The sequence below is a fragment of the Styela clava genome, chromosome 1 (genome assembly GCF_964204865.1).
Source record: "Styela clava chromosome 1, kaStyClav1.hap1.2, whole genome shotgun sequence".
Taxonomy (NCBI): Eukaryota; Metazoa; Chordata; class Ascidiacea; order Stolidobranchia; family Styelidae; genus Styela; species Styela clava.
The window spans coordinates 16,712,908-16,857,086 of record NC_135250.1 but is presented as its reverse complement, the minus strand read 5'-3'; the positions used below and the strand labels follow the sequence as shown (position 1 = coordinate 16,857,086).

At 36.3% G+C, this 144,179-nt stretch overlaps 4 protein-coding genes and 4 long non-coding RNA genes across 17 annotated transcripts; 5 read left to right on the top strand and 3 right to left on the bottom strand.

Annotated features, from left to right (window-relative positions):
• Positions 1-24,525: 24,525 nt before the first annotated feature.
• On the bottom strand, positions 24,526-25,417 carry LOC120348277 (uncharacterized). Its single transcript, XR_005570202.2, has 2 exons — positions 25,331-25,417; positions 24,526-24,692 (listed from the first exon to the last, which is right to left on the bottom strand). It is a non-coding gene; the product is annotated as an uncharacterized LOC120348277 (long non-coding RNA).
• A 4,494-nt stretch (positions 25,418-29,911) lies between these two features.
• LOC120340525 (tetratricopeptide repeat protein 5-like) lies at positions 29,912-32,839 on the bottom strand. The gene has a single exon (XM_039408803.2). The coding sequence runs from the start codon at positions 32,752-32,754 to the stop codon at positions 31,462-31,464; it is 1,293 nt and encodes a 430-aa protein (XP_039264737.1). The 5' UTR covers positions 32,755-32,839; the 3' UTR covers positions 29,912-31,461.
• An 11,052-nt stretch (positions 32,840-43,891) lies between these two features.
• LOC120345502 (coiled-coil domain-containing protein 57-like) lies at positions 43,892-100,367 on the top strand. Of its 9 annotated transcripts, none has more exons than XM_078110841.1 (23): positions 43,897-44,428; positions 54,737-54,833; positions 60,690-60,898; positions 62,049-62,108; positions 62,466-62,633; positions 67,937-68,140; positions 73,152-73,331; positions 75,885-76,039; positions 76,615-76,746; positions 78,487-78,612; positions 79,017-79,137; positions 80,223-80,345; positions 80,836-80,937; positions 81,355-81,475; positions 84,598-84,717; positions 87,475-87,664; positions 88,006-88,177; positions 90,646-90,754; positions 95,837-96,010; positions 96,842-96,905; positions 97,498-97,583; positions 98,783-98,866; positions 99,624-100,367. In XM_078110841.1, exons 3-23 carry the CDS (start codon positions 60,716-60,718, stop codon positions 99,794-99,796), a joined length of 2,847 nt encoding a protein of 948 aa, XP_077966967.1. In that variant the 5' UTR covers positions 43,897-44,428; positions 54,737-54,833; positions 60,690-60,715; the 3' UTR covers positions 99,797-100,367. The 9 variants fall into 9 exon arrangements, with proteins under 9 accessions (XP_077966993.1, XP_077966989.1, XP_077966967.1 ...); XM_078110839.1 differs by having other exon boundaries at positions 43,902-44,428; positions 98,687-98,866; XM_078110847.1 differs by lacking the exon at positions 73,152-73,331 and having other exon boundaries at positions 43,901-44,428; positions 98,687-98,866.
• LOC144420961 (uncharacterized) lies at positions 57,454-60,690 on the top strand. The gene has a single exon (XM_078110874.1). The coding sequence runs from the start codon at positions 57,500-57,502 to the stop codon at positions 58,112-58,114; it is 615 nt and encodes a 204-aa protein (XP_077967000.1). The 5' UTR covers positions 57,454-57,499; the 3' UTR covers positions 58,115-60,690.
• A 4,286-nt stretch (positions 100,368-104,653) lies between the features above and the next one.
• On the top strand, positions 104,654-108,906 carry LOC144420945 (uncharacterized). 2 transcript variants are annotated; one of them, XR_013474798.1, is made up of 5 exons: positions 104,654-105,109; positions 106,067-106,180; positions 106,331-106,523; positions 107,270-107,428; positions 108,434-108,906. It is a non-coding gene; the product is annotated as an uncharacterized LOC144420945 (long non-coding RNA). The 2 variants fall into 2 exon arrangements; XR_013474797.1 differs by having other exon boundaries at positions 104,654-106,180.
• Positions 108,900-114,085, top strand: LOC120348367 (uncharacterized). The gene is made up of 5 exons (XM_078110826.1): positions 108,900-110,705; positions 110,862-110,975; positions 111,669-111,871; positions 112,632-112,790; positions 113,788-114,085. The coding sequence occupies exons 1-3, from the start codon at positions 110,645-110,647 to the stop codon at positions 111,797-111,799; spliced, it is 306 nt and encodes a 101-aa protein (XP_077966952.1). The 5' UTR covers positions 108,900-110,644; the 3' UTR covers positions 111,800-111,871; positions 112,632-112,790; positions 113,788-114,085.
• Positions 114,086-129,342: 15,257 nt separating this feature from the next.
• Positions 129,343-131,413, top strand: LOC144425122 (uncharacterized). Its single transcript, XR_013477276.1, has 2 exons — positions 129,343-130,010; positions 130,247-131,413. It is a non-coding gene; the product is annotated as an uncharacterized LOC144425122 (long non-coding RNA).
• Positions 131,414-131,551: 138 nt separating this feature from the next.
• LOC144425123 (uncharacterized) lies at positions 131,552-132,536 on the bottom strand. Its single transcript, XR_013477277.1, has 2 exons — positions 132,237-132,536; positions 131,552-132,018 (listed from the first exon to the last, which is right to left on the bottom strand). It is a non-coding gene; the product is annotated as an uncharacterized LOC144425123 (long non-coding RNA).
• Positions 132,537-144,179: the final 11,643 nt, after the last annotated feature.

Below are 144,179 nucleotides of genomic sequence, written 5' to 3'. Positions count from 1 at the left end.
TTAAGCATTTTAGAAGGATTCTCGGTGTTTTTCGACGGTTTTTCACTGTTTTTAAGCGTTTTAGCAGGGTTCTTGGTGTTTTTTTACAGTTTTTCACTGTTTTTAGGCGTTTTAGCATGGTTTTGGGTGTTTTTTGACGGTTTTTCACGGTTTTTAAGAGTTTTAGAAGGATTCTTAGTGTTTTTTGACAGTTTTTCACTGTTTTCAAGCTTTTTAGCAGGGTTCTTGGTGTTTTTAACGGTTTTTCACTGTTTTCAAGCATTTTAGCAGAGTTTTTGGTGTTTTTTGACGGTTTTTCACTGTTTTTCAAGCGATTTAGCAGGGTTTTTGGTGTTTTTTGACAGTTTTCACTGTTTTCAAGCGTTTTAGCAGGGTTCTTGGTGTTTTTTGACGGGTTTTCAATGTTTTTAAGTGTTTTAGCACGATTCTTGGTGTTTTTTGACGGTTTTTCACAGTTTTTTAGCGTTTTAGCAGGGTTTTGGGTGTTTTTTGACGGTTTTTGTCTGTTTTTTAAGCGTTTTAGCAGGGTTCTTGGTGTTTTTTGACGGTTTTTCACTGTTGTTAAGCGTTTTTGTAGGGTTCTTAGTGTTTTTTGACGGTTTTTCACTGTTTTTAAGCGTTTTAGCAAAGTTCTAGGCGTTTTTTGACGGTTTTTCACTATTTTTAAGCGTTTTAGCAGGATTTTGAGTGTTTTTTGACAGTTTTTCACTGTTTTTAAGCGTTTTAGGAGGGTTTTGGTGTTTTGTGACGGTTTTTCACTGTTTTTAAGCGTTTGAGCAGGATTCTCGGTGTTTTTCGACGGTTTTTCATTGTTTTTAAGCGTTTTAGCAGGGTTCTTGGTGTTTTTTTTACAGTTTTTCACTGTTTTTAAGCTTTTTAGCAAGGTTTTGGTGTTTTTTGATGTTTTTTCACTGTTTTTAAGCGTTTTAGCCGGGTTCTTGGTGTTTTTTGACGGTTTTTCACTGTTTTTAAGCGTTTTAGCAGGGTTCTTGGTGTTTTTGACGGTTTTCTGTTTTTATGCGTTCCAGCACAATTCTTGGTGTTTTTTTACGGTTTTTCAGTGTTTTTATGCGTTTTAGCAGGGTTTGAGGTGTTTTTTGACGGTTTTCCACTGATTTTAAGCGTTTTAGCAAGGTTTTGGGTGTTTTTTTGAAGGTTTTTTACTGTTTTTAAGCTTTTTAGCAAGGTTTTGGTGTTTTTTTAAGGTTTTTCACTGTTTTTAAGCGTTTTAGCAGGGTTCTAGGTGTTTTTTGACGGTTTTTCACTGTTTTTGAGCGTTTTAGCAGGGTTCTTGGTGTTTTTTGACGGTTTTTCACTGTTTTTAAGCGTTTTAGCAGGGTTCTAGGTGTTTTTTGACGGTTTTTCACTGTTTTTGAGCGTTTTAGCAGGGTTCTTGGTGTTTTTTGACGGTTTTTCACTGTTTTTAAGCGATTTAGCAGGGTTCTTGGTGTTTTTTTGACGGTTTTTCAATGTTTTTAAGCGTTTTAGCATGGTTCTTGGTGTTTTTTGACGGTTTTTCACTGTTTTTAAGCGTTTTAGCAGGGTTCTTAGTGTTTTTTGACGGTTTTTCACTGTTTTTGAGCGTTTTAGCAGGGTTTTCACTGTTTTTAGGCGTTTTAGCAGGGTTCTCAGTGTTTTTTGACGGTTTTTCACTGTCTTTGAGCATTTTAGCAGGGTTCTTGGTGTTTTTTGACGGTTTTTCACTGTTTTTAAGCGTTTTAGAAGGATTCTTGGTGTTTTTTGACGGTTTTTCACTGTTTTTAAGCGTTTTAGCAAGGTTTTGGTGTTTTTTAATGGTTTTTCACTGTTTTTAAGCGTTTTAGCAGAGTTCTAGGTGTTTTTTGACGGTTTTTCACTGTTTTTAAGCGTTTTAGCAGGGTTCTCGGTGTTTTTTGACGGTTTTTCACTGTTTTTGAGCGTTTTAGCAGGGTTCTTGGTGTTTTTTTACAGTTTTTCACTGTTTTAAAGCGTTTTAGCAGGGTTTTTGGTGTTTTTTGACGGTTTTTCACTGTTTTTAAGCATTTTAGAAGGATTCTCGGTGTTTTTGGACGGTTTTTCACTGTTTTTAAGCGTTTTAGCAGGGTTCTTGGTGTTTTTTTACAGTTTTTCACTGTTTTTAGGCGTTTTAGCATGGTTTTGGGTGTTTTTTTACTGTTTTTCACGGTTTTTAAGAGTTTTAGAAGGATTCTTAGTGTTTTTTGACAGTTTTTCACTGTTTTTAAGCTTTTTAGCAGGGTTCTTGGTGTTTTTAACGGTTTTTCACTGTTTTCACGCATTTTAGCAGGGTTTTTGGTGTTTTTTGACGGTTTTTCACTGTTTTTTAAGCGATTTAGCAGGGTTTTTGGTGTTTTTTGACAGTTTTCACTGTTTTTAAGCGTTTTAGCAGGGTTCTTGGTGTTTTTTGACGGTTTTTCAATGTTTTTAAGTGTTTTAGCACGATTCTTGGTGTTTTTTAACGGTTTTTCACAGTTTTTGAGCGTTTTAGCAGGGTTTTGGGTGTTTTTTCACGGTTTTTGTCTGTTTTTAAGCGTTTTAGCAGGGTTCTTGGTGATTTTTGACGGTTTTTCCCTGTTGTTAAGCGTTTTTGTAGGGTTCTTGGTGTTTTTTGACGGTTTTTCACTGTTTTTAAGCGTTTTAGCAGGGTTCTAGGCGTTTTTTGACGGTTTTTCACTATTTTTAAGCGTGTTAGCAGGATTTTGGGTGTTTTTTGACAGTTTTTCACTGTTTTTAAGCGTTTTAGCAGGGTTCTTGATATTTTTTGACGGTTTTTCACTGTTTTTAAGCGTTTTAGCAAGGTTCTTGGTGTTTTTTGACGGTTTTTCACTGTTTTTAAGCGTTTCAGCCGGGTTCTTGGTATTTTTTGACGGTTTTTCACTGTTTTTAAGCGTTTTAGCAGGTTTCTTGGTGTTTTTTGACGGTTTTCACTGTTTTTTAGCGTTTTAGCAGGGTTTTGGGTGTTTTTTGATGGTTTTTCTTTGTTTTTAAGCGTTTTAGCAGGGTTCTTGGTTTTTTTGGCTGTTTTTCACTGTTTTTAAGCGTTTTAGCAGGGTTTTGGGTGTTTTTTGACGATTTTCAAGCGTATTAGAAGGATTCTTAGTGTTTTTTGACAGTTTTTCACTGTTTTCAAGCTTTTTAGCAGGGTTCATGGTGTTTTTTGACGGTTTTTCACTGTTAAGCGTTTTAGCAGGGTTCTTGGTGTTTTTTTACGGTTTTTCAGTGTTTTTGAGCGTTTTAGCAGGGTTCTTGGTGTTTTTTGACGGTTTTTCACTGTTTTTAAGCGTTTTAGCAGGGTTCTAGGTGTTTTTTGACGGTTTTTCACTGTTTTTGAGCGTTTTAGCAGGGTTCTTGGTGTTTTTTGACGGTTTTTCACTGTTTTTAAGCGATTTAGCAGGGTTCTTGGTGTTTTTTTGACGGTTTTTCAATGTTTTTAAGCGTTTTAGCATGGTTCTTGGTGTTTTTTGACGGTTTTTCACTGTTTTTAAGCGTTTTAGCAGGGTTCTTAGTGTTTTTTGACGGTTTTTCACTGTTTTTGAGCGTTTTAGCAGGGTTTTCACTGTTTTTAGGCGTTTTAGCAGGGTTCTAGGTGTTTTTTGACGGTTTTTCACTGTCTTTGAGCGTTTTAGCAGGGTTCTTGGTGTTTTTTGACGGTTTTTCACTGTTTTTAAGCGTTTTAGAAGGATTCTTGGTGTTTTTTGACGGTTTTTCACTGTTTTTAAGCGTTTTAGCAAGGTTTTGGTGTTTTTTAATGGTTTTTCACTGTTTTAAGCGTTTTAGCAGAGTTCTAGGTGTTTTTTGACGGTTTTTCACTGTTTTTAAGCGTTTTAGCAGGGTTCTCGGTGTTTTTTGACGGTTTTTCACTGTTTTTAAGCGTTTTAGCAGGGTTCTCGGTGTTTTTTGACGGTTTTTCACTGTTTTTGAGCGTTTTAGCAGGGTTCTTGGTGTTTTTTTACAGTTTTTCACTGTTTTAAAGCGTTTTAGCAGGGTTTTTGGTGTTTTTTGACGGTTTTTCACTGTTTTTAAACATTTTAGAAGGATTCTCGGTGTTTTTGGACGGTTTTTCACTGTTTTTAAGCGTTTTAGCAGGGTTCTTGGTGTTTTTTTACAGTTTTTTCACTGTTTTTAGGCGTTTTAGCATGGTTTTGGGTGTTTTTTGACGGTTTTTCACGGTTTTTAAGAGTTTTAGAAGGATTCTTAGTGTTTTTTGACAGTTTTTCACTGTTTTCAAGCTTTTTAGCAGGGTTCTTGGTGTTTTTAACGGTTTTTGACTGTTTTCAAGCATTTTAGCAGGGTTTTTGGTGTTTTTTGACGGTTTTTCACTGTTTTTTAAGCGATTTAGCAGGGTTTTTGGTGTTTTTTGACAGTTTTCACTGTTTTTAAGCGTTTTAGCAGGGTTCTTGGTGTTTTTTGACGGTTTTTCAATGTTTTTAAGTGTTTTAGCACGATTCTTGGTGTTTTTTGACGGTTTTTCACAGTTTTTGAGCGTTTTAGCAGGGTTTTGGGTGTTTTTTGACGGTTTTTGTCTGTTTTTAAGCGTTTTAGCAGGGTTCTTGGTGTTTTTTGACGGTTTTTCACTGTTGTTAAGCGTTTTTGTAGGGTTCTTGGTGTTTTTTGACGGTTTTTCACTGTTTTTAAGCGTTTTAGCAGGGTTCTAGGCGTTTTTTGACGGTTTTTCACTATTTTTAAGCGTTTTAGCAGGATTTTGGGTGTTTTTTGACAGTTTTTCACTGTTTTTATGCGTTTTAGGAGGGTTTTGGTGTTTTGTGACGGTTTTCACTGTTTTTAAGCGTTTTAGCAGGGTTCTTGATATTTTTTGACGGTTTTTCACTGTTTTTAAGCGTTTTAGCAAGGTTCTTGGTGTTTTTTGACGGTTTTTCACTGTTTTTAAGCTTTTCAGCCGGGTTCTTGGTATTTTTTGACGGTTTTTCACTGTTTTTAAGCGTTTTAGCAGGTTTCTTGGTGTTTTTTGACGGTTTTCACTGTTTTTTAGCGTTTTAGCAGGGTTTTGGGTGTTTTTTGATGGTTTTTCTTTGTTTTCAAGCGTTTTAGCAGGGTTCTTGGTTTTTTTGGCTGTTTTTCACTGTTTTTAAGCGTTTTAGCAGGGTTTTGGGTGTTTTTTGACGATTTTCAAGCGTATTAGAAGGATTCTTAGTGTTTTTTGACAGTTTTTCACTGTTTTCAAGCTTTTTAGCAGGGTTCATGGTGTTTTTTGACGGTTTTTCACTGTTAAGCGTTTTAGCAGGGTTCTTGGTGTTTTTTTACGGTTTTTCAGTGTTTTTATGCGTTTTAGCAGGGTTCGAGGTGTTTTTTGACGGTTTTCCACTGATTTTAAGCGTTTTAGCAGGGTTCTAGGTGTTTTTTGACGGTTTTTCACTGTTTTTGAGCGTTTTAGCAGGGCTCTTGGTGTTTTTTGACGGTTTTTCACTGTTTTTAAGCGTTTTAGCAGGGTTCTAGGTGTTTTTTGACGGTTTTTCACTGTTTTTGAGCGTTTTAGCAGGGTTCTTGGTGTTTTTTGACGGTTTTTCACTGTTTTTAAGCGATTTAGCAGGGTTCTTGGTGTTTTTTGACGGTTTTTCAATGTTTTTAAGTGTTTTAGCACGATTCTTGGTGTTTTTTGACGGTTTTTCACAGTTTTTGAGCGTTTTAGCAGGGTTTTGGGTGTTTTTTGACGGTTTTTCACTGTTTTTAAGCGTTTTAGCAGGGTTCTTGGTGTTTTTTGACGGTTTTTCAATGTTTTTAAGTGTTTTAGCACGATTCTTGGTGTTTTTTGACGGTTTTTCACAGTTTTTGAGCGTTTTAGCAGGGTTTTGGGTGTTTTTTGACGGTTTTTGTCTGTTTTTAAGCGTTTTAGCAGGGTTCTTGGTGTTTTTTGACGGTTTTTCACTGTTGTTAAGCGTTTTTGTAGGGTTCTTGGTGTTTTTTGACGGTTTTTCACTGTTTTTAAGCGTTTTAGCAGGGTTCTAGGCGTTTTTGACGGTTTTTCACTATTTTTAAGCGTTTTAGCAGGATTTTGGGTGTTTTTTGACAGTTTTTCACTGTTTTTAAGCGTTTTAGGAGGGTTTCGGTGTTTTGTGACGGTTTTTCACTGTTTTTAAGCGTTTTAGCAGGGTTCTTGATATTTTTTGACGGTTTTTCACTGTTTTTAGGCGTTTTAGCAAGGTTCTTGGTGTTTTTTGACGGTTTTTCACTGTTTTTAAGCGTTTCAGCCGGGTTCTTGGTATTTTTTGACGGTTTTTCACTGTTTTTAAGCGTTTTAGCAGGTTTCTTGGTGTTTTTTGACGGTTTTCACTGTTTTTTAGCGTTTTAGCAGGGTTTTGGGTGTTTTTTGATGGTTTTTCTTTGTTTTTAAGCGTTTTAGCAGGGTTCTTGGTTTTTTTGGCTGTTTTTCACTGTTTTTAAGCGTTTTAGCAGGGTTTTGGGTGTTTTTTGACGATTTTCAAGCGTATTAGAAGGATTCTTAGTGTTTTTTGACAGTTTTTCACTGTTTTCAAGCGTTTTAGCAGGGTTCTTGGTGTTTTTTGACGGTTTTTCAATGTTTTTAAGTGTTTTAGCACGATTCTTGGTGTTTTTTGACGGTTTTTCACAGTTTTTGAGCGTTTTAGCAGGGTTTTGGGTGTTTTTTGACGGTTTTTGTCTGTTTTTAAGCGTTTTAGCAGGGTTCTTGGTGTTTTTTGACGGTTTTTCACTGTTGTTAAGCGTTTTTGTAGGGTTCTTGGTGTTTTTTGACGGTTTTTCACTGTTTTTAAGCGTTTTAGCAGGGTTCTAGGCGTTTTTTGACGGTTTTTCACTATTTTTAAGCGTTTTAGCAGGATTTTGGGTGTTTTTTGACAGTTTTCCACTGTTTTTAAGCGTTTTAGGAGGGTTTCGGTGTTTTGTGACGGTTTTTCACTGTTTTTAAGCGTTTTAGCAGGGTTCTTGATATTTTTTGACGGTTTTTCACTGTTTTTAAGCGTTTTAGCAAGGTTCTTGGTGTTTTTTGACGGTTTTTCACTGTTTTTAAGCGTTTCAGCAGGTTTCTTGGTGTTTTTTGACGGTTTTCACTGTTTTTTAGCGTTTTAGCAGGGTTTTGGGTGTTTTTTGATGGTTTTTCTTTGTTTTTAAGCGTTTTAGCAGGGTTCTTGGTTTTTTTGGCTGTTTTTCACTGTTTTTAAGCGTTTTAGCAGGGTTTTGGGTGTTTTTTGACGATTTTCAAGCGTATTAGAAGGATTCTTAGTGTTTTTTGACAGTTTTTCACTGTTTTCAAGCTTTTTAGCAGGGTTCATGGTGTTTTTTGACGGTTTTTCACTGTTAAGCGTTTTAGCAGGGTTCTTGGTGTTTTTTTACGGTTTTTCACTGTTTTAAAGCGTTTTAGCAGGGTTCTAGGCGTTTTTTGACGGTTTTTCACTATTTTTCAGCGTTTTAGCAGAGTTTTGGGTGTTTTTTGACGGTTTTTCACTGTTTTTAAGCGTTTTAGCAGGGTTTTGGTGTTTTGTGACGGTTTTTCACTGTTTTTAGGCGTTTTAGCATGGTTTTGGGTGTTTTTTGACGGTTTTTCACGGTTTTTAAGCGTTTTAGAAGGATTCTTGGTGTTTTTTGACGGTTTTTCAATGTTTTTAAGTGTTTTAGCAGGATTCTTGGTGTTTTTTAACGGTTTTTCACAGTTTTTGATCGTTTTAGCAGGGTTTTGGGTGTTTTTTGACGGTTTTTCTCAGTTTTTAAGCGTTTTAGCAGGGTTCTTGGTGTTTTTTGACGGTTTTCAACTGTTTTTAAGCGTTTTAGCAAGGTTTTGGGTGTTTTTTGACGGTTTTTCACTGTTTTTCAGCGTTTCAGCAGGGTTCTTGGAGTTTTTTGACAGTTTTCCACTGTTTTTAAGCGTTTTAGCAGGGTTCTTGGTGTTTTTGGCGGTTTTGCTGTTTTAGGCGTTCCAGCACGATTTTTGGTGTTTTTTTACGGTTTTTCAGTGTTTTTAAGCGTTTTAGCAGGGTTCGAGGTGTTTTTTGACGGTTTTCCACTGCTTTTGAGCGTTTTAGCAAGGTTTTGGGTGTTTTTTTGACGGTTTTTTACTGTTTTTAAGCTTTTTAGCAAGGTCTTGGTGTTTTTTGATGGTTTTTCACTGTTTTTAAACGTTTTAGCAGAGTTCTAGGTGTTTTTTGACGGTTTTTCACTGTTTTTAAGCGTTTTAGCAGGGTTCTAGTTGTTTTTTGACGGTTTTTCACTGTTTTTGAGCGTTTTAGCAGGGTTCTTGGTGTTTTTTGACGGTTTTTCACTGTTTTGAAGCGATTTCGCAGGGTTCTTGGTGTTTTTTTGACGGGTTTTCAATGTTTTTAAGCGTTTTAGCATGGTTCTTGGTGTTTTTTGACGGTTTTTCACTGTTTTGAAGCGTTTTAGCAGGGTTCTTAGTGTTTTTTGACGGTTTTTCACTGTTTTTGAGCGTTTTAGCAGGGTTTTCACTGTTTTTAGGCGTTTTAGCAGGGTTCTCAGTGTTTTTTGACGGTTTTTCACTGTTTTTGAGCGTTTTAGCAGGGTTCTTGGTGTTTTTTTACGGTTTTTCACTGTTTTAAATCGTTTTAGCAGGGTTTTTGGTGTTTTTTGACGGTTTTTCACTGTTTTTAAGCATTTTAGAAGGATTCTCGGTGTTTTTTGACGGTTTTTCACTGTTTTTAAGCGTTTTAGCAGGGTTCTTGGTGTTTTTTTACAGTTTTTCACTGTTTTTTGGCGTTTTAGCATGGTTTTGGGTGTTTTTCGACGATTTTTAAGCGTATTAGAAGGATTCTTAGTGTTTTTTGACAGTTTTTCACTGTTTTCAAGCTTTTTAGCAGGGTTCATGGTGTTTTTTGACGGTTTTTCACTGTTAAGCGTTTTAGCAGGGTTCTTGGTGTTTTTTGACGGTTTTTCACTGTTTTTAAGCGTTTTAGCAGGGTTCTAGGCGTTTTTTGACGGTTTTTCACTATTTTTCAGCGTTTTAGCAGGGTTTTGGGTGTTTTTTGACAGTTTTTCACTGTTTTTAAGCGTTTTAGCAGGGTTTTGGTGTTTTGTGACGGTTTTTCACTGTTTTTAGGCGTTTTAGCATGGTTTTGAGTGTTTTTTGACGGTTTTTCACGGTTTTTAAGCGTTTTAGAAGGATTCTTGGTGTTTTTTGACGGTTTTTCAATGTTTTCAAGGGTTTTAGCAGGATTCTTGGTGTTTTTTGACGGTTTTTCACAGTTTTTGACCGTTTTAGCAGGGTTTTGAGTGTTTTTTGACGGTTTTTCTCAGTTTTTAAGCGTTTTAGCAGGGTTCATGGTGTTTTTTGACGGTTTTCAACTGTTTTTAAGCGTTTTAGCAAGGTTTTGGGTGTTTTTGACGGTTTTTCACTGTTTTTAAGCGTTTTAGCAGGGTTCTTGGTGTTTTTTGACAGTTTTCCACTGTTTTTAAGCGTTTCAGCAGGGTTCTTGGTGTTTTTGACGGTTTTGCTGTTTTTAGGCGTTCCAGCAGGATTCTTGGTGTTTTTTTACGGTTTTTCAGTGTTTTTAAGCGTTTTAGCAGGGTTCGAGGTGTTTTTTGACGGTTTTCCACTGCTTTTAAGCGTTTTAGCAAGATTTTGGGTGTTTTTTTGACGGTTTTTTACTGTTTTTAAGCTTTTTAGCAAGGTTTTGGTGTTTTTTGATGGTTTTTCACTGTTTTTAAGCGTTTTAGCAGGGTTCTAGGTGTTTTTTGACGGTTTTTCACTGTTTTTGAGCGTTTTAGCAGGGTTCTTGGTGTTTTTTGACGGTTTTTCACTGTTTTTAAGCGATTTAGCAGGGTTCTTGGTGTTTTTTTGACGGTTTTTCAATGTTTTTAAGCGTTTTAGCATGGTTCTTCGTGTTTTTTGACGGTTTTTCACTGTTTTGAAGCGTTTTAGCAGGGTTCTTAGTGTTTTTTGACGGTTTTTCACTGTTTTTGAGCGTTTTAGCAGGGTTTTCACTGTTTTTAGGCGTTTTAGCAGGGTTCTCAGTGTTTTTTGACGGTTTTTCACTGTTTTTGAGCGTTTTAGCAGGGTTCTTGGTGTTTTTTGACGGTTCTTGGTGTTTTTTTACGGTTTTTCACTGTTTTAAAGCGTTTTAGCAGGGTTTTTGGTGTTTTTTGACGGTTTTTCACTGTTTTTAAGCATTTTAGAAGGATTCTCGGTGTTTTTTGACGGTTTTTCACTGTTTTTAAGCGTTTTAGCAGGGTTCTTGGTGTTTTTTTACAGTTTTTCACTGTTTTTAGGCGTTTTAGCATGGTTTTGGGTGTTTTTTGACGGTTTTTCACGGTTTTTAAGAGTTTTAAAAGGATTCTTAGTGTTTTTTGACGGTTTTTCACGGTTTTTAAGAGTTTTAAAAGGATTCTTAGTGTTTTTTGACGGTTTTTCACTGTTTTTAAGCATTTTAGCAGGGTTTTTGGTGTTTTTTGACGGTTTTTCACTGTTTTTTAAGCGTTTTAGCAGGGTTTTGGGTGTTTTTTGACAGTTTTCACTGTTTTTAAGCGTTTTAGCAGGGTTCTTGGTGTTTTTTGACGGTTTTTCAATGTTTTTAAGTGTTTTAGCAGGATTCTTGGTGTTTTTTGACGGTTTTTCACAGTTTTTGAGCGTTTTAGCAGGGTTTTGGGTGTTTTTTGACGGTTTTTGTCTGTTTTTAAGCGTTTTAGCAGGGTTCTAGGCGTTTTTTGACGGTTTTTCACTATTTTTAAGCGTTTTAGCAGGATTTTGGGTGTTTTTTGACAGTTTTTCACTGTTTTTAAGCGTTTTAGGAGGGTTTTGGTGTTTTGTGACGGTTTTTCACTGTTTTTAAGCGTTTTAGCAGGGTTCTTGATGTTTTTTGACGGTTTTTGCACTGTTTTTAAGCGTTTTAGCAGGGTTCTTGGTGTTTTTTGACGGTTTTTCACTGTTTTTAAGCGTTTTAGCCGGGTTCTTGGTGTTTTTTTACGGTTTTTCACTGTTTTAAATCGTTTTAGCAGGGTTTTTGGTGTTTTTTGACGGTTTTTCACTGTTTTTAAGCATTTTAGAAGGATTCTCGGTGTTTTTTGACGGTTTTTCACTGTTTTTAAGCGTTTTAGCAGGGTTCTTGGTGTTTTTTTACAGTTTTTCACTGTTTTTTGGCGTTTTAGCATGGTTTTGGGTGTTTTTTGACGATTTTTAAGCGTATTAGAAGGATTCTTAGTGTTTTTTGACAGTTTTTCACTGTTTTCAAGCTTTTTAGCAGGGTTCATGGTGTTTTTTGACGGTTTTTCACTGTTAAGCGTTTTAGCAGGGTTCTAGGCGTTTTTTGACGGTTTTTCACTATTTTTCAGCGTTTTAGCAGGGTTTTGGGTGTTTTTTGACGGTTTTTCACTGTTTTTAAGCGTTTTAGCAGGGTTCTAGTTGTTTTTTGACGGTTTTTCACTGTTTTTGAGCGTTTTAGCAGGGTTCTTGGTGTTTTTTGACGGTTTTTCACTGTTTTTAAGCGATTTCGCAGGGTTCTTGGTGTTTTTTTGACGGGTTTTCAATGTTTTTAAGCGTTTTAGCATGGTTCTTGGTGTTTTTTGACGGTTTTTCACTGTTTTGAAGCGTTTTAGCAGGGTTCTTAGTGTTTTTTGACGGTTTTTCACTGTTTTTGAGCGTTTTAGCAGGGTTTTCACTGTTTTTAGGCGTTTTAGCAGGGTTCTCAGTGTTTTTTGACGGTTTTTCACTGTTTTTGAGCGTTTTAGCAGGGTTCTTGGTGTTTTTTGACGGTTTTTCACAGTTTTTGACCGTTTTAGCAGGGTTTTGGGTGTGTTTTGACGATTTTTAAGCGTATTAGAAGAATTCTTAGTGTTTTTTGACAGTTTTTCACTGTTTTCAAGCTTTTTAGCAGGGTTCATGGTGTTTTTTGACGGTTTTTCACTGTTTTTAAGCGTTTTAGCAGGGTTCTAGGCGTTTTTTGACGGTTTTTCACTATTTTTCAGCGTTAAACCCTCCCTAAAACGCTTAAAAACAGTGAAAAACTGTCAAAAAACACCCAAAATCCTGCTAAAACGCTTAAAAATAGTGAAAAACCGTCAAAAAACGCCTAGAACCCTGCTAAAACGCTTAAAAACAGACAAAAACCGTCAAAAAACACCCAAAACCCTGCTAAAACGCTCAAAAACTGTGAAAAACCGTCAAAAAACACCAAGAATCCTGCTAAAACACTTAAAAACATTGAAAAACCGTCAAAAAACACCAAGAACCCTGCTAAAACGCTTAAAAACAGTGAAAACTGTCAAAAAACACCCAAAACCCTGCTAAAACGCTTAAAAAACAGTGAAAAACCGTCAAAAAACACCAAAAACCCTGCTAAAATGCTTAAAAACAGTGAAAAACCGTCAAAAAACACTAAGAATCCTTTTAAAACTCTTAAAAACCGTGAAAAACCGTCAAAAAACACTAAGAATCCTTTTAAAACTCTTAAAAACCGTGAAAAACCGTCAAAAAACACCCAAAACCATGCTAAAACGCCTAAAAACAGTGAAAAACTGTAAAAAAACACCAAGAACCCTGCTAAAACGCTTAAAAACAGTGAAAAACCGTCAAAAAACACCGAGAATCCTTCTAAAATGCTTAAAAACAGTGAAAAACCGTCAAAAAACACCAAAAACCCTGCTAAAACGCTTTAAAACAGTGAAAAACCGTAAAAAAACACCAAGAACCGTCAAAAAACACCAAGAACCCTGCTAAAACGCTCAAAAACAGTGAAAAACCGTCAAAAAACACTGAGAACCCTGCTAAAACGCCTAAAAACAGTGAAAACCCTGCTAAAACGCTCAAAAACAGTGAAAAACCGTCAAAAAACACTAAGAACCCTGCTAAAACGCTTCAAAACAGTGAAAAACCGTCAAAGAAACACCAAGAACCATGCTAAAACGCTTAAAAACATTGAAAAACCGTCAAAAAAACACCAAGAACCCTGCTAAATCGCTTAAAAACAGTGAAAAACCGCCATCTTGGTTCGCATACTTCGGGAGCACCCAGTGAACTATTCGGTATTGGCCACTCGTAGGTATTTAATTGATGAGAAACCCGCTGCCGCAATTTTTCCGTGAGACTCATAATCTTTGAAGTTGAAGGACTAAGGTAATATCTTGTACTCGATTTTATGTAATTTGTGTAATACTAATTACCGAAATACGAGTATGTTTCAACGCTACGGTAAATATTCCCGTGGTTTTAAAAGAGCTTTGAAACGGGATTTCACTGTATGAGAATTGCATTTTTAGATTGGATTTCTGCCAGGTTGAAGTCACTACCACTCTAATCACAGCCCCCTAACGACTACGTGATTGAAGAGGCGTTAGAAACTCTTCATTTCATTTTATTCAGTTTTCCACACTAAAAACAGTGAATGAGGAGCCCTCTTTTATTTCATTTCATTCAGTTTTCCACGATAAAAACAGTGAATGAGGAGGCCTCTTTATTTCATTTTATTCAGTTTTCCACAATAAAAACAATCTCAAAACTTTCCAAGACTAGACTAACATTGAAAACATATTGAACGGTATATATGTAGGGATGAATTAAATGTCCCTGAAGTAATGACCAGAGAGTTTGACAAGCCCGTGAATCGATGCTCTAAGAACGACCAGGGATCGTAGGTTTCATGGTATTTTCAAATTTGAGGTAATGGCATTGGTTACTTAAGATATGTAAATGGTGAATGACTCAAAGTAAGGTATAAGGCATTAAAAAGTTATTACAATGGTCTAGTTGTTGTCACTAAGTAGGTTAAAAAATATCATTATCATCAATCATTTCAAAATTGAGCAATATTAAAGTTGGCTCATGTAATATGATATGATTTTAAGTTTTATATTATAGAAACGAAAGCGCACTGACATGAGAGTGAGAGTATATTCCTTCAAAGGCCAGAATGAATCATGTATACAGCACCTAATGAAAGTGATGAATTGAATATTCCCGTTTTTGAAGAAATACCGTTCACAAGCAACAATAAATATATGACATTGAAAGGCATAGAGTGTGAGGGACAGTGTTCACTATTAGCGCACTTTTTTGCGAAAATTGCGAAGCACTTTCGCAACTTTTTTTAGGGACTGCGAAATAGCACTTTTTTCCGATTTTGAATGGAATAAAAATTCAAAGTTAACAAATATTTTCGAGTATTAGGTTGACAAATAAGTAACATACCAGTACTTTTGTAACTCAATTCTGCATATCATAACGATATTTACCGGAATTCTAACCTATGAGATGCAGACATAGGAGATAAAGCTTTTGCATTAACGGCAAAATTCTTGTTTATAATATGATTATTATACAAGCACACCGATTCCGCTTCTCGCGTTTTGCTCCCGGGTGATTGAAACCAGATGTTGGAATAATACGCAGTGCGTTTCTTTGAAGAGAGTGGTCATGTGACTATCAATGATATCGATGAATTCAAAATGACTATAAAAGTGTTATGTGTTATAGTCACTTTGGATGAATTGTGACCAAACTGCACGATTTTCAAATCAGACGAAACTTTTAGCAGCATGTCACAGATTTGCAAATTCACAAAATACCATTAAGTGCCATTTTATTGTAATCACAATGTTGCAAGGAGTGGCATTTTCCGTAATTTTGCAATATTTACACAACTATTTCTCATTGATATGCAAGGACGGGTGGGCAAAATTCAATATTTTTTTGAATCGAATATTTCTAAGGAGTACCGAATAAACATGGTGGAAACATTAAAAAATCGGCAACAAAGCTTTTTTACTGGTTAATTCCGTTGTAATTGCTAATTGTTCTTGTCACCGATCGTTTTGGCGGCGATATCCAGGTTTTGGGTAATCTATATTCCTGCCCTCTCTTTTTTACAAATATGAATTCTTGTGGGTCAGCGGACATCGAAGTTTTATATTTCGGGTTTACCCGTTCGTTCACATCGGCAACAGCTGTTGAAGACATTGAGGACTCAAATTAACATTTGCGTTGGCTTTAATATTACCTATCAAGATTTGTAAATTTACCGTCCCAATTTTATGCGAATGGTAATATTATTGTCCATACCGTGATGCAGATATTTATTAAGACGATATTTAACTTTCTCATGTATTTCTATGGTGATAAACTTCGCAAATCTGAAATTGTTCCAATCCTGAATGTTGATTGAAAATAGTGATTGAATAATTCGGCAATAAAGGCATTTCTGCGTGGTCATAAGACGAGATGACGTTAATGAACAGCACTTCTTTTACAGGATATTTTACGTATGCGACTTAATGCTAAAAAGATTGTTCTCGAGTGCTTTTTTTTCGAGTGCTGGAGTGCCTAATAGAGGTCAGGCGCTAATTGTAACTAATTCCCTCACGTTTCAACGTGTTTTCAACAAAACAATACCCCGGCGATAATTATAGCTAAAATGTTACCGAGCAATTCACACTTTTATTTATGGAATTTTCAAATTCACCAGTTTCTTGACCATTTTGATATTGTCACGCCCCAATTATTAGTGCAAAAAATACTCCCCTCCTTCGGCGGCGGTTTGACGGGTTCTTTGTTCCATTCTTCAGAAAGTTTTGAAATGCGTGAAACATTCTCTATTTTAAATTAAATGACGTTTCGCGGGCTAGAGTTCTCCCCGAAAATGATGTGTTCCAGACGTTAGTTAGACGATAGATAAAACATTAGATTAATAATTTTCGTGACGCCCCGTTTTCGAAAATACAAAGTTATATCGCAAAAAATGCGTTATGATACATTTGGAATGAATCATTATTTACGGTTAATTCAGATCATATTTTACTCTTCATGACACCCGGTATCCGAAAATACAGTTGTATCTCGAAAAATGTGTTTTGTTACTTTTAAAATAAAACATTTTTGCGATTAATTTAGATCATATTTTACTTATCAGGGCACCCGTTTTCGAAAATACAAGGTTATATCGCAAAATGTGTTTTGTTACATTTAAAATAAAACATTTTTGCGATTAATTTAGATCAAATTTTACCTTTCACGGCAACCCGTTTCCGAAAATACAAAGTTATATCACAAAAAAAATGTGTTTTGTTACATTTATTTTGCATTCCCAATAAAATAAATATTTTCCCTAATTAAGGTCGTCGATGAATCTGTTCCTGTCGTTCAAGCTCGACACACGTTTGGACGAGTGTGGGGCGGTTTTTTGGCCGACGATAAATTAAAAAGTTGCCACACGTTATTTGTATAACGATAATAACTGAATATTAAGATTTTATAATAGAAGTGAATTTGTCTCAAGATGGTATTTTACGATTCCTTTCAACAGAAAATAAACACGCTGACAGGCTTGGTTATAATTGATATTCGTTTAATTTATTTTACACTATTAATAAACGCGCCAGACCAATTGCGACCATATAAATTGCAGTCGCATCGGTATGGACTGTATGTTTTTGGCGCTGTCACATTAATAATAATTTTCAACAAAACAATACCCCGACGGTCTTTAAAGCTGATTTCGTTACCGAATAATTCACAATTTTATTTACGGAATTTGCAATTTCAAGATCTCACTTGACGATTTTGATGATGTCATGCCCTAATTATTACTGCTTAAATGCCTCAAAATACAACAAATGTAATCATTTTCGACGATAACAGGCGCAACAATTCGTAAACAAGCCGTTATAACGAAATTCGCGATTGATTTTACCTCTCTCTTGTTTACAATTTTAATATCCCGCCGGCCACGTATGGTCGAATAAAATGTTCACATATTCGAAACATGACTTGGCCAAGGATGGAAGGGATCACTAAGAAGCTAATAGAAAGTACATACGCGAGGGTATGATATTAATATCGAGAATATTTGTGAGCATATCACAGGACGGAAATATTTTGCACCCGGCTGTTTGTTGGCAGAACAACGATACGCTAAAGTTAATTGATCGAATACAGGGAAGTATTTATTTATCATCTCACTTGCGAACATCGAGGTTTTGGCGGAATTGTACGATCATGTTGTCTTTCTTAAATAATAACTTTTTCAATAAATGTTCATTTTACTTTTGCGTCTTTATTATATGTCGGGTTTTCATTTATTTTAAATTCGAAATTGTCCGAAATACTCCAACAGGTGTATACAATAATAATAGTACTTACCAAAGTACTTACCAGGGAAGTTTAATACACACGATGTGTAAAGGGCGTCGTAACTCCCGTTTATTAATTATAAATTTTTTTACATTCTGCTTAAAAAACAACGGCAGTCATCTCACGTAACTCTCGCGACCAAATCTTTTTTGTTTTGTATGGCATCGTCTTGGCGACGAATTTATTGCCGACTGAATTTTAATTGTGTTTTAGGATAAGTTATTTTCTGTTTGTTGGTTTCCAAACTTTACAAACTTGGGTAGCAATTACTATTAATGTGAGATTTGTGCATATGAACGATTGAATATCGCGACTGGATGTCCGATATCTGAGAATGCGGAATTCTCTTTCAACATTAATTTTCAGGATATCAGCGTTCATGTGGTCGAATGAAAATTATTTATCAAATGGATTGGTATTTCGAGACACTCTCAAAATTATTTGGGATCCACTATCATATCATTCGTTTATTTTTTATATTCATGTTTTTCTCAAGAATCACCCTGGTTATATTTAGTGTACCTTCGCAAAAGAAAACTCTTTGGTGTCATCGTTCCTATTAGTATAATTGAAATATATGGGAACCTCGCAAGTGGCGTTGTGATGCGAATATTTGATACTAGTTCAGCAGCATTACAAAGAGTGCTATTTATGAATGCTGAAAGTACATGACATTACTAAACATTTTGCCAAAATATTAAGTTTTCTGCCCGATTTAAACTAACTCGCACACAAACCAAGGCATGTCGACATTTAAAAATTACTTGTCTTTGGGTAAGCTCTGAAATAGTATAATATAAATGTAAATGAGGAATTAGGTCACGCTAGCTCACGAAACGGGAGGATTTTCAAAGTGATCTTGTGTAATATTTCGGAGAAAAAGGTTTGAAAGGAAAGTAGGTCAACCTATCTCCTAAAACAGGGGAGTATCCTGCGTAATATTTCGGAGGGAAGGTAGGTTAACTTATCTTTTAAAACAGCGGGTGGCGACTTTCAAAGTGGTTCAAAATCACAAATTAATAATTATCAGATTAGGTTTAGGGATAAATCGAGGGATTATTTTGCACGGGATTTGTACAAACGATCCACCATGTAACTAATATGGTTTCCAGCCTGCCTCGTGTCTGTTAGATGGAAGGAGTAACAAATGTGAAAGTCTTTGCTGTTTACGCGAGTAAGCAACTGACACTGTGATACATTGCATGAAAGTTTTGTCGGGCAGGTGTTAGCAGATGTCATTTCGTTGCCGATGAATTCGCTTGTTTTTATTAAACAGGAATTCGCTTAGAGGGAACTCGGTTAACGAAAAGGCTTCTCTTTAATTAATAATATTAACCGGAGTAGCGCTTTTTTGAGTATCTATGCGGTTTTAAATGGGTTATATGAAAGGCTAGGGCACCTAGCTTTTTATAATCGGCAAAAGCACTTTCGCACTTTTTTTTCGACTGCGAAGCACTTTCGCACTCATAATTTGCTTAGAGTTAACACTGGTGAGGGATAAATGATAATTGGAGTGCTTAGTATCAGCAATAGTGTCAGCATCAGCATTTCCCTGATTACAGGGAATTAATAAAAATAGAACACCAATGTTAAATTATAAATTACAATAGTTTTTCATTCTTCCTATTATTTCAATTTGGTGGTGTCAAACAAAATTAAGTGCTTTTAAGAAAATTACACGCAGGACATTTATGAGAAAACACGCAAATGTTAGTGAACCATGCATGTTTATTCATAAATACGCGCAAGACAGAAGTTGTAAACGGAAATAAAGAGATGACATTTGAGATAACATGAAGCACATAATTTGAGATGACATGATGCTATAAAGATATCGGGTATAAATGCAAAATGGGAAGTCCTACATCATTTACAGTAAGGTTCAAAATGTGAACACAAAAATTGGGATATCCTACCAATAAAAAATTAATACATTATTGAGAAATTAATTTACAATATTTTATAATAATGAAAGCATATAACACCAGTATATCATATTGATTCGAAATGTTGTCACACAATTAATTACATGTGTTTCCATGCATATTTTTGCATATTAAAACATGAACTTAACCAAAGGACTTAGTAAATGCTAGGACATTATCTGGGGGAAGACATATTTTCACTGCAAGATTTCAAGATTAAACACTGAAAACTATTGCTACAGAAAGTAATAAGGAACTTCATTATAGAATATATATAACAGCATATGCACCCACCCACATAAATAACAAGTTTATCTTATAACAAGAACAAAATAACACAGTATGGAGCAGTAGCAGAGAAATTGTTATTTTAGGATTGCAGACAATGCATTAGTACAAAGTGGTTATGATTCATGAATGAAAATCAGATGTTATTGATTGACTTCACAACAAACACGGACTAGACCAGGGGTGGCCAACCTATGGCGCATGCGCCAAACGTGGCGCATTGCATGATTAGAGGTGGCGCATTGCATCTTTAACGGGAAAATAAATGAAGGTTAAATATTGATACTAAAGGCCTGTTGTCACAATATTACGCCTAACTTTACTTCCTAATCGTACCTTTTTCTCTTCGTTGTTAAAAACAGCTTTATTGCGTAATGCTCATAAGACAGAATGCGTTTTTCTCCTACTTTCAGGAAGGCTGTAGTTTTTACTTGAAGCATGGCGTCACAATGGTTCCCTGTTTCATAATCAATCGTAATCTGTTTATCGTAAATTGCTCGAATTATTGCGTGGATACGAGAATTTTCGTTGAGTTAACTATATATATGCGACTGTGATTGAAATTTATTCATTCAGTGTTTAATTCAGTGAGTACAAAGTGGTTATGATTCATGAATGAAAATCAGATGTTATTGATTGACTTCACAACAAACACGGACTAGACCAGGGGTGGCCAACCTATGGCGCATGCGCCAAACGTGGCGCATTGCATGATTAGAGGTGGCGCATTGCATCTTTAACAGGAAAATAAATGAAGGTTAAATATTGATACTAAAGGCCTGTTGTCACAATATTACGCCTAACTTTACTTCCTAATCGTACCTTTTTCTCTTCGTTGTTAAAAACAGCTTTATTGCGTAATGCTCATAAGACAGAATGCGTTTTTCTCCTACTTTCAGGAAGGCTGTAGTTTTTACTTGAAGCATGGCGTCACAATGGTTCCCTGTTTCATAATCAATCGTAATCTGTTTATCGTAAATTGCTCGAATTATTGCGTGGATACGAGAATTTTCGTTGAGTTAACTATATATATGCGGCTGTGATTGAAATTTATTCATTCAGTGTTTAATTCAGTGATTCGGTAATTCTCTAAATGAGTGGTTTTCTGTAAACTTAATTGGTAAAGTTTCTTCTTGTGTGTGTAAAGGCGTGTATTAAGGTTGATTTTTGTTTGTAAACATTTGCAGTTGTGTACTTTTCAGGATTTAAGCATTAAGCTTTGCTTTTATATATTTTGTTACCTAACACAGTGCGAAAGAAAATGAACAAAAGAAAGGCGGAAACTGATAGTAAGCTTGAATTTAATGAACAATGGGAAAATGAGTTGTTATTTATTGCAGGTCCGTCACGAAAACCGTTGTGCATTGTTTATGAAAAAACTCTTTCACAAAATAGAACTCCAAGAATAAAAAAACTGGCGAAAGTAAAACAGCAGCAAAAGTCTCATAAAGGTGGTACTCAAATAAAATTGATCAGTTTTATTTATTATACTTCCTTGCTTAATTTCTATTCCTGTGAAGTTGTAAATTGTAAAAACTACATATACGTGTGTATATATGTGTGTGTATTATAAATTTATATAATTTCAACAAGAAGCGGACATTAGGCGTGGGAATACAAGAGATTTACGGCGCATCTGAAACATGATGTTTAAAACGTGGCGCATGGTATGTGAAAGGTTGGCCACCCCTGGACTAGACAAAGTATATAATATCGTGTACACAAATGCTACAGTCCCCATAAATAGTGTTTAATAATTGGCAAAAAATACTGAAAGCAAATTAAAACATAATTCTGTATCTTGGAAAAATGTAATCTCAAACAAATAAATTTAGTATGTTGCACGTTATTAGAAGAAAAAAAATAAATATTTGGAATTTGTGTACACAAGTTGAAGTCAGTGACATTAATTTGAACAGTAGCACAAATAGAGCTATTAGGTTGTTAAACGACGCTTCCGTAGTATGTGCACCGAGATGGCGTACAACCTGATAACCCTAACCTGGTACATATACTATGTTCAGGCTGTGTGCCATCTTGGTGCACATGCTACGGGAGCACCTATTCAACATATAAAAGTATTCAATCTCAGCGATTGTGTGATCTCAGTGATTTTAGGTAGGGTTAGGAACTGAATTTTATGAGAATGTCTTCAAGACACGAAATTGGAGATCACAAAAGTAAGAGAGATTGCATACTAGTAGCAAGTCGAAATGATAAAATATTTGTGGAAGTAAAGGATCAAACCAGGAGATTGCACTCTTTCAAATGTTTGTGTAAATAAAATTATAACTATAGGGCTGACTATGTGCTATTAGGTGAAATCTATTAAAAAGTTGATCTGTCATAAAAATGTTCTGATTAGCTGGATGGATAACCTTGGATGCAACAATTGGAATACAGTTTGCATAAAGGAACAGTAGCAATAAATAAACTATAAAACAAGATTATCAATGAGAGTGATTATTATGATTGATCCAAGTTACATTAACAAAAATAGAAAAATTATTTTAATAGAAGCAATTATGGCAAATAAACAACTCTTACTAACATATGGATTAGCAAACATACACTAAGGTTTAATGTTTTATATGCCCTTTACAAACAACCAGTATCTAATTTCTCATTTAACATTTGCCTTATAAGCTAAAATGCTGAATAAATATTAATATTCCTAGATTAGAATGGTTCCTTTATGAAATTTGAACATAATCATATTCCAAGAACTTGTGAAATACTACACGAAGCTATTGTGTTAGAAAATATCTTCAATACATTTTTGTGCCAGGTTAAAGTTATCACTTTTTAATGAGTTGTCCGAAGCAATGATCAGCAATGATACCAAATCTGAACTGAAACGTAAGTTTCAGCACTTCAAATTCATAAACATTCTCAAGTTTTAGAAAATTTGCAGATTGAACCAATACACTGTAGAGCAGTGGTTCTTAAACTGGGGGGCGCGCCCCCCAAGGGGGGCGCGAGATGCTCTCAGGGGGGGCGCGAGAGATCACAAGATGGAATCGGAAATTTACATGTAACGGCTCCTGAAACGGTCTCCGCGTTCGTTAAAAATACCGGCTTTTTCGTGTTATAATAAATTTTTCTGTCTCGTAATAACTACAATAATTCAAGATGTCTCTCTATTTTAAGTCATTTGTGTTCAAGGTAACTCGCGGTTGCGGCGACTTACGACAAAATAAACTCATTACCTATCTAAAATACCACGCCAATCCGCGGACATAATAAAGTGTGATCAACTGCCCGATTATATTTAGTTTTTATATTTATTGCACTCGTTGTCGTCATTAGAAAGATCTGGTATAATATTCCAGAGAGTATATTTAATTTAGTACAATTAAAATACATGTAAAGTATATATATTAGTAGATGAAAAATACATATTCATCGAAACGAAACCCACGCTGTACGGCTTTTGAGTCAGTCCTCGAGATTACGCCAGTCGTTAAAAGAGCCGACTTTTTCAACGGATATGTAATGGTTTTTCTGTTGAATAAAATATTCAATCCATGATTGATATACTTATTTAAAATGGTTGCTTTATTTGTTTTGATTTTTATTCTTGCCAATTTCACCAATATGAGCTGTCCCTGCAACTCTTACTCCGCTCTATCGCAATGCCGACACTCGATTAATTCCAAGATATCACAGTTACAGATATTCCAGAGTCTGCGATCCCAAGGAGTAAAAATTTATATCAAGTCTGTGGTTTTAGAAAACTACTGGTGTGCCGCACGCACAAGGAATTTATGAGATTTTCAATGTCCAAGAAAGTGTTTTTAATCTGTCGCGGTCCACCCCAAAACAAAACTCATGGCGTTTTCCGTTTTATTTTTAGTAAATTTTAAGTTACGGGTTCACTTTTTTATTCTATCGTTAGCATCTCGTCGCTGATGATTATAATAAAAACTAACTCGTTTTCCTCAGAGGTGTTATGGTTCCATTCGAGAACAAAAAAAGTAATTATAATCGTCTTCGCGGCTCAAGAATATGTCGAGGGAAATTTCGGATTTAGGAAGAATAAACACCGAAATCAAGATTTTTAGGGCTTAAATAACACGCCACGCTGACGTAAACAATGGAGATTTGAACAAAATGCAATCGCAAACGCCTTAGCGACAACAATTGATTGAAATTTTACGTGCCCTATGTAAACGTTTAAGCAGAAAAAACATTAAAGCATAGGTTTATTGCTTGTTTAGTTTTACTTAATAATTAGATTGACTTTGCCAAGTATTGAAAACTGAGTGGAAAAACGAGAAAGTATGATGACCAACCACTATTTGGCTTTATACATACGACAGTGAATGGCGAAGATGTACTCCGAAGCGTTTTATGCCTAAACAATCTGAGCAATGACGCTATGAGACCAACACTCAGTTATAGCGCCATCCTAATATATAACAACTTGTCCATCACAAAAGCATTTTTTCAAAGCAAAAAGAGGGGGGGCGCGAAGTATGTAAAATTTTTCAAAGGGGGGCGCGGCTCAAAAAGTTTAAGAACCACTGCTGTAGAGTATGTGAGGTGGTCATCAACTTCAAAACACAGTTTTGAAGAACAGAGATAGTTTTGGAGATGAAACTATTTCAAGTCCAATGTCACAATTTATTTGTGGGCATGTAGTGGACCTATGGATCGTTTTATTATTATGTTGTTGTTGTTCTTTGACACATATTGAAAAACCGCTTTTCTTGTTGATTACTGGACGAATTGCTTTGGTTTCAGATTGATTTGCCTGAAGGCTATTACTTTCATATATTTCCAATATTTCTGAGAGCTGCATGGAATTCATTTCTTTTGTGCTGTTCATGTGGCGGTTCATCGTGCGCAGCGAGTCACGAGGTGAGCGAACATCGGTGCTTCTAGTGTTTAGCGGACCGTCAAAGGTAAGCTGGACTACTGCTTCGCTCAGGCTGTGTGTCCATATATTTGAACATCGCTCTCTTGTTGTAAGTGCAAACCATAAAGTTCTTGATCCCCCTTCTGGCACAAATAGACTCACTTCAGTCATTGCAGCAATATCCCTAAAGACTAGATAACCTTAATCTTCATATCTGAAATTATACCAAAATACTTGACAGAGTTTCAAGTAGTCATTAGGCATGATTACATGTCCATCAAAATCAGTCCAGTGAACCGGTTCGGTCAAAGTGGTCTCGGAGGCTACTTAGTGCCCTCGATTACATGTCCAAACCAACAAGCTGAGAACAGTTTTGGATTGGCCGGAATAAATCAAATAAGTCATGATTTGCAAACACTGCATATATTTTATTTCCAATAAATTCATAAATTGAATACAAATGTTAATTAAGGTATCAAAATTGAATGCACGTTCTTGATTTAAATTCTTTGAAGTTATTTGCAGAATATGATGAGGGGTTGCTTTCCCGTTGAAATTTGCCCACAATCTAGGAAACTAAACGACAAATTTATTGGGGGCATAAAAAGATAGACGATTTAGAATCTAGAAATTTTAGATCATTTTGGCCGACCATCCAGCGTTCAACGCTGCAGACTACTGGCACCTTACGCCACACGGTCCATTCAAAAATCACAGTAGGCCTACAGTTACCAGTAGTCTACTGGCAACTAAATTAAAACAATTACATTTTATAAACCAAACACTTGTGTGAAGTGGGCTCATCATATAATAACAGAAGCACTTTCATTATTTAATATCGCCCAGCTACTACTGCGACGTTACCGACACTGAAGCTTTGTATTTATGCTGGTATCGGTATGTACAGTAATGGTACCGGTACCAGCTAGGATGCGTTATGGCTGTATGGTGCAATTCCAAAAGAATTTTCAATGCAAACTGAAGTCGTACTGCGCTCAGTTTATACCAATAAATCTTTAGACATCAAGATTTAATTCTCTGTTTCAAAACAACAACCTATCATGCCAATATGCCGCACCGAGATCCCACCAGTACCGGTATTTTAAATTTGTGTTCAGCAGCGACACAATAGATGCGGAAGATGTTTAAATTAAACTTGCCCTATCTAGCTGAATTTTTATTAGTTTAAAAAAGCAACTCACTTACCAGAGATGAAAAAGAAAACAACTTCCGTACCTCCTTCAATCACGGTGATTCACGATTTCTCGAGTAGCACGGCGAAGCAACTGAGCAAAACCGGTTAGCTCACTCCCAGACCTCCTAAATAGGAGGTCTGATGTTCTGGACCGATAGCACGGATTTGAATCGCAGGCGAACCACTGAAGCGTGAATATGTGGTCTGCTAGACCGGTTCCAGCGGACATGTAATCAGGCCTATTATAGACTTAATGTCATTTTTGATAAAATTTTATAATGGAATTGGAAGTTCGGGGCTTTTACTGCAGTTAATTAACATGACATGTGTCTCGCTCGGATTAAGGATAGGATCTACATATCTATCCCAGGAGAGAGATAATGGACCAGATGGTGGAGGAAGCTGTAACCGACCAGCGGTTATGTGAACCACCCAACTGCGACGAGGAGTCCAGTAATCACCTTGCACATAACCATGGGGTGACCACGGGGTGCTGTAATGTTACCAGTCCCAATTTGACATACCGTGTTCGTGCCTACATTTGCCACACAATAATTCCACCGCGAAGGCATAGTCAGATGATATCAGTACGGTTCCATTACCATATTAAAAGTCCAAGTCTGGTACCGGTACGGTACTGTACCGTACTGTCCTTGTAATTACCACCAAAACAACTGCCAGAGTAGCCTAATTTGGACCAGAAGAATGTTAAATCTCTTATTTTCTGTCTACTGCCGTTCTCTACGCAGCCCATGCCGCCAGGGACTGGATTAGCATTGGCAGATTAATGCTGTAATGGGCCACATACCAGTACCTACTCACTACGGTACCGGTACCTATTATCCTGGCATATGCAGATACCTATCCTACATTCAGGCTGCATGCTAAACTTAAAAACCTTAAAATGTTCGTACGGTACCGATGTACGGTAACACTGACAACATGCCCTTCACTTTCTCAAACGTCGCCATTCCTAATCTGCCACTACAATTCGACCGCATTTTGCCATCCCTAATCTGCCACCACGCTTCGACCGCATTTTGCCATCCCTAATCTGCCACCACGCTTCGACCTCATTTCGCCATCCCCAATCTGCCACGCTTCGACCGCATTTCGCCATCCCCAATTTGACTTTTCGACCCTATTTTGCCATCACTAATCTGCCACCTTTCGACCGTATTTTGCCATCCCCAATATGACTTTTATGCTACCACCACTATAGAGGACTTGCACGGGTCACGTGACCTTGTTACTGGACGGCAATAAAACAAAAACGTCCATTTGGCTCCTGTCAGTTGCAAGTCGGATTATACGTTTCCGTTTTGTTTGGCTGTTGATAATGGTTATTTCGTATTGTTCCGCTGGCTGTACGTATAGTATAGTAGACAACGAAATGGATCATCAGCTATATTCCACTGTTTTCAAAAGATCCGGAACGTCGCGCAATGTGGATATCATCTATTGGCAGGACTGCTTGGTGTCAAGTCCAGAAGCCATCTTACTCGTGTTTCACTGTTTGCGGACAGCACTTCGTTGATGGTGAGTCATGATGTGCCGTTATCAATTTTTTTAAATATTCATAAGCTCCCTCATTTCAATGGAAAGCAGATGACAAACTACTGTTATTGGTAGGCTCAGGTGTAGGCCTACTTGCAGACTTGACTCGTGTAAGGTATTAATCAATAATTGCCATGAGGTATTGTTTCCCTAGTTAGCAGGTAATTAATCTATTAGTAAGTGTGAAAATTTGAATAGATAACTAAAGTTTAACGCCAGTGCTAATGCAAAAAATAACCAGAATTCAATTGAATTATCTATCTGAGAATACGCTAGCCACCGCATCTCTGATCCCCCTGGGAGTTTCACAGGTTCCAATCCCATGCGGGGATAGTTATGTGCGAGGGGATTGCAGCTCTCCTCCCACTAAGTGTGGTTCACACGACCGCTGGTCGATTACGACATCCCCCACCATCAAGTCCATGCTTCTAAAACAAATAACTGGCTAACTAATCCCGACATAGAATGGTAATCGTACGATGTTGCACCTTGCAATCTGTCCCCAACCACAGATAAATTCTATCCTAAAAACTACCCACATTGGTAGGCATAGTTGGGTTTTAAATTGAAAGAAGTCTTCATTAATGGTCAAAAGGTGTTGTCTGATTGTTTTGTTAGGTAGCAGGTAATTTATTACTGATCTGATACACAAACTTGGCACTGTCAAATGATGATTAGTGTTTAATTTATTTTCAGGAAAAAGGGAAGATACCCATTATCAGCTGCTTACATGTCCCATCGATATTTGAATTTTCGCCATCCCCAGAGAAGTAGAGAATAGTTAGAAAAAGGAGGATTTTTAAGAAAGGCAAAAGGCAGGACCATTTCAACAAATTCTGTTAACTTGTATGCGTTGCAATATTAATTCGCAGTTGTTAGCATAAACATTTAATGTGTCTTTCGACTAGACCTACCACACTTTAAAAAAAGCCGCCTACACCCCTTTTCACTAGAACCATAATACTGTAAAATATTTGATAGAAATTACCCCCGAGGCATCATATCTTCCATTTGAAAGGGCTGTGGAGATAGATACATTTTTTACTCTAAATTATGGAATGTTACTTCCAGGTTATCTTATCCTTGCTTATAGATATCTTGAGGTTAGTAACTCCAACTGACCCATGCATGCCACACTGAAAATTCTCTTGTGTACCCATAAAATAAGGCTGTTGGAGCCTTCAGACCTTGAAAACAGTCGAATCTGAGCACGATGGATTCATGTGAAACACGTAATATGCATTTAGAGGCAAAAATATCCCATCCCGAGCAGCACCGATCCACAACCTGCCTATGGAATCAAAACATTAGACAAATTGGTGTACTGTGCGCATTCACAAATTTTTGCGAATCAAGTGTGCCTTTTGACTAAAGAAAATTTAGCATTGAAATGGTCAATCTCAATATCAACCTAGTATCTGCAGATAAAACCAGTTTTTTAAAAATACATTTTTGATGTGCTTTATTTTTCAAATATAATTTATAATTACTGTAAAGTGTGTGATACATTTGGTACTATGAATACTATTTGCAAATTAGCTTGGGTTACACCCCTCTCAAATAAAAGTTTAAAAGTTTAGACTCTTAAGTTGTATCTCATAATATTCTTTAAACAAAAGGTTGCGGCTAGCAGGCTACCCATCAGAATTTCCTTTCAGATCACAAAGTCGCAATATTACGCCTCGCTTAAGTTTCATTGGCAACTGTATCTGGTTGTGGTATCGGTGTCCAACGTTAGACTGAAACCTTCACGACCAGACCCACCGAAACAATTTTTTTTCTTGATAGGGTCGTCTTGAAGTTGATTTCGTTACAGCACAATGGACACTTTGTCTCCACCAATCCACAGTAATGACAAGTTACTTTGTCATTACGATAAGCATCAATAAATGGATACTGAGGATGTATTATCAAGTCATGCAAGCTGAGGTCTTGTGCCACTGTGGTCTTGTTGCAACTTATACTTTGCCATCCATCTATTCCATGGTCGCACCCATATCTGTTAGATAATGGATACAGATAAGAGTTTTCATAAAATCTAACGATCAAGGAGTGTGAAATTTATGTCCATATCCCACCACAGCCACTAGTCGTAAATGAATTTGATTCCGGGTAGCATATATTTTTTACCAATGTCAATAAAAAGACATTTTGAATCAGTTGTACAAGCACCATTAGGATAGGATTTATCTGGGGGGAGCCAGTTATTTGTTTTCAGAAGCATGGACTTGGATGGTGGGGAATGGTCGTAACCGATCAGAGGTCATGTGAACCACCCTCGGTGGTAGTGGAGCTGCAATCCTCTAGCACATAACTATCCCCGCATGGGATTGAAACTACCAGGGTGATCAGAGATGCGGTGGCGAGCGTATTCCTAGATGGCGAATTCAATTGAATTCTGGTTATTTTTTGCATGACCACTGGTGTTAAACTTTAGTTATCTATTCAACCTTTCACACTTAGTAATAGATTACCTGCTAATCAGGGAAACAATACCTTACAGCAATTGATTATTAATTCCTTACTGTCTTACACAAGTCAAGTCTGCAACTAGGTCTACTGATAACCGCCTAGGCCTACTGATAACAGTAGTTTGTCATCTGCTTTCCATTGAAATGAGGAAGCTTGTGAATATTTAAAGAAATTGATAACGGCACACTATCACCACATTTCCACTCACCATCAACGAAGTGCTGTCCGCAAACAGTGAAACACAAGTAAGATGGCTTCTGGACTTGACACCAAGCAGTTCTGCCAATAGGCAATAGATGATATCCACATTGCGCGACGTTCAGGATCTTTTTAAATCAGTGGAATATTACTGAAGATCCATTTCGTTGTCTATACTATACGTACAGCCAACCGAACAACGAAATAACCATTTTCAACAGCCAAACAAAACGCAAACGTATAATCCGACTTGCAACTGACAGGAGCCAAATGGACGTTTTTGTTTTATTGCCGTCCAGTAACAATGTCACGTGACCCGTGCAAGTCCTCTATAGATCTAGACTGGCGGGCCATGTAAATGTGACCTAAAAAGTTACCATTTTATGCACAATATTATAAAAGCAAAAGTGGAAAACAATAAGCTTCGTGCCAAAACTATATATTTAGTCACGATCTCAACAAATTCCTTGGGCTATTTTTTTTAGCTAAGGCATCTAAATATACTTTTAGTTTGGTTGTGGCAGCACTAGGCGGGTCGGATTGAATTGAATGACCCAACGAGGCGGATTTGGCCCGCGGGCAGTAGTTTGCCCACCGCTGAGTTAGGGTATGTACTGAGATTTATAGAGGATAGGATAGGATTTACATATTTATCCCGGGGGAGAGGAAAGCCGATAAGACAGCTTATCCATATGACGAACCACGGCCTCTCGTCCGGTTACCATTCCAAGTCGGGTATGGGATTACTTTTACTGTATTGTTTGTTTTCGGAAGCATGAACTTGGCGGTGGAGGAAGCCGTAACAGACCAGCGGTTACGTGAACCACCCAACGACGGCGAGGAGTCCAGCAATCCTCTCGAACATAACCATCCCTGCATGGGATTCGAACCTGCGAACCCACGCAGAGTAGTTAGAGATGCGGTGGCGAGCGTATTCCTAACGCTTAGCCCGTTGAGCCACACCACCGCCGAGGAAAAAGCACAAACATAGGCGTAAATTAGTAAAAACAGAATTGATCATAGACTCGGTAAAAATGACGTGGACTCAAAATCGAATCAGAGTCCAAAAAATGCGTGGATTCTACTCGAATCCGAGTCCGGATCCGAATCTCGGCCCATCCCTAGTATGTATGCCATTGGCAGCTGCTTATTTTGCGTGAAAATTCGTAGTAGGATAAATTAATTATTATGAATAACGATTCATCAATGTTTGATCTTTAGAGACCACTTCACAGATTGGTCACATAATGTGATCAAACAAAAATTAATAGATTGCTCTTAAGCCCTTGAAAAATGAAAATTACAAATTTTCCATACTTAAATGTTTACGTTGAATCATATCACATAGACACAGACTGATGGGGTTGTTATCTCTGTAGGAGAAATAACAATATTAATTTGAATCTTTTTTATCTAACAACTTTACTGATATTTGTGACACCTATAAAAATTGGAAATAGGACAGGCTGTACAGAATGTATGAACATAAATCGAACACGAACTTTATTGAAAATATGGTCTGGAATACCAGAATCGAGGCCAAAATATATCTTGGAAAATAACACAGAAATCCATGATAGATTTAGCTCCGACACATTAGAAACATTTTTGTGAGAAGCTTTCAAAAATATTAAGTAAATTAAAACAAAAACAATTAATGTGAAGCCTTATTATTGTCAAATTCTACAGATGTAAGAAACTGGAAGAAAAAAAATCACATTATAATTCATATAAAGTCATTTGAAAACACTGCTTGGAGATTTTATATGCAAAAATTTTATCACAAGTGAAAACAATGCATGGAACATTGAAAAATTCAATAACTACCCAATACTACCCTTTATTATGAGTTCCGTCATGCCATCAAGAAATACTTGGTAACTAATTACTGAGCAAAAATTATAAGTGGATGAATTTACATCTCACGGCGATTCATTGATGCTTTCGCAAATGCACAGTGCTCAGATGACAATTTCTTCCCATTTACGATTAACGAGTCTGGTGTATTCACTCGAATACTAGAAAAAGCACACTGTGTAGAATCTTTGTCCAACAACGTCAAATCTACCTTACTGAAGAATGGTTCAGGAACAGCCACAGAATCCCCAATAATGACCCCTTTACCCTGTGCAAGATTATACACAGTGACAGCACAGCATTCTCCATTTGAATCTACCATTGCAAACGTAAAAGGTAGCTGTGCTACATCAGCAAAATTGCAAACCACTTTACCGACAACTAATTTGTCAGCATTTCGACCTTCTTGAAGTTCACTTAATTTGACATTATCAAGTTTTATATTTTTATCTGCAAGACTTTTAGGTGATAGAGGCCCAAGAGCTTTTTCATCAATTGATTTGATGAAACCATGTAAACGTTTGGCTTTTAGTTTTCCTCTTTGTTCGACGAGATTGTTGACTTTTATAAGATAACACATGAGCTCATTTGTCCGGATTTTAGGTTCATTCCATTCAGGGTCAAGTTTCAAAGCTTGTTGCCAGCCTTTAAAAGCTTTAGTATATGATTCCTCATAACGATAAGCTTGAGCCATGTTGAAATGTAAGTCAGGGTTATACGAAGATCTTGTATCTACTTTTTCAGCTTGAAAATATGATGTCATAGCCATTAATAGTGTTTGAGCACTTTGATCACTTGCAAAAAAGAGGGATAGGTATGCATTGCCAAGCACAAACCATGACATGCCATCATTTTTATCTATATCGACAGACATTTTAGCGAGATCAACACTTTTAATCACGTTCGATATAGCTTCTTCTGATTTTGTACATTTTACTTGCCGCAAAACCATAGATAAAGAACGAAGGGCAATTTTATTTTTTTCACGCTTTAGCGATCCTTCGAAGCAATCCTTCGCAGCAAGATTATCTGATTTTTTCCAGAAGGTTTCACCTAATAAATTCCATGCTTCTATCAAGGAAGGATCTCTTTTCACAACTTTCGATAAACAATCTTCACATTCTTTATTGTATTCTGGTAATATGTTTAACGCTCTTCCGTATTGTAACAAATACGTTGTTTTTTCGCATGTAGGTTCCAAGAGTTTAACTTCTTCAAGACTTTTCATGAGCTCAGCTTTGACGAGCTTTTTTTTCTCTCTTGCTTTTTCAATCCCATGGTCACTTATAAAACTATCACTGAATTTTTGCAGTTTGTTTACAATTTCAACCACCTGTTGTTCAGTAGTCATGACGAATATCCAACACGCAAACGTACATCCGTACAACGCAGTCGAAAACTACAATACTCACCAATGTGAATCCAGCAGAAAATTATTCGCAGTTTCAAACCGGTTACCACACGGAATATATTCTCCCCATTATTAAATTACCACGAAGAATGGATACTACGCGGAATTAAATTTCCTTTATGGTAAATGGTTGTCACAAAAGTTGTCGGCAACTTGAGTAACATATTCGACTTCGGCCTCGATTTATCGAGTTCGCATCAAGTTTTTTAAAAATCCTGTTTTTGGCCCATATTCGAAATCCCAAAATCCATAAAATCCTTTTCCCCAACACTATTATATTATATATAATACTTGTCACTACCCATACTATGCAGAATTAATGGTAAAAGTTTTCGGCACTTTGCGGATCATATTTGAAATCGGCATCGAATCACCGAGAAAAAATTTGATATTCCAGCGATTTTTGAAGATCCATATTTTGTTCTGTTGATAATCATACTTTGGTGTTAGACACTTGACCTAAATTTATAATCTAAATCAGGGGTGTGCAACCTTTCTTACAGGCGGGCCAAATAAATGTAAATGGGTGAAGCCACGGGCCGCAATTAGAAACTCTACCAACGATAGTCTTTGGATACAAAAAAAAATGTAGTTTTTATACGGTATTTCTCTGTTCTTTCTTCTTACCATGTGTACCTTAAAAGAATTTTCTACCTGCGAACGGGTTTCTGTTATTGAAACGAAATTAATATGTTCGTAAGTAGAAAATTTCGTAAGTACGGACGCTCTTTACCCGAAAATATATTAATCCGTTCTAAGCCCCCCACAAAAATCGGACATAATATTTCACTGGGCTAAGCGAAGGCCATGAGGAGCGGGAGATACGGTGGTCGGAGGAGGCGTTAAAGGTTGAATTCTTAGAGAGAACGTAATGTAAGAAAATGAGCACACGCACATGAAATTCAGAATTAGAATTAACTCTCTTTATTTTGCAGTTTAATTTTTTTTTTATTTCATTTTCTCTAGTTTTAACTGTTACGCGTATCATCACAATTTGCTTTTAGATTTATTGCCGAGGCCGCACAAACTATCTCCACAAAATTGAAATATACGATAATAATTGTAAAATAGTTTCAATTAAAAACATCCGTTACGTGTAATAAGCACTTCAAATCAGAGCTAATTCCTATCCTTTTATGTCAACTGTAATTTACTGCCGTGCCGCACACACGACCGCCTTCGATTACGATAAAAAATGAAATATATGTGTTTTAAATCTATGTTTTTAGATTTATTGCCGAGGCCGCACAAATTATCTCCACAAAATTGAAATATACGATAATAATTGTAAAATAGTTTCAAAAACCCTGTTATTTCTAGATGAGACTTATATTTAAAATGAATATGGCTCTAATATGATTGGTCAGTAAAAGTTAACATTCTTTACGTACACGTCTTATTATGGACTTAAAACAAAACCAATAAGACATTTTCGCGCCTTTTTCAAGCATGATATAGGCTTGTCCGAGTGTTTTTGCACCCGGGTTGTGCGTCACTCCTTTTTGGCATATTTCCAATTTTACGAGTTTTATATCTGTAAATATTTGAAAGCTAAGAAACATACAAAGGAATACGTTATTACTTGAAAGAAAGTAATTTGCGCGGCCGAGCGCTCATTTTCCTCGCGTAAACACGCACTAATAATTACCCGCACAATAATAAACAAACAAGAACTGCGTTGACTTCACAAATATACCGCTTCGTTACTCGGCAGTTGTTTGCGCTACACCATTGCCTGTGATATCATTTTGTTAGGAAAACAAACATCAAAACGGCTATAACGCTTGCGAGAGAGTGCCGTTATCATAAGTAAGGTTCAACGGCCATAAAGGAGAGAGGTTCGAATGTTTGTCTACTATCGTCGATGAATTTTAACGCAAAATTTCGTACATGGAGCGGTCCATTAGCGACCTATTGCGTATAGAAAACAATAATACGATTCAAACAAGCCTTCAATGGCCTTTTAAGCCATATTGGTTAGGTGACAAATGCTAATTAAAAATATTTTAAAAATTTGACTAGGGAGTGCGGGTTAGGAAGGTTAAAAACATCCGTTACGTGTAATAAGCACTTCAAATCAGAGCTAATTCCAATCCTTTTATGTCAACTGTAATTTAATGCCGTGCCGCACACACGATCGCCTTCGATTACGATAAAAAATGAAATAATTGTAAAATGTGTTAAATTGAAACGTTGACGGTGGCGCTGTGATATGTGCGCCATATTCGGTATTCTCACAAACACAAAAAACGATATTGGAAGTTCGCGATATTCGAATAATAAATTCGAACTGGACGTCCGTGCGTCAAGCACTGCATTAAATCAACCTAAAATTAAGAAATGTCACCACACGTGTTTTTTGTTTTCGGCCTTTCGCATGTTGAAAATCTTACGTTAGCTGAAGCAATATTTTACCGAGAAGAATTTTTGTAAGTTGGATATTTCGTATCCAGAGCCTTTCGTAGGTAGAGTTCCTAGTGTAGTTGCAAGCACAACTTTTTTTTTTATTAATTTTACGGCATTGTTCGGGGTCCTGACAGAAACATGATCTTGCTAACTAGTTTTACTGATATTATACTGAGGTACTGGCGTAGGCTTCCCGACGCAAGGAGATTGAAATTGAACGAAAAGCTCGTTTCGCGGGCACATCCTTCAAAATTGGCACTTCTCCGCGGGCCGCACAATTTTTCTTTGCGGCCGCATTTGGCCCGAGGGTCGCAGTTTGGACACCCCTGATCTAAATCGTTGTCAATAGCTGTCGACAATTAGAGTAACATATTCGAATTCGGCCTCGATTCATCGAGTTCGAATCAAATTTCAGAAAATCCTGTTTTTGACCGGTATTTGAAGTACCGTAAATCATAAAGTCCCGCTTCATTCCCATCCACTTTTATATATATTACTTGTCACTATTTAGAATTAGCCCACTGTTAAAGTTGTCGGTACTTTGCGAATCATATTCGAAGTTGGCACCGAATAATCGAATTCTCACCAAATATGGGAAAATCTGACTTTTCGTTGATTTTTAGTTTACTGAATTTTGTTCTGCTGGTGATCATACTTTGGTGTTAGACAATTGACTTATACTTGTAATCGAAATCGTCATCAAAAGTTGTCGGCAATTAGAGTAAGATATATTCGAATTCGGCCACGATTCATGGATTTTGCATCAAGTTTCAGGAAATCCCATTTTTGGCCCATATTTGAAGTCCCATAATTCATAAAATCTCGCTCTGTTCCCCACCAATATTTAATATATAACACTTATCACTACCTAGAGGCAGAATTAATGTTAGAAGTTGTCGGCACTTTGATCGAATTGGGCATCGAATCATCGAGTTCGCACCAGATATGGCAAAATCTGATTACTATGGTAGCATAGCCAAGGACATTGGTGTTTCATTATGATGTGGTATTTTTCATTCTGTTTTTTTTTCGTAGTAGGCCGAAACCCTGTTTTGGGATTTCTTTGTGTGTACATTTTGTTAGTTACGTGTATACTTTTTGCTATTTACCTGTGTCATCCTAATGCAAATAGATCTTTTTTGGCTCTCTGGTGATTTTACAATCCCTTTTCCTCTTCAAAACAGTGTTCGCGTATTTTCCAGATGAAATGAATATTAAAGCGATAATTTCTCATTACTGCTCAAACGAGATGCCCACATCACAGTGTTGAAAAGAAGTCATTGGCAAATTAATATTGGAACTGAAGGTAGGCCTATAATTTATTATATATATATAATTTCAAATTGGAGGTTAAATAATTTGATGCACTTTTTTCATATACTGCAAATTTATATGATGTATGCCATGGTTTCAGCTATTTCCTCTTTCTTGGAAAAGATCTATGCGAAGTCATTAACTTCGAACAACTTTTTTAGGCATGTTTATCTTAGGTATCGCACCAATTTTATGACGCAATTATGTGTTGAAATATTTACCCAGAAACAAATCTTTTGGAATGGTAGACTATCAAAAGCAGGGTGCACGATTCCATGACAGGCTGACGCTATCACATTCCGGAATACAACATCGATAAGTCATGCTGATGTGGAGAAATATAATACAAATGCAATTCTGAAGGAAAGTCAAACATAGGCACAATTGAGTTTATTGAAAAGCGATTTGTACCATTGTGTTTTGATGACTGCTATAGTCAGCGGGTAGCGCCGGATTAACCATTAAACAATATGAGCACGTGCTTAAGGCACCAGGCAAAGAGGGGCACCACAGAAATTTTAGAGCAGATTTTTATATAGTTTATCGGTTCTTATTAAAATATTACGAGTTCAACAGACGGCTCAAACTTCAAAATGTTCTCCTATTTTCGTCTCAAGTATCATATTAACCTTCTTTAAAATATACACAGAGGAGTTTTTTTGGACACGAAATGGGCCTATAGGTCGTTTTCTTAAATTTTTTTTTTTCTAGTATTCTCCTTGTTGCTGTATTTTTGTTTTAAAAAAATTTCTTTTCTCTTCAACAATTGGAACAATGAATTATTTACACTATGTGGCGGTTCAACGATCGCATTTCAACGATCTAGTGGTCAGCGAAATCGGGAGTTTTTTGATGAGTAACCAGGGTGGTCCAAACCCTGTAATGTTGATACATTCCGTGCGGCTCACAGACAATTTTAGCGTATATTTGTATCTGATGGAAAAACGTTTTCAAGTTTTTTCAGCTATTCCAACTGGAGTTGGGATCCCGAGATTCAAACCCTTTTTCTGACGCTTTGTGCCATTATTTTAGTAATAAGAGAGTAATGCTCAAATATATGGACACGCATAGCAATTCCCCCAAAATCATATGCGGTGACTCACCAGCAGTGTTCCCTCTAAGGTGTGCGCGTGTGCGCGCGCACACAGCTTTCAGAGGCTGCGCACACGCATAGATTTACTGCGCACAGACGTATTCCGATGTAATGTAACAATGTTCTCGGTTGGCAGGTTGAGAAAGTTTGTTGTTGGCCCACTTATTACCCGCTTAGAACGCCAAAATTTCTACATTGGTTTTTGCACAAATATTAGTCATTTCCAAAAAAGTATCTGGGTACCGTGATGGTACAGGGACTGTCATAGCTTTTTCCTGGGACAATGGTCCATTCTTCTTTATTATGTTTAAACATCAATTCAAATATCACGTGATCTGAGTCACTTCTGTATTACCGGATCAGGTCGAACATTTTTCATAAAATACGTCCCAAAATGATGTGTGTTAACTTACCAGCACCTGAATCGGAGTACAGATACCGGAACATAGACTGTCATAGCTTTTTCATGTCCTGTGGCAATGATCTATTCTTCTTCATTCAATTTCTTCATGAATTGAAATACCAAGTGATTCCAGTCACTTTTTCATTACCATGACGAAATGAAAGTACCTTCCAATAGTACCTGTACAGGTGAGGCCTGGTATTCGTTTGCGGAACGGTTCTTCTTTGGCGTATAAAAATTCAATTCATTTTCCTTTTATCAAAATAAACAAACAAAGTAGGCTACAAAATTAATGTTGTTTACAGCAGAACTGTAACAAAAAGATGAAAGCGTACCGTAATTCACTGCGGTACGGTAACTTACGGTATCAGTACCTGTTGCTGTTGGCCTGCTATTCGATCGTGGAACGGTTCTTTTTTGGCATATAAAAACTCAATTCATTTGCTCTTATCAAAATAAAATATATGGACACAGCACACGACCAAAACGAAGCAGTGGTCTACCTTACCTTTAACAGTGCCGGTACCTCACAAAAAAAATTCCAAATTTTGCCTAGCAAGAATTTGCAGAATCAAAACGGACAACCAGTCATCACACGGACTAGTATCCGTATTCCCATGGATAAAAATAATCTAGCAAAATTTTTTATGAAATACCAGATTTCATAAAATTCGTAAGATATTTAGGAATAAATAAAAGTAATAGAGTTCTGGAGAAAACTTTCATCTTTAACCACTAAAAATTTCAAAGCAATTGGTCCAGTAATCAAGGAGAAGAGCGATTTTTGCAAAACGATACAAAGAAGAAGAAGAACAACAAGAACAAGGGAGCTGTGCCCAAATATATAGACACGTCACAAGGTGTCGCTGTTTTTTATTATGACACATAAAAAACGAATCTCTTGAAGTCCACAGAATTTTTTGAAATAAGTAAAAGTAATAGCCTTCTGGCAAAAAAATCAATCTTTCACTACTGAAAATTTCAAAGCAATTGGTCCAGTATTCGAACAGAAAAGCGATTTCCTCATGACGGAAGAGAAGAATAATACTAACAAGAACAACATAATATTGAAACGCTCGTTATGTACACTGACGTGTCCAACAAGATTACCAAAAATATGAAAACGATCCAAAGGTCCACTCCGTGTCCAAAAACACTCCTCTGTTTTCAAGCGCCGGTCATGTGACAGTAGTGACGAAACGCAGAGCCGACTTAACGTCGCGCAATCCAGTTTTTTTTTTAGCTAGGTTCCGAAATATCAACTTAGACGGACTTGGTTGGTATTTGACGATGACACTAAGCTTGCTCACGCCTCAAGTTTTCAAATAACTCAATATAACAATTCGTAATAAAATGAGTGTCGCAAGAAAGGTCACTGACATAAGGAAATCACGGCGGAAACGTATTTCCTTGCCCATCACACAGTGTCTGGTCTGATTTCAAGTAATATCTGTCACGAAAGAATATAATTTGAAGCGAGATGCGGAAATACCACGATAATTCTCGGGAATTGACTTTAAAATAACTGAAGGCTTTATATATCTTTTTTAAAAGAACGCCACTCATGCAACATAATAATAGTCTGATTAGAACGGTAAACTCTCGTTGTTCAATAAATTTAAAGTAAGTAAACTCGCGATATTTCGATCACTTTTGGGTTATCTCTCTGAGGTAGACAACAAGTAGGGTTGCCAACCGTCCTTTATTTCAAAGGACAATCTATTATTTAGGCTTTTTGTCCTTGTCATTTTTAGCATTTTGAAAAGATGCTAATTGTCCTTTATTCTTTCCAACGTCGTTCTTACCGTTCTTAAATAATCGCTTCAGTTTATTTATTTGCAAGCTTTTAACTATTCTCTTTAATTTCGCTTTGGTCCGGCTCAAATATCCAAAGAAATAACAATTTTATTAACATTTCAAATATTTCACATCAATTTTCCAAAAATGGCAATACTCCAAGATTTGAGTAAATTCTAGTTAAATAACTGAAAATTCTACGTATAATTTATTGGTCTCTATGACGTCCACAATCCAACAATGCTGTTTTTGTAAATGCTTGTGTAATCATAGTATGTTATCGAATTATCTATAACTAAACCCGGCGAGATATAAATACGCTCGATAGGAAGCTGATATTTGCTGTAGAGCTGTGCGAAGTCTAAGTTATTTAAAGAATCGTTGCTCGAGCTAGTTCTTCTATCTGTGGACCCTAAACAGTTTGGGGCAGTGAGCTTTTAATATACTTTAACTCGGAAGACACGTGTCGCAAATTTTCGGGAAAAAATATAATTTTAAGAAGAATTATAAATTGTGCAACTGCAAAATCAGAGCTTGTTTGGGTCAATGTTAGATAAACCTTAAATGAAAAACACATTAAGATTTTTTTAATATATCTTTTTAACTTCTATACAATTTTTATTTTATTGTTTTATATTGTTCTATCATGCAAGTTAAAAAATAAATGATGGCGGTAATCTATGTCCTTCATTGAAACTTTCCATAGTTGGAAACCCTAACAACAAGGTACAGGTAAAATTTCAAACTACATTTGTGACTTGTATCCTTTGATATTTCGATTTACGTTGAGACTGGGGGCATGAATCTTCATTGTCACACTTCCTCGGGATTAGAGCTCAACCGATATATCGGCTCGATAGTGCGTGTTTGCCGATGTATGATATCGGCAATAAAAGGCCGATATATATATCGGCTATATAAAACAGTTAAAAAACCTAAAAAATGTTCGTAAAAGTTGTTTTTTTTACTGTTGGTTGGGATAATACACTTATGTGGTTTATTGTTTTTATAATTAAATTACACATGAGGGGGCATCAAATTCTTCAGTGCTTAGGGCACCAAAGGGCCTAATCCGCCCCTGGCTATAGTTCTAATGCCAACAGTATTAAATCTACTCTAGACTGGGACGGATTTAACTGGCAGGCTTGTAACGCGGTACCGGAATCATAGAACACAATAAATAAGGTACGATAGTCAGGTCAAATATTGAGTGGCAATCCTAAAGTGCGGAAACCGGAACCACGGGATAGGATAGGGTTCACATATTTATCCCGGGGAGAGGAAAGCCGATAAGACGACTTAATCATGTGGCAAACCACGGCCTCTCGTCCGGTCACCAGTACATATCTTGTATTGGATTAGTTAGCCAGTTATTTGCTTTCGGAAGCATGGACTTGAAATGCGCTAATATGCGAGAACGGCGGGAAAACGCCAATACTAAAATACGAGTATGACGGATACTACGGGAAATTTTCAAAGAGTGCGAAATTTCACAAAAAAAGCGGAAATGACGGTAAATCGCTCCAAGGAACGGGAAATTTACATTTTAGAATATGTGTAGTGAAAATTGCATCAGAAAGTGAGAGCAACGGAAATATTCACTTGGGTGAAATTTCACTAATGAGCGGGAACTACGGGAAAAGTGGGAACGACGGGAGTCGTGATACGGAACCGGGAATATACATTTTTAGACTATGTGTAGGGTAAATTGCACTAAAAACTGAGAGCAATGGTAAATATATACACTTGGGCGTGAAAGTACGGGAAATTGCACTAAAAAGCGGGAACGACGGGAATTTGCTCTCCGGAACGGGAAATATGCATTATAGAGTATTTATAGGAGAAATTGCACTAGAAAACGAGAGCAAAAAGAAATATGCACTTGGTGTGTATGTACGGAAAATTGTACTAAAACGCGGGAACTAGGGGAAATTTCATTAAAATGCGGGAAATTTCGCTCTATGGAACCGCAAATGTACATTTTAGAGCAGGGTTTCCCAAACTGGGGTTCGACTACATAGGGGTTCTGCAGCGATATCAAGAGTCTAAAATATATATATTTTAACGTAGCCTGTATCCTCTGTTACATAGAAATTCGTAATCGGGATAAAGACGGTCCATGCGTCTGTGAGGTACACCTCCGTCACAGAGCTATGGTCGGTAATAATCGACTGTATGCGTTATTGAGTTATTGATACTTCGCAAAGGTCTTTTAACCCCCATTGCTGCAATAAAGAGGCGTGAAACCCAGTTAATTGTGTGAGACTATCCACGTTTACACAATAAAATTAGTTCCACGTGTTCAACTCGTACCGACAGTCCGGATATTGAGGTGCAAATAAATCATAATTTTATCGCATTGCCGTTAGCTCACCAATATTTAACGTCAGTATGTATGGATTCAGACTTTCATGAGTTTTATTCCGTCGAAATATATGTAAACTTTATAGAATCGTTGCCGTCGGGCCTACGAGTTTTCTTGTCACAAATTAATCCGTCACATTAATGTCATTTGTATTGTTGTGTTCTAAATCCAGATGAAAACTTATCCTTCCTCGTTGGTTAGGCAGATAAATTGATATGCATTGGATGGGAGTTCTTAAAAAATATTATTCACAAACAGGGGTCCGTGGCCCAAAAAGTTTGGGAAACTCTGTTTTGGAGTATGGGACATTGCACTAAAAAGTGAGAGCAACGGGAAGTGAAACTACTAAAAAATTGCACTAAAAGCGGAATGACGGAAACCACGGGAAATTTCACTGAAAAGCGAGAACGAATGGAAATCGCTCTATGGAACGGCAAATATACATTTTAGAGTATGTGTAGAGAAAATTGCACCAAAACGTGACAGCAACGGGATATATACAAGTGGATATGAAAGTACGGAAAATTCACTAAGAAGCGGTAACGACGGGAAATCGCTCTACGGAACGAGAAATATATATATTTTAGACTACGTGTAGGGAAAATTGCACTAGCACTAAAAAGTGAGAACAACGGAAAATATAGCCTACATTTGGGTTTCGAAAAATCGCAGGTTGTCACCACAAGTTGTATGTCGCGATAATTTATTTTATTAGTTTTTTGCCATATTCATATTTTTGCCCCCGGGACCGGAAAAGCTCGACATAATTCGATTATCTTACTAAAATTTTCAATTGTCACAAAATTGCCAATATTCGAATCCAAAAAAATTCCGAAAAATCGCAAAATGAAACCACAATTTTTTCGTTGCGACAAGTTTCTATATTAGTTCTCTATTCATAGGTGAATACAAACTTATGCCCTCGAGACGGCAAATTACCGAACCGAAACCGAATTAATTAGATTATCGCGGCGGTGTGGCTCAACGGGCTAAGCGTTAGGAATACGCTCGCCACCGCACCTCTAATTACTCTGCGTGGGTTCGCAGGTTCGAATCCCATGCAAGCATGGTTATGTGCGAGAGGATTGCTGGACTCCTCGCCGTCGTTGGGTGGTTCACGTAACCGCTGGTCGGTTTCGGCTTCCTCCACCACCAAGTCCATGCTTCCGAAAACAAACAATATACCTAATCCCATACCCGACTTTGAATGGTAACCGGACGAGAGGCCGTGGTTCGCAATATGGATAAGCCGTCTTATCGGCTTTCCTCTCCCCCGGGATAAATATGTAAATCCCATCCTATCTAACCAAAAAATCCAATTTTCACAAAATTGCCAATATTCGAACCCAAAAAAGTTCCAAAAATCGCAAGATTTCACAACAATTTTTTCATTGCAATAAGTTTTTATATTTGTCCTCGATTCATAGGTGAATTTAGATTATTGACCCTGGGACCGGAAAAGCTGATTTGAAAACTGTACCAAAATTTTTCAATTATCACAAAACTGCCAATATTCGAACCAAAAAAAGTTTAAAAAATCGCAGGCTTCCACCAATTTTTTTTTATTGCTATAAGCTTACATTTCAGTTTTCTATTCAATGGTGAAATGAAATTTTTGTCTCCATGACTGAAAAATATCGAAATATCTCGTAAATAAATGCAATTTTGACAAAATTGTAAATATTCGAAATGCAAAAAATTCGATAATTCGCTGAATATTTCTACAATTTTTCACAGTAGTAAGATTGGTTGGTATCATATTTTATGTTAGCTGTGAATTCTACGATAAATATTGTAAAAATAAAAATTTAATAAGATTTTGAAATTCTAATCTTTATTGTACGATTCCAGACACACCCTGGTATGACATCCGGTACAATTCTTTGAACATTTGTCCGGAATTTTGCTAGCGATGGCCGCTACTGTTAATGAAAAATCTTAACAACCATGGAAAAAAAGTGTTCTTGTTGTTACCGACCGTTGCGCGCCCCTACCCGCGAATAAGCGCGATACCGCCAGTTGCACCAATAAATTAAAAATGTTGCTAGCTTCCAATAAGTATTTCAATGTTACATATTGTTATTTTTTTATTTACGAGATCAAAAATTGATGTGTTTGATCGTAGTAGTATATATTTACGGTTTGATTGAGTCTTTGACCCAAATTTTTCGACCGCTGCAAATAAAATACCGCAACATCAATATCAACACTAATCACCCAGGCGGAACGGTTTATTGTGTATTTTCTGACCACTGTGAAGCTAGTAGCAAACCTTCTTCTAATTTTGCGCAGCGGTGCGTTAAATCTCGTTTTTGTGCTCATTGAAGCGCGATATTGCAGTTTTGTGCTTATTGAAGGGCGTTGGTGTAAATCATGGGCGAGTCCTAAATTCCACACTGGGAATAACACTTAGTTTACAGATACAGAAGAAATACATTGCGATAAGCAGTAAATTCAAATATATTTACGGCAACTTGCGAATGAGTGGAGATCATCCCGGCGGTTCGATCGACTTTGGCGTTTCATTTGTTAAATTACATTGGCGAAAAGTTTATATACTCGCCTGATAAAATGGGAACAGGAAAGATCCGTTGACAAAATGTTGGATTACGTATTCATATGTGTTATAAAAAAAATAAAACAAAAATAATGAAACTAGTCTTCCATGTCATCTGTATATGTTTAAGTATTTACTACTAATTAAAAGTTATGATTCTTTTACATGACATTTTGGGGTAATAGTTCTCATGACCGCAAACCTTTATACGGGGGTGTTAGATGGCACTCCAAGGAGAGAAATTATTAATTTCAACCGATCCAATGTTGAGGTCTAAATCATATGACCATCTAGACCAGTGGTTCTTAACCTTTTTTGCATATTTTACCCCTTCATCAAACAGGATTACAAAATTTACCCCTAAAACATCATTAATTAAAAGTTATCAAGTAAAGTATAAAGGGCCCTAACTGTAGACGCGAAGCCTTTTTTTACTCTCTTTTTTAATCCATATTCGCTTCTGTATTGAAAAAAGGACCGGTTTTTACTTAATCATGCTAAGTGCTGTTTTAGTTGGACAGGTTTCATGATACTATTTGAAAAGATTTCCATGCACAGAAGATACGTATACGTAAACTCAAAATCTAAATATTCGTCCTGATCAGGGGCGCAGCCAAGATTTTAAAGAAAGGGGGGAGGGGATCGAAATCTAAAAATCTCATTCACTGTTGAAACAGTGGTCGCGATTACGCGCTCGTTAAAAGAACCGTCTTTCCTCCAATCCCTGAGAATTTCTGTGCTATTTTTAGTAGCATTTTGTTTCAACAACTTTTAGTGTGCTATTTTGGGGACAACATTTAATGGTATGGTTAAAATAACAAAGAACACCACTTAATTGAAGGTGTTGGTTTTCGGTTTCGTTTGAAATATAAGACTACTGTTAATAATACGATAACACTGATTTATCGCAACATAACGAGCCGTGGTTTATGTATGTTCATAATCATTTTTTACAATAACCAAATTTACCCCCAAGAACGAAGAAATTTACCCCCAGGGGTAAATTTACCCCAGGTTAAGAAGTGCTGATCTAGACTTAATTTACTAAACACTAAGATACCGTTGGAAAATCGTCTATGAAAATTTACGCGGTTCCCCATTTGCATGTGCTTATTTTCCTCAAGTGTTAATCCAACAATGAGATGGACAAATGAATGACTTAGAATGCTTCAAAGCCTAGTAAATTATTAAAAAATTTGATTGCCGTACACGAGTTATTACTTCGTAGGAAATTGTGTATTGTATGACGTAACAATGGTTGAATTTCATTATTATATCTTGGTTATTTCAGAATTTTCACATGCATTTTGTGGTATATAGGCAGTAATCAGAGCATAAAGGAGTTATTGTTATTTCAATATGTCTCGATTACGTGAATTCAAAAGTTGGTTTATTTTACGTCGTATGACGTATAATATCCAAGCAGCATGCCCTTCCGCTCAATAGTAGTCAAGTTTCAATATTTAATAGAAAAAAGGGCTAACTGAAGTATTTCTCGCAACTTGGACAAAGCTTTTCGAATTTTAGAATTTAGAGTATTCTCACAGCGAAAATGGATTCATTTGTTAAAATCACATATGTCAAAAAATGGTAAAGATTACCATTTACAAATCCAAGCAGCCAAAAAGAGGGTAAAATTACCATTTTCAAATCCTAATACAAAGCCATTCCGCCCAAGAGGCACGAGATTCAACTATTCAATAATTAAGAGGGTTACCTTAAGTTTTTCATACAACTCGAAACAATCCCTGCAAAATTTTAGAAATTCGAGTATTATCACAGACAAAATGCCCTTATTTCAAAATACTTATAGCGAAAAAATCTGATTTAGCCAAATTTGAAAGCCTAGCAGCACACTCTTCCGCCCAAGAGGCATCCGATTTGATTATTTATTATTAAAGATGTTTATCTGAAGTTTTTCACACAGTTCGAACCTAAGCCTTGTTTTTATTAGAATCTAGGGTATTATCGAAGCGAAAATGGCCTTATTTGGAAAAATTACTTATAGCGAAAAAAGCTGATTCAATCAAATTTCAAAGCCTAGCAGCACACCCTTCCGCCCAAGAGGCATCCGATTTGATTATTTATTATTAAAGGTGTTTATCTGAAGTTTTTCACACAGTTCGAACCTAAGCCTTGTTTTTATTAGAATCTAGGGTATTATCGAAGCGAAAATGGCCTTATTTGGAAAAATTACTTATAGCGAAAAAAGCTGATTCAATCAAATTTCAAAGCCTAGCAGCACACCCTTCCGCCCAAGAGGCATCCGATTTGATTATTTATTATTAAAGGTGTTTATCTGAAGTTTTTCACACAGTTCGAACCTAAGCCTTGTTTTTATTAGAATCTAGGGTATTATCGAAGCGAAAATGGCCTTATTTGGAAAAATTACTTATAGCGAAAAAAGCTGATTTAGCCAAATTTCAAAGCCTAGCAGCACACCCTTCCGCCCAAGAGGCATCCGATTTGATTATTTATTATTAAAGATGTTTATCTGAAGTTTTTCACACAACTCGAAGCTAAGCCTTATTTTTATTAGAATCTAGGGTATTATCGAAGCGAAAATGGCCCATTTTTGAAAAATTACTTATAGCGGAAAAAGCTGATTCAATCAAATTTCAAAGCCTAGCAGCACACCCTTCCGCCCAAGAGGCATCCGATTTGATTATTTATTATTAAAGAGGTTTATCTGAAGTTTTTCACACAAATCGAACCTAAGCCTTGTTTTTATTAGAATCTAGGGTATTATCGAAGCGAAAATGGCCCATTTTTGAAAAATTACGTATAGCCAAAAAAGCTGATTTAGCCAAATTTCAAAGCCTAGCAGCACACCCTTCCGCCCAAGAGGCATCCGATTTGATTATTTATTATTAAAGATGTTTATCTGAAGTTTTTCACACAACTCGAACCTAAGCCTTGTTTTTATTAGAATCTAGGGTATTATCGAAGCGAAAATTGCCCATTTTGGAAAAATTACTTATAGCGAAAAAAGCTGATTCAATCAAATTTCAAACCCTAGCAGCACACCCTTCCGCCCAAGAGGCATCCGATTTGATTATTTATTATTAAAGATGTTTATCTGAAGTTTTTCACACAACTCGAACCTAAGCCTTGTTTTTATTAGAATCTAGGGTATTATCGAAGCGAAAATGGCCCATTTTTGAAAAATTACGTATAGCGAAAAAAGCTGATTTAGCCAAATTTCAAAGCCTAGCAGCACACCCTTCCGCCCAAGAGGCATCCGATTTGATTATTTATTATTAAAGATGTTTATCTGAAGTTTTTCACACAACTCGAACCTAAGCCTTGTTTTTATTAGAATCTAGGGTATTATCGAAGCGAAAATGGCCCATTTTTGAAAAATTACGTATAGCGAAAAAGGCTGATTTAGCCAAATTTCAAAGCCTAGCAGCACACCCTTCCGCCCAAGAGGCATCCGATTTGATTATTTATTATTAAAGATGTTTATCTGAAGTTTTTCACACATCTTGAACCTAAGCCTTGTTTTTATTAGAATCTAGGGTATTATCGAAGCGAAAATGGCCTTATTTGGAAAAATTACTTATAGCGAAAAAAGCTGATTTAGCCAAATTTCAAAGCCTAGCAGCACACCCTTCCGCCTAAGAGGCATCCGATTTGATTATTTATTATTAAAGAGGTTTATCTGAAGTTTTTCACACAACTCGAACCTAAGCCTTGTTTTTATTAGAATCTAGGGTATTATCGAAGCGAAAATGGCCCATTTTTGAAAAATTACTTGTAGCGAAAAAAGCTGATTCAATCAAATTTCAAAGCCTAGCAGCACACCCTTCCGCCCAAGAGGCATCCGATTTGATTATTTATTATTAAAGAGGTTTATCTGAAGTTTTTCACACAACTCGAACCTAAGCCTTGTTTTTATTAGAATCTAGGGTATTATCGAAGCGAAAATGGCCCATTTTTGAAAAATTACGTATAGCCAAAAAAGCTGATTTAGCCAAATTTCAAAGCCTAGCAGCACACCCTTCCGCCTAAGAGGCATCCGATTTGATTATTTATTATTAAAGATGTTTATCTGAAGTTTTTCACACAACTCGAACCTAAGCCTTGTTTTTATTAGAATCTAGGGTATTATCGAAGCGAAAATGGCCCATTTTTGAAAAATTACGTATAGCGAAAAAGGCTGATTTAGCCAAATTTCAAAGCCTAGCAGCACACCCTTCCGCCCAAGAGGCATCCGATTTGATTATTTATTATTAAAGAGGTTTATCTGAAGTTTTTCACACAACTCGAACCTAAGCCTTGTTTTTATTAGAATCTAGGGTATTATCGAAGCGAAAATGGCCCATTTTTGAAAAATTACTTATAGCGAAAAAAGCTGATTCAATCAAATTTCAAAGCCTAGCAGCACACCCTTCCGCCCAAGAGGCATCCGATTTGATTATTTATTATTAAAGAGGTTTATCTGAAGTTTTTCACACAACTCGAACCTAAGCCTTGTTTTTATTAGAATCTAGGGTATTATCGAAGCGAAAATGGCCCATTTTTGAAAAATTACTTGTAGCGAAAAAAGCTGATTCAATCAAATTTCAAAGCCTAGCAGCACACCCTTCCGCCCAAGAGGCATCCGATTTGATTATTTATTATTAAAGAGGTTTATCTGAAGTTTTTCACACAACTCGAACCTAAGCCTTGTTTTTATTAGAATCTAGGGTATTATCGAAGCGAAAATGGCCCATTTTTGAAAAATTACTTGTAGCGAAAAAAGCTGATTCAATCAAATTTCAAAGCCTAGCAGCACACCCTTCCGCCCAAGAGGCATCCGATTTGATTATTTATTATTAAAGAGGTTTATCTGAAGTTTTTCACACAACTCGAACCTAAGCCTTGTTTTTATTAGAATCTAGGGTATTATCGAAGCGAAAATGGCCCATTTTTGAAAAATTACTTATAGCGAAAAAAGCTGATTCAATCAAATTTCAAAGCCTAGCAGCACACCCTTCCGCCCAAGAGGCATCCGATTTGATTGTTTATTATTAAAGAGGTTTATCTGAAGTTTTTCACACAACTCGAACCTAAGCCTTGTTTTTATTAGAATCTAGGGTATTATCGAAGCGAAAATGGCCCATTTTTGAAAAATTACTTGTAGCGAAAAAAGCTGATTCAATCAAATTTCAAAGCCTAGCAGCACACCCTTCCGCCCAAGAGGCATCCGATTTGATTATTTATTATTAAAGAGGTTTATCTGAAGTTTTTCACACAACTCGAACCTAAGCCTTGTTTTTATTAGAATCTAGGGTATTATCGAAGCGAAAATGGCCCATTTTTGAAAAATTACTTATAGCGAAAAAAGCTGATTCAATCAAATTTCAAAGCCTAGCAGCACACCCTTCCGCCCAAGAGGCATCCGATTTGATTATTTATTATTAAAGAGGTTTATCTGAAGTTTTTCACACAACTCGAACCTAAGCCTTGTTTTTATTAGAATCTAGGGTATTATCGAAGCGAAAATGGCCCATTTTTGAAAAATTACTTGTAGCGAAAAAAGCTGATTCAATTAAATTTCAAAGCCTAGCAGCACACCCTTCCGCCCAAGAGGCATCCGATTTGATTATTTATTATTAAAGAGGTTTATCTGAAGTTTTTCACACAACTCGAACCTAAGCCTTGTTTTTATTAGAATCTAGGGTATTATCGAAGCGAAAATGGCCCATTTTTGAAAAATTACTTATAGCGAAAAAAGCTGATTCAATCAAATTTCAAAGCCTAGCAGCACACCCTTCCGCCCAAGAGGCATCCGATTTGATTATTTATTATTAAAGAGGTTTATCTGAAGTTTTTCACACAACTCGAACCTAAGCCTTGTTTTTATTAGAATCTAGGGTATTATCGAAGCGAAAATGGCCTTATTTGGAAAAATTACTTATAGCGAAAAAAGCTGATTTAGCCAAATTTCAAAGCCTAGCAGCACACCCTTCCGCCCAAGAGGCATCCGATTTGATTATTTATTATTAAAGATGTTTATCTGAAGTTTTTCACACAACTCGAAGCTAAGCCTTGTTTTTATTAGAATCTAGGGTATTATCGAAGCGAAAATGGCCCATTTTTGAAAAATTACGTATAGCGAAAAAGGCTGATTTAGCCAAATTTCAAAAACTTCAGATAAACCTCTTTAATAATAAATAATCAAATCGGATGCCTCTTGGGCGGAAGGGTGTGCTGCTAGGCTTTGAAATTTGGCTAAATCAGCTTTTTTCGCTATAAGTAATTTTTCCAAATAAGGCCATTTTCGCTTCGATAATACCCTAGATTCTAATAAAAACAAGGCTTAGGTTCGGGTTGTGTGAAAAACTTCAGATAAACCTCTTTAATAATAAATAATCAAATCGTATGCCTCTTGGGCGGAAGGGTGTGCTGCTAGGCTTTGAAATTTGGCTAAATCAGCTTTTTTCGCTATAAGTAATTTTTCCAAAGAAGGCCATTTTCGCTTCGATAATACCCTAGATTCTAATAAAAACAAGGCTTAGGTTCGAACTGTGTAAAAAACTTCAGATCAACATCTTTAATAATAAATAATCAAATCGGATGCCTCTTGGGCGGAAGGGTGTGCTGCTAGGCTTTGAAATTTGATTGAATCAGCTTTTTTCGCCATACGTAATTTTTCAAAAATGGGCAATTTTCGCTTCGATAATACCCTAGATTCTAATAAAAACAAGGCTTAGGTTCGAGTTTTGTGAAAAACTTCAGATAAACCTCTTTAATAATAAACAATCAAATCGGATGCCTCTTGGGCGGAAGGGTGTGCTGCTAGGCTTTGAAATTTGGTTAAATCAGCTTTTTTCGCTATACGTAATTTTTTCAAAATGGGACATTTTCGCTTCGATAATACCCTAGATTCTAATAAAAACAAGGCTTAGGTTCGAGTTGTGTGAAAAACTTCAGATAAACCTCTTTAATAATAAATAATCAAATCGGATGCCTCTTGGGCGGAAGGGTGTGCTGCTAGGCTTTGAAATTTGGCTAAATCAGCTTTTTCGCTATAAGTAATTTTTCCAAATAAGGCCATTTTCGCTTCGATAATACCCTAGATTCTAATAAAAACAAGGCTTAGGTTCGAACTGTGTAAAAAACTTCAGATCAACATCTTTAATAATAAATAATCAAATCGGATGCCTCTTGGGCGGAAGGGTGTGCTGCTAGGCTTTGAAATTTGATTGAATCAGCTTTTTTCGCTATACGTAATTTTTCAAAAATGGGCCATTTTCGCTTCGATAATACCCTAGATTCTAATAAAAACAAGGCTTAGGTTCGAGTTGTGTGAAAAACTTCAGATAAACCTCTTTAATAATAAACAATCAAATCGGATGCCTCTTGGGCGGAAGGGTGTGCTGCTAGGCTTTGAAATTTGGTTAAATCAGCTTTTTTCGCTATACGTAATTTTTCCAAAATGGGCCATTTTCGCTTCGATAATACCCTAGATTCTAATAAAAACAAGGCTTAGGTTCGAGTTGTGTGAAAAACTTCAGATAAACCTCTTTAATAATAAATAATCAAATCGGATGCCTCTTGGGCGGAAGGATGTGCTGCTAGGCTTTGAAATTTGGCTAAATCATCTTTTTTTGCTATAAGTAATTTTTCCAAATAAGGCCATTTTCGCTTCGATAATACCCTAGATTCTAATAAAAACAAGGCTTAGGTTCGAACTGTGTGAAAAACTTCAGATCAACATCTTTAATAATAAATAATCAAATCGGATGCCTCTTGGGCGGAAGGGTGTGCTGCTAGGCTTTGAAATTTGATTGAATCAGCTTTTTTCGCTATACGTAATTTTTCAAAAATGGGCCATTTTCGCTTCGATAATACCCTAGATTCTAATAAAAACAAGGCTTAGGTTCGAACTGTGTGAAAAACTTCAGATAAACCTCTTTAATAATAAATAATCAAATCGGATGCCTCTTGGGCGGAAGGGTGTGCTGCTAGGCTTTGAAATTTGATTGAATCAGCTTTTTTCGCTATACGTAATTTTTCAAAAATGGGCCATTTTCGCTTCGATAATACCCTAGATTCTAATAAAAACAAGGCTTAGGTTCGAGTTGTGTGAAAAACTTCAGATAAACCTCTTTAATAATAAACAATCAAATCGGATGCCTCTTGGGCGGAAGGGTGTGCTGCTAGGCTTTGAAATTTGGTTAAATCAGCTTTTTTCGCTATACGTAATTTTTCCAAATAAGGCCATTTTCGCTTCGATAATACCCTAGATTCTAATAAAAACAAGGCTTAGGTTCGAACTGTGTGAAAAACTTCAGATCAACATCTTCAATAATAAATAATCAAATCGGATGCCTCTTGGGCGGAAGGGTGTGCTGCTAGGCTTTGAAATTTGATTGAATCAGCTTTTTTCGCTATACGTAATTTTTTCAAAATGGGCCATTTTCGCTTCGATAATACCCTAGATTCTAATAAAAACAAGGCTTAGGTTCGAACTGTGTGAAAAACTTCAGATCAACATCTTTAATAATAAATAATCAAATCGGATGCCTCTTGGGCGGAAGGGTGTGCTGCTAGGCTTTGAAATTTGATTGAATCAGCTTTTTTCGCTATACGTAATTTTTTCAAAATGGGCCATTTTCGCTTCGATAATACCCTAGATTCTAATAAAAACAAGGCTTAGGTTCGAGTTGTGTGAAAAACTTCAGATAAACCTCTTTAATAATAAACAATCAAATCGGATGCCTCTTGGGCGGAAGGGTGTGCTGCTAGGCTTTGAAATTTGATTGAATCAGCTTTTTTCGCTACAAGTAATTTTTCGAAAATGGGCCATTTTCGCTTCGATAATACCCTAGATTCTAATAAAAACAAGGCTTAGGTTCGAGTTGTGTGAAAAACTTCAGATAAACCTCTTTAATAATAAATAATCAAATCGGATGCCTCTTTGGCGGAAGGATGTGCTGCTAGGCTTTGAAATTTGGCTAAATCAGCTTTTTTGACTATAAGTAATTTTTCCAAATAAGGCCATTTTCGCTTCGATAATACCCTAGATTCTAATAAAAACAAGGCTTAGGTTCGAGTTGTGTGAAAAACTTCAGATAAACCTCTTTAATAATAAATAATCAAATCGGATGCCTCTTGGGCGGAAGGGTGTGCTGCTAGGCTTTGAAATTTGGCTAAATCAGCTTTTTTCGCTATAAGTAATTTTTCAAAATAAGGCCATTTTCGCTTCGATATTACCCTAAATTCTAATAAAAACAAGGCTTAGGTTCAAGATGTGTGAAAAACTTCAGATAAACATCTTTAATAATAAATAATCAAATCGGATGCCTCTTGGGCGGAAGGGCGTGCTGCTAGGCTTTGAAATTTGGCTAAATCAGCTTTTTTCGCTATACGCAATTTTTCAAAAATAGGCCATTTTCGCTTCGATAATACCCTAGATTCTAATAAAAACAAGACTTAGGTTCGAGTTGTGTGAATAACTTCAGATAAACCTCTTTAATAATAAATAATCAAATCGGATGCCTCTTGGGCGGAAGGATGTGCTGCTAGGCTTTGAAATTTGACTAAATCAGCTTTTTTAGCTATAGGTAATTTTCCGAATAAGGACGTTTTTTAGCTATGAGAATACCCTAGGTTTTAAAATTTGGAAGGCTTATGTTCTCCTATGGGGGTACGCTGACTCCCCATTTTTTAAACTCGTCATCCATCTCCTTAGTTTTGTTTACTGTACAACTTGACTTGATTTAGGAATTGCTCATCTGCTATTTCGAAGGAAGTTAAATAAAATTCGTGTCATTTTTATTGTTTTTTCATTGTTTATCATGTAATTTATTGTTATTTTTTGCTTTGTAGATGTTAATTTATCGTAAATGATTAGTATCTTCCCATTGATCGTATTCTAAATTCGTTTTTCTACATTTTTTCGGATGTAGATTATGACACTCCTTCATTTCTGCTGCCAATATTCACCTTTCCGCTTCGCCGCACACAAAGGTCAAATTGCTACTAGCTTCACAGTGGTATTTTCTGATTTCCTTTACGGTAATTGCAGAATTCGGCAAGTCGTTTGCTGTTCAGCTGTTTGATTTTTCTGTGGTCGGCATACAGGCATACGGTAAGTCTTCTGAAGCATGATTTGCTAGACTCTTCTAGCGGTTTAGCTCAAATAAGTCTCCACACTATCAGCTACGGTATCGGTACGTAATCAATCAAACTGCATTCCGGTTTGTTCCAGGGAGATCAATTCACGAAAATCTTCTTTCCACAGTTTTAATGTATTCGAGAAGATATACTTTGTGCAAATACTGAAATAAGGAAAAATTTACCATTAATTGTTTTATCAATAGATCAACAAAAAGCTTAGGCTATCACATGACAGACAGAAATATACTAGTTGAATTATTAGGAAAAATCTGGATTTGGAAAAAATCTTATAAATTGGATAGTTAATTTATATAAAAATGCTTCTTCAAAAATAAATGTGAATGGATATTTAGCAGAAAAAAATTTGGATGCAAACAGGTGTGCAAGTGCAGTTTCAAGTATTTTGTGGCGTCTAGACTGCTAGAGCTCCGCAGGCAAAACAATAGACTGCTAGAGCTCCGCAGGCAAAACAATAGACTGCTAGAGCTCCGCAGGCAAAACCATGGCGGGATTTCCAAACCATGGCCGCTAACCTATGACCAAACCCACGGCGACTGACATTTCAGCTGCCATAAACCAATAGCGAGCCGCCGTGGTTACGGCAGCAAATCGAATACCACCAATTTTGCTGCTGTAACCACGACATGTCGGCTGTCTGTAATAGTAGGGCTGCCCCTGATGGTGATAAAGATTGGGTAAGTCATTTTTTTCGAATCGAATAGTTCGAATATTTTTTACGAATACCGAATAGTCGAATAACGAATATTTTTTGTAAATACAACGGGGGTCCGTCGGAGGTGATACTCTCTTCAAAAATTAGAAGAAACTTTAAAAATGTTGGTTTTATTTTCTCTAAATCAAAAATTTTTCACAACGTTGTGCGACGTTAACGATGATATTTATTTTATTTTTGTACACACACGGAATTGCGAATCCGGCGATAGTTTAATTATATTATACGTTCATCGGCGACGAGTTTCTGAGGACAGCGCAAATATTTTGATGGAAAAGCGGCAATATAAAATACTGAAAATAAATCTTTAAAAAATATGATTTCCCAGTTTTTTTTTTATGCGAATATTGATTCAGATAATCATTAGTTAAACAAATCTTTCAATCCGACTCGTCCATCTGAAAGCTCACAGATACCCGTATTTTCCCGAAATTACGCCTATATCGCGAATAGGCCGACTCCTCAAAAGCGGCCCTAAAACAATGATTTTATAAAAAATCGTACATAAGCCAGTCCTACGAATCGTTACACGCCGGACGCCTCAAGAAAAACGTAGAAAGAGAACAAAATTACTGTAACGCAAACATTCTCACGTTTATCGTTTCTGCATGTTAGCGAGGGCCGTAGGTGGATTATTACCCGTAACTCTTACTTGTTAATTTATGTTAATAAAGTCTATATTGCTTTTGAATGCGTTGTGATTGTGTCGGGAGTTTAAAATAGAGTTCCTGAATCAGCATAAAACAATTTTCTTTGATCGTCACAAAGGCGATTAATTTCGTTCCTTGTCCGTTTCAAGGAAAGAAATAACGCTGTATTAACACATTCCTATAAATCGCTACGAATCTTAACACGCCAGACGCCTTAGGAAAGGCGCAGAAAGAAAACAAAATTGCTGTAACACAAATATTTCTCACGTTTATCATTTCTGTTTGTTTGCGACGGCCGTAGATTCTTACTTGTAAATTCATGTTAATAAAGTCTATATTGCTTTTCATGCGTCGTGATTTGTATTAATGGAAGGGATTGTTGTCGGGAGTTTAAGAGAGTCCCTGAGTCGGCATAAAACAATTTCCTTTGATCATCCGCAACGCGGTTAATTTTGCTAAAAGTCCTTATCACTGCCCCTTAACGGATAACATATCGTAAAGGTGATTAAAAGCAGCGCGCCGTTAATTGCCTCTACGGCGATAGCGCACCAAATAATAACGTTTTCACCACGAAACAACTGGCCTTAAATCGACACTGTTGCTGTTATGTAAAAGAAACACAAGCGAAAACAAACAATCACAGCCTGTACAAGCGTCACGTGTTAAACAACCAATCACAGACTGTACAAGCCATCAGCTGTATGATAAGACAATCCACTTTCACAAGCGATTGTGTGTATGCGTGCACGCTTTTTATTGTGAAAACTTGGTATGGTTTGAAGCTTTTGGAATTACCGGCAAGTCAGCATAATATCATTTCGTTGCTTGATCAATTCTGATGCACGAATGAGCCGATTTTTTGGTGCAATCTGAGTTATGCGCGAATAAGACTGTCCCTTAGTTTGGCAACTTTTTTTTGAGTTTTAAACTCGGCCTATTCGCGAGCATATACGGTAATTCTGTTGAAACACAGCTCTAAATATCAATCTGTTCTAGCCGTCTTTGGATGACTTTTTGTCCAACCGTATCAGGCCTAACCATGATTGTTACTAACGAAATTATAAATGTGTAATTATTTTGTAATTAAGTGTCATTCCTGTACTATTCAAACTACAATTAACTAGAATTCAAATGAATTTTTTTTTAAATTAATCATTGGAACCAAATTTGACTTTACAATTATTATAATATTTGTCATTTATTTATAGTCTTTATTTGAAAAGCAAATTATAATTGAAAAGTGGCACATTGGCTATGGAATACAATTTGGCAAAAACGGAGAAGCCAATTAGTTTCAAATTATCAAATGATGGACTTACATGTGCAAAAAATCTAATGCAATCAGTGGAACTTCCAGAAGATATAGTGAAGATATTAAAATCAGCCATTGATATTGCTACGATAGATTTGCTGGAGCTTATCAAAGTCTTTGAGTGGCGTTGCCTTCAACATGATAATAACAAAAATGATACAGAAGTCCCGAATTTGTTTCCACTACTTAGAGATGCTTGTATGTTCATACCGAACTTGCCAGAAAAAGAACCTAATCCTGAACTTCAAAAGAGGCTTAAAAAATTGTCTGCACAACAAAAACATAGAGATTATAATAAAATGGTGGAAAATGTATCCAGAAAACCTTGTATTGCAAAGCTAAAACGAACTGGATCCTCACTTATAAGTGGTCTTAATTTTGCTTTAACCCTTTTTGCTTCATGTGGTGCAACAATGTACCTGCTACAGAGTTACATACCTGACCTGGCTTTTCGTGCAGGCATTGGTTTAGTGATTGGTACTGTTATATTAGTAATTGAAATTTATCTTGCTGCTAAAGAGATTGAGAAACAAACTGAAATTGGTAAAAAACAATGATTTACAATGTGAATTGGGTATTGCTATAAATGAATATTCCAAAATAATATAGCAACATTTCATATCGAGTAATGACTTGGCTGATAATGGTGAAAATACTGCCATTAGCCCCATTTTTTCAACTGATGGACCACGGTCTGAATTAGGACCTCTCAAATATTGGCTTCAGCCCCCGCACTTGTTTCTATATTTTGAAAACCCCGTTATCTTTAGATATTCGGAGGTATTAAATGACTTTTATTTATATTTTTAGAAGTTATTAAATTATACTAATTGCATCCAACTTGATAAGAAAAGAAATGTGACGCCGTAATTAACTTGTAGAATAGCGCTGTCTTGATTAGTGAATATCACAAGCTATAAACTACAACGAGCATTATGAAAGTTTAATTTTTAGAGGTTACTCAGTTATCCACGAATCGCTTTTCTGTTATTCTATAGCCCAGTGGTTCTTAAACTGGGGGGAGAGGTCACATGATGCCCAGGACCAGGGATGGCCAATTCTAATAAAGTATTTGAAAATCTCGTTATTCGAATATCGGAATTAGCGTTCTTAGTAAGAATATCGGATATTTATGTGACGTCACACATTTTCGACGTTGCTTTCAAGACGTTTCCGTTGAATGAAAACATTCACGATAGAAACTTGCACGCGATTATTTTTATCAGCGTGTCATCATGTTATTCTGGTCGTAAACGCTTTTATGATTGTGTTATTTTCTCCAAAACGAAGAATTTCCACAAATTTATTCCACGATAACGAAGACAATTATTTTATTTTTGTACTCGCACGGAATTGTGCATCCGGTGAATAGGATAGGATTTACATATTTATCCCGGGGGAGAGGTGATGGTTCGCCATATGGAGCATGATTTGCTTTTTAAGATTTTTAGTGGTTTAGGTTGAATAAGTCTCCAATCAAGCAGCTAATCAGAACTGGGTTAATGCTATTATTGGTAAAGTCAGATATTTTTAAAAGGCACACCGGTAATTATGTGGTTTATCATTCTTAGGAATAAAATTATTGAGGCAAAAATCTGAGGTTTCAATTTTATGTTGATACTTTAGTCCATAACTTTCACTATACCAATATTCCAGTTATAAGCCAAATGATGAGATTGTATGATTCGGACCTATACATGTCCGTTCTTAATTACGTAGAGACTGGTTCAGTGTGGAAGTGATAAACATGCCATGATAAAATTGTATTCACAGTTGTCAAAAATGAATCGAATATCAAAGTATTTGAATACTTATTTAGCTAACTTTGGAATAATTCTGAACAATGGTCACTTTTCATCATCAGCAAAGTGTTTCGTTTTCGAGCGAAGTCTTCAAACGTTCTGTCACATGTTTTTATGCTAATGAAATAAAATTGACACTTTGATTGTTTGTTATCTTCTATGCGAATGTGTGAAAATATCATTTTTATGTGTCGCAATGCCCCTAAGACAAAATATATTGTGTTTTTGTTTACTGGGAATTTTATTGGCTCTGGTCTTTTGCTTGCAATTGAAACACATTTATTCAAGCCTAATCCTATGCTACTGCAATTCATTCTCTTATGTGAGGTATCCAACCACAAATTTTTAATTACCAGATTGGAGATAACAGTTATTCCATTGTTTATTGTACGCAAACTCCATCATACACTATGAAAAGGTTTTATTTCTTGATTTTTATTTTAGAATATACTCAATATTTCATATTCCCTGATTATATCCAAGTCTGTGCATGAATAATGATGCTACGAGTGAGTTTTTTTTCAAAATGAGTTCTCTAGTATTCAGCAAACATTCTGAAATCATGTCTTCACTTGTGGAATAGTAAATAGGAATAAATACTAATTTCAGACTCGATTACCATCCTTGTACATTTACAGAAATTGAATTTTATAGGCTAGTATAAAAAAGATAAAATTAATTGAGTGCTGTAATATTTTATTCAAAAGTCAAATGAGCATTTAGTTTGAAGGTCATATATCACAATTCAAACTTGAAAATTGCTAAATTTCCCCTAAAATCAAGAATTCGCTATACCAAATATAAAAAGTTTTGATTGTATTCGAATATTTTATTTCTTTCAGACATCTCTAATGTTACAATTGAATTCGAATCATTGGATTCATCATTCAATTGATCTGGCTATTATAAAAATATTCTCATTATAGGTCATCTGCATCATGACATAAAATAATTTATTGTGGCATTTTTTAAATCAACCTACCGGTAGTTAGTAATGTACTATTTAGTGACAATCTTGTCTGCCTTCTGAGGATAATGCCAAATATAATTTTTAGTTACCGTAATTTCAATCTTTCAAATTTATTCACGTATTTTAATCATTTTTTATCAACTTAATGCTTCCAAATTGAAAACAATCATGTACTGGTGTGTCATCGATTAATAAATGTGCATATATTACAGATCTTTTATCCCTGTCAAAATTGTATGTTAAATCATATTTCCGATGTGTCCTGTTTGTATTATAAAAGGTAAATGCATAGTGAGTTTGAAAATTTTAGGCAATTCTAAAAAAAAATTTCGAATATTGTTCTGTTTTTGTTTTCTTCAGATTTATTGTCTATAGCCATAATTCAAATGAATTCTGTGAAGTTAAAAGAAATAGGAGATCTTGCAAACAAAAAAGAAAAAGAATGGAAACACTTGACATCACTTCAATTGTCCTCATTACAAACAGCTATGGTACAAAAAGCAAATGAACACAAAGAATTATGTGGAAAATTTACAAAATTAAAAGAAGATTTCAAATACAATTTAAAGGTATTATGAATTTTAAATTCTCAATGACTTATTTGATAATTACTGATAATAACCCTAAATGCTTTTTGGTAGCCTTGTCATTTTAATGAGTTTTTTTTAATTATGAGATACGGTAATTATTATTTGAATAAATCGTTTCGCGTAAAACATAACCATCCAAGTTAAAATTGAAAAAATCCCTTTCAATGTTTTGAATGTTCAGAAAATTTATTCTCCATAAATTCAAATCAGCAAAATTGTCTAAATGGATATAGGGCAGGTGTCATCATTGATGTATAGTATCAGGAAACATTTCATAGCCCTATGGATCAGTTGCTCTGAACAATGCTTTAGATCAGGGATGTCAGACTAGCATGCTTGGAATTTTGCTGAGGACTACATGTAATTTTTAATTTATATAATATATGCCTATATATATACATAGGCTACTTTGTTTTTGTTAAGTGTAGTTTGCGGCATAATTTATGAGCCAGATAATTTTAAATATTAAAAAACATTTACATGCTAATTTTTTGCAGTTATCATGAAAAAAAAAAGTAAAGTAATTTCCTAAAAGAGTATCGACAATACTCTGTATTCGTTGAAGTATTCAAATTATTCGAAAAAAATATGCAATAAAAAATCCACTCGATTAACATTAGATTACGACAAGTGATAGTTTCACAATTCGTGCACATTAGCTACCGGTACATGCAAGCTTGTTTTTATGCATATAAACTGTTATAACACCACTGACATCCGCGAGTTGTAGTTAACTCTCAAAATTAATTTTTACTATTTACAATAATGTTTAAATTACGGTAGCTGAGATTAAACCGGTCTAGCCAATATTTGTGAGCCCTGATGAAGATATGAACTTTTAAACTTGAATCAAGCCGTTTGAAATATTTCATTTTTGTGCTGACTACTCGCCCCTGTAGCATTTCTGTGGTCTCCCTAAATAACGCTTAAATAGCCTACCGGACTGTTTCTACTGAAAAAATTATAAAAGATTATTGTGATTTAATTTAACATGAAAAAGTCGTTTGGTTGATGTGCTGCATTTATTCTCAGGCTGGGTCAGGATGATGATTGTGAAATTGTATAAAACTGGGTTATAACTCAAATCTTACTATAATACTTCCTATAGCCTAACTGTTATGTTTTATAGCTGCTTCATGATCGGGATAAAGAACTGAAAACATATGATGAATCATTTACGAAAACAAAGGTTTGCTCTTAATTTATGACCTTACCTTCTCAAAGACTGTTCTTCGATTTCTCTGAGACATTGTGATAATTTACATATCCTAATTTACTTCTATGCTGAAAGTGTTTTTACTTTGAATTTATGTAATTGCACTTATCTAGATGTCCTCTGAGAGTGTGGATTCGAAATCCATTACATCTTGTGTCGGGCATTATCTACTGACTTCTCTATTTCAGCCATAAATTCATATGGTATATATCTTATGTTATAGAACTCGTTCCTACTCTTTTACCAGTGGTGATAGAGGCGAACTTCATCATTTTGCTTTGAGCTATACTACAAACCAAGCAATGGGCAAACATTATTTTCTATTTCCAGACTTTAGAAGTTTCTCATATGGCAGCAATCAGTGACTTGAAAATAAAGATTGCAAATCTGGCAGAATCGCTTGAACGAGAACAACAAACGAGGTGTGAAATGCAGCGACATTACAGGCAAAGACTCATAGACAAGCAAGCTGAATTGGAAGCTTTCAAGTCAACTAAGGTAAAATAAAAGTATATAAATTTTATATTTTTCGAATAGAAGAGTAAATCTTTTTCTCCTGTTGTCAATTTGTATTGGGTATACAAATTGCTAGACATAGCAATGATTCTGGTGCATAAGCACGTTAGCGTGGGTTACAGAAACCGTCCTTCGTCAGCATGGAATTCAGCATTCTTTTTAATAAGTTCAGGGCTGTGCTTGCTTGCTTGCTTCCTGACAGATAGCCTGGCTTGACTAGGGACAGACAAACGGTTGTTGAACTGAGCTTTTATTATCAGTAACAAAGCATATAATCCTAACTGCAGTAATCTACTGTTTTATCTGTAAATTGCAGGTTAATAGTTAAAGCAGATTGTTCAGTCTACAAGGCTAGCCTAGTACCGGTACGGGCAGACGCGACCCGTTGGAGGGGAGCAAAGGTCAAGGCATGGCACAAGTGCCATAGGGTTGTGGCACTGGAAGGATACATGTTGGCAAAGAAAATTCTTGCGCGATGGTCGACAAAGATATTGATTCGATGTAAAGCCCGTACTGAAGTCAGTATACAGTCCTTCCCAGCTCTCCAGCCTCTTTCTGCCACTCTTCGGGTGTTTCATGGAAGGGAATTGAGTGCCGTGAGAGATAATCTGCTGGATTGTGCTTGCCTGGCTGCCATAGAACTTCGTACAGTATGTCTTGATGTCTCATTTTGATTCTGCCTGTTCTGATTGAGCCTTTGCGCAAATTGCTAAAAATGCTGACCAGTGGCTTATGGTCTGTGATGATTTTCACTGGAGGACCTCTAGCGATATTGTTGCGGAATCGTCGCAAAGCAAAATCAACAGCCAGTGCTTCGGTATCGAGTTGAGGGTAGTGTTGTTCTTCCGGCTTAGTTGCCCGGCTTATGAATGCTACTGCTTTGGATTCAAGGATGCTTTTTCCTTGGGCGAGTATAGCTGAGATGCCAGTTATGTGGGCGTCCACGAATACGAAGGTTGAGGTCATTTATGTCAAAATATCTTAGCTCTGTGTCTGCTTGCAAAGATTGTTTAAGAGTTTTGAATTCTTTGTTGCATTGTGATGACCACCTGGATTCTTTGTATTTTGTTTGCGAGGCTGCGCAGATGTGTGGTCTTGCTTGACAAGTGTGGAATGAAGTCACCAAATGATTGTATGAAGCATGGGAAGGACATGACTTCATCTTTTGACTGGGGTTTTTTGTTGCTTTTTAAGTGACTCCACCTTGACTGGGCCTGGCCGAATCCCGTTTTTTGTAACGATCTTGCCCCCAGAATGGGGTTTCTGGTTTGCGAAAAATGCATTTGTCTCGGTTGAGTGTTAGGCTTGCAAGTAATTGACAAAAATCAATTCCGTAATTACGGCCAAATCGATTACGTAATGACCCCGTAATTGCGATATTTTTTCACACATCCAAACCTATCATAAAAACCTATTGAATCCACTTCTTTTCCGAATGGGACATCGAAGTTTGGTTTTCATAATCCTGGCAGTATTACACGCCGGCGACAGATGTTAAAGACAAATATCAGGGAGTGAATTCAAATTAATTTTATTCTGATTTTTATCGTAACTCGCGGTTGCTTCTTCTTAAGTCAAAATTAAAACATTACTTCTCTGAAATGCCACGGCGATCTGTGGACATAAAAGTATGAGATAAACTGCCGGGTGTATTTCATTTTAATACGTATTTTTGGAATCTTGCGAACTCGTTATCGCCGTTAGAAAAATCTCAATAACTGATATAAAATCCCGTAGAGTACAATTTCATTTCGTACAATAAAAATACATATAAAGTATATCGTTTAATCAAAAATACATATTCATCGTCGCGATTAGGCCACTTGTTAAAAGAGCCGACTTTTACAATGAATAATGAGTTTTCTGTTGTGCAAAGTAATCAATTTGTGACCGATAAGGGCATATTTAAAATGTCTTGCTTTATTATTGTCTTCAATTTAACCAGCGGTTGAGTCGACAAAATAAAATCTTCACAATTTTAAAATACCACCGCAATCTGCGAACATAAAGTGTGGTAAACTGCTCAAACATATAAAGCTTTGATTTCCTTATTTTCAGGACTTGTAACATCAAAAAATCCATAAATGTGCTGTAATATCTCAGATTAAAATTTATTTTAGCACAATAATTTTGATTGAATATACATTTGATTGATTATCTTATATATATCATCACAACCCGGGGAAAATTGTCCCGTTTCAAACCTTTTATAATGTTGAAAAAATAAATTTCGACGGCAATTTAAAGTAATGGATAATATGGCCACAATTAACAGTGCTTCGATTTTAGTGACGATATGTTTTCTAAACGCCGACCAAACATAATGTGTGCGAGAGGCAAACGAAATTTTGCGATTTTCAATGTCCAAAAAGGCGTTTTTAAACTGTCGCAGGCCTCAATAAAACTCATATTGTTTAAAGTTTTATTTTCAGTATTGTATATTGCGGCTTTTCAATCAAAAAATTTGCATTGTTCTCAGAAACTCGCCGCCGATGAACGTATATTAATTAAACTATTGGCTGATTCGCAATTCCGTGTGTGTACAAAAATAAAATAGTTATCATCGTTAACGTCGCACAACAATGTGAAAAATTTTTGATTTAGAGAAAATAAAACCAACATAAAGTTGTTTACGGCCTAAATACCATGTCACACTGATAATAACAATCGGCGATTATAGCAAAATGCTATCGCACGCGTTATTGGCGACTTTTACAGTTTTAAAAAATTTTCAACGGCACGGGTATACCTAATATATAAAACTTCGATGTCCGCCGACCCGCAAGAATTAATACTTTCAAAAAAATGAATCGGGCGGGAATACAGATTACGAACTTTAGGATCGCGGCGACAAAAACAATTAGCGATTTTAGAGAATTTAACCAGTGAATAAAAAACACTTTGTTGCCGACTTCTCAAAGTTCTAATTTTCGAAGGGAGTATCGACCTCCGACGTACCCCCGTTGTATTTAAAAAAAACTTGGTTATTCGACTATTCGGTATTCGTAAAAAATATTCGAACTATTCGATTCGAAAAAAATATTCGATTTTGCCCGCCCTTAATTGTAATTGATGTAATTAATCACAGTTTTTCATTCAATTGAAATTCTAATGTAATTGAGGCATTTTCATTCTGTGTGATTGTAATTGTAATTTGCTAAAATTTTTGGCTCAATTACATTTTCAATTACACCCGGGGTCACCAAACTACCTTTTATCTGGCCCGCAATAACACGAAAAAGGGCGAAATATTTTTCCAGGGGGTGTTTTCGAGAATCGCCTTTCTTTTTTATTTTGTAACATTAGCCAAACAGCAAGATGCGAAAAAGTGGCGTAACAATATGCTTTTCGCATACGTTAAGACACTCGGACAGATTTTCAGTCGTGGTTGTAAACAATACCTCATTTCGCGATTTTGAATGCTATTCGTTAGTTTTTAGTTGTAATCAAGTAGTAATAGTAGTAGTAGTAGTAATCAAAAATTAGTCTAGAAATAGCTGTGATAAAATAAGCTGAATCCATGGGAACACTGTCTGGTTTGATTCTGTAAATTCTTGCTACGCGAAACTCGGAATTTTTTTGAGGATACCGGTAGCGTCAAGGGTAAATACTGCTCTGTGTAGCGTGTCCATATATTTAAGCGTTGCTCTGTTGTTATTGTAAATGTAATTGTAATTTGATATTTTTTTCACAGAGTAATTGTAATGTAATTGAAATATTTAAGGGAGTGATTGTAATTTAACTGAATTAATGTAATTGTCTGATGTAACTCTGATGTACACCCTTGATGTTAGCGAAGATTTGGGTCAGTGCTTTAGTTAATTCGTCCGATGCCGGTTTAGCTCCCATTGTTAGTTTTCTGTATCGCATTAGACGCTGTTTAGCACCGACTTACATTGGACTCTGTGTATGCGTCTCATTCTGCGCACTCCTTCTTTTGACCTGGGTGGACTGCTTTCTTCCTCTGTATCATTCTTAGAGGAGCTGTCTGTTTCTGAATGTGACTCTGTGGAATTAGTTCTTGGCTTCACCCTGTGTGCTCTTGCTGCTGGTTTCCCTCTACATATCTTTGACCCTTTGAAGTGGCCTTTTCTACCATAAGCGAATGTCTCACGAAGTGAGACATTCGTAAAACATGGAGAGTTTCAGTTTTAGAATAGTTTCTGCAGTATGGGCCATATACTGAAGTCCAGGAATGATCAATGCCATATAATTCACTATTTCGAATACATTCTGAATTATTTAATTGAATATGAAATATTGAATATATATACTTTATTTACACAATACCAATCCATTCAATTTTAATAGAGCATTTTTTATTTCCGACAGTAACTCAGGAGGTTAGTAAAGTTGAGTGCCTGCCACCTGGCATTAGGAGAATGGGACATATCTTTTCCTCGCAAAATGAACACGAGAGAAATATAGGGTAACCAGATAGGCCAAGGGTGGAGTCATTCACGCACGATCGGTGCTGTGTGTACTTTGTATTGCCAAGGGATTCAATTTTCCACAAATTAGCCGCAAAACAATTAGAAAAATGGGTGTCTGGATTGAACAACCCAAGTCTTCTCTTTCGAAGGTGTAGAGAGTTTTTTCAAGTAACTATGATATTTAAGAGGTAAGGTTAAAACTAGGGCACTTAACTTGTTAATAAAATTTACCATGGCACTTCCATGTATTTTTTTAACCTTTGCACTCATAATTTCCTTACAGTGAACACTGGTCCTCATCAGGTTCTGTGATTTGAAGACTTCTGTATTTACAAATATTCATACTAGCTTGGTCACTAGCTAAATGTTCTGGCTTTAAATAGAACTTGTCATTTAAAATTTCATCATCTTGTTTACAATGACCAGACTTCAGTGCCATCTTCTTAGCTTTTTTTTCATTTCAACTTGAATGAAATCAGGGAGTGTCAGGGTAAAGTACCTGATGTTCATCATCACATCGCTTTTCTACCCTTGAAATCACCCGTAACTCTCTGTGACAGTAGTCGTCACATTGTTATTTCTATTAAGAGTTCTATTAGGGCGGAGAATGAATCAATTTCACATTCTTCTTTGAAATTTTCTTATTAATGAGCTGCTTGAGTCATTGCTGGCATGTGAACGCTGGAACTTTATCTTTTCAGACTTATTGCAAATATGGATTACTGCCAAACATAAATTGAGAGAAGAAATGGAATACCGTTATACCGGTATATATTTTCGACTAACTCATATGTGATGTGTTTGCCTACACACTACATGTTATTGAATTGTGTGTATTTTTTCCTTTTTCAGGATGCGGAGGTTGAAGAAACTTTATCACAAATGGCCCAAATGAATTCTCAGCATGAAAGATTTGAGTCACAACTTAGATCAGAAATTATAGCACTGAAATTTGAATTTACCTCTGAACTTGACAATGCTTTGCTCAAAAAAGAAAAAGAAAATAGGGAAAACGATGATAAATTTCAAGCAGAAACATTGTCACATCAATTAAAGGTAATCTAATAAGGATAATCATGTAAATTTGACTTTTATGGTGTATGTGTTGGCCCCGATAAATTATTGAGGAAGACTGTGATGATCTTTGATGCGATTGTGTATAGTGAATGTGCTGGACTGTAATCTGATGGTTTGCATTGCCGCATGTTGTTTATGACTTACCGTACCTATCATGCATGTCCATGATCTGGAATGATCAACTAGTCTTCACATATAAAACTTGGACTGGTGATGTGTTAAGAAGAAGTTGGGCTTTCATATATGCTTAAGTAGTAGGGCCATTCCAAGCAACTGTTGAATTTTATCAATTTTTCAAAAGTGTAGTGAAAGTACCGGTACTTGTTTTGTATTCTTTACATCAAAAGACACTTTGATTGGACTACATTCATTTCACTGAAAAAGTTAAAATTTCACCCAGGTTTGTTGATCTACGGAAAAGCCCAGTAGTTTGTATGAAACAGTATTTACCGTATTTATTCGATTATAACGCGCAAAATTTTGAACTGAATTTTAGGCAAAAATCAATGCTGCGCGTTATACACGAGGTCTGAGAAATGCGGTATTGGAAATGTGGTTTTAAACATCTGAAACGTGCGTGCGCTCGCGCATGCACATTCCAATGCAGGACGATTTCGTGCAAGCACACGCACATGCGACAGCTCAGCGTGCGTTTGACATTCGTGCAAGCGTTCGATTTCGTGCAAGCACATGCGACAGCTCAGCATGCGTTTGACATTCCCGCTGCGTTGAGAATATTTATTTGCCATTATCGTACTGTACTGTAGATACCCATTATATATTACCCATTAGCTATTATGGCAAGACAAAAACGTTCTGCATATAGGGCTGCATTCAAACTGGAGGTTGTTGATTATGCGGAAACTCAGTTTTTTAAGGACGGGCATTAGCAATAGTATGGATGGTACAGAAGACGACTTGCTGTGGGATTCAAAATCAGGGCCAGAAGAAGAGGTTGAAAGTGATGTTCCCGCCGATTGGGACACTGATTTAAACATAACCCAAACAGAAATCGAACAGTTGTTGTTTTTTGTTCATGCTGTGAGTTGTTACCTTATGTGCTTACCAGTAGTTAGTAGAGAAAAAATAAAAAAAAGAATTTTATACCAATTTTCATTCAAAATTTAAAGGTGCGCGTTATACACGAGTGCGCGTTATAATTGAATAAATACGGTACATTTTATAATTAGACACAATTTTTTACGGCTTAGTCGGCTGATATTGGTAAGCTAAATTTTGTCACTCTATATCAGAAGTATCCTTTCAAACAAGCGTCAAGTCTTGTACTACCATGGACATAATGATTAATTTTTATTTTCGCTTGAAACTGTACAATCATTGAGATGAAAGAAAATGTTATTCTTATTATGCAATTGCTGTCAACGAAACACTGAAATACTTAAACAAGCAAGTGCACTACCCAATTTTTCATCTGCTAATAAAGGAGTGTTAAAACTGAAAATCGTGTTATTTACAAGTACTAGAAGTCGATGCTGATTTGAATCCTTCATGTCGGCTGTGAATTATTGCCCCGTCTCAAGTACGATAAAATAATTGTAAAATATTTTCGAGCAAAACATCCCTGGCGACGACATTGAGAATGTGTGCACTATTGAACGAAAATTTGATATACTCATCCATTCTATTTGGACATCTATGGCTAACACTTGCACAACTAAGTGTTATTAAACATATGTCGTTCATAATCAACCTTCCTTTTTGCCGGGAGTATTTTTAACCTTTTGAAAGTGTGACATAACACAACATTGAAAACGCCCATGATGTCATAAATAAGAAAAGTATTCTCTAGGTGGGCCAATGTAAAGAAGTTCCATGGCCGTACATGGACCCCAGGGGTTATGTTTAGTAGAGCTCAACCGATATCCCTTTTTGGCACCGATATCGGCAAAAGCCGGGCATTAGGAGAGACAACTTTTTGATGCAAAATGAAGGCGAGAAAAATATTGGGAAACCTGTCATGCGGGGCAAGAGATAAAATATATCAATTTTTAATTTTCCAATACCCATAACATATGCCCACAGCTGTATTTAAGTACGTTAGATTAACAATTCTTCTTCCTGAAAAAGGGAAGACTGATATTGAAGTCACATGATAAGTTACGTATTAACATTTGTCAAGCATTAACTGGAGTTAGTTAAATAAAAGTCTAACCGCAATGATAATAAATATTGAAAGGAAAATACAGACTCACGGGTAGGGCTGTCCAAGAGAACCGAATATTCGAAATCGAATCGCAAATTATTCGAAGCGTTTTTCGGCCGATTTACGAATCGCTAAAATTTGGTACATAATGCGCCTCACGACCACCTTTGCACCGCGTTTTTCACCGGGCGAGCAAAAACGTGTTTCTATCACTTTCTTTGCGTAAAAAAAGGTCTCTCCTATTGCCCCGTGACATGTAATTATCCATTCCATGCATGGTCATAAATGAAAAGTTATCGGTAATGATGACAATGATTTAAAGATGATGTTTTTTGAGAGAACACAAGGAGAAAAAGGCAAATTTTGTGTCAGCCAAAAAAACGCCAGTTTTATAAATAGAATCGATTTGTAGCTGTTGAGTCAGTGATCATAGAAACATGGTACAGGACTGAATCACGTTTTGGAGGTCCAATATCTTTTTCCAATAGAATTTGTAATTTCTTCTAATGGCAATACTGTGTTTCATCCATTTATTACTATGACAAAAAATTGCACTTTTGTGAGTTGATGGCTGTTGTACAGCAACAATATGGTCATCAAATATTAATGTCATCAAACTAGCTCTGAATTTGTGAGTTCCCGAAATGCAATTTTGAATTTTTTGGGCAACAGTTTTATCTATATTAATAGTTGTTTATCATTTTACTGAAAATTACACAAAAAATATTGAGTTAATAATACTAATGATAATAGGACTAAAATAGCAACTACGAGCATTAAATGAGTCTGTGCAATTTCCAACTCTTAAAACTTGATAGTTTTCGAAACTCTGATTTTTTGACCAGTTCAAGAAGGTTTGTGATCTCATTTTATAACTCTGGAAACATAGTTATGCAAAATATTTGCAATAATTCAGATATAACTGCACATACGTTACCACAATATTGAAGAGGAAGTTTTTATTGTACATTAGAGACAAATTTAGGATTGCGCAATAGTATTCGATTCGAGAAAAATATTCGGTTCGATTCGAATCGAAAAAATATTCGATTTTGGACAGCCCTACTCACAGGATATATCATAAAAGCCCATTTTGCTCACAATTAGTGGCGCATCAAGGGGACAGTTATGGGGGTCGTGTCCCCTCGTTTGAAATTTGTTTTTTTTTAGATATTGTTCTACGTTCAAACAACGCCGTTCTACAGTCATAACACTCCAGTGAAAACTACTTTTTCCCAGTGCTTTATCACCCCAACGTAATTTAACACCGCCCGACTTCGATCATACCTTATTGCTATTAGTTACGGTACCTAATAATGACGCTATCCCCGCGTATATGTTTGTATTCGGAAAGGAGATATGTTACCTCAAAAAAGTAGAAATAGCAACAATAGCATCACGCTATCTCTCTCTCTTGTGACGAATACTCTCTCAGAAAAATATTGCCTTGACTAACGTAAGATTTTCTACATATGAAAGGCCGAAAACCGAAAACTTAAAAAATGTGTGTGATGATATTGGTTTAGCCACCATCCACGTTTTGATTCAAAAACATTTAACAATTATTTTATTTTTTATCGCAATTGAAAGCAGCCATGTGTGGCACGACAATAACTAACAGTCGTCATGAAAGATTTCCAATAAACTCCGACTTGAAGTACTTATAAGACGCCGAGGACGTTTTTGGTTGAAAATATTTTACATTCATCGTATATTTCAATTTAGTGAAGATAGGTTGTGCGGCCTCGGCAATAATTTAAAAGAAAATTGTGTCAGAATCAATTGATTTCATCCTTCATCATATTCATCAATTTTTTAATTTCTTACAACCTAGAGTGTATAAAATAGCTCTTAAATATTATTTAGTTTCTATCGGAATTTTTTTATCGTTATCTCGACGTCGTTGATAACAATATCGTTCATTTTAAGTTGAAGGTATTGATTTATAATCAAAATTAAAATTATAACACATGCGTGAAAAATTTAAATCAGCGCTGACTCGAAAAATAAAACACGGTTATTATTGGCGGACTGAAATTTGGGAATCGGGTTCGCTTATTTGATTATGATGACGATGGTAAACAAAAGTACACAAACATACCCTTCTTAATTTTTAGTCGTTATTTCTTTGTCCTTTCTTCTTTCCATGTGTATATTAAGACCATAAAACATATTTTATTTTTGGATTCTGCGCTGATTTGAATATTTCATGTTGCATGTTATGTATTTTTGCTTGTAAATGAATACCGGCACCGCCAACTTAAACTGATTGATGTTGTCGTCAACTCCAGTCGCCAGATGCTGATAAATTCGCGATAGATATTAAATACTATTTAATAAGAGCTATTTTATACGCTCTAAATTTCGAGAAATGAAAAAATTGAAACGTTGAAAATACTTAACAGCTTTTTGTTAGCAATTCGCTGGAATGTAATGAACAGCGTTTTGACATAGCGAAGTGCCGTTAATGAACGAGGGCAAGGTAAGCGAAACGCTGGGATGGCGTTTCCCTATTAACCAGGAGCAATTTATCGTGTTTCGGACACTGTGGCGACACCTAGTGGCGTTGCGACTTGGGTCGTGGTGCACTGTGACAATTCCAGCCGGACTATTATTCATAGATATGATGATTTTAGCTACCTCAAGTATCGCATGAATCAATGCACCACCATAATTCTAGATAGTTTCAGTATTCGCCCCTAAATTTTCTCAGATATGTGTTCTTTTACGGCTGGTGAATGCACATGACCGTGATAAAATCCTCACACAAAAACTTGATAAAACATACATATTCGGGTGGAAATAAAAATATATGTTCATGTTTAGTGCAAAGTTCTTGAGAAAGAGTTGGAACTTGTGAAATCCACTCATGTAAAACAGTCTGAAAATCTGTTGGAAGCTGATGAAGCATGTTCAAAATTGAAGAAAAAACTTCAAAAAGCAGAGCATGATGTGAAAGACATTTCCTCAATAAAAAATTCCAGAATTTTGGAACTAGAGGCCAAGGTAACAATGCAATGCTATATAGATTAAAGGTGGTCTTTAAGTTTAGGAAGTGATAAACAAGCCTTGTGCAAAGTATTTACCGGTAGGTTATATGTCACATTGTGGAATTATGGATTATTATGTGCTACAGTCTATTTCTACTGGATTGGATCTCCGAAATTCTTGTTTTCCACATCTAATATCGTATGTTTTGGAACGTCTCAAATCCTGTATTTTATTTGTTTTATATGACATCATTATGTTTATTCACTATAAACAAGGCTATGTACAAGCAGCTACTAATATATGATGACCTACTATTTTGTAAAAATCTGAATCTTTTTCCACACAATTTATCACACCCTGCATATGACTGTAATGTGTGATCTGTAACTTGCGTGGTGATGTCAACCAGTGGGACAACCAGGCCGTTTTCAATGGGGGGGGGGTCCGACCGGAATTTACACAATGCAACCACGACATAAGTCGCAACGCCACTAGGTGTCGCCCCGCTGAAACACGATAAATTGCTCGTGGGTAAAAGAGAAACGCCATCGATTAAATCCCAGCCTTTCGCTTACCTTGCCCTCGTTCATTAACGGCGCTTCGCTATGTCTTGCACCTCGTGGATAGCAAAACGCCGTTCATTACATTCCAGCGAATTGCTAACGAAAAGCTGTTAATTATTTTCAACGTTTCCCTCGCTTTGCGCTTCGTGGATAGTGAAACACGGCTTGAATAAATTCCAGCGTTTCCCTCGTGCCACGCCTTGCTCGTTGGGTGAATTTGTCAAGACTAAAAACAAAATGCACTTCTTGCGAATGGACCTTTTACCGACCCTAACCCCAGAAAAATTCTAAACTAAACTGAAGCTCACCGTAAGACATAATGACAATTAAAATAATTGATTTACAACTAATTTTTGGAAACACAACTAAAACTGACTAATTTAATGCAGGGATGTTCAAATCGAATTTAAATTCAAATATCGCAAACTTCAAATACTGTTTTATTCGTGTTTATAATAATCCCGAATATGGCGCACATATCCTAGTGTCGTCGTCCATGTGTGGTTCGGCAATATATTACAGCTGACATGAAAGAATCTTGATAAACGCCGACTTGAAGAACTTATAAGACTTCGAGGACGTATTTGATTAAAAATATTTTCTTATCGTGTTAGTCGTTGATTTTAACTTAGTCGAGATGGTTTAGGCGTCCTCGGCAAATTGTGTCTTAATTAGTTTTTTTCATTTATTGTAATTTAGCGCATATAAAATAGCTCCTAAATGATATTTAATATCTATCGCGGATTTCGTCTGCATCTGGCGTTGATGACAACATCGTTCAGTTTAAGTTAGCGGTATTCATTTACAAACAAAAATACATAACAGCCGACATGAAATATTCAAATCAGCGGAGAGTTCAAAAATAAAACACGTTTTATGGTCTTAATATGCACATAGAAAGAAGAAAAGACAGAGAAATAACGACCAAAACTAAGAACGGTATGGTATGTTTGTGTACTTTTGTTTACCATCGTCATCATAATCAAATTAGTTAAACCCGATTCCCAAATTTCCGTCCGCCAATAATGGAGAATAAAGATGGAAAAACGTGTTTTACTTTTTAAGTCAGCGTTGATTTAAATTTTTCATGTTATTATGTGTTATAATTTTTTGATTATAAACCAATACCTCCAACTTAAAATGAACGATATTGTTATCAACGACGTCAGGATAACGATAAAATCTCCGATAGAAACCAAATAATTTTTAGAAGCTATTTTATAGATCGCAAGAAATTAAAAAATTTCCCGTTAAGTTCGATAACTATCGAAACTGAGGATGAAAACAATTAATCAGGGCAGGATTTGCTTTTAAGTTTATTGCAGAGGCGCGCAACATATCTTGACTAAATTGAAATATACGATAACAAATGTAAAAAATTTTCAACCAAAAACGTCCTCGACGTCTTATAAGCACTTCAAGTCGGAGTTTATTGAAAACCTTTCACGACGACTGTTAGTTATTGCCGTGCCACACATGGCTGCTTTCGATTGCGATAAAAAATGAAATATTTTTGAAATGTATTTAAATCAGAACGTGGACGGGGGCGGTAGGATGTGTACGGAGTTTTCGGTTTTCGGCCTTTCATATGTAGAAAATCTTAGGTTAATCGAAGCAATATTTTTCCGAAAATAATTTTCGTATCCAGATTTTCAGAGTTTCTTCTGCATTATTATAATATGAAGACGGGCGGCGTTACATTGCGTCAAGATGATGAAGCACGAGAGTATTTGTTATGTTATTGTCGCTTTCAATTCGCATCGACAGCGCGCGATTTCTACTTTTTTTCACCGGATTGTTGTGACCGTAGAACGACGTTGTTTGAACGTAGAACAATACTAAAAAAAAACAATTTCAAACGGGGGGGGACACGACCCCCGTAACCCCCCCGCTGGTTGCGCCACTGATGTCAACATGTTACACACATTGCTCTGATCACTAATCAAGCCATTACACTGTTTAAATCTCCTTTGGAAATTCAGTGATTCTAATTTTTCTGGTTTAGGTTCAAAATTTAGAATCGAAAAATGCATCTATTAACAAAGATTATGAACATCGTCGTCAACAGCTGGACGAAGATATCAGATTGAAGCAATCAAATATGGAGGTGGTTCGCCAGAATTTCCTCAAAAAGGAAAAATCTCTAAAGGAAGAGATTTGGTATTGTTATACTCCATAGAAATGTGATAAATAGTTTTACTCAAACTAACTTCGAAAATGGAGTTCAATTGTAACATCAAAGTGATTCACAAATCTTGCTGCACACAAACACGATTATGTTTCAGCATCATTTCGTCTGAGACAAAATTATTTTTTATTTCCCCACAATGATTATCTTCACTCTTAGTACAACACTCTTGCATTACAGGCACAGAGATTCCCACATAATTACAATTTTTACGGCACCTCTGACACCATGATATTGATAATTGGCCAATGTTATGAAGAAAAAACAAAGAATCCTGATTAGCATTAATGCTCTGAAATATTAATTGTCTGGACACAAGTCATTTGTTAACTTAGTATAAATGTAAACTCCCAAAACTCATCAACAGGAATGAGTTCTCGAGTACAGTGAGCACATGGCCCATTCACCTCAAGAATTTGCCAGAAATACAATAAAGATATAGTTACCATTAGAAACTCATGATATCACGAATTTAACGAGCATCCAAATAGCGTGTTTGTATGTCTTGTTACATCACTGAAATTATTGCATCGTTTTTTAATATTAGTAAACTTCGAAGTAAGGCTGAAAATTCTGAACAAGAAACAAATAGAGCATTATGGGACAAAAATGATTTAGTAAAAGAAAATCAAGTTATTGTTGAAAATCTGAAAAGGATAATACAAGACTTGACTTTGAGGTGAGAATATTGAATAATTTAAGAACCTAAAAAATTTTGTGGCGCTTCTGATTATATATATATAATTTTTTTAGATTTTTGGTGTTTACCACTCATATAAGATGGACTTCGTTTGGGGGACTCAAATTAATAATCAACCCAGCAGAAATTGGCCGTTAATTAATATGGCTCGTTCATGACATAGTACTGAAAACTGATAAATTGGTTTATATAACAGCGTGGCTTTATAGCATTGTGTATCAAACAGTGGAGAATCAAAATAAATGGTGAAAACTGACTCTAGATTAAAACGCTAAAAATTGTGTGTCATTAATAATGAAATGTCATTGGATAAACTATAATGTTGCATGTTGTTCGACTACTTTTGCCAGCTGCTCTTCGAAGAATACTTTGCTTCTCCCACCGCGTATATCAGACATCAGTTTATGTTATAATTGTTTATATGCACAAAAATATGCGCATGGGATGTAAGACTCTTACTTGTCGTAATTCAATGTTTATAAAGTCTTTTTTTTTCGATGCACCATAACTTGTAATAATTGACTTTGATGGAAATCTCGACATATAGCGATTCTCTCCTTTTAATCGGTATTCACAGATTTTTACCAATTTCTCAAGGAGAACATAAAAACAGCGAGAAAGGAAAATGCTCTCTCGTTGGATTACGATCGACAATTTAGAAACCCCCTTGTTTCGCTAATTCGGCAATCGTTATTGACTGTTTTTGTCTGCTAAAGAATGAATATCACTCTGATATATTTTTAAGCCACAATTGGCAATTCTTAATTAATAAATCATGGATTTTAATAAATCATATAATTTTGTTTGTTATTCAGAACATTGTGCTTAGAGCTCGGGCCGATATTGCCTGTTTGCCAATATATATCGGCCATACTCGGCAAGCGCTGGGATACGTGCTTCAACGGCTCTCCCCTCTGCATAACTGCTGGTTTCCCAATATTTCTCTCGCTTTCATTTTGTGTTAAAAAGATGTCTCTCCTAATTCCCTTGGCACATGATTAGCCATTTCACGCATGGTCATAACTGAAAAGTTATTATCTGGAGTAACCTTTTCGAGAGAGAGTGCACAATGAGAAAAAGGCAAATTTAAGAATCAATAGAAAATGTTGGTTCTATAAATAGAATCGATTTGAAGCTGGTGAGTTAGTAACCACAGAAACATGGTACAGGTAGCTCAAAGCAATAATGTCATCAAAGTAGTTCTGAATTTGTGGGCCCTCCCTAAGTTAAATTTTGAATTTCTGGGGTAACAGTTTTATCAATATTGATGGTTGTCTAAAAATGATATCGGTCGAGCTCTTGTGCCATCTCTTGTCAATTGACAAAGACGTTGTGTAAGGAACTTATCGAAAATACCTCTTTACAAGATAAATCCGTTAAACACAACTAAAAATGTAGCTGTGTTGAATTGTGCCAAGATGATAACGCATAGAATAATATAGTCTTGAGCCCGAAAGTGTAATGAGCGGACCATATAAATTTCTTGTTGTTTATACCAAGCTGAACACTTGCATCAAAATAATTGCCAGAATGGGGAGTTACAAATCCTGTAACCCCCCATCCATCCTTTGCTGGCTGCGCTCTTGACTCAGCATATTGCCTATCCAATTTATTATACCATTGTTGATAATTAATATTTGGGTCCAACGTTAATGGCTTATTTTTGTTTCACCCTGTTTTATATTGTTTTTAACTTTTAATAAAAAAAATTTATTTCAGGTTTGAAAATCAGGTGAAAATTCACAATAGTTCAGCTGTATCAAAAGATGTTGAAATACGAAATTTTCATAAGAAAGAGATTATAATGAAAACAGAAATAGAAAAACAGAAAAATTACATTGAGAAGTAAAAGATTTTGCATTGTTTTTAAATAAACTCAAAATGAGTTAGTTAACATAACTGTGTCAATTTTCATAATTTTTAAGCTGAAAATTCTATGTTCGAATCTTGATCAGATAACTGAAACGACTAATGGAAACGATGCAAACCACTCAACCGTGTTGATTTTTGAAGTTTAATCTTGATCAGTCTGCCTCGTCTCATGCAGGCTCAACATTTTCAGGCTCGACATTTTCGAACGCCAATTCTGTTTTAAATTAGATATGTTATGTATATAAGAACTGAAATTTTCTACTCGTTCTAGCCCTAGCAATCACTTTTTGTAGCGCTTAATTATATTCAATATTCCACGAAAACTTGTCTTGAATTTTCCATATTCTGAAATCGGAGGATGCTGTTATTTTATCAAGGTTAAAACAAGATCTGGCTTCATCGACACAAAAAGAAAATTTACTTCTTCAATCAAAAGTTCAATTAAAAATGGATTGGCAACAAAGATGTCAGGAGATTAAAAGAAAACAATCTGCAGGGGTATGGATCTGGATGTATGAAAAAAGTAGCCTATATCATAATCCATTTATAGTCCAGACAAGCAATATTTAATAAAATTAACTCAAACAGAAGGCGCAATGAAGGATTATATAAAAGAGAAGCAGTTTAACTTTCAACTGTAATATGCAAAAATATGGTTAGCACCTCATCCCAGTAGAGCCTTCTGTTAATTTTTAGCCCCATCCTATTTGACCATGACTTTTTAGTACCAAATAAATCTGTCCTAATGGAAAATATATTATGTCAGTTACAAAGTTTTTGTGCTTTTTCATAAGTGTATTTGTAAATCATAAGAATATTTTTGTTTATTTATGGACTCATTGAATTTACTCTAGCCCTAAAATTGATGATTTTGTTGTAATAGAGGGAAATTTCATTTACACTGATAGTGGTTAGAGTTTAGGCCAGTGTTCACTTTTAGTGCACTTTTTTTTGAAAACTGCGAGACATTTTCGCAGTTTTCTTAGAGACCGCGATATCGCCATTTTTTTTCGTTTTTGAACGGAGAAATTTCAATGTTAACAAATAATTTGTGTGCAAGTATGAAGGCAAATAAGCTGTTATTTTATATGCTCACCTAATGCTTGGGTTGCGAAAAATTAAAATCATTTTTTCAGAGTCGCACCAAAAAGTCCTTGCAGATCCCTGGTCTAAGCAAGCACAAAGCACTGCTACTTGTGAGGCTTTTTTCCACTTTATGTACCTCATTAAAGCGATTCGCAAATTAGCCAGAAACCATTAGCCATTATTTGCAATTCGATTCAATATCGTATATTGGGTTCGCTTGGTCAGCCCTAATGCAGACCCTGTAAAATCCTGATTATTCCAAAAATTCGAAAAATGGTGGCTCTGTATGTATCAGTAGTTACTTTTCAAAGTCATAGAGTGTAGGTTATCATCAAGTATATAAATAGATATGAATTTTTATTAGTATGTCGGAAGTGATTAGTACTAGCAATTAATATTATTTATAATAATTATGTAATTCAACTTTGACAATGTTATTTAATTGGATTTTTCTAATATTTTTTTCACTATCACTTTTTACCCTATACTCATCACAGTGTGAAGGTCTAATACAAAGTTTGACAAAATCACGTGATAATGCTTTTGCCGAAGTTAGAAAATTGAGACAAAAACTTGGAATGGAAATTGAAGATGATGAATTGGATGACAAGAACTTTGAGGTATGTATTTTTTGTCCTTTTTCATTGAAAAAATCATCGCATTACTGTTAAAAGTAGAAAGTATGATTATTTATTCCAGAGTGAGAGGAAAAATGAAAAAAAAACTCTTATTGTCAACAACAGCTTATTTAAATCAGGGCTTAGGTTCTGTTGCTCTTATTGAAATAAAAGTTTGTGTAGCATTGTTTGAATATATTTCAATTTTCAACTATTCATGTATTACCGTACGATTTTTCAAGTATCTTGACTCTTGAGTAAATATGGCATTCTGTCAGTTTTCATAAAAATTGAAATATTGTATAAGAAGCTCTGACTGGACTAAGATGGGATGGCTTCTTCTATTTTCTAAAAGATGTTAAGAAAGCTTAATTGTATTATACAATTAAGCTTTCTCATCATCTTTTTGAAAGGTAAGAGGTCATCATTTACTATAGGCCCACAAATTATTTGTATAGTAAATGATGACCTATTACTTTTTAATCACTTCCAGGAGCTTGAAAAGCAAAATAATCGATTGAAGACAATAATAGAACAGATGACAAATGATATGCAAAAGCTTGCAGCTAGTCAATCGTTAAACAGTACCATGGAGGTAAAAGTAGCAAATGTTTTTCTTAAATGTGTACCGTCATTATGGGCCATGGGTGAAGAATATGCATGTCTTTGTTCATGCTCAAGCAATGCATGAAATATTCAAATTTTCTGGATTTTTTTTAGTAAAATTGTCTTTATTAAAGCCCATATTGCAATAAATCCTATTCTAAACTTTACACAAAGATAATTTTGAAACCAGTTCTTCTGAATTATATATATCCTTACATATCAGTACAAATTCTTGTTCTGGGTAGAGGTGTGGAAATGTAGTATATTATCTATTTGAAAGAATTATTCTAGAAAAGAATTTTGAAATGAACAGCAATTTGGATAAATTATGCAGTATTGCAGGGTACGATTACTTGCTAATTTTAATAGCATCAATGATTTGATTCAACAAATATCTTATACTTAGGTCAATAAACAACACACTGGTCCACAAAGCATTTCTGTGGAATATGTCAAATCACTAGAGAAAGAATTGCGGAATTTGAAGAAAGAGAAGAGAGATTTATTAGAAACAGAAGTACCAAACGGTAGATATTTCTTTTTGAGTTGATTTCAGGTATTGATTATGCTGTTTTTAATAATACCATTTTTGCAAGGAAAGTTTTTCAAAAGTATGCATTGATTATGTTGCATTTGGAAGACATTGAAATCCGACCCCCAACTCAAATCAGGAAATATTGTTCCGTAAACACTCTGGCCTTTTCAAAAGCTCCTTACTTGTCAGTTTTTGTTTGTATAAAGCTGTGGTTACAAAACTGGAGGTAATTACCCCCAAAGGGTCAATTTTACAATTTTAAGGGTGTAATGTAGATTGTTTACTGCCTTGACAATTTCTTTTGTAATCATTGTTCCTTTTTGCTGTTTACCTGAAAACCTGTAGTCAGGGATGGCCATTTCCGAATACTAAACTATTCCGAATACATTCTAAAATAATGTTTTCGAATCTGGAATTCTGAATACATTCTAAAATCGAAAATAACACATTTTTGCTTAGTTTATTAAAACCCAGTAAATTAGGAAATAAGCTTCAATAAAAATATCAGAATAAAGCCACAAACCAACAATATATGTACACAATGTAATTGATAGTTTATAGCTATCAATAAAAAATAATAGCAGCTTGTGACACAGTCAGTTTATTAAAATTATTCACTTTGTACAAAGGACCATTTGAAATGATAGCCAAAGAGTTGTCTGACGCTTTCTATCATTGGTACCATGCAATTACGATATTACGATAATAGTCAAGTCTATTGACAAAAATACTACTTGTATTCAGATAATTGTGTATATTTTCTGAGAGTAATAAAATTTATTGGCAATACAGGCAACTGAAACAAGCAACAACAATCGAAAATCCATTATGCCTTTAAAAATTCTAATATTTAAGCCTAGAGTATTCTACTACCTACCAGCATATTTGTATATTAATTTATGTGAACCATATTGTTATTATGTGTAACATATTGTTGTGTTTGAAATTAGAAATAAATTAGTAGTGGATAGATGACCCCCACTGCCAGCCACGCAGCCAGGATTTTCGAAATCGGTAATTCCCATTGCCGGCTGTAACACCCACCGCGCTTCTGCGCTCGTTAAAAGAGCCGTCTTTTCAGCGTATACTGATCAACCTGTTACGTAAAATATTCAATCCATGACAACTACGAGATTCTAAAATATTCTTATATGTTAATTTAATGTGTCCAACGTAACTCGCGGTTTCTTCTTCTTACGTCAAAAAAAAAAAAATTACTATTCGGTCCACGGCGATATGTGACCTAAAAGTACGAGATAAACTGCCTGATGTATTTAATTTTAATACGTATTTTTGCAATCTTGCCAACTCGTTATCGCCGTTAGAAAAATCTCAAATAAAGATATAAAATCCTGTTAAGTGTAGGGTATAATTCATTTCATACAATGAATATACATATAAAGTTAAGCAGTAAATTAAAAATACATATTCATCGCCGCGATTATGCCACCTGTTAAAAGAGTCGACCTTTACAACAAATAATATAACAACGAATATATATTTTTCTGTTGTGCAAAGTGATGAATTCGTGACCGATACCGGCATATATAAAATGTCTTGCTTTATTTATTTAATTGTCTTCAATTTACCCTGCGGTTGCGTCGACAAAATAAAATCCTCACCACTCTTATATACCATTGCAATCTGCGGTCATAAAAATAAAAACGTGTGGTAAACTGCCCGATTAAATAATGTTTTGATCCGTATTTTGCGAATTCGGCAAATATTTGGATGTACTTGTTAACAGTGTCTCCGCTCAATCGAAATGCTGCCATTCTGATTATTTTTAGATAAAACCGTTCGAAAAATCCATAAATCTTCTGTAACATCTCAGAGTGAAATTTATTTCATCAAAATAAAATTAATTGAATATACTTTGAAAATAATCGACGGCAATTTAAAGTAATGGATAATCAGGCAAATCCCGCCCTCAATTCGTGACGATATGTTTCTAAACGCCGACCAAACATAATGTGTGACAGAGGCACACGAAATTCTGCGATTTTCACTGCCTAAAAAAGCGTTTTTTTAAATTTTCGCGGGCCTCAATAAAACTTATATTGTTTACGGTTTTATTTTCAGTATTAATTGCCGCTTTTCAATCAAAAAGTTGCGTTGTCTTTAGAAACTTGCCGCCGATGAACGTATTTACCAGATTCAAAATTCTGTGTGCGTGCAAAAATAAAATAATTGTAATCGTTATCGTGGAACAAATTTGTGAAAAAATTCGTTTTAGAGAAAATAACACAAACGTAACGGCCTAAATGACGCGTTACGCTGATGAGTGATGAAAACAATCATGCGCAAGTTTCTATCGAGAATGTTTTCATTCAACGGAAACGTGTTGAGAGCGGCGTCGAAAATGTGTGACGTCACACAAATATCCGATATTCTTATGAACGCCAATTCCGATATTCGAATAACGAGATATTCGAATACATTCGAATAGTTTATTCGAATTGGCCATCCCTGCCTGTAGTGCTGTGTTCGCTGTTCACATCTAGTCAATGAGCATTGTCCCAACACAATGTAGTCAGTGGCGCCATCAGTAAAGACATAATAACAATGCTTGTCGTACAGGCTAATATGCTGTGCAGGCAAGATTTCGGGATCTAAAGTTGTTGACTTTGTGATTACGATTTTTAGGTAACAACATATTTTAATTTTTTGGAATGTAGAACCCAGCATTAGACTACCATTTTGAGTTGGCCTTAAGCACTGAATCCAATTACATTTATTAACATTTTTGATTCAATATTCTTAACTTATTGTCATGAAGCAAGATTCTCTGCATTGACATCCATTACAACAAAATATCGAAAAAGCTTATGATTGATGTTGACATGAACTTCTATCTGCCGTCCACTTTGCCCTAGGTTCTATTCTATTGTTTGATATCGCACAGTGTCACCCTTTCCATTAAGATCAAATCCGGGCGTTATTGTTGTGTTATTGGATTCTTTGGAATTGATAAATTGTGTGACAGAAATCTCATTTTTATGAAAGGCATAATTGGTATTCATAAAAAGTTTAGGAACCATTTGTCTGAAGCCATGATTTAACACATAAGCTTCATAAACGTTGAAACTTTTAATAGGGATCATTTTTTTTCAGGATTTGTAACGAATCTTTTGCCTTCTGTTACTTCTAATTCATCTGTTTCTCCAGTAATCACTGCATCTTTTGTTCATCCCGATTTGAATTTACATATAAACTCATTAAATAAAAAGATAGGTGAGTTGAAGCACTAATAACAGAAAAATCAACTTTATGCTAGAGAGCCAAAAGCACGCTAGAAATTAAATTTTTGTTTATTGCCACTGTAACTTATCAATCAGTCAATTATTATATTTTGTAGAAAGCTATGTTGTTGGGATGGGATAGAACTTTGGTTAATGATCAGATTATTTGATCATAGGTCGAACCATAGTCTCTCATCCATTGCAATAGCCAGGATTGAATTTTCCTAATGTTGTCCATTGTCTTATCTGATCGTCGATCTGAACGGCGTCATATTACGGCCAGAACATCACAGTTCCGTAGTCGAAACGATATTATTCTGTTATTAATTTTACACCGCCAGACTTTTAATCGTCTTTACGGTATGTTATAATTTTAGTTGGCACTGATAATGACGCTTATTTCCCTGCTATCGAGATATTTACCTCCTGCAAGCGGTGGCGCAACATTCAGAATCAGGTGATAAATAAAATGATTCAAATCGCAGGGTCTATTAATGAAGAAATCCCAATGTAGCAGTATTGAAAAACGTATAATATAAATATATCACAGAAGGATTTTCATTCATCGACTTTTAAAAAAAACAATAGCGATTGTCTATTCCGCAATAAATAAGAATGTGTACCGGTAATTATTGATTGCAATTCAGTAAGTCGTATTTTCCTTTCTTTTTTCTTGAAACAGACATGAAACGAATTTAACTGCCGTTATGGCCATGGGCTCTTGAAAGGCGAGAAATGTTAAATACTACTAAGGACTTTCTTTTCAAACTCCCAACGCAATCACTTTCATTGAAGCAAATCACAGCGCATTGAATAGAAAAATAAACTATATTAACATTGATGAGTGAACGAGTAAAAATTTACCTACGGCTCTCACTGACAGACAGAAACGATAAACGATAAAATTAATACGAAAGTAACACGGACACGATATAAAATTAAAATTAAAGAGTCAACTAGCCTCAATCAGCTTCAAAAATATCTATCACAGGGTCAGTAATGATAATATTGTTTGCTTGAAAGTGGGACCGTAATTTACCATCTGTGATATGGCAGATCAAATCCCATGCAGAAGAATAAAATTAATTTGTGTTGTGAATAGCTGTCTTTTACATATTTACCGATGTGAACTCACAGTTCTGCCCGAAACAAAGAAACTAAACTTTGGTGTCCGCCATTGCATGTGAATCAAATCCTATGCAGAAGATTAAAATCAGAATAAAATTAATTTGTATTGTGAATAGCTGTCATATGAACTCACAGTTATGCCGACCGCCAAAAAACAATCAGCAATTAGGACAAAATTATGAAATAAAAAATGCTGCGTTGTCACCAATTTTCCATATTTGGTATTCGTTGGAAATATTCGAGTTATTCGATTGAAAAAAATTGATTTTTCCCATCACCAATCACTGCGCATGTAAATACTCACTGAATGGCAATAAAAAAATTAACTTGATTAACATTGAATTATACGTAATAGTTTCACATTTCATGCACATTTGATCGATGCTATATGCCAGCTTGTTTTTTGCATACAAACGATTGTAACGCCAGTGTCATCGGCGAGTTGTACTGTCTCTAAAATTATTTTTAACGATTTTCATCGTTTTATTTCCAAATGCGGATACTCAAGAACTTGTAACTGTGGAATTTTGCTGTAAACGACGTACAAATTTTAGTACTTTGAGCGCCTTACGTTTTCATGATTTTCACTTTTGGTTGTTTTAATTTAACCGTAACTCCCTGTTTAAAATATCCTGGCTGCGCCCTGCTTGAGAAAACTTGTAGCCGAATTCCGTGAACATTTATCTCTCACATTCAATACCTTAATTGAAATGTCATTCGAGAACTTGATTCGAATTAGTTTTTCAAAACTGTTGTGTATTGTGGTTTGTGCATATATGAAGTCAAGGTCAGATCTGTGGAGTCAGGAGTTAGGAATCTTTTTGTTAATATTGGAGTTGCAGAAGTGGAGTCAGAACTTTTAATTCTTCAGAGTCAGATTTTTGACGTTGGTGATCAAAATTTGCCACAGATACTCAAAAAGCATTGAGTTGATTAGGCCTTGGAATCTGCAGTCTGGGGTGATGTCTTTTTTGAAATGCAGGAGTTGGATGTAAATTTTCCCACCTCATACTGATTGGGGAGCTATATTATTTATTGAATTACCGGTTAGCATAAGTTTTGATATACTTTTATTGTGACATGATAAAAGCGACTTTACAGGTGACATATGACAGTTATTGCAGAGCAATATGAACGAAAATGTCATTGTAATTAGGGCTGTCCAAGCGAACCAAATATTCGAAATCGAATCGCAACCTATTCGAATCGTTTTTCGGCTAATTTTTGAATAGCTAATATTAGATACATAAAGCGGAAAAGGCTTGAAACCTTTGCAGGACGTTTTTCGTCAGGCAAGCGGCGGCGCTTCAAGCTTAGACCACTCTCGCTCCTGTCATAATTGGTTTCCCGATATTTCTTTCGCCTTCATTTTGAGATAAACATGTCATTCTTAATGCCCGGTGGCACGTGATAAGCCATTTTATGCATGGTCATCATAACTTAAGTTATAATCGGTCATGACGTTTTTGAGAGAGAACAAGAAGAAAAAGGCAATTTATTATCTTTAGAAAACGATAGCTCTATAAATAGAATCGATTTGAAGCTAATGAGTTAGTTATCATAGCTAATGGTTTATAATTTCATTTTGTAAAATACCAATTATCCTCTGTATAAATTACAGGCAACCTCAGAGCTGAAAAGACTGAATTATCTGTTCAGTTAGAAAAGCTGAAAGTTCGTTTACATCATCAGGAACTTATTTTAAATTCAAGAGAAAACGAATCAAAACAACAGCTTGTAAGGATTCAAGAACTTGAATACGATTTGTCATCAAATCAAAGAAGATATGAACAGGAAGCTCAATTTTTGAAGTAAGTTTTCAAATGCAGTAATAATTAAGAAAAAGTTATAATAATATTCATTCAATTTTTGTGATATGACCCATTATGAGTTGACATGAACTGATGCATATTGATTTAAAAACATGAAGTTCTGCCAAATACAAATCATGTTTTTAATATTGAAATCAATTATCTCTGTCTCTATCTCAACTTCTCACTAGTAATAGTTGGTGTATTGTAATAAGCTTTATGAATGTGCTGCCATTTTACTGCTGATTGTTATTCATGAGGATGATGTGTGTGCAGAGGCTTGCCGGACTAGAGGATTATTCACATATCCACTGATCTTTTCATGTTAATCTTTATTCTAGACGACAGATCTCAGATATTGTATTGCAATTGGAAGAAACGAGGAAAGAGTCTGATGAATATGATCGGGGTGGAATACAGAATAATTTACATGTCACTGAACTTGGAAGTCATCTTTCTCAAATGAAAGTTGCTGTTGCTTCAAAATCACCTTGGATGGGAGAAATTGCTCAGGTATGGTGTGTTTATTAAATAACATGATTATATTACCAACTTTGCTCTACATTCATGTGGCTTTAATATATGCATACAAATATACAATAGAGGAAAGATGATGAAATTGGATTTGGGCTGATTAGTGAGGGATCTGATTTGAGGACCACTATTTTTAATGATCACTTTGAATTCTTTGAATTCATCTAATAGTTCCAGTAGTTGAATTACACACTTTGATCTACAGCATCCCGTTTATAACACCCTGCGTATGTTTTTATCAGTATTATCATGATCCAACTTTGTTGATTATTCAATAACATTTTCCATGGATCTAGTGCAGTGCTCATCAACAACACCCCGTCCATTCTATATTTTCAATACGTAAGAAAACTCATTGTTTTTTAGATGTTATATATATATGTTTATGTCGGCGCAATAGTTATTATTTAGTAAATGTGAACGTTGCTCTTTGATTCCATCGGGCATTTGTGCAAAGCGAGGTAATAACCTTGTTACCAGTGCCCCTTTCATTGGAGCAGTGGTTATCAACCTTTTACTGACAATGTACCATTTTGGTATTTCTGAAGTATGTGAACCAAAATGGCAGACACCGCATCGCAGTATGCGTACCCGGTTAGAGTTAGGCCATCATTTTATTCCAATTTTCCTCATTTTTGTTCTATTACGAGTTCGGGGACTAGCCAATTGACTTCCTTAGTATTTATAAATGAAATTATGGTCTTTTCCTAACCTGGTACACATATTACGTTCCGGTGTCCGCTATCTTGGTTCAAATACTTCGGGAGTACCACAATTTTTTTTTTTTTTTCTCCGGCCGCGTACCACCAACAAATCCCCCTTTTGGGGACCGAGAACAAAACCACAAGAATGGAAGCCGCGGTATGGAGAATTAATAAAAAACTTGATTAATGGCCCATAAAGCTGTAGATTATGTTTATTAATCAACACATATAACAGATAACAATAGTATCATCCATATGATGTATGAAACCGCTATCAAGCTATCATCTCACTACGCGCCGACCATTCCCGTCGAACGATCCATTCGTTGCCGTTTTTCAATGCATTTTGGACGTAAAATGCAGCATGGGCGAAAACATGCCTGTCTCGCTTCAATTTATGGTAGTACTATAAACTCGTTCAGAGAATACATACAGTATGAAATGAACAATAAAAAGAAAGCGTTGCTGGCATAACTCAGTCAACTCGGAAGTTAATTGTTGCAATGATTCAAAGCTGCTCGGCTGAGAACCACTGCATTAGAGTATCTGCATCAGGACCATCCAATCTTTTTAGTGTCGCGGGCCACTTTCACACGAGGAAATTCATTGCGGCCCGCAAATGTTTATAACAAACTTGAACACCAGCCAAGACGTCAAAATTGAGTGTCATATTTGCAGTTTACCGTTCTAATGTCTGGAAACAGGTGGCCTGGACGTGGGACGTCACTCCTCGGAGCTGAGTCAAACGCTTGTACAGCACAGCGCACTTGCGGATTTGTGGACACTTTTCGCAAACAGACAAATACGTTAAAATTGAGTGTTATATTCACGTTATAATGTTTTTTGTTTTTAGTGGCTATGATATTGTTTCAATTCCCAAATGAGCAGGTTGTGCGCTAATATCACGTAAATTTCAACAACTTTTCAGTAGGCCATTCTGTAAATTTCGAAACATCAATACAAGTTCCTAACAAAGTAACATTTCTACGATTTCCGAAAGGATATATTAATTTGAATATGGAAAAATGCCATTAAGTCAATTTTATCATAATTTTTAACGGATTCGCAGAGACGACATTTCATGTGTTTTATTTTATTTAACGCAAAATACCATGAACTCAACAGAATAATACAACGAACCCCGAAGCCAGTAGTAAAGATATTGTTCACTTTTTATAATATGTTGGCGATAAGGACGATCAAAGCCGACAAGAGATAATAATAAATATGAAATCTAATTTGGGAATTTGGGTTGTCAAATAATTTCCATAATTTTCCTTAGCATTTTGTCGCAGTAGTTTGTCAAACAGAACGCGCAGTTTTTTAAACCTAAAAACAAACATCGATGTCCACCAGAGCGCGAGACTTGATACATACGCAAAAGTATCAAACTGCTACAAATGGTATTGTGACGTTAAAATCAGAATAAGCAGATATCAGAAATGCCAGACATACGTTATGCATAAATAAACACGTATAGGTTAGTTAGATAGGTATTACATGCCATAGCGTATGCGATTAGCATATCATGTGTTAGTGTGTACTCCACAGCATTCGGTATGGTACACCCCTGGTACACCCTATCGATGTGGTACACCCTTCAAAGTTGTTGGTACACCCTGGGGTGTACTATACACCCGGTTGACGAGCACTGATCTAGTGTTACAAAACAGGAAGATGACAATAAGGCATGTTGTTTTTATCTGTTATTATTTTGTATTGAATTTTGATTAATTTTTCCAGGCAGGAATTGTTCAACAGTTAAAATCTGAAATCACTGATTTGAGAAGAAAATTAGCAAAAGCAAAACAGGCATTGATTTTGGGGAACAACAGTGGGAAGCCCACTAAAGGTTCTTAAATTATTTCCATCAAAATGTCTCTGCATGCCCACTTATTAAGTAATTACTTTTCTTCCGTTTTTTTCTCACTTTTCTATGAACAAATCTCAGTGATACCTATACTCTGTGATAGAAGGAATCGGAATGTACATTCACACATGTCCTAATTTATGACCTCTTGACTTTGAGTGGATTAGTGTAAAACTTTGCAGGTTTCACCATGCGTGAAATAATTATATGTGAGATGATTACCAAGCTTTTCATCACCAGATCATTATTCGTGTAACTAGGCTTGCACATAATTTACGGAATTACGGAATTATTTTGAGTTACAGAATGGAATTTTTGAATTACGTAAAGTCGTAATTATTGGTCGAGCGCTATCAAGATTGAAACAAGCTCTCTTCAAAGCAGTCAATTCCGTCGATTGTAAAAAAATGAAAGTTTGATAAGTAGAAGAAGTTAGAGTTCCCGTATTCATATTCGTTTTTCTTTCTCTTGTTACGCAGGTGGGGAAAGGCATGACGCGTTGCCACCCCCATTGAGGAAAATTTTGATCTGATCATTGATCAAAATTGATCTACAAAAAAGCAACAGCGTCGTTTTACGTTCCCGCGTCTTAGTTTCCTGGTCAAAACGCGCCAGACTTTTTTGTCTTCACGATATTGTGTCTCTTTTATTCGGCGCTGATAATGATAAATAAGAATGTGCGATTGTTGATTGCATTTCCGGAAGGCGTATTTTTCTTTCTCTCCATGAAACAGGCATGAAATGAATTTTACCACCGTTATGGGCGCTCAGAAGGGGACTTTCTTTTCCCGACTCAATCACTTTTATTAATATAAATCACAGCGCATTGAAATGCAAGATAGAATTTATTAGCATTGATTTACAACGAGTTACGTGTAAGAACTTACCGACGGCTATCCCTAACGGGTAGCAACGATAATTGTGAAGAAAAAAAAACATTTTTTTTGCCTCTTTGCGTCATATTTTTCAATTCCTAATTTTGCATTAAGCGTGCTAACATCGTTTTTGTAAATTTAGAAACGTCGAACCAGCCAATACGTCGATGTTATAATTAATGTCGCGCTTATCAAACAGCAATATGACAATGGAAGAGAAATTGCGTAAAAAACCAACGCAACTTCGTCTTTTCGGTATCGGTAAAGCGATTGAGGCCGCAGAGAAACAACAAAACGGCGGGATTTCCTGCGGACCGGTAAAAATCCTTCGTGACCGGCTATTGGGAACCACTGCACGTAGGCCTGTAGGTACGTAGGCTAAGACTTAAAAACATGTGTGAAAACTGTTTATTTCATGTCTGATTTCGAATCTAAGCGAGACGTAACAGACGACAGCCGAAAAATAAAACACGATTTTCGATCTTAAGTTGGGCAAAGAAAAGATGAAATAGTTCTTTGTCAAGGCCACAACAAAGTATGAAATACAAGCGGATTTATACGAAGTTTGAGGAAATACAATGTTCATTTTATTCGGGTTTTGCAAATAATATATGTTTATTCCAACGCAAATGTTGCTTATTCGCTTGACAATTTGTCGGTTTTATTTTGTTGTTTTTGATTAATATGGCTATTTGTCCATTTCATTTCGTTCGCCTAGTACCAGGATAGGATAGGATTTACATATTTATCTCGGGGGAGAGGAAAGCCGATAAGACGGCTTATCCATATGGCGAACCACGGCCTCTCGTCCGGTTTCCATTCCAAGTCGGGTATGGGATTAGTTTTACTGTATTGTTTGTTTTCGGAAGCATGGACTTGGTGGTGGAGGAAGCCGTAACCGACCAGCGGTTATGTGAACCACCCAACGACGGCGAGGAGTCCAGCAATCCTCTCGCACATAACCATTGCTGCATGGGATTCGAACCTGCGAACCCACGCAGAGTAGTTAGAGGTGCGGTGGCGAGCGTATTCCTAACGCTTAGCCCGTTGAGCCACACCGCCGCGCCAGCATGTGCCAGCTTATTAATAAAGTAATTTAAATCTACTTAGAAGATTGTAACCTGTCTGTTGATTCCATACTTAAAGACTAGAGAAATCGGCAAGTGCCAAAGTACGTTGAACTATCACAATAGACCTTATTCATTAAAAACCCATCCTACGCGCAAAAAGAAAAGTGATGTAAAAAAAATTTTTTTAACATTAGCTCTTGTGGAGAATGTGTTCACCAGAGCAGAAATTTGCATTTTTTGTAATTTTCTAGATATCTTTCAATGTGGATGTGGGCAGTTTTGAGGATAGAATATTTTTTACATCTTTTTTGATATTTTTATCATGATAAACATGCTCAAGATTTTTGATAATCGTTCATTAAAATTTTAAGGAGCGCGGTGTTTTCGATGACGTCATTCTCACTAGACCATGAGATTCAGCCAACGCGCCGTGCTCTGTGGGATCAATGACATTAAATGTTGTTAGGATAGGATAGGATTTACATATTTATCCTGGGGGAGAGGAAAGCCGATAAGACGGCTTATCCATATGGCGAACCACGGCCTCTCGTCCGGTTACCATTCCAAGTCGGGTATGGGAATAGTTATATTGTTTGTTTTCGAAAGCACGGACTTGGTGGTGGAGGAAGCCACCATGTCATTGATCCCACAGAGCACGGCGCGTTGGCTGAATCTCATGGTCTAGTGAGAATGACGTCATCGAAAACACCGCGCTCATTAAAATTTCAATGAACGATTATCAAAAATCTTGACCATGTTTATCATGATAAAAATATCAAAAAATATGTAAAAAATATTCTATCCTCAAAACTGCTCACGTAAACAATGAAAGATATCTAGAAAATTACAAAAAATGCAAATTTCTGCTCTGGTGATCACATTCCCCATAAGAGCTAATGTTAAAATTGTTTTTTTTACATCACTTTTCTTTTTGCGCGTAGGATGGGTTTTTAATGAATAAGGTCTATTACGGAATTACGTAAACAATTTTGCCGTAATTACGGAATTGATTTCGGACGATTACGTGCAAGCCTACGTATAACTACTGTTCAGTCGCTGTTTCTTCCATGATCGCAATCTACACATTTGGAACAAATAACCTCATAACTATTCATACAACTGGTCAGCTTTCCTATAAAATAAAAAATTTTGATCATAACTTCTGTTAAGTAATTCATTGCTTCTGAAACATGTCTTTTATACAATGCATATTCACACATTTTTGTTTTAAAATATATTGTGGCGCTAAATGCACTATGCTTGGTGTAATATGGTATTTGCCTCGTGGTCATGCATAATGATTCGTGATAAAATTGATGAACTCACAATTGAATGGAAGTCTGTTATGAAACTTTTATTGAATCCATCAAAAGTGTTCTCTGTTTGACATCACATATTTGACATGGAAAATTGAGCGCATTATGCTCCATGGAGGGATAAGGAAGAGTGTTTGAGAGTCTATATACTTTAAATTAGAGAAACCTTCCTACAACAGTGATTTCAATTGCTATCTTGTTTTGTTTATGAAATAATTTCTCAGCAGTGTTATGCCAAGTATGTTCCTAAAATAGAAATAGTAGCTAAACCAGGGGTCTCCAACTCAAATATGTCACAGGCCACTTTTTGAGCTTCATTGATGGTGTGGGCCGCAAACTAACAAATTAGGTACAAAATTGATACACAAAAAATAACGGAAGCAATCTGAATGTTTTTGTTAAAATTACACTTGAATTAACTATAATCTAGCGAGTCATGAAACATTGCGTTGGTTTGCTAGCCTTAAGACACCGTGCAAATGCTCGTCCGCTAGTTGTGTGCGAAAGGCTGATTTTGTAAGTTTAATTGTTGATAAAAATTGCTGCTATTACTTCACAATCCATCAATATACACTCTTTAATAAAGCTTCCTTCAAAGAAAGGACGCGACGATATCGCAATCAACTTACCTATGGCAAAGCTCGCTTTCATTTTATTTATGTCTGAGAAAAAGTTTCTCTGTTTCATAAGTGAAAATTTTAATTGTGATGCCGCTTCGTAACGAATTGTTTCAACATAGAGATAGTGTTTTTCCCTGTGTAATGAGTCGTAATGTCATTGGATGAACCTTGTTATTATAATTTCACACAAAATACATATCCCACCACTTCTCTTGAAATATTCTGTGTTCTTCCGAACATTCATGCTTCTATACATTGCGCATGGGTTTACTACTTTATGAAAAGTTTATAATAATCTAGTTTTGCTTTAACTGCACATATGCAGAATTATTGATTACCGTAATAACTGCACACTTCAATAATCTGACCGACAACTTGTTTATTTCGACATAATAGAAATTCAAAATGAAATTATTGAATTACAATTTTAATATTACAGTGGATGTTTCCCCGGCCTGAAAGATTTCCCCATTCAACGCTGATTTCAAGAGTGTTTTGGAGAGATATCACTTACAAACTGGCTCACATGTTCAACCTATCATTTTTACGCAAAACAAACCATTTGCCATTTTAGGCCAGTCTATCACAGCGTTTGCACTTTGCAGTATCAATTTTGGATTATTGTAACTAACTAAAGATCCTCAGAAGACACAATGATAATTAAGTCGTTTGGTTTTCAACTATTTTTTGAAAACAACTGAAAAGTAACACACAAAACTACCAAAAGAGGCAACAATGTTTACAACCATGAATCATGCTTGATATATGTCTGAGCGGCGCATATATTCCAATTGTTACGTTATTGTTAACTTATTGCTGATATGTAATTGTTACTGATCTAAACAAGGAAATCGATGCACAAGGAAACATCCACAGAATAAAATATGAATGTGGTAAAGTGGAATAACAGAAGGAAATTTCACTTTTTACAGTTTGTGGGAATGGACTCTTGGTGTTGAAATATGACCATGACGCGGGCCGCAAAAAATGCTTCGTGGCCGCGTGCTGCGTGTTGGAGACCTCTGTTCTAAACCGTTTTCCTTAATCTGGTTTTTGTCATGTAATTCCTATTTCATTCAGGCAGGGTAGTTTACCTTGTCTAGAATTATGCACTTAATTTTTTGTAGTAATTGAATATTATTATGCCCTACCATAAGTTTATTTCTATTCTGTAATGTTTTAGCTACAATACTAAACAAGCAGCTCTATGCAAAATTGCAACTTGCTGCTAAACAAATATCAAGATTATTGCAAGAAAAATCACAACTATTGGAAATTGGAAACAGTCTACGATCAGAGCTTGCTTCTAAACAAATGAAAAATGGAAAAATTTTACCAACGAATGATGGGGATGCAGGTGCCATTCTCATTCTACTATTCAGCAGAGATAGAGATAGTTGTAGATTTTTAATAACTGACCATTTGTAATCCATTTTAATTATGTGTATAAATCTTATATTAACTGTATTAACAGGAGAGCAACTCATAAATTTTTTGCGCACAATATTACCTGTAAGATACTTCAACCCAACCTTTAAAATATGAAGAGAAAGTCTCAAAAGATGAAATAACGTTTTTTATAAAATAAATAGATGAGATAAACAATGATCATGGAATTCAGATGAATTATGAAAAAATATAAGTCATAGTCCTGAGACACATCTTTAACTTTTTATCCTAACACAAATAGTTAGGCAAGCCATATACTCATTATTGTACATGAAGTGGACCTATAAATCGTTTTGTTATGTTCTTGTTGTTAGCATTCTTTTTCCTATTTTTGTGAAAGAATCACTTTTCTCATTCTGACTAGTGGTTCGATTACTCTGAAATTTTCAATGGTTAAATATTGTTGTTGTCACTAGAATGTATTACTTTTATTGAGTTCTTTAAATTTCTGTGGGCTTTATGGAATTCCTTTTTTGTGTCTGTGATGTCATCAAAATTAAAAATTGTGTACTTTACGGCGGTTCTGCATTCGCTCCACCTGGTTATACTCAAATTACTGAATCTAAATGTTTTTCAAATGCTTAGTATTTTTGAATGCATTTTCTCGTACTGTTCTTGTTAGTTACTCTTAGTTTTTTATATCCTCAAACCAGTAATTTCTTAGTTATTTGCATCAAGTAGTTTATTCCTGAGTTGGTCGATCTTCAGTTTGTAGTCTAAGGATGGTCATTATTTTAAGGGGATGGTGTTAAGTTTCAAAACAAATTGAAGGAGATTGAGAATCTTCAATATCAATTAACCAGGTATTGGTTTTTATAATGATATAAAAATGAACTATATTCATATTAAGTAAATATTCAATCGGGTTAGTGTAGTACAGTGGTTGTAAACCTTTTTGGTGGCACGAAACCCTGTGCAATTGAATATATATATACTCTATCCTATGATTATTTTGTTGTCATAAAATAGGCCAATCAAAAACATGTGAAACAACAATTTATAATACATATAATGGAATTGTCTCGCGGATTTGATTATAATCTTGCAGAACCACTGACCTAGTGCATAGTATCGTACTATACGAGTCTCCCATACCCCACCTTAGTGATATCGTCTGACCTGGTGAATATTGATACGAAATTAATTCATTGCTTTCTAGATATATTATGCCGTCGGCCACTTTCTGATAGGTTGGAGTAATGTTAAGCCTGCCCATTGCCTGAAGTGCTAGCTCCTACAGTTTGAGTGAAATTCCGAAAATGGCAAATATTAGTATAGCACCTTTACCATCAAGTTTTATATTGACTCCAAGACACTTGTAACCAATGTTGATTTAGGTTACATAACGAACTTATCCCATGATTCTCCAATTTATAATCTCGTTTTTGTTCTCAGACAAGAACTTCGATACGCTCAGGGAGTTGTCATTTCAAACAAACCTAAAATTCCCGATACTCCACCTTCAACATCTACCCCAGAAGGTAGCTTGTTATTTTTATTTAGTTATTTTGACCTTGGCCTATTTGAGTATTTTACAAAAGCAAATTATGCGGGTCACATTAATTTCCACATATAAACAATCGCCACAATCAACTTTATTTATGGCGCATTTGCAACTCCTGTTCCTGTGTAATTCTGTTTTAATGAGACATGTGTGTGGCCATTTCTCATTTATTATCAAACATTTACCTTGTTCTTATTTACTTGCCATCACTGTGAAGAATGATGTAGATTCTGTGTGATGGTCAATCTTTAATTTAACTGATAACTTTGTTGATGATATCTTTGACCCCAGCTCGCTAACGCCAACCTTATGTGGACTGTTTGTTATTTTGTACATTCTCAGCCATCCAGGTTGATGCATCTAGTCAGCTAACTTTGTCAGAGATTTCTATTCCTGGCCTGGATTATTGGGTGTGCAAAAGAGAGATGTTTTGATATCTCAAAATCATCAAAAATATGATCCTATCTTTAGCACAAAATATTGATTGTAGTGAATTTAATTTACCTCTGTTTTTAAAAGTTCACTCGAAGTAATATGATGCGCCCTCACTTCGAAGTAGTGGACGACTACTGATATTCTGAGAGATGCTGAAATTTTGTAGATGCCTATAGACAGGCGACTGCAAGCAGTATGAGTTACTTACAAGCCAATCTGTTTTCTCGCAAAACTACTGCATCTTTGTAAAACACTATTTGACACATCAGAATCCTCTAATTTTGTCATACATGTCATTACTTATCGATCTTAAGATCGGTAAGTATGTTGATAGGTATTTGTCTGTCTGTTAGATGAACGCGATATCTCAAGAAGGCGGGGTTGAATCTGCTCCAAATTTTGCATGTGCTATCATCATATCTCGGACCAGAAGCCTAATTGATTTTGGATGAATTATGCCGTATAATTAGCGAGTTATTAATTAATTAGTTATGGGACATGCGGTGTCACTATAGAGTCATGATTTGAAATCGCAGTTTCGATCGATAAGTCTTCGGTCTCTGACCGATATTCTCGTTTTTAATACTTGTTTAAATTCATAAACCTCGTTAGAAGTTTTTCTACTATATTCCATGTTATTTTCAGCTATCGAAAGTAATGGTACCGAATATCGAGAAACTGAGTCTACTGTACAACATAGTAGTGGGAAAAACCCTTTACAGTATAGCCTATCATCTATAGGTGATGCTTCATTGAAAGATGTCTGGAAAATGCTAGATCAGGAACCTTCAAGTCCATCTGCTCCCGGAAGCCAAGATGACAGTGGTATGTTACTTTGAAATATTTTCATGCTAGGAGCAACTCCTTGCGTACGCATGCTGGTTCATGTAACCGCTGATCTGTTGAAGACATTCATTGCCATTCAAGTTTATGCATTTGGAATGAATGATTCGATGGTCTACTATTCGTACACCGTTTCTGATCTTGATTGGGAACTCGAGTAAAAGGTTGGCATGCTATATCATAAAGCCATCCTTTTAGTTTCAATATTTGCTTATATTCAATTGCTTTATCTATTGAAATGTGCAAACTGCAAAGGCCATAGTGAATGTAATTATCATTAAAGGTAATGCGAGACTAACTACGAATTCTTCCCCAATGCCTTTGCGTTCATGGATCTGTATGCTTATAATGCTGTAGCAGAATTAAACATGACTATACCATGCAATTCAAGAGTCTTGCTGCACACTAACACAGATGTATTTCTGTAACGTTTCGTGTGACCATAATCAGACTAAATTTGCAGCAGGACTCTTAAAAATTGCAGTTTACAGTGAAGACAGTAATTTTGAATTCTAAATTTTTTAAACAACATCAGTGCTTTCAGTGATTTGTCATTTTATCAGAATTTCCTTTTTCCAGTTTCAAATATCAAAATCGTGTTTTTCCAAGTAAACATTCACCAAGGTCCACAATTCTATGCCTGTTCGTCTTGTTGACTTTCCTTTCTCCAGGATAAATATGAAAACCCTATACTAAATTCTGCAGAATTTCGTTTATCCGTGTACTTTTATTCTCCAAGGAATTACCGATAAAAAAGTTGCCTCACAACAAACTCAATCAAAACCAGTATTAAAGAAATGGTCAACGTCTGAACCTGCTGAGAATAAAAACAGGAGATCAAAAACTGCAAAAATTCGAAACTATAACATTCAAGATGATGAATTCGCGGAATTACAAAGCAAGCGCTCATGATATGCATTCTCTATAAATGACTTTCCAGTTTAGTTTCAATATTATATTGCTATCTGACTGAATTGGTGTTCAATTTTGAATTTCTGGGGTAACAGTTTAATTTATATTGATGGTTGTTTATCATTTTGCTGAGAATTACAAAAAAAAAATTAACCATTGTTATTGACTAAATAAGGCATTGAGAGTCTCTGGAAGAAAAAAAGTTATTAAAAATTTCACATGTAACTGCACTGCACATATGCTATCGCAATATCAAAGGAATTTATCATTATCACGATTCACTTTAAAATATATCATGAACTATATCAATTTCTAATTTTCCAATACCCTCAATATATGCCCATAGTTATATTTAAAAACGTCAGATTGACAATTCTTTTTTCTGGAAATAGGTAGGCTGATAGTTGAAGTTGCAGGAAAAGTTACATTTGTTCAACCATTAACTGGAGTTGGTTAAATAAAAGTCAAAATGAAACTACAGACTCATGAGGTTCATCCTAAAACGCCCATTTTGTGGCTCAAAATATGATTTATATTAATAGCGGTATTAGCTGGCCGATGAATCGGTATCGGTGTCAAAAAGTGATATTAGTCAAGCTTTAAATACAAACATCCTTTTTCAAGTAGTTGGCTAGCAAAAAGTTGGATTTAACGTGTAACTGTTAAAAAGGTGTCTTACGTCAGTAGTGTTTTGTTGGTATGAATGTGCTATGACTTATTTGGGGACTTGCCCTGTTTACAAATTGATGGGATTTATTTGCTATTCATCAAAATTGCCGAAATTTTGCCAATACTGTATATTAGACAGAGGCCTGTTCGTGGATAAGACACCTACTTTTCCGTCTTTATGTGAGTTTTTTTTTATTGATGCATTTTATTGCTAAATATATATTTTTTTAGGAAAATATATTCAAATCTAAGCAAAACTTTTTCTTTATATTTTGAAAATGATTGAACAGTTAGACAACAAATAGTAGGAGTACAAAGTGATGATTACAGCATCCGCATAAAGTATTGGTCTCAAACTGTGCACGTAGAGCTTTTCGAATTAATATCAAAGCAATTGTGTTTAGTCTATAAACTGCAAGGTTTTTTATGGTTTTTGACAGTGATTCTTACTTAACCCCTTTCTCGACACGTTTCCCCCAAGGGTGGGTTCGCGCGAAACGAACTCTGTGAGACAGCTGGCGAAGGGTTGGTGTAGCTTATGAACAAGTTTTTTGGATAAGGTCACAGAATGAGGGTGAAAACTATAATCCGATTTCTGTATTATTAGAATCCAAATACTCCAAAGAAACGGAAAGCGCACAACAATACCTGGCAGTGAAATGTAAGAAAGCAACATACACCATAAAAACACTAAACTAGCTTCTTACAATTTGCAAAACAGGCTGAAAATTAACTTATGACAGGCATTTTAAAAGACGATAAAAAATTCTATATGTGCACAGCATTTGAACAGTACTGATGATAGCTAATTGAACTGCAATGGCATCGCACACAAACCACAACATGATCCCACTGTCCAGCACAAAACATTCACCCAATCCAACAGTCACAAACAAACATCACCCACCTGAGACCAGAGGCACTCCCACAGACACTCATGACCAGAATCCAACCGAAAAACAACCACACTGTACCGGTACCAACCACACCATAGCATAGGCTTACAGAACACCAGAGGACAAATCGACATTCGTCAGTGACTTCAATGTTAAAGATACAAAATATAGCACATGACAGCATTTAACAGATAAAACAAGGGTTGTCACACGTGCAACTAACAAGTTTGGAGAACTTCTCAGATACGGAAAGCTGTGCAAACATCTGGAATAATAAGTGTCTGACATTCATCCAATTAGGAGAGACGTTTACGCTGGCTGAACCTCAATAAAAAAAAAATTGAAAATCCTCCAAACCGCTGGCTTCACTGGTCCGCAAAGAATTTTGTTATCTTGCTTCGCATGTATTCGAATGAATATCAGAAAGTTTCGGATTATCGTGCGGAATGTCGATCAGTTGGAATGCACGAAATCGTACTTTGCAATGTCGTGTCCCGTGTGCCACACTTCTCACTTGGCCCGATTTTCCCACTTCTCCAATGCCTGTACTATCACTTGCCATATAGCCTAACTAGTTCCATTCTTGTATATTTCACTTATTTAACACAAATGTGGGACAAGTAGAACAAAATAATTTTAACACTCTCTAAGCTCCCTTCATCTTTTACCAATGGAAAATCTCTCATCTTTGGTTAAAGCAATACTTTTATGTCACTTATCATAAACGTTTTAAATTTTCGACACTTGACAATTCGCAATACCTTGTACCGTCGCCGGTATGTATACCACTATGCTTGAAAATATTAATCGGACTGTCAAACTTATTTCATGGCTAAATTCAAAGGTTTAATTATGATTAGAAGGACGTATTGAAATGTGAACAAACCTCATTATAAATAATGTTTTTGCATTCAAGTTAATTTGTTTGGTCAAAATATTCAGAAAATTCATATAATTTATCCCCTGACAATTTTGCTTACCTATTTCTTTAAGATTATTTTAAAACTTTGAATTCCCATATATATCTATTAAATCTATTTTCTGAATCCAAAGTGTTATTCATTCGTTTGGTGTTACGTATTTCATTAGAAAGAGAAAGATGGAAAGCGTATACGCATATGTTATTTCGATCACGCTATGCTGCGGGCTGTAAGTACTCACTACTCATACTTAGCATCCTTAGCTGCGAAACATAAAAAAGCAAATTTCCTGGTAGCGGAAAATGAGTTGGCAATTTGATACACGATTTCGATATTTACTGGACTGTATGTAAGTCTACTGTCTTTTTTCTTCAGACTTTCGTTTGCATTTATCCGCACGCCCTGCCCCCACAATGGAAGACGCCATGAACGGCCAGAAGTAAGATTCTGCAGCATCTATGTTCAGCCTAATTCCATTTTGTGAATACATTTATTGTTTTGCTCAACAATTAGTATATATAGATTGGATTATGAGTGGATTGCAAAATCAATATGATGTTGTCAAAAATTTAGAGCGGAGACAAATTGTTGGCTCCCGAACGTTGAATTTGCTTCCCTGTTGCTCCATGTGAACTGTGCTGCATTGAAGCATAAAAACACAACTTATTTTTAACTCTTGGTTCGTTTACGGGTAACTTTTGGCTCATGTTATAAATTTCAACAGTCAAAATATTTGACTATAGGTCTGATTTTCTGAGGCTCAATCTCATCTACATATATATATATATATATTTCATTTTGGGAATTACTTCTTTGACAAAACCAGCGCCATCATGTTCATAATTGTTACTCTTATTCCCATCATTATCTGAAAGAATAAATCGAAGCAATTTTCTGCATAAATTCTTAGCTAATTTAACAACGGAAATCCATTTCCGAGGGAAGATGTTTCACCTGTGCAACACTAATTCCAATTCCCTCTTTCATGAGATCATATGAACCTTTGCCATCAAATTGTTCAGATTCTATGAATAACTATACACTAAGGTTACCATATCTAAATAGTCAAAATCCCTGACAAAATTTTAATGAGTCATGTTGACCAATTTTGAAACCAAAACACTTATATTATGGTATAAAATCGCGATGTATCCAAAGGCACTAGCTGTCGTGAGAATGGAATAAATACAGAGCAAAATTGTTTCATTTTACTATATAAAATGCAGGTTGTTATTGCTGACAATAATATATATATATATATATATCTAAGCCAAATTTCGACCACCGTTACCACCGTTAAAAATCAGATGGCCGGTTGTGCGTGGAATATTGACTATATCTTATCATACGCAAATCCTCTTAACAGTCGCTTAATTTCATTTAAGTATTTTTTTCTTAAAAATAACTAGTACGATCCGGATGCGGATCATGGAACGGGTAACACATTTCCAGTTTCGTTCATGATATGAGAGAATTGTGGGTGAAGAGTTTCGTTTTGAACATTGTGTTCATATATATATTTATTTGAGCATGGCTTTCTTGCTGTTTAAAGACTTAATCCTGGACTTCAACTATAGATACGTCATGCTGTCATTGCTTGGTTCGTTTCAACCTGCTGCTTTTTAGAAATAGAAATAGCGTAATTTGGTGCACATTCGAATTATCTTGGTTGAATTTCGCTAATTATGACAAAAATATTACTATTGTAACTCGGGTTCTATAAATTAGGACAAAACGAGTTGGTACAACAATTTATACTCTGGCTCAGGGGTCACCAAACTACGGCCCGCGGGCCGGATCCGGCTCGCGGCGTCATTTTATCCGGCCCGCAATAACACGCAAAATGGCTAAATTTCTTTCCAAGGTAGATTTTCCCCGAGCATCGTCTTCCTTGTTTATTTCGTAACATTGGCCAATCAGCGAGATGCAAAAAAGTGACGTAATGATAGGCTTCTTCGCATCCGCTCAGACACCTTTGTTACCCTGACAGATATTCAGTCGTGGTTGTAAAGCGTAAACGAGAATATCGGTCAGAGACTGAAGACTTATCGGAGATCCCCCAAAACAGCGCTCTCACTCCATAGTGACACCTCGTGTCCCATCACTAATTAATTAATAACTCGCTAATTATACGACATAGTCTTTTCATGGTTAACTGAATATAGTTCGCCCACGGCGCTTTCGCTACGCATGAGCGATGCGTTGCTACGTCATCAGTTTGCTATATACTGAAGCTTATGGTAGAGGATTTCCTTTTAAATTTATTTGCGTATTTGGGATGGTTTTATTGATGGAAATAACTGAAAATATATACTGAGGCATTAGGATAAGGTAGGGGGTCGTGGCATCTGTCAGTCATCCCTGCGTTCCCAGATAGCACAACTACGTTGGGCCAACGTTATAATCCGCCGGCAACCGTTGTACGCGGTTTTACAACCATTTACCATGGTAAGGCCATGATTGGCCTTCAACGAAACACGCCGTCATGCTCCGATGGTTCGTATGAAAGTCCGTAATTATGCGAAGAAATGGGCGCGCGATTCGAATATAGCACATGAGGTAGCCATTCATTTTGGCGGTACTCGTAATCGATGTCCTGTTGCGAGGTTTTTGCCGTTGATGGGACAGTGAAATTGAACTTTTAATGCTTTCATAGTAAAATGGCGAAAGTAGAGATAGTTGTAACCGTGTAAGTTAATCTAATGGTACCGGTACCCTAAGTGCGTTGTCAGGTCACGGTTCATAAGGGTGATACGGTACCATACCGGTAAAAGTTACATATTTATCCCTGGACACCGTAGGTACCGGTAACGAAAGAACGAGATGAGGTAGATACGTTATCGTACTTGGTCTTTTGGAATTTTTTTGTTAAAATTTCTGAGGTTGCCATCTCTCATTTACCAGTATTCGTTATCGAGTACCGGTATTGGTCCTTCATCCCTGGATATGATTTTTTATATTTACTTTATTTGTCTAAGTGCTAACATTTTCGCAGCGCAAATCCAACCCGTTGGACGACTTAATCCAGTAATCTGAATAGTTGTACATTTGTGAACCTTCTGTCTGATGAATTTCAACAAATCTAAATACAGATCTCAATTGGCTGAAATCTAAAATATGTTTTAACAATTGCCACAATCAAACTGAAACTAAAATTTGATGTTTTTAGGTAAAAAATTGCTCAAGGATTATTGTTTTCCATTTTTGTTTTTGTAACACTTTAAATAAAATTTTGTTTCTAAGGTATAACTTTTTACGCCACACATGCGAGATGCGACATGGCCCGCCAGTCTAGATGCGCAAAATTTTTGCACGCAGTCCGAGACTTTGCCCAACCCTGCTCTAGTTCATATTTTCAGCTTTGTTGAGAAATAAATTACTGATTTCTGAATAATATTTTGTTTTAAATTTCAATAGAATTATATTGGGTATATTTATATAATTTATTTTCAATATGTATGCTATGTAAGCTTACCCAACCAACCTTAATTAAGTGTTATTATATTTTAAAGTGAATTGGAAAGTAGACCACTAGCAAAAAAGATTCGGGCGACTGGGCGAAGCCCATCTCTGTACAATGACTTCCAAATGTGCATGCAACTGTGCAATCCAGCGACTCTGAAAGCATGAAGTATTGTGCGACACATCCTTTACAAATATTTGAACATATTTGTGTAATATTCATTTTTTTCCGGTTATTCTTAATAATTATTACCGATTAGATATTCTGTCAAGTGTCAATATTACCATTGTAAGTTTAATGATATATACCATTTTTATAACAGGCCCTATGACAATGGACTGGAAAATTCACCTGCTCCAATTCCCTCTTTCACGCAATCATACACTGTGTCATTTCAAGCATCTCAATGTTTCAATGCGGACAATGCCCAAAACAGGTGTTTTTGTTTTATAGTTTGATGCTCCTTGCATATCTGTGCCATAAAATATCGCGCAATAGCTAGATATATCGGTTGAATAATTATCTAGTACAACATTTGAAAGACAATAATGTATTATACATTGGGTAACACTAACTTAATTTTCAGAGATCAAGCCATGCTCCAATCCAGTCCATGGAAAAATTGTTGGGACAGGCGGTAGAAACTCTGATGCTACAAGCTACGGCATCTGCAACTTTCGAACTGATTGTAGTGTGAACTCGGACATACCGGAATTGATGAAATTCATTGTCTGATTACATTTTGATCCAGAATACATTCAAGGATGAAAAAATGGTTTGTAAGTTGAATATTTTTATAAGCTGATTACGGACACTTTACGGCGATGGTTCCCAAACTTTTTTTTCCGCGACCACATTTTTTGTAAAATCACATACTACAGATACTTGCGACCCCACAACGAGAAAACATTAAAATTCAATTTATTCTATTCTGAATATTCTATTTAATCATTCTGATGAAAATCGACTGTAAGTTTGCGGGGCGTTGGTGTAACGTGGTTGTACTTAACTGTTTAGTTCGGTGGTTCCCAACCTTTTTACCCAGCGGCAAGGGGGCAAGCAAAATTAATTTAAAAGAGTTCGCTGACCGGTAACACATGCCATCGTATGAAGACCATGATGTAAAAATCTCTGAGATTCAGAATATTTGTTTAGTTTTAGTACAATGTTAAAATATTGCAGATTACTCCATAATTACTTCGAAAGCTAAACAGAACATGAAAGTGAAATAGGTGAAAATACCTTTGCTGGGTCTCATCTTATTGAGTGCCTTTTATTTTTTGTCGTTTTGTTTTTGTCTGCATGAAGCGCTTCGAAATAATGTATGAAATACAATTTGCCCCATAATTTGCTTCGTGTTCAAGGAAGATTATTTAAATGTCTTTATACGAATGCGATGTGGACAAATCACATATGTTTATATTTTAGAGTAGATACTCGCGATAATTAACATAGAGCTTTTGCAACGAATGGAAACCTTTTCATTAAATGTATTCTCATAATTGTGCTTATTTACTCATTCCAGATAAGATATTTGTCAAGTCTTGGAGGTTGCTCCAAGAAAGACTGGTTTGGAAAATCATGAGCTCGGTTATAACAAATTTACTCGCCCGCTCTTTCAACTGTGCAGGACGCGGTGGATATGAAGGAGTGAGTGGGACGCCCTTAGTTTCTGCTATTAAAGGTATGTAATATGTTTATCATATTGTACCACAATCTTTCTCTGCTCTACCCTCTTCTATTTTATAAGTATAAGATCATTTTGACTTCAAATCAGCTTAAGATAATTCATAAGGGAAATGAACAAAAATTGATTAAATAGAATCTGACAATCTGGAGTGAAAACAAAACCTTAATTAAGATTAAAGCGTAAAGAAATAAGGTTTTGCCAAAAAGATGCCTATCATGTTCATGAATTAAATTAAGTTACACACACACAACAACAACAGAGATATAATAAAATAAAAACAGGCGAGAAAATTTAGATAAGTTGGGTAGTGAACAGAATGTACTTGCCAGTTGCCACACCATTCATTTTTATCATTATGATTGTCAAATTGAATAATGATTTTGTAAACAACTGTGAACAGTAAAGAAATTGAATGTAGATTTTGTATACAAAAGTGAACAGTATAGAAAAATATTTATTAAGGAGATATCGCCAAGCTGATTATGGTTAGAGTCAAGTGCCAAATTGCCAATCCAATGTTGCCAGAGTTATAATGCATAATGACGAACAGTGGTTTTCAAACTTATTTGTATCATCGCTCCCTTACAGTACTTTTTACATTATCACCCCCCCCCCCCCTAGCACAAATTTATTGTAAATCAATTAAACAAATAGACTAATCATGGTGCATGTTGTTTCTAATAAGATAAATGAATTTCAACAAGAAATATTTGAAGACATTTTAGTCAGATAAAATCTCAAATCATCATTACTCTCCCCAACAAATATTCCCCTCAAAACATTGTCTACGCCCCCTTGCAGAATCAAGAATTTCTGTATTCTCAATTATTATTGTCTTGTCAATGTAAGCTTCACTCACACATTTGCGACTGCAGAAACTTGGCTTAAGATTCCTACTCTGAAAATTTGTTGGGATGCAGTCATTCAGACTAGGCTTTGAACTCTGATGCTGTAACTTGCTAATACTGCAATTTAACACAGAATTTTTATATTTTTCAGCTCTGGATGATCTGGCAACGAACTTCGATTAATTTTATTACATGTATACATATTTGTAAAATAAAGACATTTTGTTATATTTTGTTTTTTATTATATAAATAATGTTAGATTAGTGGGACATTTCTATGTAGTATAGATCCATACCCTGTCTGTACAACACATCGCCTAACTTGGCCCGACCATATGCCACGATTATATTACAACGTGTCGCCTACGTAGGCCCGGCCTTATGTCACGATTGTGTTACAACGTATCGCCCACATTGGACCGGCCATATTTCACGATTGTGTTACAACGTATCGCCTACGTTGGCCCGACCGTTTCCCACGGTTGCATTACAACGAAAGGACCGACGTTGGCCCAGCGGCCAAATCTTCGCTGGAACATGGTTGTTCGCCATTATTGGGCCGGTGGTTCGAACAACGTTCGGCCATGGTTGTTCCGACGTAGTTGTGCTATCTGGGTTGGTACCATACCGTAAGTTGTGGAAGTGGGGTCAGGGAGTAGGGGCATAGTAATTGAAAGTTTATACCAGAAATATAGCACAGTACTATGAATTTAGATATTCCCAGGGCCTACAGAAGTACCGGTACTGATACTGTATTTTTTCAGATTATCCGGTACCGTCCCAGATAGCACAACTACGTTGGGCCAACGTTTTAATCCGCCGGCAACCGTTGTACGCGGTTTTACCATAGCCAATGGCTCTGGTTTTACAACCATTTACCATGGTAAGGCCATGATTGGCCTTCAAGGAAACACGCCATTATGCGAAGAACTGGGCGCGCGATTCGAATATAGCACATGAGGTCGCCATTAATTTTGGCGGTACTCGTAATGGATAACCTGTTACGAGGTTTTTGCCTGGATGGGACAGTGACATTGAACTTTTAAGGCTTTCATAGTAGAATGGCGAAAGTAGAGATAGCCTAGTTGTAACCGTGTAAGTTAATCTCATGGTACCGGTACCCTAAGTGCGTTGTCAGGTCACGGTTCATAAGGGTGATAGGGTACGGTACCATACCGGTAAAAGTTACATATTTATCCCTGGACACCGTAGGTACCGGTAACGACAGAATGAGATGAGGTCCGATACCGTACGGTACTTGGTCTTTTGGCATTTTTTTGTTAAACTTTCTTAGGTTGCCATCTCTCATTTACCAGTATTCGTTACCGGTATCGAGTACCGGTACCTATGGTAGATACCGGTAAAAGTTACATATTTATCCCTGGACACCGTAGGTACCGGTAACAACAGAACGAGATGAGGTACCGTACTTGATCTTTAAACTTTTTTAGGTTGCCATCTCACATTTACCGTACCAGTATTCGTTACCGGTATCGAGTACGGTACCTGTACCTATGGTAGATACCGGTAAAAGTTACATATTTATCCCTGGACACCGTAGGTACCGGTAACGACAGAACGAGATGAGGTACCGTACGGTACGTTACCGTACTTGGTCTTTTGGCATTTTTTTGTTAAACTTTCTGAGGTTGCCATCTCTTATTTACCAGTATTCGTTACCGGTATCGATACCGGTATTGGTCCTTCATCCCTGGATATGATTTTTTATATTTACTTTATTTGTCTAAGTGCAAACATTTCCGCAGCCCAAATCCAACCCGTTGAACGACTTAATCCAGTAATCTGAATAGTTGTACATTTGTGAACCTTCTGTCTGATGAATTTCAACAAATGTAAATACAGATCTCAATTGGCTGAAATCTAAAATATGTTTTAACAATTGCCACAATCAAACTGAAACTAAAATTTGATGTTTTTGGGTAAAAAATAGCTCAAGGATTATTGTTTTCCCTTTTTGTTTTTGTAACAATTCAAATAAAATTTTGTTTCTAAAGTATAACTTTTTACGCCACACATGCAAGATGCGACATGGCCCACCAGTCTAGGTGCGCAAAATTTTTGCACGTGGTCCGAGAACTTTGCCCAACCCTGCTCTAGTTCATATTTTCAGCTTTGTTGAGAAATAAATTACTGATTTTTGAATAATATCTATTTTGTTTTAAAATTCAATAGAATTATATTGGGTAATCATATATATTTATATGATTTATTTTCAGTATGTATGCTATGAAAGCTTACCCAACCAACCTTAATTGAGTGTTATTATATTTTAAAGTGAATTGGAAAGTAGACCGCTAGCAAAAAAGATTCGGGCGATTGGGATGAAGCCCATCTCTGTACAATGACTGCCAAATGTGCATGCAACTGTGCAATGCCCAGCGACTCTGAAAGCATGAAGTATTGTACGAGTACGACACATCCTTTACAAATATTTGGACATATTTTGTGTAATATCCATTTTTTTCCGGTTATTCTAAATAATTATTACCGATTAGATATTCTGTCAAGTGTCAATATTACCATTGTAAGTTTAATGATATATACCATTTTTATAATAGGCCCTATGACAATGGACTGGAAAATTCACCTGCTTCAGTTCCCTCTTTCACAAAATCATACACTGTGTCATTTCAAGCATCTCAATGTTTCAATGCGGACAATGCCCAAAACAGGTGTTTTTGTTTTATAGTTTGATAGTAGCTCCTTGCATATCTGTGCCATAAAATATTGCACAATAGCTAGATATATCGGTTGAATAATTACCTAGTACAACATCATGTGGTTAATATCGTATTTTCCGGCGAATAAGCCGCTTTTCTAGACCCAAATTTTTGGCCTGATTTTGGGGGGGGGAGTCGTCTTATTAGGCGAGTATGATCATTTTCATTTTTTTGTCGCCTTATTATTGAATCCGGACAATAAAATACCTTCGGCGATAGTATCTCCCACGACCTCATCAGGTTAGTTTAAATAAATCGACATTCTCGTGCTGTGAATCTGAAATTTCAATGCTGTGATTATCATATTTGCATTATCATATATGGACTGAATATTACGCTACAAAAAAAAGTCATAGGCTATTTTAACCAATGCGCAAACGCGGCGACCGCTCGAAAGGCATTGCATGGTAATTTGAGATTCCCGACATTGATGCGATTTTACTACCCCGACTTATCGGCCGCTTATATGCAAAAACCCATTTTTTCAGGCTTAAAAACAGGCCTCGACTTATTCGCCGGAAAATACGGTAATTATTATTAATGAAAAAGTTCTATTCTGGTAATTAGTATAGGCCATTCGTTCACGTTTATCATCTGAAAGACAATCATGTACTATATATTGTGTAACACTAACTTGATTTTCAGAGATCAAGCCATGCTCCAATCCAGTCCATGGAAAAATTGTTGGGACAGGCGGTAGAAACTCTTATGCTACAAGCTACGGCATCTGCAACTTTCCACTGATTATAGTGAAAATTCGGACATACAGGAATTGATGAAATTCATAGTCAATTCATTGTCTGATTACATTTTGATCCAGAATACATTCAAGGATGAAAAAATGGCTCGTAAGTTGAATACTTTTATAGGCTGATTACATATACTTTACGGCGGTGGTTCCCAAACTTTTTTTTCCGCGACCCCAATTTTTGTAAAATCACAGACTACAGATACTTGCGACCCCACAACGAGAAAACATTAAAAATCAATTTATTCTATTTAATCATTCTGATGAAAATCGACTGTAAGTTTGCGGGGCATTGGTGTAACGTGGTTGTAATTAACTGTTTAGTTCAGTGGTTCCCAACCTTTTTACCCCAGCGGCCAGCGGGCAAGCAAAATTAATTTAAAAGAGTTCGCTGACCAGTAACACATGCCATCGTATGAAGACCACGATGTAAAAATCTCTGAGATTCAGAATATTTGTTTAGTTTTAGTACAATGTTAAAATATTGCAGATTACTCCATAATTAATTGGAAAGCTAAACAGAACATGAAAGTAAAATAGGTGAAAATACCTTTGCTGGGTCTCATCTTATTGAGTGCCTTTTATTTTTTGTCGTTTTGTTTTTGACTGCATGAAGCGCTTCGAATTTATGTATGACCCCATATTTTCGCTTCGTGTTCAAGGAAGATTATTTAAATGTCTAAATACGATCCGATTGCAATATTGAAATTGTTCACTTTTATACGAATGGGATGTGGACAAAACGCATATGTGTATATTTTAGAGTAGATACTCGCGATAATTAACATAGAGCTTTTGCAACGGATGGAAACCTACTCATTAGATGCATTCTTATAATTGTGCTTATTTACTCATTCCAGATAAGATATTTGTCAAGTCTCGGAGGTTGCTCCAAGAAAGACTGGATTGGAGAATCATGAGCTCAGTTATAACAAATTTACTCGCCCGCTCTTTCAACTGTGCAGGACGCGGTGGATAAGAAGGAGTGAGTGGGACGCCCTTAGTTTCTGCTATTAAAGGTACCGGTATGTAATATGTTTATCATATTGTACCACCATCTTTCTCTGCTCTACCCTCTTCTATTTTATAAGTATAAGATTATTTTGACTCCAAATCAGCTTAAGATAATTCATGAGGGAAATGAACAAAAATTGATTAAATAGAATCTGACAATCTGGAGTGAAAACAAAACCTTAATTAAGATTGAAGCGTAAAGGATATAAGGTTTTGCCAAAAAGATGCCTATCGTGTTCATGAATTAAATTAAGTTACACACACACAACAACAACAGAGATATAATAAAATAAAAACAGGCGAGAAAATTTAGATAAGTTTGGTACTAAACAAAATGTACTTGGCAGTTGCCACACCATTCATTTTTATCATTATGATTGTCAAATTGAATAATGATTTTGTAAACAACTGTGAACAGTATAGAAAAATATTTATTAAGGAGATATCGCCAAGCTGATTATGGTTAGAGTCAAGTGCCAAATTGACAATCCAATGTTGCCAGAGTTTGGTGCATAATGGCGAACAGTGGTTTTCGAACTTATTTGTATCATCGCTTCCTTACAGTACTTTTTACATTATCATCCTCCCCTAGCACAACAGCAAATGATGAAGTTACAAATAAATTTATTGTAAATCAATTAAACAAATAGACTACGGTAATCATGGTGCATGATGTTTCTGATAAGATAGATGAATTTCAACAAGGAATATTTGAAGACATTTTGGTCAGATAAAATCTCAAATCATCATTATTCCCTCCAACAAATCTTCCCCTCAAAACATTGTCTACGCCCCCCTTGCGGAATCAAGAATTTCTGTATTTCTCAATTATTATTGTCTTGTCAATGTAAGCTTCACTCACACATTTGCGACTGCAGAAACTTGGCTTAAGATTCCTACTCTGAAAATTTGTTGGGATGCAGTCATTCAGACTAGGCTTTAAACTCTGGTGCTGTAATTTGCTAATACTGCAATTTAACACAGAATTTTTATATTTTTCAGCTCTGGATGATCTGGCAACGAACTCCGATTAATTTTATTACATGTATACATATTTGTAAAATAACGACATTTTGTTATCTTTTGTTTTTTATTATATAAATAATGTTAGATTAGTGGGAAATTTCTATGTAGTATAGATCCATACCCTGTCTGTACAACACATCGCCTAACTTGGCCCGACCATGTGCCACGATTGTATTACAACGTGTCACCTACGTAGGCCCGGCCATATGTCACGATCGTGTTACAACGTATCGCCCACGTTGGACCGGCCATATTTCACGATTGTGTTACAACGTATCGCCTAACACAACGTATCGCCTACGTTGGCCCGACCGTTTGCCACGGTTGCATTACAGCGAAAGGACCGACGTTGGCCCAGCCGCCAAATCTTCGCTGGAACATGGTTGTTCGCCATTATTGGGCCGGTGGTTCGAACAACGTTCGGCCATGGTTGTTCCGACGTAGTTGTGCTATCTGGGGTATCAAATCAGCCCCTCAGCCTAAGATAAGGTTCGAATGTGCAGCTCTAAGATTTTGGAGTATCTATATTAAAAGAATGGATGGAGTGCTTCAGTCGCAATAAAAATTACTAGCTAATTATTGGTTAAATACTGAAGTACTGCTGTGTAGCAAAATCTCTTTTCAAGTCCCATGTTTTGGCAAACTCAGAAGCTGCAAATTTATTGAAAAACAAAGAAAAATGCCTGAAATAATTGTAAGTGAAAAAGAAGATCTGAAAATGGTCTGTTGTAATCTGTTTAAGTTTTTTCAAACCTCGATAATATCTAGCCAGAATGAGTTTCTTTTTAGTATATTTATTATTGCGAAAATAAGTTTGTAATACTACTAAACTGCATTTGTCATGCTGGTGAAACAGTTCTAACCTCGTATCCACTGATATATAGTAGCATATATATATATATTTTTCTCTCCATATATTATTATTCACCATCGCCTAATGCCGATAGAAATTTATTTGTATTCATGACTTAGGTATTAATTGACTTCAAAATTGCCTAATTACTGAAATACCAGAATATGTAATTCTGAGTCAGCTGTTACGAATCAAAGTAAACTAGTAAGCTATACTGAGATGCTGGAGTTTTTTTAGAATGAAAATTAACTTTGCTTGACACACCTTTTGATAAGTCGTTTTGGTCACCACACCTTTTAGTTTTAATAACCCGAAAGTCGAAGGGGTTCTTCAGTCATTTTTACTCGTATTTTACCTTCAATGCAGAATACTATTTAAATTCTCTATCGAAGCATATATTTATTTGCTGCATCAATTATTCGAAATGGCCACCAATACTGACACAGTGAATACTTGACACCAGACGTGATAGACGAGTTGATGCATACTAAAATGGATGGGGTAGGTGCAATAAAGGGTTGACTTCAGAACGGAGGAACTATCTCTATATCAGTTAAATCTGTACATGGTTTGATGGAGAGTATACATTCGGATGTACAGCTTTTGGCGTGAATACGTTAAAAGGGTGGATGGAGTGCTTTGATTGCAATAAAAATCGGGAGTTATTTGTTGGTCAGATACCAAAGTACTGTTGTAAAACAAAATATTTCTTCAACTTCCATGTTTTGACAGGCTCAGAAGCTGCAAATTTATCAAACGAAATTATAGAAAAAGTTGATAACAAAGAAAGAAGAAATGCCCGAAAAAATTGCGAGTGAAATACCTAGATCTGGAAATGATATCTTCCTTAGAGATGCAATTTTGTAAAAAAAATGAATTCCGCGGTAATCCAGAGAATGCCTGCCACACTTCTCAAGGATCGTTGATACCCCTCATGAACAAATGATCAGATTCACTTCCACTCTTGTGCCCATCTCCAGAATACTTGTTATTCATTCAGCGGTTCCATTACATTTGAACCCACGTACATTTGAATCCATGACAATTGCACCTGTATGCTATTGCACGTATGGAATTTTTTTTGTTTCACGGTTAGTTAAACCCATACTAACCCTAACCCATGGGTTTTAGCACCCGCATATAGATTGAACCCGTGGATATACGCATGGGTTCAAATGTACGGTCACCTCATTCAGCATATCTACATTAAATTTTCCAAAGAAGCTTGTGAAAATCCCAATAATATTTAATTTAATACAGTTGCTGCAGATGTTTTTGCTGGACAATATTTCAGAAACTTTGTAATACACATTGGAAAGCAGTGTGATGTAGAATTGTCAGATGATATAGAACGAGTGATATTATACGAATATTGTCTTACACATTTACAAAAAAGCTTTTTTTACATATGCTAGAATCTATTTTGCTTTCTTTTCAATTCGCTAATGCTTTGGCCGAAATAAACTGTACTTCAATTGAATCCACCGCGGACTGGAATAAGATGTTGGCCCTTCGAAAAGGGTTAGGTATTTTATTCCTAATATGAGGGTTGAATAGATGGTATTATGGAGGTAACATGTTTGTATTTAAACTGCCGGCCGATATTGGTAACAAGCCAACACCACGACAAGGTTTCGACCACTGTGTTGGGATTTATCCTTGCATAGATAGGCAGAATCGCTATGCAAGGAAAATACATGAATGAACGACTAACTTGAATTTTTTTCGTGATTTTTTTAATCGGGAGAGGATCATTGCACACTGTTGTCCGACCATTCGCTTCCCCATACGTGGTTGGTTCAAAAAATTAGTTAGGAATAAGAAAAACTTCCATACCATGATTGTAGGGTTTTTCTACTTACTATCCATGATTCACAATAAATAGATACCTTTGAAAATTGAATGAAATAACACTTTACAAACTTAAAGCATAACAGCATCTACTATACACAGTATGACATCGAAAATTCTTCTCTCATAAACATTTTTACTATCAATAGACAATGAGTTCCACTCAGCATGACCAATAACATTTGGAGCAACATTAACACAATTTTGTTTGAAAAATGTCTCTAACATAAATGATATTTCCTTTTATCCAATTCTCTACATGTTCTGGGTAAATATACAATGGGATAAGAGGATTCCACCACAATATTTTATTCACTATTTATATTTTTATCAAATACAACTTTTCTTGAAAAGTTCAAACTTTATTGGTTGATTTTACTATTTTTAAAATTATGATTAGAAATATGAAGCGTTTCTAAATTTTAGGTCACCAGCCGTTTTCCATAATTATTTATAAATACTCTTGCTCTTGGGCCCCAATACATTTTAGTAACCAAAATATTCATTTAATTTGAATATTTTTAATTTGTGTTACCATATCCATACAACCTAATCCACAATACGGTTTACTACAGCAATATATTTTTCTAGTCACTAACTTACGTTTTCCATCCCACTGTCCCATATAAAACTCCAAATTAGTTTAGTGACATTTTTTGAAATATCCATTGCTGCATTGGGACACATTCAAATGCAGATAGGTACCATACCTTTGATAACATAAAAGTCTTGGCCATAATAATTTTGCCAGTCATGATCATATTTCTGTTTTTCAAAATATTGAATGTCTGAATGTGTTACAGATTTTTTCTTGCACTTAAACTCAACTTTCTTCTATGGCATTTTCAGTATTTCCCATTCACGAACCAAGAATTTTTATTTTATCTTTAGATACTGTAATCCCACAAATTCCAAATAGTTGGTTTTGCTTTAAAGGTCGCAAAATAAAATCTGTGATTTTCATTATTAATCCAGTAATCAGTGTTCCAATCCTCTTACACTTACAGTCTTCCAATCCTAAATTTATCTGCTAAGTCAGTAAGTATCCATTCGTGAGAATAGCAGCGTTAGTTTTGCTACACAGTGTTTTTGTCATAGATATGAAGTTTTTTTTCCAAACTTGAATCGTTCCATAATTCTCCATAAAAATATCCGGGTCTAGTGAATTAACCGCCCACTTTTTGCTTTATTGTTTTTTGTCTGCGGTTGGATGTTTATGAGTCAACAATTTTATCCTGTCTACCGGTATCGTATCAGGAGCTAAGAATATCTTTGAATTCGGTGTTTTCACGATCCCCAGATCCTCCGTCGGCCATATCTCCAATCGCTCCGTCCTTTTTCCACGAATTTTCTTCGGATCGTTTGTGAGGTGTATGAATCTTCTCTGTTTTTTCTTCAATCCATTGGTCAGTATGCTCATTATTTTATTCTTTTGCGTCATGAGATATAACGGTTCGTTTCTTTCGTACCTTTCATAATCGGGGTTTTCGCCTTTTGAGTGTCCACAGACAGCCCCTATGCCTTCGTTTGACATTGTTACTTTCCCCCCTTTTTCAAGAATTTCTTGCAGTTTCCTTTGGGGAAGCCACTCTCCGAATTGTTTCCACACTATGTATTGAATGTCAGTCCACGGGTGAATTCCTTTTTGTCCATGTTCACAAATCTTGTGTCGAAGATGATAGACTATGAAACGGGATATTTCATCATTCCCTTTTAGTTTTTGTCCCGGTAGGGTCGCTGCTGCCGCGGGCCAAACTCCCGGGTCTTCGTCATCCACGGCCATTTCCATCCAACCTGATCTCGACAGTCCATCTGACGTGAATACTTCGTGAGTAGTCCTATGTATCGCCTGTTCGATTGGGTATACTGATAATTCATTTAACCAGCGCAGCACAAGATAATCTTGACTGGGTTGCTTGGGTTGTTGCATCTTTCTTAATAATCCCAAGACTCCCATATTATCTGTCAGTGTTGTAAACGAAGTCCCTATCAATACCTCTTTAAATTTCCGTACTGATTCGCGCAGGGCCTTCAACTCCTTTTTGCAAGGGTCATAAGCTCTCTGGCATTGAGTCTTCCACTTTTGGCTGTAATAGGCGAGAGGATAAACGTTTTTTGAGTGAGGTCCAATCTCATTAATCGTTGTTTCCGGTTTGGTTTGAAATAATATGGCGCCAAATCCCTTTTCACTTGCATCTGTTTCCAGATACGTTTTGTATTCGGGTTTGAAATGATACAATTTCTCTGTATTACTGACCGCCTGTTGGGCGATTTTAAAGTCGTCCAACAACTCTTCCGTCCATTCCAGTGGTGTGACTTTTCCTCTCGTAGAAGGAACATTTCCCGTCCTTTCGTCAAACCGTGTCAATATTAGGCTTAATCTTGGAATGTGGTTGGCCAGGTATCGTAGCGCGCCAATCCATCCACGCAGTTCGTTTATATTCTTTGGATGTGGTATCTCTCGAAGTGCTCGTATTCTATCAGGTTGTACTAACACTTCGTGTTCTGTCACGGTTACACCAAGGACGTTGATCCGGTTTTTCCCAATCCAACACTTGTTTATACTTATTGTTAATCGCATTTTCACCATTTGTTCAAACAATATTTTCAACAAGACGAGGTGATCTGCAATAGTTTTGGTTGCTAGAACCATGTCATCTATATACACTTTGATTGGCTCAGCATTTTTTTCATCCGTTCTTTCCATTTCTCGAATTCGATCTCTATAATCTTTCGTCACAGGCTTTTCTATGCATTCTAACATGTTTGCAGACCATAATGCTGGTCCAATCTTTATTCCAAACGGCATTTTTCGAAATCTAAGTAGTTCATTCTTCACTGCAATACCCAAAAATTCTCTAGATTTCTCGGGCACTTCAATATGGTAGTAAGCTTTCTTTAGATCCAACAAACTCAGGACCGGTCGTCTTTGCGCCATAGTGAGCACATCTGGTATCAACGGAGGGGCTATTTCTATCCCCTTGATCGCAGCATTTAAAGGTTGCAGGTTCTGTACTACACGCCATGCTTGTTCGCTATTCGGGTCTTGTTTCTGACGTTCGTTCATTTTTTGCGGTACAACGAAAATGGCCAGTTTCCATTGCGCAAATCCCGTTTCTACAACTCCCAGATTCTTCATGAGTTGGATTCCGTCTTCTAACGCCTTTGCTGCTTTTCTCCTTTGAGGTTATAAGGTCCTGACACGAACGGTTTGGTATTTGGGTCCTTCAATTCTATTGAACACTTATATTTCATTACTTGTGGTTCATTCAAGTGTTTTTGGAGATTTTCCAGTTCTCCTGCGTAGGGTTCGTAAATCTTTTTCCATTCTTCTTCAGGGATCAGCTCGTTCTCTTTTGTTCCTAAGTCGGTCGGCGTATATACTTCTCTGGCCAACGCAATAGCTTTTCCCTCAAGCTTCTGTAATGCCTTCTTCACCCACTCTGAAGTTTCTTCCGACAATACGTATTCTTTTATCGGTTGTGACAAGTACCAGCACTTGGGTTTCACAGGCACGTTTTCCGTTTGATTCAGTTCGGCACTGGGAGATAAATGTGATGCATCCACTTTACCTCGAGATTTTGTTTTTGGGTTTGTCGATCGTAAGGATTCTGGTCCCGCACTTTTGCCCTGGGACTTTAACTGTTTCGTTTCCGCCCGAAACATCGGCGTTTCTGTTTTTGATCGACTTCCCATTTGTCGGGACATCCTCTCATTTTGGTTGTCAAGAGCCCAAGGCCACTCTGACTCTGTATTCTCGGCCCAAAGCCACGGCAGTCCCACGTTCGCCTGAGACTCCGGCGATTCTGTATTATCAGCCCAGAAATTCGGCAGTCCCATTTTACCCGCCTGGGACTTTGGCGTCGGATGTCTTTGTCTCCCATCGTCTTGAAGATCGTCACCTTCGTGTTCGATGGCCAATGCTGCACTACTCAAATAAGAATTTGGATCGTCAATTCGGATTTCGATAGAGTTCATTTGTTGAAGCCTTCCTATCCATTGGAACCCTATGATGTTCAACGGTATTTTCTTTCCCACTGCAAATGGAATTTTCTCCTCCTCTCTTTCTATTTTTACCAACGAGTCGACTTTGGATTCCCCTCCGACTCCGGTCAAGTATCCCTCCAATGGTTTCCTATTTTTCCATTCCTCGGGATAGTGTCTTTGCGCTGTTTCTAATTTCATTAGGTTTGGTATGGACCCTGTATCTGCTAAAAAGGTGGCTCCGGTTCTTCTATCTATTAAAAACATTAGTTCTCCTCCGAATACGTTTTTTAACTTCAAGGTCTCACTTCCGACTTCTATGAGATCTGTGAAAACTGGTAAAAATGATTCCGATATACTATTTACATATTTACAAGGTAATATTTCCTTTGAGAGTTGAATGGTCGGGTCACTCAACCCTCGTACTCTTCCTCCGCCAGGGAAAGAGCAGACACAAGGTCATGTTCTGTCCATCCTGGAGCTGCAAAGGTAGCCGATCTGCTTCTTTCATCCGGTTCCCCTCTTTTTCCTATTGGTGGCATCCAATTCGGGCGATCCGAGGTTCGTTGTGGTCTTTTCCCATAGTATTCATCACACGAGGTGATTCTCTCTTGCAACGTCGGCGAATTCTGGGATCGAAAATAATCATCCAGTTCTTCTGTCGTCGATATCTTGCGCCTCAGTACATTGTTTCCATTCATGAATGAAGACCACTTATCCCGAATAGCTCGTAGAACGCTCTCCGGTTGTTCTCTCAATCTCGGCATGATTATGCCGTCTCGCACTATCGGCTCGTTCATTCTTAATATAGCCCCTGCTATGCAATCTCGACTTAAGTGCCCAGGTGATTTGCAAGTGAAGCATACAGTAAAAGCTTGGCCAGTCTGTGGTGTTAAGTATAGGCCTAGAGGTGCATAGATATTTGGGTTTCCCCAAAATTCATATTTTTTACCTTCTTGTTGGCTGATTCTCCGTGCGTCTTCCGTATTCCTCAAGTTGGTCAGTTTGATGCATCGCCGGATAGGTTACGGTCTTGGGCACCTGGTTTATTACAAACACGGGCGGGGTCCTTTCTCGTCCCCACTTCTTGCGATCATCGGTCGTTACATCCGCGACTTTTCGATCCATCGTTTCTGAGTTCCAATATGTTTGTAACTGTGTCGTTACTTCGGCCCAAGTCAGTCTCTCCGCATCTTGAAGTAAGAATTTTAACGCACTCGGCAGTCTGTTCCTTAGTACTTGAAAGAACCTTCTTCCATCTGTATTTGCCGCCACTACGCTATTTTTGCTTACATCCATTTCCTGTAGCGCCTTTGTTATGATCGTCCATGGTTTCTGGGTTGCCCAATTATAGGTTCTTCCTACTTCATTGATTACCAAATCATTGTTGGCTAATCCCTGGGGATTCGTTATCGCTAACGATGTCATAATATCTTCCCAATTAGGCTCAGGGTCGAAGAACGTCAAGGCGATTTGCTCTGCGTCCTTGTTTCGGTTTGCCTCTTTTAATTTCGTTTGCAATGCATTAGCCAAAATTACGTCTGCTGCCAAATTTCCTTCCCCATGGGGAATTCTTTGCATGCTTTTAGTCATCCATCTCAGTAAATTTTGGTTTCCCGGAGGAGGCATTAATTGTAGCATCTCAGACATTTTCATCGCTGGTTGCCCTGGCTCAAGCTCTTCATCTGGTCTCGGGACGATGATTTGTGGATTATCAATTTCTATTGACCTTAACTCTTGCCCTTCTCCCCGAATATAATTTTCGTTTTCGTGTGCTCTCGTCTGATTCAATTCTTCCTGTTGTCTTGACTGGGGGGTCGAGATGAGTGGACGCGGGATTAAGGTTGACTTTTGATAAGGCGTTACATGTTTGACTCCCGGGAAAAATCCCGTCAACATTCCATTTTTTATCCTATCGTCAGTGACCGCGTCTCGTCCTGGTATTCCCGTGGGGAAACACGCGGTCGGTATATTTTGATTTTTTGGTGTTGAGGTCCATCGTTCTGGACGCACCATTCGCACGACTTGGTGGTCCATGCCCGGTTCCACTGACATCATGGGACCAGGAGGAAGATTTGGGTTTTCTCTCACCCTTTCGTATTCGATTGGCCTCACCATCATATCTGTTTTTAACGCGACCGTACAGTCTAACGGGGCCGTTGGTTGGACGTCGAGTCGTTCATTGCCTTGGTACTCAGGAGGTTTTTCCCCAGACCTTTTGTTAGGTGTTTCGGTCCCCGCCCTTTGAGTTAATTCTTCCATCCTCCTTAGGGACCTCTTTGTTGTTTCTTCTATTCCTGGCGTAGCCTCTTGTTTTTTTCTGTCAATTCTCTTAGGCGTTTGTATTCCTCTTCGAAATTCGCTCCTCCCTTGACCTCACTTGTATTGCTCGTCTGAATTCCAAAGGAGGCCGCTCCCTTTTCTCCACGCGCCTCTTCTCTTAGGACCGGATAATTATTTATTGTCGGGACGGTTGGGGTGGTTAAGGTGGGCGTAGCTGTCGGTTCTTCCCCCGACCTCATTGCTTCGCCGTGAGCTTTTCCCAGTGCATATTTCTCTGACACCAATGCTTCAACGTCCTGTATTGTCACTTTTTTTGCTTCCTGTTTTGCTGCTTTTGTCAGGTTGGCTACCCCCTTTTGAGTTCGTTCGACGTCGGTTTCGGCCACTTTCAACTCTTTCTTTAGCTTGGGTAATTCTGATTGGAGTTGTTTAGCTTCCGTATGCAATTCTTTTATTAACTTGGTTTGCGTCGCCATTTTGTTTTTTAGCTTCGCTTCACTTTCCGTCGCGTCTTGGTGTTGTTGACTTACGAGTTTTAAATGTCCCACTCTTTTCCTCAATTTTACCTCATCGCGACTCACTGGTTCCCTTTTCTTAGAGAAAATTCACTTGAACATTTTTTCAGCGTCTTCGTTTCAGCGTCTTCGTATCAGCGTCTTCGTATCAGCGTCTTCGTATCAGCGTCTTCGTATCAGTTGTCTAAAAGAGTCCCGGCGGAGATGCCAACTTTTTAAAGTGGTTTTCTCTGCTTGACTTCGTCGTCTACAGGTGATTCCACTTGGTTCGGGGCTTCGACAACAGTTCTTTTAGTCTTGATCCAATCTTGTTTGCATTTTATTAATAGGTTTTTTTTTTAACACCATATGGGATTTATTCAATATTCATTTCGTCTTCAAGAGTTAATGACAATATATCTTTTTCCTGCTTTTCTGATTCCATAACTCTATTACTTATGACTTTCGGGGCTCTTAAGTACTTATCTTCTGCTTCCCGTCTGCTGGTTTCTTCAATTATCGTCAACGCCCTTATTATTAGTTCTGGGTATATTACATCCGTTAATAAGTCCTTTTTTACTCGTTCTCCGAAATTCCCGATTTCCCTAGCGATTTCTGCCTTTATATGCTTTCGTTCGACGAATTCCTTGCCATAAGAGATTACTTCATAATATTCTTCATTTTTGGCATGATATGGAGGCGCATTTTCTAATCTCCATTTGTTGTCATTTGTTGTTCCTTTTATCCTTAGTTCCTTAAACCTTTCCCATCTTCTTGAATTTCTTTCTTCAGTGAGAAATATTCTTCTCAAATGGTTGTCACATTTCCCTTCTTTAATCGCTTTCAAAATTTTACTTGGTTGTTCAAGATGCTTCATTCTATCAGCTTGTGGGCTTCGTATCCGTTTACTTTGGATTTTAGGTTTCGGCCTTTCTTCATGTTTTCTCTTCGTAGCCACGACAATCCTCTGATTTGATGATTCCCTCCCCGATCTTGAAGAAGCGCGGGAATTACTCGGTGTCTCAGGTAACTTTGTTATTTCATCGTCACTGGTTCGCAACCATTCAGTTATATAGTCAATCTCTTCTTTTCTTTCAGATGATCTTGACACATCAGATTTCCTAATTCTATCTGGTGATAACTCCTGTGACTGAATGGTTGGCGTTTGTATAAACGATTTATTCACCAAGTTAACAACTCGTGTCGGGCTCCCTTCATCATCAATCTTTAAATTCTCTGTCAGGTTTGCCTCGACACCGATAGAGTTCCTTGGTTTCTTTACAAGTACTGTTACTTTCTGATATTCTCCAACATCTTCGATCTTTTCAATTTGAAGACTGTTTCCCATTATAAGTACTCAGTTAATTAGGCTTATTTACCTTCTAAATTTGTCCCTTTAATAAATTTCTGCTTCAAAGTAGCGCAGTCCTTCTCTCAACACTTCCTTCTTTCATACGGGTCTGGGTGTGTCATTGGTCACATATTTATTTGCTTTCACTTGGTTATTTCATTATAGTTGCACGCGAGAAAGAAAAAAAAAAATCTCTCTCATATTTATCATCCTGTTGTGGGAGTCATCCTATGAACTCAAGAAATGTTTGCGTGAGAACGCGCAGCTGTCTATAGGGAGTATTCTTTATTGCTTCCGAGAATTATTAATTGATACTCTATTCGCAGTTGCGAACGACAAAGCAGCCGCTCCCAGGAACTGTCTTTTCACTCTTCGTGCTTGAACCTTTCGATACATCGATTTTGATCTTAGTTGGTCATTGTCCATTCGCCGTTTCCCGTTCCATGCAACCACAAGGGTGTTCCAGGGAACCTTGATATGTTGTTTGAAGGGTCGTATTCCACCTTTGTCCAAAATCTGAGTTTTGCCCGTACCCATCCTACTGGATATTTACAATTCATATTCTGGTCTATTCTTTTTTTACATTTTACGTCTTCTTTCATCATCGACGGATACTGGCTATAATACGACCTCGAACCTTGTTTAATTTTTATTGATCCATCCCTTGTTAAATTAAACACGTTATCTGTAGGTTCTATCCATTTTATTCGAGGGCTCCATCCACTTATTGGTTCGAGTGGCTGCAGACCTATGAAGGCATTTCGTTGTTGCCAAATATTTGTCTCCCAAGGGTACGTTGTACGTCGGCTGTTACTATATCTCCAGACATAATCCTCATAATTCGTAGAATTCAAAACTCTTCTTCTATCATACCATGGGTCCCATTCCTGAATCAAAAAATCACCTGACGTTGGTTCAAACGCCAGATTTTTTCCCACGAAATTACATGTAGTATGTTTCCACGTAACAACTCTTTCGTCTCCCACGAAATTGGTTGCATAGACGTAAGATGTATTCATTTGCTGCCGCTCATAATCGACGTCTCTCAGACCTTCTCCAAGCACAGGTACCACAACAGTTTTTTCCACTCCATATCTCGCTGTACAATTTGCAATTACAGTAGCGTAGTTTACCAGAATTTTAATTATCATAGTTTTATACACCGTCATTCCAGTCAAATATCTAAGACTTTCCCTTCGTGTAATACTTAAACCATCTTCCCATTTCCATATGTGTCGTAGGTCGGGTCCAGTGCCGCGGCGATATTCTGCGTAACTCCACATCCTGTCAATTTTTTAGGACGGCGTGATGTAACTTATAGTTCGTTCACATAGGCAACTCCTTTCCAATTCGTCCGGATCCGACCAAAACCTTCCTTTCGGGTATATCTTTTCTTGGTATGTCTTTTTTTCCGCGACGACGTATCCAAAATTAGAAGAAAAAAATAATCCTGGTTTCTCAAACACCGGTTTTTCTTCACTTATATTCCAGCAAGATGTTAAGCTAAGTTTTTTCCAGGTAGTATTCTGTATTCTTTTCCAAAAAGGCGATCTTAGTTCGTTTTAATTTGTTACACGAGCGTCATTTATTGTTGCCACACCGGCTGTTACGGTTCCCACATCTCTAACTGCGGTCGTTTCCTTCGACACCAATAACACGTGACTAAGCAGTGCCAAAACAAGGCAACAATACTTAATATTAATAGGAAAAACGTTGACCAATCCGAATCCAAAATCACTGGAGCGTCGGACAGCCAAGCCATTTGTTTCTTCTGTCGGGTGCATATATTTACAATTCCCTAATTTGTTAGTTAACATCTGTAAAAAGACATAAACATTCAGTTAGTGTCTTCTCCTTCATAGATTTACGTTGTATCTTGGGTGGTGCTTATGGCCTCTAATATTCTGTCGAAATGTTCGTTTTTCGGGTACTGTCTCTTCCACAAATATTCGTCGAGGTATGAAGATATCAGGTGCCGTGATACTCCATTCATACGCTTAAATTTCCTCTTTACATCCGCCCAAATCGATTCTATATTTTGGGTGTGGTGACCCTCGGGGGTGACGTACATGTATGAATGATTTATCGCTCTGTGAGTATACCCTCTTCCAAGGTTTTCTATATTATTATACGACGGAAACATGTCTGACCAGATTGTCGTTCCATCCGCTATATGGTTCACTATTAGTTGTTCCATCATCTCTTTTGTTCGTCCTACTTCTGGCGGGATTATTTCTACAAACAACTCTTTTGTCGTTAAATCTATTCCTCCAAAAATCCACAACGCTTTTACCGGCCTACCTTGTCTGTTTGTAGCTTGTTTTCGTCTTGCCAGGTGCGTTTCATCGATGGCCACGACACGATTCATTCCTCCTATCTTTTTCTTTCTACCAATTAGGTCTTCTGAACAAACTTCACGGATGAGATTGCACCAGTCCACCATAGTTCGTTTTGACAATTCACTCTCCTTGGCCATCGTCTCCTGGGTTACGTCTTCCGCCCAAAATACATTGTCGTTACTAATCTCGTCAGTTCCGCCTTACTGTTTTCAAAAAGAGACCCCTTCCTTATTGTGGTGGTGGTCCTACAGTTTTTCTTCTGACACCTCCACCTACGCGAGTCCTGTTTTGCCGATTTGGTATTTTCTTCCTTCATTTCCGTCTTACATTTCGCACATTTCATATGAGTCGCCAGCAGTCTTTACACCGTAGAAATTCTATGCATGCCTCTTTGTCATACAGTACTCCTTTCTTAGCTAGTCTTCCTACGTTCAGCATATCGTTCGTCCGATTCAAATAGTCTTCGTTCTCTGCAAAATGTTTTGTCATTTACTCGAGCCCTTTTTTACTAGCATATTCTATCGTCCGTGTTAGTGGTTATTTGCTTTTCGTGTTAGTCATGTTATTTGTCAAGCCTATCGTTTTAGTGAGGTCATGCTTTGTTTGCACGATAAGGTTCCGGTTTGTCATATCACTCTCGTTTTGTTTTTCACTTTGTATAGGGCGGTTATTCGTCTAGTGTCTATAGTACAGGCGGGTGTATACTTCACTAGACCCAAATATCCTATCTATACTGTCATAAGCTCTTCACCGATAGCCGAGGACCGCACGCGCCAGGAATACCATAACGCATCGCTCAAGCGCAACGAGAGAACAGTGTAACATAAATAAACAAAGACGAAAAAAGCGTGGGCTAACTATATTCAGTTAACCATGGTCTTTTGGTCCGACATATGATGAATGCACATGCAAAATCTGGAGCAGATTCAATTTCGCTTTCGTGAGATATCGCGTGCATCTAACAGACAGACAAATAGCCTACCTATCAATACAGTATACTTATCGATTAAAATCGATAAGTAATAATACTTCGTTTTTGCGAATTTGAATGCTATTCGTTAGCTGTGGTTGACTAAGTATGAATCAAATAAGTCAATCATCATTTGCCTAAAATAGACCTTATTCATTGAAAACCCATCCTACGCGCAAAAAGAAAAGTGATGTAAACAAAACTATTTTAACATTAGCTCTTATGGGGAATGTGATCACCAGAGCAGAAATTTGCACTTTTTGTAATTTTTTAGATATCTTTTATTGTACACGTGAGCAGATTTGAGGGTAGAACATTTTTTACAACTATTTTGATATTTTTAGCATGATAAACGTGGTCAAGATTTTTGATAATCGTTCACTGAAATTTTAATGAGCGCGGTGTTTCCAACGACTAACTTTCAAAACTTCGACGTATTCTCGGTTCAGACGGTCATGTGGGAGAGAGCCAGTTTACAATTAAGTGTCCATGTCGGGTATGAAAAAATTAGCCAGTTATTTATTTGCAGAGTGTTTCCGATGACGTCATTCTCACTAGACCATGAGATTCTGCCAACGCGCAGTGCTCTGTGGGATATGCGCTCCAACTGCTTGTGATAACAGATTACTCGAATACCGGTACCGGGACCACAACTGGTGTTCAACGAAAGACCTATTTTGGTTTTTATTGGATGATATATATTTCATGAATTCCATGTAACTATGTACATTTCTGGTACACCTTTTAAAATCCAATGGCCTAACTCAGTTCATATGTTGACACCATGTACCTATCCCAAAATTGGTGATGTTCAGGGCTGGATTTAGACCATGAGAGGCCCCTTCATATTTTTGAGCTCGGAATTTCTCTCCAAACAACATCACATGTCATGGACCTTTCCCCGACATTTGACCCTCGGAAAATTCTTCCTATACTTTACCATTGCAAAGTTTTCAGGGCTATTTTAAGAGTGCTTTTGCGAGTTGGCGCCTGTAAAATGGTATATGTGTTTCAAACCATCATTATGATTCATCGCATACAACAATCTGTTTTTTAAAAGTACCGGTAAAGAATTCTATCAGGCTAGTCTATCACAGCTATTTCTACACTAATTTTTATTACTGCAATTAAATTAAAACTTCTAGTAAGACAGAGTGATCATTGAATTATCTGATTTTTACTTTTAAGTTTGCGAAACACAACTGAAAACTAACGAATATAGTTCAAAAACGCGAAAACGAGGTAATGTTTACAACCACGCTCGAAAATCTGTCTGAAAGAGAAAAGTGGCTAAGCGGATGCGGAAAGGGGGCATTGTTACGTCACTTTTTGCATCTTGCTGATTGGCCAATGTCACGAAGTAAACAAAGAAGTCGATGCTCGGGGAAAGATCCATGGACCTTTCCCCGGCATCAATACATTCGTATTCTCAACCAATCGCAAGCGAGCAGATGTAAACAAACATTCTCCGCTGAAAAGTCGCTCAGACAACTTTGGACGCGTTCCGCGCAGGTTGCTGGCGGTTTAGGCAGATCTTTGTCCCTTTTTTTCGCTTTTTGTTTTCTCTACAGGTCTGCGAGAATTAGAAAGCTGTAATACTGTATGTTACTTGTTGCAAATCACGTTCACGCAATCTATACTAAAAGGATGTACCCGTTGCAGGCACCTTACAGTTGAGGTACCGTACAGGTCAACCAACTGCTATTTCGAACCAAAAAATAGTAGACAGTCATACCGGTACCGGTACTGATGCAATCAAGGGTACCGGCAGCCTACCGTATGTCATTACGGAAGAATTTGCCTTCGATACAATGTTGCATTTTTATTAATCACAATCTATTAGTGAATTATTTTCGTAGACTAGCCTAACTATGTTTAAACTGTGCGCATATGGTATTTGTCGGTCTGACAACGTGTACGATACCCCTGCCGTTCAAATGGAGTAAGATTTGCGCCTTTTCCGAAGCCACATATTGACCACCAAAAAGCAATGGAGTGGATAAAGGAATGCAACAGGCCTCACAGTCGATTCAACCTAGGAAAAATCACCAGAAATACCTACGTGTGTACCAAGGTAGGCCAACATAAATATTGTTTTCGATACCTATGTTATATTCAATATGTTAATTTTTATATGAAATAAATTTTCATACAAAAGCAATGCCTTCCATCGTGCATTTTCATGGAAGCGATGGACCAACTGATGAATACCCTGACCCCTATATCAGATTCTTGTCGCCCAAAGCACCATCAAATAGTGAGGTAAGGATTACTTATACCATAATTTAACTTTGGATCATAATTTAACAGGATCTGTCACCAGATACTTCATTTGATACAGAGACATGCGAATCTGACGAAAGTGAGAAAAGATTGTCAGGGATCCAACCAGATTTGCCCCCAGACTCTTTAGTTGAAACTACCTCAAGTGCCGCTAATGAAAATGACAGTGCTTTGTCAGACAGCAAAAAAATGTAAGCAAGCGTCATCATCATTTTATTTTGGTTCTCTGGCATAAAACAACACAAAAGTCAACATACAAACAAAACGCAGAGAAAACTTGAAGTCGAGCATAACTTCGATATAGATTTCACCTACAAGAAAACGAAATAATAATAATACGAGGGCACGAAAGCATTAACAAGATTCAGAATCAGGCAACACTTTTAACGTAATTCAAAATGAGAAAGCACACTTCTTCCAGCATTGGTGTCATATTTGCTAACTGTAAAAATGATGAATAAAGAAGGAAAATTAATATTGAAGACTTGGGACTTCATGCAGAATTTTTTACAATCTATTGGTGATAAAATGATGTTACTTTATGGAGGATGCTTCGCATGCAAGCCATGTCCGGTGTGACCCTGGTGATTGCAATATCATTTTTATGCGGACTGCAAAGTCACACCAAGCTGCTTTTGATACCAGAAGTTGGCCCTGCTCTTGGTAGTAACTGTGGTGTGTGATAAATATCCTTATTTTGTTAGGTTGTTTTGCATTTATCACTGTCATATAACTTACAACTTGTTCATAATCACCTGATAACTTTAGAACAGAACCAAGTGGTGGGTGTTTGCCCATCTGACTATGGGCTGACTATATAACAATGAGGTAGTGCTCAGTGAGCGCAATACTCCCATATTATAAGGAGATGAAACCAGTCAGCTTTTATAAAATAACTCAGCTGTAAAATCTTTGTGATGCATTATGTCTGTGAATGGAATTGTGAAATGAATTTAATTCTATTATTTTGACGTTCCATTGCTTCCATGGTTTCAGTTTGTTGTGCCTAAAAGCATATATCTGGTGTGGGGATTATTTATCCTATACATTTATACAACACAATATCTGGAAAACTATATAATTTGTAGTTATTTTCTTGGATATTTTTTCTTGCTTGTTTCTTCATCATATATTTTTTATAATCTGTTATATTCTATTTTTACACTGAATGAATAAACTATATTGTGAAACCTATCAGATACCCGACTGTTTTTGGTTGAACCGGTATGATTGGAACTATGGCTCGATCTAACTTTGTGGGCTTAGCACAAACTACAGACGACAAAACTGTTGGATCTATTTTGTTCCCTCCAAATAGGTTGTTACCAATGCTGGTAACAGCTTGTACATGCTTGGCTCGGCGTAAAATCTTTTATCCCCTCAATTTCATCTGTTGGATAGTCTTGGTTAGTCCAACGATATGGCAACAAGCACCAGTAGTTCTGATTAATATGTAACAATTTTCAAACCATGTTTACCACTATAACATTATTGGTCTTGTAATTTTATGTGGTATGTAATCGATCATAATACCTAAATAAACCTGTTGAATCTAATCTTTCGATAATTTGCACCCATCTTACTGAGCTAATAAATCTGTGTTTCTATGATATGGCATAAACTTAAGTGCCCTCACCGTGCCTAGCATGTACAAATTGCATCAGAGATTTGGTGACTATCCAGCGACACCCCTTTTTTGAAGATGATGTGGTGGCAGAGCCTCCTGAACTTATCTATAGCACTTGGCTTTGAACTCCAGCGTTGAACCAAGATTGACGACTGAACCATCACGAACGTATCTGAAAAAAATATTCATCTGTTCATAATTACAAATTGCTGTAGTTTGTGCAAAGCAAAAAAGACTTTTTAAACTGCCCCTGCATTTCTATACTAAACCCACCACTTTAGTCCTAACTTGGACGCTATCTATTAGTCTATAAACCATGGGATACGGTACCGGTAGTCACGCAGGTCTCACAGTCCTCTGACATTCTTCAACCATATAAGTTAAAATCACCTTTCAATGAAAAGTTTTGTATCCTTCTCCAGCTGGTGGAAAGAAAAGTTCTGGGAGAACAAAGTCATAGAAAAGTCATCTCTGAGTGATTCCATTTTTGTATGTTAATGAAGCTGTTGGAACTAAGTTAGGTACGGTGACGGCAATGTGAAGGCGGAATAACGTTAATAATAGATCACTTGGCAATATCTTATAACTTTAGAAGCACGAAAATACCGCCATCACTAGTGAAATTCCATTCGAAGGCCTTTAAAGCGAGCAACGTACCACTCTATCGCCCTACACAAGCCTGAATATTTGCAATGTTTGTCTGAGCGACCAAAATCAAAACAATAAAGGTCAAAGGTCGGGGAAAGGTCCATTGCTTAAAATTTAAAAATATGAGTGCATTAAATTTTTTTATTCTCCCCATTCAAGGGTGCGAATTTTTAATTGAGGCAGTTTTGCTTTCAATTTCTTTGATCAAACAACCGCTACAGCCATACTTTAACATAGAAACTTCCAGCAGAATGCGCATAATAATTTCCCTTATTATGATGCAAACGACGCAATAATGGCTGTTTACAACGTGGTTGAAACCAGTTGTGTACAGAATTTTCTACTCTGAAAAGCTTGATATATATATATATATACTTTTCGTAGGGTTTAAACTTGTCAAGCTTTCAAAAGAATTACAAACTTCGAAACCGAATTTCGAGGCTCCAGGTTTCAGCCTGCCTAGCTTATTTGTAAATCCAGTGATGGTCCCTACAGCAAATTTCTGGCTCTAATCACTCAGCAGATTGAAATAAATGGTTTTCAGCATTTATTAGCAAAAATAGAAACTTTAATTAAACATATTGTTCAACTTAAAGCCTGTATAATGATATTCCATTGTTGTTTAATGTAATATTCTAAACGTGACTTCAATTTTTTTTCTAACTTCAACCCGAGCTGACTTCTACTGATTTGTTATTAATTTACAATTTTTTTTTATTAATCAACTGCTGTGCTTGCTAAGTGTCCACTAAGTGAAAATCTACAAAAAAAAGCAGTGGTTTAATAACAGACTACGATATTTTACCGAATCTAAAAATATTCCATGGCCTAATAATGAATTTTACATCAAAATTAATACCTATCATTATTGCAACCCCAAATTTTGTATATTTCGATCACGTGCCCCACCTTTAGATAAGATATTTAAAAAAATCATACTGTGAAGTCATCTCGAAGCAAGTTTCAGAAAAATTGTATGTCGGGAACATATAATAATATCTTGTCAAACATGGCCCAAACAGGAATTTTACATCAAATGTAATAAATATCAGTATTTCGACCACAAATTCTGTACTTTTCGATCACGTGCCCCACTTTTAAATAAAATATCCCAAAAGAACATATTGTGTATGACCTCGAACCAATTTGAGAAAAATTGTATGTCGGGAACATATAATAATATCTTGTTAAACATGGTCCAAACAGGAATTTTACATCAAAATTAGTAAATATCGGCATTTTAACCCAAAATTCTGTACTATTTGATAACGTGCCCCATTTTCAGATAAGTTATTTCAAAAAATCACACTGTGAAGCAATCTCGAACCAAGTTCCAGAAAAATTGTATGTCGGGAACATATAATAACCACAAATTTTGTACTTTTCGATCACGTGCCCCACTTTTAAAAAAGATATCCCAAAAGAACATATTGTGAAGTAACCTCGAACCAAGTTTGAGAAAAACTGTATGTCGGAAACATATAATAAAATCTTGTCAAACATGGCCCAAAACGAATTTTACATCAAAATTAGTAAATATCGGCATTTTCACCCGAAATTCTGTACTATTTGATTACGTGCCCCACTGTCAGATAAGATATCCCAAAAGAACATATTGTGAAGTAACCTCGAACCAAGTTTGAAAAAAAGTGTATGTCGGGAACATATAATATTATCTTGTCCAGAAACATGGCCCAAACAGGAATTCTACATCAAAATTAATAAATATCAGTATTTCAACCATAAATTTTGTACTTTTCGATCACGTGCCCCACTTTTAAATACGATATCCCAATAGAACATATTGTGAAGTAACCTCGAACCAAGTTTGAGAAAAATTGTATGTCGGGAACATATAATAACCACAAATTTTGTACTTTTCGATCACGTGCCCCACTTTTAAATAAGATATCCCAAAAGAACATATTGTGAAGTAACCTCGAACCAAGTTTGAGAAAAATTGTATGTCGGAAACATATAATAAAATCTTGTCAAACATGGCCCAAACACGAATTTTACATCAAAATTAGTAAATTCTGTATTATTTGATTACGTGCCCCACTGTCAGATAAGATATCCCAAAAGAACATATTGTGAAGTAACCTCGAACCAAGTTTGAAAAAAAGTGTATGTCGGGAACATATAATATTATCTTGTCAAGCATGGCCCAACCAAGAATCCGACTTAAAATTAATAAACAACGCTATCACAACCCAGGATACTGTATACATTATAATGGCGTGCCTCAATTTAAGTAAGATAACATAAACGAATTGTGGAATCATCTCATTCTTTCATACCGGGGATCTATCCTATATTTTAAAAAAAATTCTAAAATGGTTGGTTTTAGTAGAAAGCCACCACATCACGTCAAGGTGCCAACCATCGTGGCGGTTTTCATCTTAATATTATAGACTGGACCAAGAGAGAAAAACCTGGCAAAGGGCATATTAAGCCAAATAGGTAAAACAGACTGATCCTTCGTCTGATTTGAACGATGTACCTAAAAAAATGAGAATGTAAATGATCATATCTAGTTAAATATTGCTTTGCATGTAATTTAGCATCGAATGCACTTTTTGCAATTCCATTCTATTTCGCTGTTTTCCAGTGCCTCAACCGGCACTGGAACACTGCAACATTTCGGATGGTACCATTTCAAACATGAAGTGCATTCGATCATGGTCTGATTTTCAATGTAAGACAGTTGGCAGTTGCAAAAATTCGGGATTTCCAATCGCATGGGCGCGGGTATAACACGTTTCTTGTTGACGTTAAATACCGACGAAAATTTAGAGACTGTACCATCGCATATTTTGTTCCTAAGATTTTTCTCGTCAAATAGTATATGCTCCTGTCGTATTTTGTTACATAGGGCTATGCAAAAACTAATCGAGAATGGGCCACATGATGCACCTAAAGTTTGTTGCTGGACAGCGGGGAATTCAATTTGTACTTTATTTTTTCCTTGCCTTGGTCGCATAAGAAGCGAAATCGCATATTTGTCATTTTCATTGTACTTCATATAGGATCTATCATAAATCTCTATAGTACTTTGGTCAGGGGTGAATATATTTGATGCTGTTACCCAGTGATTTTCGTGCAAAAAATAAAATTTGGACAAATTTTTCAGAAGGAACATACACTTTAGGGCCAGATAGCGCTGTATAAAAAGTCGTGCTTTGCAACCGGTCTACTTCAGAATACCAAGATAACAAAATTAGTTGTGCGGTGTTCATAATATTCGAAGTAAACCAGTCTCTTCTGAAATTAGTTTTGGAATTCATTATTTTATGAGCGACATCAGATAAATGTACAAATTTTTGGAATGGAACTTTCGGTGAGACGAACCGCAACATCATAGATTGTGTAGTAGACGCTTCGTCAGCTTTTATCAGAATGGGGCTATCGTTATTAGAAAGTTCTTGAGGGCGAAACATCTTTAGAGGTCTAATGGGGGGCTGAAGATATACTCCTTTACATTTGTCTTTTCCCTGAATTCGGGATCGTTTACTCCATTTCTCAATTTCCTGGTCAATTTGGTCATTGTTTTCAACTTTCCTTTTTTTGGGACAAACAATCAAATTATCTTCATATTCTCTAATCAGAGAGTCATGGAGTTCATCATAAACTATAGCAATCTCGTCAAAACGTTTAAATCGTCTGTTATTTAGACGAGTTCGCTTCAGTTCCTGCTGACTTTTTTCCATGATTCCCTGAGTGCGATTATCTCGCGATATGTTTTGTTTCTCAGAAGCTGAGACTTTTGATAAAAAGTGGAATATTTCAAATAGCCAATTGAATTACCATATCTTCCCAAATCACCTACCATCAAACTTCCCCAAAGACATATCTTCGGGACATAGAATGTTTTAAATTTGGACAATATTTCCGGGCAGTAAAAATTGTTGGAACCCAAAATTTCAGCATTACTTGCTATTTCAATGGCTGACGAAATGTCGCAATTCATTAATTCCGTAAAAGGATTTATCTCGCTCAAATCTTCATCTGGTAAAAGTCCATCCAACTATTATGCATAAGATTAGAATTTTGGCAAATTAATAAAATAGGGAAATGATAAACAATTTTACGGACTGTTTTCAACTCTCCGCAACAAACAAGTAATCCAAATATATGCATTATTTCACGTTTTAATTTTGGTAGTCTACAAGCTAACTGTTTAAAATTCTTCATGGTATGACTCGTGCATAAATGAAGAAAGGGGCGTGAAAGCATATCTAAATTTGCGGTACCTTCAATGACAGCGTAACATCGCGAAATGTACGATTCCAAACTTTCCCGCATGTTGACCTGAATTATTTACTTTATAAGGCCCATGCTTCCATCGCATATAAAAACTTTCGCGGGAAATATTTTAGTTAGTTTGGAAACATCACAACGGAATTGCAGGAGAAAGTTCGAAATATTTAGAATATTGTGCCGATTTGTTACAAACGTGGCAACGGCCAGGGCTGATTTGCCTTTTTGTGGATGACGCGTAACAATTTCATAGACGTAGTATGGACTATGCCCACCGGACGCGAAAATTCCACCAGTAGCGTCAATGTATATAATGTCAATAGAGGAATTTTGAATGAATTTTTTTACCGAAGCCTCTGACCAAAACATAATCCCCGGAGAAAGAAACCCTTGAAATTTGTTGCAATGTTCCACGAATTACTTGATTTTTGAACTTTTCGTTCTGCAACTTTCTCAGTGAATATAGCGAATCCCATTGATTGCCGGGGTCGGGGACACGGATAACCCTAGATTCATGACGTGCCTTTTTTAAAACAGCTTGGGATGGGGCATCGTCCCTGTTACCAGAATGAAAGACTTCAGACGAGAGAGCACCTATCTTTTTCAAACAAATCTTACCGAGGGAGAACATGAACCAATTTTTCCTGAAACTCTTTCCTAATTCCCATTGATTTTAACCCAATATGGCGAATCTTGCCTGTGTATAAAATATGAAACATGCGGATTTCTTTTCGATAGGATACTACAGAAATTTTACGACTGCAAAATGTAAAGCAACAATGCCCACTGCAAGCAAAAGTACGATTTGCCAATATTCCAGAATTTACTGTGTGACATCGAAATACATATTAGAAGTAAGGGTCACTTTCTTTAATAGATTTTCTGAAAACATCAGCCCAATTTGGATTTTTTATTTTTCGCCCAGCAACGGAATTAAAAAGACTGTTCTAATTTTTGGTATCCATTTTAAATGTGGCATTTTTTGTTGGATTTCCACGTTTCCATATACCATGTGCTTGCACTGAACTTTGCGCACCTACATGACAATCACTCCCATGCGCACCTAAAAATATCTCTGAATTTTTACTAACCTAATCGAATATGTTTTCCGCAGCTTTCCCTAAGGTCTTGGACGGCGTAGGCGGTGTGTTTTTTTCATGACAATTTTTGGCAGTCGAATTTATAATTTTAGTTTCAGAAGAAAAATCAGAAGAATAATCATCCCGTTTGGTATTTTTTAATCCTTCATCGCCCGATGTGTCAGGAATTGATGTTTCATTGCCTTTTAGGTTTTTTGAGTTCTTGTTCCAAAAGTGTCGTAATTTTCGAATATAATTTTTCAATTCACCTTTGGCAAATTTTGTGTTCCAAATCACTTTTGGTAATTTGACCCAATCTGCATGGGAATTTGGATTAAATGATCCCATATCATTCATTGCACATACCAACGACTGAATTGACAATTTGTTTTCGGAAAACACACCGCCCGACTGTTTATAAATTAAATAGGGATGAACATTTTTCACAGGAGAAGAGGATCTCGGTAACTTCTTCCGTGGAATGCGACTCTTCTTATTGGAATGCTCAGAGTTACTAAAAGAGGGTGGAGTAGAAAAAAAGACCTGCTGGTATGTTTGGGATGCTCATTCCCGTGCAGCAAAGTAATATTAGAAGCAGGCCCAGGAGCACCACGAGAAACAACAGTAGGAGTGAAAGATGAGGCCAAAGAGACCTTCTGTCCACGGTGACGTTGTTTCGAAAATGAAGTAGAGTGAAATAAAGACTTTGGATGTACATCGTTGGTATAGACCACAGTCTTACAAAGTTGATCCGCTGTCTTCTTCATTGGCAAAGTATCCTGAGAAATTTTCGTCTTTGTTGATCTTCTACTCTTCACAGTTGTAAAAATGCCGGTGACGTCAGTTCGTTCCAGGCTCCTTGAAGGTATAGTTTCGGAGATGGGTGGTGCAGAATAGGTGTTAGGCCTTCGTGGATACAAGGGAAGTTTTGTCTCCAAATCTGCGTTGCGTGGAAAAATTCAAAATTTTCGTTATTCTCGTTTAAATCATACTTGAGAACTGGAAATAACAATATATCAATTATTGTAACGATCGAAAATAAGAAGAACCTGTGCTTGAATAAGGGCCGGTTTGAATAAGGACCCGGTTAGTGAGTTGGTTGAAAAAAATACGGGCCCGGGCTATCAAACGAGCAAATACGGTATGCTATTATATTCAATTATAGAGCGAATGGGGGTTCACCCTTGGGATGGAAAATTTCTATTATAATAAGTCACTTTGCTGTAACAAATAGAGAAGATAGGTTAAAACATTTCATGCCTATAATCCATTAAACCCAGTTTACCATTTGAAATGTGATGTTCCGTATATTGCTGTCCGACAGTAGGAGAAGGTGTGGACGATGTTGATCTTTTTGGCTGCGGAGGTACGCGGTTTGCTTACCACTCGCAGTGGCAACTCCTCTTGGTTAAACGACGGGTCGTGTTCGAAATCCCCTCATGTTCACCTCTAAACTATGTTACGAATGTTACTCACAATAAAGGATACTTACCTCAGTAGTTGACCGGATTACCGTAGTAGATTCGGGGAAGGCTCCTCAGGAAAGAATGTCAACTGCCAAATACGGCATGCTCACAAATGTTATGATTATTACGTAACAGTAGACCTTACTCAGTTACATAAGAATGGTAGTGATACGCATGACATATCTTAATGCATAGGTTCTCAAAGTGCTCAGCGAGAGAAGCCTTGGGGCTCCGAAAGCTATTTGATTATTTTTCAAAAGACTGACTTGGCTAATTTCGTAACTGTCCAAAGAAGCAATAACAGCTTTAATAAAATTTGGCAACAGTATAGTCTCGAAATAGGGCAAAGAGGCGGAATTCAAAAATTACATTATTTATACGCAGAAGAGCAGCCAGGATTCTTAAGAGGGAGGGGGGATCAAAATTGGAATCGGAAATTTCCGCGAAACATTATTCGCGATTAAGTAAAAAAATTTTTAGTGGATAACGAGATTTCTGTTACGTAAAATATTCAATCCATGACTCATGCGAGCATTTAAAATGTCTTGTCATAATAATTTAATTGTGCTCATCGTTACTCACGTTTTATCCAAGATGACTATGAGGATTACTTAAATAATAAATAAAATTACTATTCTAAAATACCATAATATACGTGATAAACTGCCAACTATAAATAAATTGAAATCGTATTTTTGCAATCTTTGGATTTGTCAAACTTGATTTGTTCCTTCGCACTCGAGATATTTTTAAGCAAGATATCGCCGTTACAAAAATTCCGAGGTCGACGTTAAAACTCAATAGTAATAATAAGTACAATATACAATTGTGCAATCCATGACCGATGCGGGCATATTTAAAATGACTTGTTTATTGGGTTAATTCTGTTAAATGTAACTTGCGGTTGTATCGACTCACAACAGAAAATAATTACTTCTCAAATCACCACGGCAATCCACGGACACGAAATGAGAAACAATGAAACAAAGTTAAGTGAACGAAGTTCTTGTGGACTACCGTATATCCTGAACAACGCTGTTATCATAAGATATTAGAAACAAAGTCATATTGCCCACAAAATAACATATAAACCTACTACCGGTGCCAGAAGTTTGATAAGATATTTGTGCCCGTCCCGATCAAATCATAATCCTAATCATGACTTTGTGACATTCGTGGCAGTTTGGTGGATTATAGCGATTCAGCGAATTCGACAACTTTGAGCCCTTCTTGCAACACTGACTCCACCCTATTGCAGGTCTGCCACTCAGATTCTTTGAAAAATATCACCCGATCATCGTTTAAAAAATCACAAGGTCTAGGCAAAATACAAACGATGGAAATTTATGTTATTGCATGCGGCTCCGTTGGTAGTTTCAGAACGGATAAAATGTACATAGCATAATAATATATACATGTATAATATATTAACATGTTTTTCAAATCGAATTCATAATTCCCCACGAGAACAAAAAAGCAATTATCGTCGTCTTTGTGGAACACTTCATGTATATGCCGGAGGAAATTTTTGATTTAGGGAGAATAAACACCGACGTAAAGATGTTTAAGGTATAACGTTTCACGCTGACGAAAACAGTCGGCGATTGTACCAAAATGCAATCGCGCAGCGACCTTTTAAGTCCTACAAAAATATAAAAAGGAAAAAGATTCCACCCCTAATTTATTAATATGTTTGTCAAGTGTCAAATTTACAGCCCTAATAGCCTATATATGGTTTATCTTTGAAATTTAGATTTATTTATGACTTGTATTATAATCCTATTAAAAAAAAGGTTTAGCATTTAAATCAAGTATAGTACTTTTAACTTACTCAATAATATTAATCGGAGAATAACAATTTTAAAATTTATTTTAGGGCTCCGTGAATAATAGTCAACCTCCTCACGGGCTCCGCAACTCCAAAAGTTGGAGAACCCCTGTCTTAATGCATCACTTTTCAAGCTATTACTGAACAAGCATAAAACGATGCCCAATTATGTTAAAATGATATGGTTTGATTTGGCATTAGGATTTGTTCTTTTATAATTCTAATATAATTTTTCTTATATTCTATTTTCACGCCATCTGAAAGAACAAGTATTTAAATTTTGATACCGATATCTATTAATTTTTATGTAAAATTCCTGTTTGACAAGATATTATTATATGATCCCGACGTAGAATTTTTATGAAACTTGGTTCCAGATGACTTCACAGTATGATTTTTTGAAATATCTTATCTAAATGTAGGGAACGTGATCGAAAAGCACAAAATTTGCGGTTGAAATACTGATATTTATTAATTTTAATTTAAAATTCCTGTTCGGGCCATGTTTAACAAGATATTATTATATGTTCCCGGCATACAATTTTTCTGGAACTTGGTTCGAGATGACTTCACAGTGTGATTTTTTGAAATATCTTATCTGAAAGTGGGGCACGTATTCAAATAGTACAGAATTTTGGGGTAAAATGCCGATATTCACTTATTTTTAATGTAAAATTCCTGTTTGGGCCATGTTTAACAAGATATTATTATATGTTCCCGACGTACAATTTTTCTCAAACTTGGTTCGAGGTTACTTCACAATATGTTCTTTTGGGCTATCTTATTCAAAAGTGGGGCACGTTATCGAAAAGTCCAAAATGTGGGGTTGAAATACTGATATTTATTACATTTGATGTAAAATTCTTGTTTGGGCCATGTTTGACAAGATATTATTATATGTTCCCGACATACAATTTTTCTCAAACTTGGTTCGAGGTTACTTCACAATATGTTCTTTTGGGATATATTATTTATAAGTGGGGCACCTTATCGAAAAGTAAAGAATTTTGGGTTAGAATGCCGATATTTACTAATTTTGATATAAAATACAGAATTCGTGGTTGAAATACTAATATTTATTAGCCATGTTTGACAAGATATTATTATATGTTCCCGACATACAATTTTTCTCAAACTTGGTTCGAGGTTACTTCACAATATGTTCTTTTGGGATATATTATTTATAAGTGGGGCACCTTATCGAAAAGTAAAGAATTTTGGGTTAGAATGCCGATATTTACTAATTTTGATGTAAAATTCCTGTTTGGGCCATGTTTAACAAGATATTATTATATGTTCCCGACATAAAATTTTTCTCAAACTTGGTTCGAGTTTTTTTTACAATATGTTCTTTTGGGATATCTTATCTGAAAGTGGGGCACGTAATCAAATAGTACAGAATTTTGGGTGAAAATGCCGATATTTACTAATTTTGATGAAAAATTCCTGTTTGGGTCATGTTTGACAAGATATCATTATATGTTCCCACATACAATTTTTCTGAAACTTTGTTCTAGGTTACTTCACAATATGTTCATTTGTAATATCTTATTTATAAGTGGGGCACCTTATCGAAAAGTACAGAATTTTGGGTAAGAATGAAGACATTTACTAATTTTGATGTAAAATTGATGATTGTGCCATGTTTGAGAAGATATTATTATATGTTCCCGACATACAATTTTTCTCAAACTTGGTTCGAGGTTACTCCACAATATGTTCTTTTAGGATATATATATTATTCAAAAGTGAGGCACGTGATCGAAAAGTACAGAATTTGTGGTTGAAATACTGATATTTATTACATTTGATGTAAAATTCCTGTTAGGGCCATGCTTGACAAGATATTATTATATGTTCCCGACATACAATTTTTCTAAAACCTGGTTCGAGGTTACTCCACAATATGTTCTTTTAGGATATATATATTATTCAAAAGTGGGGCACGTAATCGAAAAGTCCAAAATTTGGGGTTGAAATACTGATATTTATTAATTTCGTTGTAAAAATCCTGTCTGGGTCATGTTTGACAAGATATTATTATATGTTCCCGACATACAATTTTCCTCAAACTTGGTTTGAGGTTACTTCACAATATGTTCCTTTGGGATATCTTATTTACAAGTGGGGCACCTTATCGAAAAGTACAGAATTTTGGGTTAGAATGCCGATATTTACTAATTTTGATGTAAAATTCATGATTGTGCCATGTTTGATAAGATATTATTATATGTTCCCGACATACAATTTTTCTCAAACTTGGTTCGAGGTTACTTCACAATATGTTCTTTTGGGAAATTTTATTTAAAAGTGGGCACGTGATCGAAAAGTACAGAATTTGTGGTTGAAATACTGATATTTATTACATTTGATGTAAAATTCCTGTTTGGGCCATGTTTGACAAGTTATTATTATATGTTCCCGACATACAAATTTTCTCAAACTTGGTTCGAAATGACCTCACAATATGTTTTTTTGAAATGTCTTATCTAAAAGTGGGGCACCTAATCGAAAAGTGAAAATCTAAAATGCCTATATTTATCATTTTGATGTGAAATTTCCATTGGGCCATTTTTGACAATGCATTATTATATGTTCCCAACATACAAATTTCATAAAACTTGGATTAGGATGACTTCATTATAGGTTCTTTTTCTATATTACCTTCAAAATTCTGCCCAGCCATCGGAAATTTTTTTGTTTTTGTTTTGTGTAATTGTGTAATAAAAATAAGTTTTGTGTAATTCCGAGTGTAGCAAAATTTCGCCGTAAATCTGGCAAGAGCTTTGGGACTAGCTTTCCTTTTTTCCGTCGCGGCATTTAAGTGCCATGTTAAATCGTTTTACCGTTTCGAAAACGAGAGAGATGTCCGCTGAGAGATGTCTGCTAGGGTAACTTTGGTCCCAAAGCGGCATTATCGCCGCATTTGCAGCGCATATCCCACAGAGTACCGCGCGTTGGCAGAATCTCATGGTATAGTGAGAATGACGCCATCGGAAACACAGCGCTCATTAAAATTTTAGTGAACGATTATCTTGACTAGTGATTAGTG

Bases quoted from the DNA above. Each gene is read 5' to 3' on its own strand.
- LOC120345502 (XM_078110839.1), top strand. From the start codon at position 60,716: ATGAATTCTGTGAAGTTAAAAGAAATAGGAGATCTTGCAAACAAAAAA. The intron at 73,332-75,884 runs GTAACAATGCAA...TTTCTGGTTTAG, and splicing joins TTTTGGAACTAGAGGCCAAG to GTTCAAAATTTAGAATCGAA. The intron at 96,906-97,497 runs GTATTGGTTTTT...TTTTGTTCTCAG, and splicing joins CTTCAATATCAATTAACCAG to ACAAGAACTTCGATACGCTC.
- LOC144420961 (XM_078110874.1), top strand. From the start codon at position 57,500: ATGGAATACAATTTGGCAAAAACGGAGAAGCCAATTAGTTTCAAATTA.
- LOC120340525 (XM_039408803.2), bottom strand. From the start codon at position 32,754: ATGACTACTGAACAACAGGTGGTTGAAATTGTAAACAAACTGCAAAAA.
- LOC120348367 (XM_078110826.1), top strand. From the start codon at position 110,645: ATGACTGCCAAATGTGCATGCAACTGTGCAATGCCCAGCGACTCTGAA. The intron at 110,706-110,861 runs GTACGAGTACGA...TTTTTATAATAG, and splicing joins CTCTGAAAGCATGAAGTATT to GCCCTATGACAATGGACTGG. The intron at 110,976-111,668 runs GTGTTTTTGTTT...CTTGATTTTCAG, and splicing joins GCGGACAATGCCCAAAACAG to AGATCAAGCCATGCTCCAAT.